Source organism: Nycticebus coucang, chromosome X (assembly GCF_027406575.1).
Source record: "Nycticebus coucang isolate mNycCou1 chromosome X, mNycCou1.pri, whole genome shotgun sequence".
Lineage (NCBI taxonomy): Eukaryota > Metazoa > Chordata > Mammalia > Primates > Lorisidae > Nycticebus > Nycticebus coucang.
Window position 1 is genome coordinate 80,555,105 of NC_069804.1, and position 136,724 is coordinate 80,691,828.

General features: G+C 43.4%; 2 protein-coding genes across 3 annotated transcripts; one reads left to right on the forward strand and one right to left on the reverse strand.

Moving 5' to 3' along the window:
- Positions 1-6,873: 6,873 nt before the first annotated feature.
- Positions 6,874-108,195, forward strand: LOC128577287 (NHS-like protein 2). Of its 2 annotated transcripts, XM_053579460.1 has the most exons (6): positions 6,874-7,303; positions 86,041-86,190; positions 88,315-88,442; positions 88,727-88,922; positions 90,907-91,038; positions 92,775-95,107. In XM_053579460.1, the coding sequence occupies exons 1-6, from the start codon at positions 7,261-7,263 to the stop codon at positions 95,105-95,107; spliced, it is 2,982 nt and encodes a 993-aa protein (XP_053435435.1). In that variant the 5' UTR covers positions 6,874-7,260. The 2 variants fall into 2 exon arrangements, with proteins under 2 accessions (XP_053435435.1, XP_053435436.1); XM_053579461.1 differs by lacking the exons at positions 88,315-88,442; positions 88,727-88,922; positions 90,907-91,038 and adding exons at positions 97,434-97,566; positions 98,361-108,195 and having other exon boundaries at positions 92,775-95,102.
- RTL5 (retrotransposon Gag like 5) lies at positions 81,198-85,972 on the reverse strand. The gene is made up of 2 exons (XM_053579462.1): positions 82,221-85,972; positions 81,198-81,762 (listed from the first exon to the last, which is right to left on the reverse strand). The coding sequence occupies exon 1, from the start codon at positions 85,535-85,537 to the stop codon at positions 83,885-83,887; it is 1,653 nt and encodes a 550-aa protein (XP_053435437.1). The 5' UTR covers positions 85,538-85,972; the 3' UTR covers positions 81,198-81,762; positions 82,221-83,884.
- Positions 108,196-136,724: the final 28,529 nt, after the last annotated feature.

A 136,724-nucleotide genomic window follows, 5' to 3' on the forward strand; every position in this document is an offset into this window, starting at 1 on the left:
CTTCATAACATGTGCGTAGCTGTGCACATATGAACCATCTATTTCAACTAGTGTCCCACAGAGAAGGGAAAGAGAATCAATATTCATCACACACCTATTATATGCCAACACTTTTCATCCACAACTTTACTTAATCCTCAGAACCACCACCAGATAGGGATTATTGATACCATTTTACTGATAAGAAAACCTGAGACTCAGAGAGAGACCTGTCCCATGTCTTCACAAGAAAGTTGTGAAGCCAAAATTTGGACCCACATCTGCTGAGTCTCAAGTTGGCCTGTTGCACCATGCCATGTGCTTCTCTGCATCTTTGCATCTGTGGCAGGAGTTAGTAACCCTGGAGACCAGGTCTATGGCTCCTTTCAGGTAGGGCTAGAAAATTTCTATGGCAACAAGGGCTGCAGTGCCCAGACTGTTTGATTGTATGTTTGTATTCTTGGAATAATGGAACTCACTGGAGGCTCCGTGTTGGGTCCAGAAGCTAGAGCTAGGGATTCCTGAGCTAGTGAAGAAGTGGAAAATTCTTGAATTTAAGCCTAAGCCATGCCTTGAGAGAGGCTGCAGATCCAGAGAACTGGTACCTTGCTGGTTTCAAATAGCTCCCTTCTCCCAAGCAGCTGCACCAGCACTGGGAGCAAGGTGACCTGCACTTCAGGATGAAAATGCATCCACCATTCTCTTCTCTGTACCTAAACAAAATGAGGAAATCATCTCATTATGTTTACAAAGCATTTTTTATAGTTGACCTGGCCTTTTCATCTTCACAAGTTTATTGAATTCTCACAATTCTTGGTTTCAGTGTGATAGAAGCTAAAGTGTCAGAGACTTATAAGGGAGTCGCTTGGCCCCTATCCCCCCTGGGACCTATTTCCTAGCCAGACTCAATGAGCCCTTTGGAAGGTATGAAAGAAGTTAAAATTCTAGGCTACCTAGCAAATATTTCCTGGTGCTCCTTAGGCATCTCACAACTGGGAGCTATATTGGAGGCAGCAGTTCCTAGGGGTTAGGGGCAATTGTGATGCTCCAATATTTCCTGGCCAGGACTAAAGAAAAGCAAAAAACAGGTGAAAAAAAAAATTACCATGCTAAAACCAAACGACAGGGGAATGGCTAAATAAATATGGTGCATCCTACCTCACTGAAATATGGTGGAGTCACAAAAGAGCTAATTATGAAGATTATTGAGCAACATGGATGATATTTATAATGAAGTATAACATACAAAAGGCATAACACAAAACTATTTATTTGCTAAGCATTATAAACCCTGTCAAAAGTATGTCTGCACATGGTCAAGAATTGGAAAAGAACTGTGGACAAATCAAAACTTGATTTATTGTGAGTAGCAGGCTTGGTGAATTTTTCTTTCCCTTAGATTTCCATTAATGTTGTTATAATGTTGTTGTGCAAAGAATGACAAAACTATTAACATATAGAAAAATTGCACTGGCAGACCATTCTGTCAAGCTGAGAGACCAAATCATATCATTTCCCTGAGCCAGCAAACACACTTGAAAAACATGAATACTGGCTTGGCGCCTGTAGCACAGTGGTTACAGTGCCAGCCACATGCACAGAGGGTGGTGGGTTCGAACCCGGCCAGGGACTGCTAAACAACAATGACAACTGAAACAAACAAACAAAAAAATAGCCAGGCATTGTGGCGGGCGCCTGTAGTCTCAGCTATTTGGGAGGCTGAGGCAAGAGAATCACTTAAGCCCAAGAGTTGGAGGTTGCTGTGAAATGTGATGCCACAGCACTCTACCAAGGGTGACATAATGAGACTCTGTCTCAAAAAAAAAAAAACATGAATACAAAATTAGGTGTCTTTATGGAAAGAAGCAGCCACAAGGAATGGGGAGATGTATGAGAAGCCCCACATTTGAACTCAAACTCAGACTCTTATGTTGGGTCTTTAGAGGAAGTTATTTCACTCTTTGTATCCTCAGTTTCTTTATTGGCATTGCAGGGATAATAATAATAGCTGCCACCTCCTCACAGGGCTGTGGTGAGGAGCAAATGATCTGGGATGTTTTAAAGGGCCTTGTGAGGTGTAAAGTGCAACACAGAGTAAAGGCTTGTTGTAGTATGTATACAAATACTTTGAAACAAAGGTGTTAGGTACTGCTGTTCTCCACTGTCTCACCTCAGCTGACAGCAAAGAGAGCCTGGGTCTGTGCTATTGATTGGCTTCAGGTGGCACCCACCTTGTCGTCTCTGAGTTACTCGGTGCCTTTAAAATTTGATTAAGCAAGTGAAGTTTTCTGATTTTAGCTTTGGGTAGGGAATAATCAGGATACTATAAGGTTTTTTCTTCATCTAAAATGCTTAAACTCCAAACATGATGAAGACTTCCACAGCTCTTGGGTTCTCAACCAGTCTTGGCCAATTACAAGCTTTGTGTCTTTGAGCAAGCAACCTAGACTCTCAGAGCCTCCATTGTCTCCTCTGTCAGGTGGGATTAACAGGGCCTATCTCACAGGGTGGGCTTGAGGATGAAATTGGATGCTGCATATAAAGCGCCTGCTATGTAGTAATCAAGGAGCATGTGTGAGCTGCCATTGTTAGCAAGTAAGACTGTCAGAGGAGGAAGAGCCTCTAAGGATCACCTGTTCTAGGGGCTCTCAACTGGGTGTGAGAAGGGCATGGAGGGAGTCTTGGGGGAGCACAGTATGTATATATGGCCATGACGATCATTATTTTTGTATGTCAACATTGAAAAGTCTTCTGTGGGCTCAGCACCCGTAGATCAGTGAGTAGGGTGCCAGCCATATACACCAAGACTGGCAGGTTCAAGCCTGGCCTGGGCCTGCTAACACAGTGACAGCTGCAACCAAAAAATAACCAGGCATTGTGGTGGGTGCCTGTAGTCCCAGCTACTTGAGAGGCTGAGGCAAGAGAATCGCTTAAGCCCAAGATATTGGGGTTGCTGTGAGCTGTGACGTCATGGCACTCTACCCAGGGCCACATAGTGAGACTGTCTCAAAAAAAAAAAAAAAAAAGAAAAGAAAGAAAGAAAGAAAAGTCTTCTGTGGAAAAAGCAGACTTTTTGTCTTGATTATGGTAGGACTGAAGTATTTTAATAAGGGCAAGATGTACACTTACAAACCACTTATCCTCCACAAACCTTTCATTATATAAAAAAGATGTACAGAGGTGAGGTGACATTCCCAAGGTCACCCAGCTACAGAGATTAATGTGGGCAACAGTCTAACTTCTCCCTCCACCACTGCCACCATCACTGCCCAAGAGTTGTCCTGGTGACCTCTGGAATTTCCTCATTACTATAGTAGAGACACCCTGGGCCACATGGCCATGGTCATTTAACCATCATTAAGCTGGAAGGAACCAGACAAGGCTCTGGCATTGAAAAAAGACAATTGATACTTGAGACAACAAGGAAATATGTCCCTGGTAGAGGACCCTGCATACTGATGGATCAGCTCCTCATCATCCCTGGGCTGTACCTCCAAATAGTCTGGGCAAATGTGACTCCCTAAATGCCATCAGCATTCCTGTGGAGTGAATGGTGTTTGATAAAACCCTCATTTCAACAACTGATTTTCTCTTTTAAAAGCCAATCTCAGCCAGGCACAGTGGCTCACACCTGTAATCCTAGCAGTTTATAGGCTGAGGCAGAAGGATCACTTGAGGCCAGTAGTTTAAGACCATCTTGGGCAACATAGAAAGACCCCATCTCTAAAATAAAAAATAGAAAACTTAGCCAGGTGGGGTGATATGTGATTGTAGTCCCAGCTGCTCAGGAGGCTGGGGCAAGAGGATTGCTTGAGCCCAGGAGTTTGAGTGAGCTATGTAGTGAGCTATGATGACAGCACTGCCCTCTAACCTGGGCAACAGAGCAAGACCCTGTCACAAAAAAAAAAAATAAATAAAGTCGATCTCCTACCAAATTCTCATTCTACCAGAGCATGGATAAAGGAGTGTGGCATCCCAGGAGCAGCACAATGCTCCTGATTGCTCCCCGCCGTTTGGGTGGAGTGTGTTCTCTGAGTCCTATTCCTGGCATTGGAAAGGGTGGCACAGTGCCACCTCAGTGAATGCCTTTTGTGGAATTCACCCACCATGCCACACAAAAGATAAAAGGTACACACTGCCACTTTGAAATATTCTGACCTGCCTAGTAGCCTAGGCTTTGGGGATTTCTGACTTCTTGGGCTTAGCTCCCCACACTTGTGTCCACCCTGTTGCCAAATATAGCTGCTTCTACCCCCTCCCCAGCTAGACTCAGGCTCTTGACTACTCCACCCATGCATCATGACTATCTTCCTGGACATGTGCTTCAAACATTAGTTCCATTACCTGTCCCTTCTCTTCCTGGGGTGCTTCAGGGCCCAGCTTGGGGGACGAGAGCTGTCTGCTCAGAGAAAAGAGCAAAACTGAAAAAGTTGAAATCTCTTTTGATGGCCACCCAAGTGAGAGTCATGATCCACAGAGCCAAAGGTCACATTGCTAGGGCTGAGGATGAAGATGGCTCCCCACCCCCACAATCATCAGGCATCCAGGCTCCCAAACATAAAGTCTATATGCTGAAAACTTCTACACACCAGCCATTTCCCCTACCTGGGAGCAATAGTTTACCTTGACTCCAGCCAAAATAAATCCCAAAACCTGAGTTGGGGGAACAAAAGACAGATGGGACAACTGGGACTCTAAGTTATGGAGTCTTTTCATCTCAAGCCATGTGGCTCTGGCCATGTACTATGACAGTTCTTATAGCAAAAGCAGCCAACTCCAGCCCAGAGGGACCCTGGCTGTAGAGTGGATGACAAACTCAAGCCATGCAAGGCAGGCCAGTGGGAGAGCCAAACTCAAGGGTAGGGCCAGCAACATTTTAGAAGAGAGCCTGAGTCTTAGGGGGAAGCCCAGGATATCAGAGAGGCAATTAGGAGGGCTACTAGAAAATTCAGGCCAGCTCCTGCAGAGCTTCTGTGAGCCTGATAGTAGCCTGAGCACTTTGCAGGTATTGATTCATTTGGTCTATACAACTTTATGGTATAGGATAGATCCTTAAATTATCTGCTAAAAGAGATATATAGATTAGAAACTGTAGATTATATAACAGATCCATAGATTAGAAACTGAAACTCAGAGAGGTTAAGTAATTTACATAAGAACACATAGGCAGTAAATGGCAAGGCTGGGATTTAAGCCCAGGCAGCAGGGCTCCCAAGTCTGTCTTCTTAGCCCCTATGCTAATCTGCCTGCATGAGGGAAGTAAGATCGTCAGGCTGTCTTTGCCCTCTGCCCACTACCTGGGTTTTAAGACCGGACTTCAGTCTTCCCCAAGAATTAGTGTGATTGTTCTTTACCCAGGGAAATTGAAAACAGTATCAATGCCTGGATTCCACCCCTCAGAAGTTCTAATTTAAATGGTCCAAATGAAGTTCAGCCTTCAGTGAGTTCACAGCACAGGCTATAATGGCAGTTTTTGCAGAAGTTTCTCCACTTAAAAACACATGGCTTCTCTCCCATCCTGACAAACATCTAACTCCCATCCGTAGCTCTGCCTCTCCCTCTAGCTATGGCTCTATCTCTTTCCTCTCTAACCATAGCCAGACTTCCTGAAAGGTGTCTCTACTCCCCTCCCATTTCCCTCCTTAACCTGCTGCAGCCTGGCCTCTGTGAAGCCACCCTTGCCAAGGTCACCCTCTCAGTGTTGCTAAGGTGAACACTGACCACTGAGGCCTCAGCCTACTTAAATTTTTTAATGTAATTGATGATGTTAACCATTCCTTGCTCCTAGAAACTAGCCCTCTCCCTGTCTGGGGGACACAATGCATTCTCCTTGTCCAGATGTTTTTGCCTCAGTCTTTTTCAATGGCTTTCATACCATGCTGTACAAATACGTTTTGAAGGTTTTGACCCACGCATGAGCCCTAGCCTTGCACTCAAAGAGTTGAAGATCTCCTCAATACCAGTGGTTCTTGTCAGGAGAGACCTCCAACTCCTTCCCTCAAGCTATTCTCTTATCTTTCTGTACCCCTGGCAAAGGCAGAAAAGAGAATAAAACTCATGCTAGATCTCTTTCCACTCTGTGAACGAGAACCAGTGATGCCTCCCTTCCAATTAGAAAACGGACACTTGGACATGGGCTTGGTCCATCACCTGTGCTCATCCTGCCAGTATAGTCAGTTAGTACCCAGTAACAAAGAAGTCCCTTTATAATGAGCTTCTGCCACTTGCAACTTGTTTCCTGGGTCCTTGTCTTTCTAAACACATAGAAACAAATTTGAACAAGATATGTTTTCAAGGTTTTAAAGCCAGTGAGTCTCTCATGCTTTGTGCCCTGGGAAATAGGTGTTGCTAAAATATGTAATCTGCTGGCTGGGGTGGAGATAGAAGAAGAAGTGAGGAAGGTCGGAGGAATTCTCTTGATGCCATGACAAGCAAGCTCGGGCTCCTGTTCTCATTACTCTCTAGCTGATGGGCCTTTGGGAAGCCTCTTTCCTCTCTGAGCCTCAGCCTCCTCCCCTGTTAAATTAGACTGGTCATCTTTAGCTCCTCTGTTGTGGTGAGGATGATGTGAGATGACCTCTGCATGGTGTAGAATAGGTCCTTGCTAGAAGTTGGGGGAAATGAATTGAATTGTATCCAGCCATAGTTCACAGACTTGTTCCAGACCAAGAGAGAAAGTGTGTGTGTGCAAGAGAGACTTGCAAAAAACAAGGCCTATCTCTGTGTACGTCTCTCCTCTGGGAAGGAAGGGGCTTGCACAGTGACAATAGACCAGGGGCGCTGACTCAGACAGCCAGTTCCTGTTCATTTCCCTTCACCACAGGATAGCAGCTGAGTGGGAGGTCAGCCCTCTATGGGGCTCTGACTCGCCCTTTGGCTGAGAACCTTACTTAGAGAAGGACAAGCTCAGTTCACAAATAACTCCCCTCACTAGTCCACTGTGACTGGGTGATGGGACCAGGGTGGCTATGGGTGCTGGGAGTGGGAAAAGACAGAGAAACTTGCTTTTTGAATTCTGAGTTGCTTTCCCTGGGCTCGTCTGCCTGGTAACAACATTACCAGGCAAAGGAGTATAGATTAATGGGACCAAACTGATCCAGGCAAGGTGCTGAGAAACAGGGTTCAGGAAAGTCCCTGGGCACTCACTGAGGAGCCTAGGGATGGGGTTTGGAGCAGTGTGGAGCCCTTCAGTTACCTGCCCCCAGCGTGAGCCCAGCACACGCTTCTCTCTTGTATGAGGATTTGCTTGGATGTGGATTCTTGGTTGTCCACACTTGTAGGATGGAAAGAGCCGAGTCTATCACCCTCTTCTGGAGCCGAGGAGGTAAGTCACTGGGAAGGGTTGTGTGCTCAGCAGAGGGGAGAAGGGAAGGAATTGGGGCTCCAGGAGAAGGAGGAGGAACTTTCTATACTCAGAGCTATGCTGAGGCGGCCTGGACTGGCTTGGGAGGGAGTGGGGTCTCATACTAGAGGTATTCAAGGAGGGCCAGATGGCCACTTGGCAGAGATGCTATGAAGGGAATTTACTACTTGGTCACTCTGGAGGAGGAGAGGGTAGATATGATCACCTTCCAACCCTGGTATTCTGAAATTCTAAAGGGATGATATAAGTGATTGAGGAATTGTGTGTGTGTGTGTGTGTGTGTGTGTGTGTGTGTGTGTAAGAGATAACTGCATTCCTTATTTTTTTTTTTTTGAGACAGAGTTTCACTCTGTGCCCTGGGGTTGAGTGCCATGGCGGCTCACAGCAATGGGCTCAAGTGATCCCCTTGCCTCAGCCTCCCGAGTAGCTGGGACTACAGGTGCCTGCCACAACATCCAGCTATTTTTTGGAGACAGGGTCTCATTCTTGCTCAGGCTGGTCTCCAACTCCTGAGCTCAGAAGATCCACCCGCCTTGGCCTCCCAAAGTCCTGGGATTACAGACATGAGCCACCATGCCTGGCCTTTCTTACTTTCTATAAATCAACTTAACATGGATTCTGAGGCCTTGTTCCTTGTATGGTAGAAAAATTCCATCTCAGGCCAGGTATGGTGGCTCACGCCTGTAATCCTAGCACTTTGGGAGGCAGAGGCCAGTGGATTTAGGAGTTTGAGACCAGCCTGAGCAAAAGCGAGACCTCATTTCTTCTAAAAATACAAAAACTAGCTGGGCACGGTGGCACAAGCCTCTAGTCCCAGCTACTTGGGAGGCTGAAGCAGAAGGATTACTGGAGCACAGGAGTTTGAGATTGCTGTGAGCTATGATGATGCCACTGAACTCTACCCAGGGCAACAGAGTGAGACTTTGTTCTCCACCAAAAAAAAGAAAAAAGAAAATCCTATCTCAGTCAGTGTTAAGGCTTGACTGGACTCCGGCTAAAAGGCTGAATTTGTTTTTGCAATACTAATGCATGAAAGTAGGGAAAGACAAGGAAGGGCGGCTGTCACTGGTCGTCTATGTATATAGGTTATTACCAAGGGATCAAGTGCTTTCTAATCACAGTTTCAGTCAAACCTCTTGGCAGTAAGGCAAAATCAAGTTCAGGGTCCTATACTACATCAGGAACCCTTCTCTGGCTTCTGTGAAAAGGATAAGCCAGGTAGGGGAAGGTGATACCATAGTTACATGCCCTTGAAAATGTATGGAAGCAACTACTATGGTTGTGGAGCTGGCAGGACAGACTGTGAGTTCATGCTGTGTCTCAGGCATTCTAGTTGGTCCTTTGTAGCAGTAATATGCTCAAAAGGAGTTTATGAGCTAAAGTGATTTGTAAGGCAGAGTCCTGTAGGACCACGTGCTGTTTTGCATGGGAAAGAATCAGAGGAAAGTGGTCTTTGGTCTTCGAGGGGCTGTCACAGGGTGATGGGAACAGATGGGGTCTAAGTGGAGTCTCAGGTGGCAGAACTGAGGCCTGTGGACTAGGAGGAACTTTCTTTTCTTTCTTTTTTTTTTGAGACAGTCTCACTGTGTTGCCTTCGGTAGAGTGCCATGGCGTCACAGCTCATAGCAACCTCAAACTCTTGGGCTTAAGTGATTCTCTTGCCTCAGCCTCCCAAGTACCTGGGACTATAGGCGCCTGCCACAACACCCAGCTATTTTTTGGTTGCAGTTGTCATTGTTGTTTAGCAGGCCCGAGGCAGGCTTGAATCCGCCACGTTCGGTGTATGTGGCCAGCACTCTACTCACTGAGCTACGGGTGCCAAGCCAAGGAGGAATTTTCTGGCAGACTTTCCATAGGTGCAATGGGCTGCCTTGAAGAGGAGAGAAAGGCGTGGGTACCTTTGGGCAGGTTGCCTTTTCCCCAGAGGTATGGGATGAGACCTTGAGAAGATAAGGGCATATGGGGGTTGGCCTTTGTCTTTCAAGGGATGGAGGGAAGGAGAGTGGGAACTGAGGGTCCACCCTTGCCTGAGTTGAGGGTGTGACCCTACCCAGAAGTCACCTACCCACCCACTTCACAGCTGTTCCGTAGTCCCAACTCCTTCATCTCTCTTCCTTCTACGGTGCTCCCTGCTCCCACTCTCCAGCCCATTCTCCACTATGCAGCCCCAATGAGCCTTTAAAGAGTAGACCCAGCTGCTCTGAACCTTCCAGTGGCCTCCCATCACCCACTGGTGAAAGTCCAGGTTTATTTCTCGTCTCTGTTGCCTTCTTTCTACTCTCTAAAAACAGAGCAGAGATAAGATCATTTCTCATTCTAACACAGCTCTGACATTTCATAAATCGTTGTCCGAGACAACTGGAAAGGGCTATATTTAACCTTCCATCTTGTAGCTTTTAATGGAGGGACTTGCTTCAGGCATTGCCTTCTATTGCCACAGGAGACCAGAGTCTTTTCTTTGTTCTCTGCCAGCCGAGGTTCAACCTTGAGAGGCAGAGGCCACAGCCAGCCTCTTCCTCCAGTGAGACATGCAGGCTGCTGGGCCAGCTCTCTGCCCTACAGTGTACCCCTTCCCCTCTGTGTCTAGTTGAAGGATGTCCTCCTCACACCCTTGGATTGTGCCCCCTCAGCTTTCTTATTTGAAAATACTTGAAAGACTCCTTAACCCCATAGCTGAGATAAGTGGGAAGGCCAGGTAAGCATATGCCTAGGACAGACAGGGCCTGGAGGTATAGGCTGGGAGTCTGAGCTTAGGGGAGGGAGCCAGGAGAGAGAAAATATATAGTCAGGGTTTGGCTATGCCATGGTGTGTGGGGAGGGGAGCCATGCTAAGTAACATACCAAGCTATGCACTAGAAGCTTTACACACATTGCCCTGCGTGATCCTCACAACAATCCTGAGGTAGGTACCATCATTACTCGCATTGCGCTGCAGTGAGTTAAGTGACTTATCCAAAGTCATACACAGCTAGGAAGTGGCAGAATAGAGATTGAATCCAGGCCTGTCAACCTTCAAACTCTAGTTGTTTTACCCAGTCCCAGGATGTTTCTACTAAGTTCACACTGCCCTTTGGGGCAGTTCTGATGTCCTGGGTTTCCTCACTTCGTTGAGTTTCATTGGTAAACACTTGAGTCCCTGGCACACTCTTTCTTCTCAAACTACCCATCAGCCAGACCCTGGGCTTACCTCAGTCTCTGCTCCTAGCTGAGGAGCCTCGCAGTTTGGAGTTTCTGATGGTGTCCCGGTGCTCTCAGGCCTGATGGGCTGGCTTCCCTCACACTCTGTTCTCCTCTGCCTTGCAGATAACAGCTACTGGAATGAGTAGCCTAAAGCAAAAAGCTATAGTGTTAATTTTTTTTTCCATTTCTGTTCCCTAGAATGTTGACACTAACTGCTTCTGTGTCTTTGAACAAATTGTGTCCCTCCTATGATCCCACTTTCCTCAGCTGTAAAGTGGGAAGATAGAACACTCTCTAAGGGCCCTTCTAATTTAAGAGTCTGGGATTCCCAGGGTCCTGCCCCTCTCCACAGCCACACCCCTGCTGCCTGTCTTCCACAGTAGAGGGGAGAGGGTCACCACAGGCCCTGATTGAGAAACCTTCCCTAAGACAAATGATTACTCCAAACCAATGGACAAAGCAACATAGTGGTAATAACATCCATATCTGTATGTCACTTTATTGTTTACCAACTGTTTTCACAGTCAGCAGAGTGGTAGGGAGGGGACTCCAAGGTGATTTTAATGGTACATGGTACAGCTTTAAAGAACATTGAATTACATAGTGTGAAAATGATTCTCATTTCCTTCTCTTACCAGCTTTCTGATTACATCAAAGAGAAAGTCTCAGTGTGGTGCTGTTCTTCAGTGTCCATAAAGCTTGCTAATCTTCTTTCGTAACAAAGCTAGAGCAGGCTTCAAACTCAAAGACATTGACAGGCTATAATACCTACACAGAATTTAATTACTCTCTTCTGTTTCCACTGCATTTATTTTTACAGCTACGTTGTATTTATGGCAAATGATAATCCCTTTTGTTTTGATTTTTGGTTGCCATATAAAATTTCTCTTTTAATGTAAATATAGTTAAGCAAAAAAAAAAATCCATTTAGAGAAAAAGATTAAGACAAGTGGTGACTAGATATGGCAAAGCTTGTTAAAAGTGGTACCAAAATGGCTAAAGCTTGGACAACACTGGAATGTGTATCCAGCAGGTGTTTCCTGAGCACTGAGTTCCTGTGGTGTAGAAGGCCCTGCATGATCTGCCTTTACTATTGTCTCCTGGTCCCCCCACCACACTCTTTTGTGCCTTCTAGTATGCTGCACCCTTTGTCTGAAATGTCTCCCCCATATCCTTTACCCACCCATCAAACCTCAGCTCCTAACTTCAATACTCAGTTTAAGTAGCACCTCCTCCAGGAAGCCTTCCTTCAAATCCCCAGGTCAAATTCAGCTTAGCAGCAAATTCATGTCTTTATAGTAGCATCTCTCACATTGCTGTAATCATTTGTTTACAGGCCTAAATCTTCCACCCTTTTGGTTCCAAATTTCTTTTTTACACCTATCATGCCATGAATTTATAGGGCAATTCATGAAGTAGCAACGAAAATAATTTTATGGTTGGGGGTCACCACAACATGAAGAACTGTATTAAAGGGTCACGGAATTAAGGAGGTTGACACCACTGCTGTAGACTCTTCCAGTTTTGCCATGGTAATATCCGTATGGCATGCCTTTTTGAACAGTACCCATTCCCTTGATGTCTACAGTATCACCTTTCTTGTAGATTTGCATGTATGTGGCCAAAGAAGCAACTCCATGTTTTCTAAAAAGTCTAGAGAACATGTATCGGATGCCTCTCCTCTTTCCCTTTGTGTTCACAATTTTTGTGAATTACTGGACAATGTCATCTCCAGCCAAAAGGCTCAAATGCATTTTATAAGTAAACCTTGAGTGGGGGAGGAAGGAAAGGAGAGAGAGAAATGTGACTGCGAATGAGACCTGTTACAATGACTGGGCCCTGGATAGTGCTGCAGCACTTGGAATCCCACAGAATTGCGGCTTCTCAGATGCCAAGCCAAAGCCTGCATAAGCCACAAACACAGGCTAGAGACTGCAAGCCCTATGTAGAAAGTGTATCAAGGGTACCTTTGGGACTACCATCTGGGATCTCAGGGAAAGATGCAGGATTGCTTTGAGGGAGAAGTTGGGTTGTGACACCATTCTAATGACAGCCTCAGTTGATACCTTGGAGAGCTCTGAAGGTAGGTTGGCCCTTCAGAGTTGTTCCAGTCAGGATGAGAGGACCAGTCTATAGACGCAGCCTGCCCCCAGGGAAGGAACATAGCCTTGGGCAAGGCAGCTGGGCACTTCCCAAAGAGGGCTGTCAGCTAGCAGCACTCTCAGCAGTTAAGACATCAGGCCTTCAGTCCTGAAAGAGAATCTAGACACATGCCACAGCATCCACCACGGGGTCTGATCAGAGCTCTTGGAGCTTCAGGGCTGGAGGGGCAGCAAGAAGGGAACGGTGATTTGGAGGGTAGAATGTGACTATCAAGAGTTGCTGACTAGAAGAGCCTAATAAATGTTTGTCAGAAGAAATAATGACTGGGTCTGATGTTCCAGGCATTGTGCTTAGAGGCAAAGAGGACACAGAGGTGATTAAGTCACAGGGAACTTCTGGTAAAACTAGGGCAACAGATATGTAAAGAGACTATTCCTCCAGAACAATGTGGTGAGTGCTACACCTGTGACGTGTACCAAAGACCATGCTTCCATAGCACTTGGTTTTTGCTTTTCTTTGAGGCCTTATTATATGACCCTACAGCTCTCTAAGGCACAAATTATTGTCCTCTCTCTATGCATGTGAAAATTGAGATCAGGGATTTGCTTTAGACCTCACTATAATCAGCACCACCACCCCCAGGCCAGGACACCCCCCAGCACAGTCTGATTTCTCCCCTATACCACCCAGTCCCTCTCAAAGACAAATGTAGTCCTTTGCAGTTTGCAAAGTGTTTATGACATGTATTTCATTTTGGCCCAGCCCTGCTAGATAGCAAACTAAGAGTGTCAGAATAAAGTAGGCTTTTATTTTTATTTTCTTAACCTGCCTGGTATGCTTTCAGAAATAGATATATTTGGATTATATTTATAACAGTGACATTCTTTTTTATTCTGGTTTCTTTTTTCCTAGACCTTCTTAACCACCTGTGAAATTTTTCCATTGCACACACTCATCTGTTCTCCCATAGTTTGTCCCAAAGTGAGAAAATTGTAATCAAAATCCACTTAGTTCCTTTTGAACTGTGAGAGGAGGGAAATATAGGTTTTTAAATGTTTTCAGCTTTATTCAAGCCAAGACTTTCTTTGTTTAAAACATTAAACATGTATGAGGTTTATTGGAGGGTGGGTGGTATAGTCTAAACAAAGGGCCATTCAGAGGCAACTAAAAATCCCCTTTGAGGATCTCAAGCAGGGCAGCTGCTCCCTGTTCCCTCCCCACTGCCCCTAGACTGTGCCTTCTCTCTCACCTTTGAGCCCTCCTCAAACTCCAGACCAAGCCTCTTTTTTCTCTTCCTTTCCTGACTAAAAGATTCCTCAGGGCCTCCATTCCTGTCAGATGCAATGAAGGAAATTTTTGAGGTTGAATTAAAAAAAAAATTTAGCATCTTTCCCAATGGGTTTCAATATGGTCTGCCTGGTCTCAGAGTGCACCTAAAACAAAGCTTTTCTGTAAGAGTTTTCCTAGTAGAAGCTATAATACTGTAGAGAACCAACATTTGTTCTATGAAGACAGGAGAAAAGTTTTCATAAAGTTTCCAAAGAAAACAAAGGTGCACATACTTTATGGCCATGCCTGCCACTCATATGACCTCACTTCCCATCACTGGCACAGGACCCTAATTAAAATTTACTCTGGGTGGCACCTGTGGCTCAAGGAGTAGGGTGCCGGTCCCTTATGCCAGAGGTGGTGGGTTCAAACCCAGCCCTGGCCAAAAACCAAAAACCACAAAAAAAAAAAAATAAATAAAATAAAATAAAAATAAAGGCTCTAAAATTTACTCTGTCTTTGAAACTACCAAAGTACCAGGCTCATCAGTTAATCAAGGGGGCCCTAATTTCTACTCATTTCCTTTACTTCTTTGTAGGGAGTGTATAATAAGTAATGGGGTCCAGAGTGGGGTGCAAGGTCAATTTTATGCTTTAAAAATTAGCAAGGTAGGGCGGCGCCTGTAGTTCAGTGAGTAGGGTGCCGGCCCCATATACCGAGGGTGGTGGGTTCAAACCCAGCCCCGGCCAAACTGCAATAGCAACAACAAAAATAGCCAGGCATTGTGGCCGGCGCCTGTAGTCCCATCTACTCGGGAGGCTGAGGCAAGAGAATCGCCTAAGCCCAGGAGCTGGAGGTTGCTGTGAGCTGTGTGATGCCACGGCACTCTACTGAGGGCAACAAAGTGAGACTCTTTCTTTACAAAAAAAAAAAAAAAATTAGCAAGGTAAATAATTAATCACCCTATCAAAGTATAATTTTTGAAAGGTTAAAAACATAACTCTCATTCAAATATATAGTGATCACATGTTGAAGATTTATTTAACTCATTGATGATGGAACCAGCATTATGGTAAAGCTGGTTTTTAAAATTATATTAGTTTCATGCCTTAAGTTTAAGTCCTTTATCCATCTTGAATCAATTTTTGTGAGTGGGAAAAGGTGTGAGTCCAGTTTCAGTCTTTTACATGTAGACATCCAGTTCTCCCAACACCATTTATTGAATAGGGAGTCTTTTCCCCAAGGTATGTTCTTGTTTGGTTTATCAAAGATTAGGTGGTTGTAAAATGTTAGTTTCATTTCTTGGTTTTCAATTCGATTCCAAGTGTCTATGTCTCTGTTTTTGTGCCAGTACCAATTTACAATCGCCAAAATGTGGAAACAGCCTAAATGCCCACCAACCCAGGAATGGATTAACAAGCTGTGGTATATGTATACCATGGAATACTATTCAGCCATTAAAAAAAATGGAGACTTTACATCCTTCGTATTAACCTGGGTGGACATGGAAGACATTATTCTTAGTAAAGCATCACAAGAATGGAGAAGCATGAATCCTATGTACTCAATTTTGATATGAGGACAATTAATGACAATTATGGTTATGGGGGGGAAACAGAAAGAGGGAAGGAGGGAGGTGGGTGGGGCCTTGGTGTGTGTCACACTTCATGGGGGCAAGACATGATTGCAAGAGGGACTTTACCTAACAATTGCAATCAGTGTAACCTGGCTTATTGTACCCTCAATGAATCCCCAACAATAAAATAAATAAATAAATAAATAAAATTATATTAAAGTTAAACATAGATTACCTCAAAAAGTTAAACACAGAATTGCCATATAACTCATCAATTCCACTTCTAGGTATATATCCAAGGGAGAATAGAAGGGAGGGGAAAAAAGAGAAAGATTTTAACAGAACAGAATTGAAAACAAGAACTCAAACAGATATATGTGCATAAATGTTCATATTCAGTTATTCAGAATAACTGAAAGGTAGAAACAACCCAAAGTCCATCAACAGATGAATAGATAAATAAAATGTGGTATATACATACGGTGGAACATTATTCAGCTGTAAAAGGAATAAAGTTCTGACATGTGTTACAATATGGATGTGTCTTGAAGACATTACGCTAACTACAAGAGGCCAGACACAGAGGAACAATTAGTGTATGATTCCACTCATATGAAATATCTATAATAGGCAAATTCATAGGGGCAGAAAGTAGATTAGAAGTTACCAGGAGCTAGGAGGAAGGAGAAATAAGAAGTTGCTGCTTGTTGGGTACAGAGTTTCTATTTGGTATGATAAATAATTTTGAAAATTAAGACTGGTGATGGTTGTATAACACTGTGACTATAATTAATGTCATTGCATTGTACACTTAAAAATAATTAAAATGGGCTGGGTATGGTGTGGGTTATGCCTAGTAATCCTAGCACTTTGGGAGGCTAAGGTAGGAGGATTGCTTGAGGCCAGGAGTTCAAGACCAGCCTAAGCAACATAGCAAGATCTCTTTCTACAAAAAGTAGAAAAATTAGCCAGGTGTGATGGTACACTTCTGTAGGCCCCATTATTTGGGAGACTGAGGCAAGAGGATAACTTGAGCCCAGGAGTATGAGGTTGCAGTGAGTCACTGCATTCTAGCTTGGGTGACAGAGCAAAACCCTGTCTCAAAAAAAAAAAAATGCTTAAAGTGGCAAATTTCATCTGATATATATTTTACGGCAACAAAAAAAATAGTAAGAAAAAGATATGAGAGGCTTCAAAGGAATAATAAAATAAGATTAAAAAATTGGATGCAAAACTGTAACATTCTGCAGGATTAACGTAACTATAACCTTTGGGGGCTGCCTTTCCTGCTGCACAGAATAAGTTTTTATTTCTACCAGACAAAAATCATTTGCAATTAGGAATTTTCTGTAAGTTAACTATTAACTTTAAATCTGGGACTTAATCAATAGTGAATAGTTAAGTCAAGCAGTCGCATGGGGAGGATGCTTCTGAAAGGATATTCAGTGATATTTTTTTACCTTGTCAAATTCTAGGTAATTTTTCTTGACACCTTAAATAACACATGACAAAGCACACCTGCCATGTGAGTCTCCATGAAAGAGTCTTGACTTTAGCTTCAAGGCCTGACTCTCCTGGACATTAGCAACTTGGTGACATCTTCTAGGGCTGTTTTCAGGCTCGCTTCGGTCCATCCTGCACATCACTGCCAGAATGACTTTTCAAAGTGCCACTTTCATTTTGTTCCTCCTACACACAAGAATTGGAATGACTCCTGATCTAGCCCACGCTTCCCAGACTGGCTCTCAAAAGCCTCTGGAATCTAGCCTGGCTAGAGATTTGGAAAGGAGCTTTCAAGTTTTCTCCCGCTTGGTCCCAGCCAGGTTGGTGTTTCCCTCCTCCTTGCGGTACCTCCCCTGCCTCAGGCAGACACTCCTACTTTGAATGCCAGAGGCCCAGCTCTTAGCCTGACTGGCCTGTGGCAGTGTTTCCCAAATTTTAGTCATCCGTATACCACTGTCACAAATGTTGTTTATTCTCTGTACTATTTTCTAATTTTTTTAAAAATATCCTCCCTTTTTGAAGTCTCTACTTGCCCAAGCTGCAGGGTAAATATCTAATTTAAGAAAAAAAGCTTATCTTAGTACCACCTCAAATCACCTCCATTTCACACTTGTTCATGTTCTCATTGTTTGGTGCATTTGGCCTCCCCTGACGATGGCCTTCTTCCAGCAAGCAGCCCTGACCTAAACACTTGGCAAGTCCTACTGTAAACCCTTTGGTTTGTCTGTCTTCTTCATAAGTGTCCTGTTCAAATGCTGATGACTTTCTCTTTGTCCCTTTAGTGTGTGCAGAATCATTGAAAACACAGTTCCTATCCTCTACGGATCAAAGCAGGTGTTCTAGATGAGCCAGGAGGAACTAGGTCCATCCCTCTTGGCCACTTTGTACTGTGTCACCTTGAACAAGAAACTGCTCTACCCCTCAGTTTGCTCATCAATAAAATAAGAAGAATGCCTGCCTTATCACGTGGAAGGGAGGCTCAGATGGAGCCATAGTTGTGGAAGTGCTTTCTAAATGAGAAAGTGATATCTACATTTTAGTTAAATGATTCCATGAAAATTAACTAACAATACAAAATGACCAAATAAAGAAATGTCGCAAGGCAGTTTCCCAAGCTCTGGATGAGTCCCTGCAGTACTCACTCATAGGCAGGAGGATTTACAAGGGCTTGTTTGAGGTGGCTGGGTCAGGAGGCATAAGCAGAAGGAAGTTCAAAAAGCCAGTGTGGGGGGGATGTTGAGGGGGTAGTATCTAACTATAGGACATGAGGAAAGCAAGTTGAATAAAGGAAGAAAGGTGAATATCTGCTTGAGGCTGGTGAGGCAGCCAAGTGGACTTTGCAAAGGAAAGTGTGAAAGGAGAGTAGAAGAAAAGGTGAGGGGCACCCAAAGTGTCACAGCCTCTGTGCTGTGAGAAGCCACTGGGGGCTCTGAGATGGAAGAGTGGGGAGGCAACCAAGCTTTAGAATGCAGATTCCTCTAAAACAGGGCTGGTCTTCTCCATAACTTATTTATCATTTATATGTTTTATTGTAAAATAAAATATAGACTCATTATACAAAAGAAAGTAAATCAACAAGTCATTAGAGTTAAACAATGGAAGTCTGCCTTTAACTCCACTGTTGCCCCTCCCTGCAAACAATTCTGGTTCTAGCTTCTTTCAAAAACTACACACTATTAACAGCAGGGTGTATATCATTCCAGGCCTTTTCCTATGAATATATCTGCATACATCTATGTATTCCTAAATTTTTATGTAAATGAGATTCTATCATACATTTTATTCTTTTTATTTTTTTACTTAATTTTTATTAAATCATAACTGTATTTATGGGGTATAATGTAATGATTTGACATACAATATGGAATGCTTAAATCAACCTAATTAATGTAACATCACTTACTACTTCACTTACTTAGTTTTGTGGTACAACATTTATAACATACTCTTAGTTGTTTTGAAATGTACCCTTGCATTGTGTACATTAGGTGAGGCCCCGCCGAATACCCTCCCTTCACTCACCCTCCTCCCTCCCCTCTGCTCTCCCTCCTCTCCCCTCTTTCTTTCTGGATGATCTTTGTATTTTATCATTTGTATGAATGTGTAAGTGTTTATATATTTGGTTTCATACACTTTGAGATATCACCTAACTCCAGTAAGATTAGCCCACATCACAAAATCTCAAAACTCCAGATGTTGGTGTGAATGTGGAGAGAAAGGAACACTTCTAGACTGCTGGTGGGACTGTAAACTAATACAGCCTTTTTGGAAGAAGTATGGAGAATTCTCAAGGCACTAAAAGTTGACATACCATTTGATCCTGCAATTACATTACTAGGTATCTACCCCAATGAACAAAAATCATTTTAAAACAAAAACATTTGCACCAGAATGTTTATTGCAGCCCAATTCACAATAGCCAAGTCGTGGAAGTAGCCTAAATGCCCATCTACCCATGGATAGATAAACAAATTGTGGTATATGTATACCATGGCGTACTATGCAGCCATAAAAAAGAGGGAGACTTTACATCTTTTATGCTTACCTGGATGGAGCTAGAACATATTCTTCTGGTAGAGTATCTCAAGAACGTTAAACATTTTATACAGAGCTTGATTTTTTAAACTTAGTATGTCTCTGGACATTTTTCTATGGCAAAATATATCTGCTTTTCTATGGCTGTAGAGTTTTCATTAGTACAGATAGGTTGCTATTTATTTACTCCCCTATTAATGAAGACTTCTGCAATTAATGTTGCTGTTGATTTTGACTTTTACTTTTTTTTTTTTTCTTTTTGGAGACAGGGTTTCACTCTGTTGCCTGGGTTAAAGTGCAGTGGCATGATCATAGCTCACAGCAACCTCAGACTCCTGGGCTCAGGAACATACCAGTATACCCAGCTATTTTTTCTATATTTTGTAGAGACAGGGCCTTGCTATGTTGCTCAAGCTGGTCTTGAACTCCTAGTCCCAAGCAATCCTCTTGCCTTGGCCTCTCAGAATGCTAGGACTACAGGCATGAGCCACCACGCCCAGCCCTTACTCTTACATTTTTGAATGCAAAATGTAATCTTTGCATGTGATAAGAGAAATTCAACAGTGTATAAGAGTATTTAGTGAAAAAAGGAATTCTCCTACCACCCCTAACCACCCACGCCCCCACTTAAACAGCTTCCCTCTCAAGAGGTGTCCTTCAATAAATGACCTATGCATATACTAGTATGTGTGAGTAGGTGTGTATGTGTGTGTGTGAAGGGAAAGGGAGGAAGGAAGGGAGAAGAGGAAGGAGGGGAAAAAAGAGAAAGATTTTAACAGAACTGATAGCATAATACATACAGCATTCTGCACCTTGTTCTTTTCACTTAATGCTATATCTTGGAGAACATTCCATATCATCAAATGTCTTAGCCACATAATTCTTCTTAATGGCTGTAGAATATTCCATCATGTAGCTGAACCACAATTTATCTGACCTGCCTTCTATTGAAAAGGGTTTTGCCAGTATTTTACTGTTACACATAGTACTCCAATGTATATCTTTGTTCATGTATCATCATGTGCATTATATCTGTAGTGTAAATCTCTAGAAGTGGAATTATTGAGTAAACAGGAATATGATTTAAATTATTTTTATTGAGACAGAGTCTCACTTTGTTACCCTTGATAGAGTACTGTGGCATCATAACTCACAGCAACCTCAAACTCTTGGGCTCACACGATTCTCTTGCCTCAGCCTCCCTAGTAGCTGGGACTACAGGCACCCGCCACAACGCCCAGCTTTTTTTTTTTTTTCTTGGTTTAGCAGGCCCAGGCCAGATTGGAACCCACCAGCCCCATAACATGTGGCCAGCTCCCTAACCACTGAGCTTATGGGCGCCCAGCCATGATTTAAATTTTTGACAGATAATAATAGTAAACTATTCTCCAAGGAAGTTGTTCCATTTGACACTCTTACCAGTTATGGGTGGGAATGCCTGTTCTCCCATATCCTTTCCCCCCATTGCAACACGTGATAAACCTTTTAACTCTAGGCTTGGTGAACAAGATGAGAACCTGAGGTGGTGGGCATGGGATTGTAGCCAGGGAGGGCAGAGATTGTCTGGTTGTTCCCGTGGGTCTGGTTTACAATCTCATAACAGCCTGATGATGGATGTAGCCCACAAGCATTGTGTCCCCAAGACCTTAAGTATCTAGCAGCACCCAGCATACCCATGATTCACTAACACACATGGTGCAGGTCCTTGATTACTAAAAGAAATTCTTTTGATCCTTGTGACCCTCTTTCAGCTTCATGAAGAACCATTTCTGATTCTCCTTATGTGCATCACAAACCAGACCAGGAAGCCTACATGGCATTCCTCTGGCAGACTTGGAACTCCCACAAAATGTATTTTCATTCCTTGTCCCCACATTGACACGCACACACCAAGAGGACCAAACATAGAACTCAAGTCCCAGGGTCCGAGTGCAAGCCTGTGCCTTGTGCACCATCACTCTATGTGGTCTAGATTCCCAGGAGTGTAGATTAGATAGCCTCTTTCAGGTTGCAAGAACAAGAGTATGCTGTAGTTTCCTTGAGTGGTGGGACATGAATATAAGGATTTGTACATAAGTGAAGGAAAGGAAGCTGTTCCCAGCAACCACTACTCTTCACAACTGATGCTTCAAGAGAACTGTACAAAACAAGCAAAGCATCTGCTGCTTCCACCACTCAGCTTCTCTCTGTCACAGCCTTGTCTGCCCATTATCTTCCTTTCCCCCACTCCATGTGACTCTGCTTACTTCCGTCTCCCTGGGCATCGCCTGGATTCTGGGCCACTGGGCCACTTCACTGCACATATCTGTCCTCTGTATATATCTTTCATATCTGCATTCCCCAAGAGAGGGGCTCTCATTGGGTCAACTAGTCACTCTGATGTCTGGAACATCCCTGTCTGAGTCCTTTCAGCACAGAGCACCTCAGAGGTCACTGAGCACCTCCAGACCCAACTGAAAGATGGCTACCCTTGGCTCAACATAGGCTTTTTGGTCTGTCTGTTCATTTGTGACCTAAAGGACAGTGCCTGGGGCCTGGCATGGTGGCTCTTGCTAGTAATCCCAACACTTTGGGAGGCTGAGGCAGAGGATTCCTTGAGGCCAGCACAAGTGAAACCCTGTCTCTACAAAAATAATAATAAGAAGAAGAAGAAAGAAAGAAAGAAAAATTAGCCAGGCATGATGATGGGCATCTCTAGTCCCAGCTGCTCGGGAGGCTGAGGCAGGAGAACTGGAGACCAGGAGTTTGAGGTTGCAGTGAGCTATGATGATACCATTGCACTCTAGCCTGGTGACAAGGTGAGACCCTGTTTTGCAAAAAAAAAAAAAATGCAGAATTGAGGAATCATTTCTGTCCACTTTGTTCAGAATGGGGGGCTATGGCTGAGGGAAGCATGAAAAGCATGATAGGATTCCCCTCTGACACATTAGGCTTAAAGCCAAGTTCAGCAAATTAAGTAACTAGGTTTAAACCTAGCAAATTAACTAGGTTTCTGTAGTACTTCTGTCTCCAAATGGGGAGGTACAGTGTTGAGAAGATTGCAGCCTTTGTCACCAGACAGATCTGAGTTCAAATCCTGTCACTAACTATGCAGCCTTGGGCAAGTTCCTTGACTTCTCCATTTCCTTACCAATAAAATGGAGTTTATAATATCTCCCTTGAAGTATTATTGCAAAAACTAGTCTAGATGAAGAATGCAAATGCCTATCACAGTGCCTAATACATCAAGACATTCAAGAGATGTTTACATGGATGGAGCTGGAACATATTCTTCGTAGTAAAGTATCTTAAGAATGGAAGAAAAAGTATCCAATATACTCAGCCCTACTATGAAACTAATTTATGGCTTTCATATGAAAGCTATAACCCAGTTATAACCTAAGCATATGGGGAAGAGGGAAGGGAGGGGGGAGGATGGGCGGAGGGAGGGTGATTGGTGCGATTACACCTACGGTGCATCTTACAAGGGTATGTGTGCAACTTAGTAAATGTAGAATATAAATGTCTTAACACAATAACTAAGAAAATGCCAGGAAGGCTATGTTAACCAGTGTGATGATAATGTGTCAAATGGTATACAAAACCAATGTATGGTGCCCCATGATCACATTAATGTACACAGCTATGATTTAATAATAAAAAATATGTATGCACAAATCTTCAACAACAACAACAAAAAAGACATGCAAGAGGTATTATCTACTGTGGTTATTAAAGTCATTTTTTAAGTTAAGCCTCCTAGCTTGTGTTTGTTACGCTCCTAGTCAGTAAGTCTATATTTCTCAAGTCAACACATAGACAGGCACCACAAACATTCTCACTTCTTAATGTTCACAACTAAAGGAAAAACCTTTTCCTTTCTGTTGATTGATTAGCTTTGAGACAAGGCAAGCCATCTCATCAATTTTCAAATACTTATGAATTCTGTCTCCTTCTGATAGTTCCACAACCTGAGTTCAAATCTATTCTCTAGACTATTTCCACAGATATATTGGAATTGATTGCCAGGAAAGGCACCTTCCCTGCAGATGTGGGACTCTGGCCAGGTCCCCACATGGCAGTAATTAGGGTGTCTCCATCTAATACATGGACAGTTACAAGTCATCTCTTTGGGTACCTTGCTCTGTGCTGTAACATTTCTTCCGTCTAGGAGTCAAGGAGGTGGGTGAGCCTGCTTAACACTGCTTGCTTCCAAAGTCCAAGGTACTCTATAGGGGTGGCCCACTGGTTATTCATCTGTCCAACCTACCATTGATGGACATGGAGGATGTTTCCAGTTTCATCCTCTTACTAACAATGGGGCAGTGAACATTCTTGGACATATATCTGAGTGCATGTGCATGAATATTCCCCTAGTATAGCTTTATGAAAATATAGTTACTAGATCAAATAGTGTTTGAATAGTTACTTAAATGAGTACCAGAGGCTGAGCAAAGATAGCAAGTTGCAGAATATATACAGTTTTATGCAATTTATTATCATTTAAGAACATAAAAACCAATACTACACAGTTTATTGTTTATGGGCATGCACATAGCAAATTTAAAACATGTTAACAGATCAGAAATGCCCTGTTCAGGAAAATGCTACCTGTGTATGTGGTGGAGAGGAATGGAGTTGGGGAGGAACACAGGGGCTTTAACTTAACTTGTAATATGTTATTTCTTTAGGGAAAAGGTTCTGGGGCAAATATGGGGAAATGTATTTGTTCCTAATACCTTTCTTCTATATGCTAGAAATAGTTCATCAGCTAAAAAAAAAGAATAGAAAAAAGTAGGGCAGAGATTACTGCTGTTCTTTCTTGCAGGTGAGGAAACTGAGGCTCAGATAAGTTCACAGTCCCTCCAGAGCTCATACTTTTGTTCAGAGGCACCTAATATATTAGAGAGATAGATAACCTCCATGGGAACAGACTTTGTACCCTAATTCACTGAGAGTCTCTTCTCTCCCAGACACCAGTATAAATCCTGAGGGTGTATTGCTTGGGTAACATGATTCTTGGCTTCTACGCCCAAGAGGATGACAACTGAAAAAAAAATTTTTTTACTAACCAATTTGTTTGTAATGATTATGAAAAAATCATTTATTCACATCATTGCCATTTTATAGATGTGAAAATATACATTAGATAAAGGAATGTTAATAGAGCTTTTAAAATGAATATTTAAATTTTTCAAAAAGCATTAGGAACAACTTCATTTTAATATTTTTGCTAGAACTTCAATACTTTCTTTCCACATTGCTCATCAAAACTTTATTCATCTTTCTAAAATTATTATTTTATTTCTTTTTTTAAATTCAGATTAATATGAGGGTATAAATATTAGTTTACATTATTTGTGTTTCTAAGGTAAAGTTCAAGTTGTAGTTGAGGAAGTTGAGCCTTTCATCTAGGGGATGTGGTGTACACCATCACAATGTATTATTTAGGTGAGAGCTTACCAATCCTCCTTCCTCTACTTTCCCCTTTCCCTCTTCCTCCCCCCACTTGAATATACTTGTATATGGCATGTAGTTGTTTTTTTATTACCTTCATATTAATATTGAGTATGTTGGATACTTGCATTTCCATTCTTGTGATACTTTACTAAGAAGAATATGTTTCAGCCCCATCCAGGTAAATACAAAAGACATAAAGTCATCATCTTTTTTATAGCTGAAAGTACTCCGTGATATACATATACCACAGTTTTTTGATCCATTCATGAGTTGATAAGCACTTGGGTTGCTTCCACATCTTGGCAACTGTGAATGTAGCTGAAATAAACATTCTAATGCAAATGTCCTTGTGATAAAATGATTATTTTCTTCTGGGTAGATTCCTAGTAATGAAATTACAGGATCAAATGGAAGGTGTACATTTAGTTCTTTGAGGATTCTCCATACTTCTTTCCATAGAGGCTGTATTAGTTTACAGTCCCACCAACAGTATAAGAGTGTTCCCTTCTCCCCATATCCACAACCAACATTTGCAGTTTTGAGATTTTGTGATGTGGGCTATTCTCACTGAGGTTAGGTGTTATCTCAGGGAGGTTTTGATTTGCATTTCTCTAATGATTAGGGATGATGAACATTTTTTCATGTGTTTACTGGCCATTCACCTGTGTTTTTCAGAGAAAGTTCTGTTCATGTCTCTTGCCCAGTGATAGATGGGATTGTTTGCTTTTTTGTTGATTAGTTTGAATTCTCTGTAGAATCTAGTTATCAATCCTTTGTCAGATTCATAACATGCTAATATATTTCCCCATTCTGAAGGTTGTCTGTTTGCTTTGATTATTGTGTCCTTTGCTGTGCAGAAGTGTTTTAGCTTAATTAAGTACCATTTATTTATTTTTTGTTGTCATTACAATTGCCAAAGAGTCTTCTTCATAAAATCTTTCCCTAAGCCGATATCATCTAGAGTTTTTCACATGATTTCCTCTAGAATTTTTATCATCTCATGTCTTAGATTTAAATCTTTTATCCATCATGAGTCAATTTGTGTAAGTGGTGAAAGGTGCAGGTCCAGTTTCAGTCTTTTACATGTGGCTAACCAGTTCTCCCAGCACCATTTACTGAATAGGGGTTCTTTTCCCCAATGTATACTTTTGTTTGGTTTATCAAAGATCAGATAACAGTAAGAAGTTGGTTTCATCTCTGGATTTTCGGTTCTGTTCCTTAGATCTATGTCTCTATTTTTGTGCCAATACCATGGTGGCAACTGAAATTTTGCTCTTTTCACTCTAATACCAGAAACTACTACTCAGGGAGCTCTGGGTATACTTGAACCAAATGTGAAGAGTGCCTGGGGCACATGTTAAATCCAACCCTGGATTTGGCGATTGCGTTTAACCATGAGCCCACCATTGTAGCACTGGGATGAAACAATAGCAATGCAAAGCTCTTTCTGGAACCAGTATTTTGCCACAATGTCTCCTCCAAACAGTGTTGCCTGATTAGGTGACACAATGGGACTATGAGGCCTTACCAGTACCACTTGGTCTAAAACAGAATCCAGGAGGGGTGAGAAAGGCTGTCAGTGGTTGGCCCCTATTGCCCTAGCCCCTTTTGCCATGGTCCCCAAGCATTTTTGCTTATGATTTCTCTCAATCCCTTGTAGCATCCATCAGCAAGCAGGACCTAGAAGCTCTATTAGGCAGACCAGGGAGAAAGCTGTTAACAGGAAAGATAAGAGCAAGCAAAGGAAGTAATTAAACAAACAAATAAAATGAGTAGGTGGAAAGAATTTGATGTGAGGCTCAGAAAACAGCTTTTGTTTTTTTATAGAATCTTCTTGAGATGCAATGGGCTGAGGTGGCTGGGTCAGAATTCATTGAGAAGTGCCCATTATGTAGCTGCCATGTGGTATGGGTACAGCAACTCTGTGCCCTGAATTTTCTAGAAAAGTCCCAGTTTCAAGTGTCTTACTCTTTTTGTCAGACCAAGAATCCTGATTTGAGATTCAGAAAATAAGGTCACTGTAGCTAGAATATCTCTCTAAGCCATCCAGGAAAACCTGATTTAGAATTTACTCCCCAGTCACAGATTGACAAGGAATTCCCACAAGGCCTGCCCCTGGGCCCCAAAGGCATGAGTAAAGTGGCCAAAAAATATCAAAGTGCCTCTGTACTCTGTGCCTCCTCCACACTCTCCTACACCTCCCCCTTTACCTCTCTAGGGGAAAAGCATGGGGTTTTGGCCCCCATGGACCCAGATTTCAATATGCCCTGCATTAACTCTATCAACTTGAGCAATACTCTGAGCCTCAATTTGTTCATCTGCAAAATGATAGCAGTAAAACTTATAATACACGGTTATTCAAGGCACCAAATGAAATGTTTGTTAAAACACTGTACAGATGTTAGCTGTTAAAATTCTTTCTTTCATTCAAAAATAAGTGTGAACTACATGCCAGGCACGAGGCCAGGCCCGCCTAGGAGTACAGAGGTGAGCAAAACAGACAGGATACCAGCTGGCACAGAGCTTTCAGCAGAGAGATAGTCAGACATTAGCCAAAGATTGCCCCATCTGAGCCAGGTCCAAGAAGATCCCCTCTGTGATAGGATTGCTCTTTTAAAAAGTTGACTGTGCTGCCATATAGAGCCAGAGAGGGCAGGGAAAAGGTTCTGGAAGGTCACTTAGGAGGTTTCTGCCAGTGACAGTAGCTTGGACTAGGCTGATGGCAGTGCTGGTGGTTAAGATAGCTTTGAGAGGCAGAAGCGATGGAATATGGTGATGGATTTAGGGTAGTGAGGAGGATGCAGAGAGTATCATAGCTGACTGTGTGCCCAGGACTTGAGCCACTGGGAGTCACAAAGTCAGTCCCAAGGCTGCTGTGTCGAGAAATGATTTTCATTGCCGTGAGAGTATCTTAGGTGTGCTGCAAAACTTTTTAAAGATCATTAATTAAATTATTTTCAAAGGAAGCTCAAAGCAATAAGTATATTCTTTTTTTTTTACTCTTTTTTTGATCAGCATAATTTGAGTGTGCCACGGAAGTATAACTATAGGTTCAAATGTGCTGTGAGATAAAAAAAGATTGAAAACACTGATATAGAATCCATTTCTCTTCTTCTCCCTTCTGTAGAGCAGTACAATGTCAGCCCTTCAGTCTGTAAATCAACTTGCTAGACTTGATCTGAAATAAGCATTTAGTATTTAAAAATTTACTTTTGTGTAGGATATAAAGCCAAATATATGGCATTACAGCTTTTGTTGAATGGAGATTTCTCTTTAAAGGTAAATCCAAATTTTGAATGGGAAGTTACTTTAAAAATAAGAGAGTTTACATTTACATAGGATGCTGAAAACATTCTTTAGAAAACAGTCTAGGTGATCTCCTCGGAGACCAGTGTATGTTCTTTGAATTGGATTCCTTTCAAACCTTGGGCCTAGTAGCTTTTGTTCTAAGAGGCTAGAAGAGAAGAGGGCCTGAAAGGGGAGGAGGAGATGGGAAGGGTCAAAGGCAAGCTTGAGTTTCGTAACAATTAACCACATAACCCCAATTAACCATGCTTTGTATGTATATTTTCACGCAGATTACTTATTATTATATTTTGCAAATTAAGAACTAGAGCTGTCCTGAGTCTCAGTTCAGTGATCTTGCTACTTACTGCACTGCTGAGTCCTTAACTTTTGGGGCAGAAGGGAGTTGGGCAGATCTCTCTGATAAAAAAAAAAAAAAGTTCCAATAGATATTCAAGTCCCTTTTTTATTTGAAACAACTTATTCTATTTGCATTGAGAACCAGTGTAAAAGAAAATTTGGTATTTTCCCACACCACTTGTCCCTCACACACATCAACAAGGCTTTCATTTCTCAGTCCTCACAGGCCCACCCTTCAGAAGCTATTATCTCCTTGACAATTGCTGAGACCTCTTGTCTTTTTTTCCTCTCTCAATTAAACTCTAAGGACTGAGGTTCCCATCTGCCCTGGAGCAAACACATCTCTTGTTATACCTGTTTCCCAGAAGCTGGAGAGCTCTATTCCTTTCTCCAGTCTCTATAGTTCTCTTTTCAAAACACTTGACCCTCTTAGTGATTTTTAACTGCAGGTGGCAATTAAATTGGTTTCTGAAACTTAGACCAAGCCTTCTCTTCAATACCCTCTGCATTTACCCTGCCTCCACATACCCCTGAACCAGGGGGAAAAAATCTCTCAATCTTTCTTTCTCTCTCTCTCTCTCACACACACACACACACACACACACTTTTCTGAGTTATTTTTCTCTCTCTAATCAGCTCCCTCTCAATGTGAATGTGGCAGAATTGCTAGAGAGAAATGGTAGGGTGTATTTTCACTAGGTAGGTCTCTTTCTCCACAGCTGATGAGGCTGACATGGCCATCTTTGGTCATGGTGTCTGTAATGGAACAGTGTCCAACGTGGGTCCTTCCTCAAGTTCTTCCTCCATGGGAAAACAGAGGTTGCAGGAAATGCCAAAGCTTTGGGCTTGAGCTGAGAAGGGACCAATAGAAGTGAAATGGCTCTCCATTCTCAGACCCTTGTGGGTTTTGAAGGTGAAAAGAAAGAGAAGGTAAGGAAAGAAGAGGGCAGAAAGTGAGGAGTAAGAAAGGAAGCTGAGTGGGATGTTTGCAAGTAGAGGAATAGACATAAAGCTATGAAAATAATGAACTCTGAATTTTTAAATTTTATTTTATTTTTATTTTAATAGTTTTATATTACATAAACTATTATAGTATGTTATATTTTATATAAAATATTAATATACTCAATGGTTTTGTTATTGTAAAATGTTTCATTTGCTATTAAAACTTCAAATAGTCCTGAAGGGTCTTAAGTGAAAAGTACATGTTAAAGTCCTTCCCCATTCCCCTCAAAGCCCTCCTCATACTCCCCTGGGGCCATCAATGGTAACAGTAATTTGTGTGTCCTTGCAGACTTGATCTGGACTTATATAAGTATCTGTGCACTTTTGATGCACAAATGAGATCATATGATACATGTCGACCCATTCCTTGCCTGTTTTTTTAAAAAACTTACTAATAACTCTCTACAGTTTTCCCATCTCTACGTATAGAGATCTCCTACTTAATGCCTGCATATCTTCCCATTGTGTGGCTGCAGCATGTTGTATGGAACTCATCCCTTGTTAGTGGACATTTAGGTAAACTAGAAAGTCTTATACTCTACTATCCATACACATACTATAATGTGACCCACAAATGCCAGCCACATATGGAATTTTGTAGTAGTAACCGCATTTCCCCCATTGTTTTGAAATGTTTTATTATACTCTAAATGCCCATATATCCGTGAGTTTGTTTTGCTGTGACTGTTTTATTTCATTTATTGATTTGCCAATTTGGGAACCAGTATCCCCCATTTCTAGTGGTCACATTAAAGTAAAAAAAGGTGAAATTAATTTTAATAATGTTTTACTTAATATGCACTTAACATACTCAATACATCAAAAATAGGATCTCACAATATAATTGATAATAAAAATTATTGATGAAATATTTTGCATTCTTTGTTTCATATTAAATCTTTGAAATCTCATATATATTTTACACATCCAGCACGTTTCAATTCAGACTAGCCAATTTCAAGAGCTTGAGAGCCACACATGGCTGGTGGCTATTGTATTGGATAGCAGAGGTTGAGCAGGCAGAAAGCTTCAAAATGTTACCTGAGCTGTGTGTCTCTGTAGTTAGTAGGAATAGATTAGAAGATTAAACATGTAGGTAAAAATCCTCAACTTCACCACTTGGGGAAACTCCTGGGGCTTCTCTGGGCGTGATTTTGTGGACTCCAGTAAACTTACTACATGCTGTTTGGGTGCAACCAGAACAGCTGAGCCAAATGTGCACATGCCTCACATAATGACGGGATATGTTCTAAGAAATGCACTATTATGTAATCTGTGAACATCACAGAGTATATGTACTCAAACCTAGATAATACAGCCTAAACACCTAGGCTGTATGGTATAGCCTATTGCTTCTAGGCCACGAACCTGTACAGCATGTTACTATACTAGAAGCTGTGGGCAATTGGAACATCATGTTAAGTGTTTGTGTATCTAAACACAGAAAAGGTACAGTAACAATATGGAATTACAATCTTAAGAGACCACTGTCATATATGCAGTCCATCATTGACCAAAAGTTCATTATGTGGCTCATGATTGTACAAAAGGACCAAGGTCTCTTCACCGGCTCTGGCTCTGCTGGCCACGAAGATAAGGAAAGGGCCTGGGTGCTCAGGAAGTGATTATGTGAGACTTGTCACAGGTTCCCCTTTCTTGCCTTCAGAGGTGCCTCTGTTCACAGCTTCTCAATGTACTTTGTGCTCAAAACCCGATGCCCATTTCCTTTCTTTCAAAAGCAGAGTGTGTAGCAATGAGGCTCCGAGGAAAGACCTGGCTCTGGGGTTGGGGAGGGTGTGGTGAGAGAAGCTCACATTGTGACTTACTCAACTGTGAGATCTTAACTTGGTGGCCCCAGAGCCACTGTGCTCCTGGGCGGCAGTGGTGACAGGCATGGCGGCACAGCCTAGAGCCAGGAATGGTAAGTACAGGCACAGCTGAATACTGCCAAGAGATTTGCAGAAAGGTGTGAACTCAGGGTTTGGTGCCTGGCTAGGTGGGTGTGCCAGACAGCACCGGGGATGGGGCAACCAGCTTTGGCCTGGCCTGAGCCAGGTCAGGTTTGGGAAGCATTTGGACTCCACATCAGGCTTGAGGGCTTGGTCCCAGGGTTAGCAGGAAACTGAGAAATGTGATTATCCCCTGCATGGTAACATGCTATCCCTAGGCAAAGGCTGTGCTTGACTGATTTCCAAACCAGCCCTCACCAAACCACACGTCCACTGCTTGACTGATTTCCAAACCAGCCCTCTCCCATTCTGGGCTCTCCCGGCTGGCCAGCTACAAGACCTTGGCTGAGCCAAGCATTCAGAGAAGCTCTGCTGCAGGAGAAAGGAATCCTGTGGCAGCCTGGGAGGGAGTTCTTTTTCATCAGATCCACCTCCAACTTTCCCATTGCTGAGCCTAGGGGTGGGGCACCAGCATTTCTTTTTTATTCCTATAGCTGCCTTTCCCAACCCTGTAAGCCTAGAAACTCTCAGTGGTGCAGACTCCTGAAGCATTAAGCAATACACCAGCTTATTTCTGTCTGTTCACACAAGCTATGGCCTCCCAAGAAATCAGGCCTGGACTTAGAGGACAGAGTAGTGTCACTGCAAATCAAAGTCTCATGCACTTTGAGACCACTGCAGCCCCCTCCCTGGCTGGCTAAAGCATAGAAATCCTGCTGATTAAAACTCTTTCCTGAATGTTGGCATCTCAGCACCTAGTGAAGAGCCTGGCACATACACAGGAGCTACCCAGTAGAGTTCTCTTGAATGGATGCATGGATGGATAGATATGTAGATGCGTGGATGGAGATATGGATGGATTAACATGCTCTGGATATTGTCTTGCTCTTGCTCCCAAAGCCCTAAAACTTATCAACTTATCACTTTAGAACTTTTTAAAAGCAGGCACTTATGTACCCACTGATCTCCCCAAAACTAAGAAAAGATGATGAGAAAAACCAACCAGGGCTTTCCTGAGGGTAGGGTAGGAGACTGGTCTCAGAGCCTTGCCTTGGTTTTCAGGGATGAATCATCTTACCTCTGAGGTAATCATCTTACCAACATGAGGGTTGACATCAGACAGACTTATTTCAAGTTTCAACCTGCTATTTCTTACCTGTACAACCTTAGTCAAAAGTCACTTCACCTCTCCAAGATTTAGTACTCTACTCTTTAAAATGGGGCTAAAAATATCTATTCAGTAATGTGGTAAGGAATAAATGAGAAAATGTATTAGGTTGAACCTAATGAAATTGCCCAAAGCATTTGAATACCAGCAATTTTGTATGCTTAAACTTAATATAGTTTTATGAAGTATAAAGTGCTGTAATAAGTAGCCTTATATAAGTATTCATTATTCTTAAAAGATGTAATTTAAAAGTCACAGAATATTGTTTTTGCAATGAGTGACTAATCTCTTTCATCAGAATAGAAGTCCAACTAACAGAAGAAGCCAATTCTCTGCTGATCATGGGCTCCAGGCATTTCCTTGAGCATTTTAGCTTGGGAATTGGGGACCAGGTACTTTTAGGAGACTAGACTGGTTCACAGAAAGTGATGGAAATGAGCAGCAGGATGACTCATGACAGCTCCTACCTGGAAATGGTTCACTCACAAATGCACAGTAGGAGTTGGCACATTGTCCTGCCCTGGGTGGTAGTGCTCACTCCCTAGCTCCATTTGCAAAGAAGATGCTGCCTACAATGGGCCTTCCTTCCCAGGGGACAGAGCCACAAGGGTCCCAGGCCACCAGCACCTTGAGGAAGTAGCTGCCACCCAGCTCTTCCCTCCATAGTGGCAGCTGTCAGTCCTAGACTCCTGACCTAGGAAAGGCCTGAAAAAGCTTGGATTTGGAACTGATGGCTGCAGTGGCCATAGTTGGGAGGATCCTATCACTATTCTATACATCTTCTGCTCAATTCCAATCCTAGCTGTAAAGGTCCTTGGGATTTCAGGTCAAAGGGGACTAGGAAGAGTCAAAAGAAATGCTCATCAATTGGCTGTGATGCTGGCATCCCAGGCCAACAAGGACCACTGAGGCACTATACAGACAGCTAGAGTATGCCTACTCTCTAGTTCCCGTCAAAGGCACAATGATAATTTGGTGTAGGACAATTCTTCATTGTACAGGACTATCCTGTGCATTGCAAGACATTTTGTATCTGGTAGCAAAATAAGAGTAGAGAGCACCCTGTAAGCTCTAGAGCCAGACACTTCCCAGCTGCCAGGCTCAGGAGACGGGCCCCAGCAGGGTAGTGGCTTCTCCACAGCCCCAAATGACACTGTGAAGGTAACTTCTTCAACTAGATGCTCCATAACCAACCTGATGGCTATAAGCTAACCCATCAGTAATCTTGGTTGGGCTAATGGAGACATGTAAAGTTGCTCTGACAGAGCCTGGGACCTGAGGGGAGAAAAGCCAGGGAAGACATCCTCCAGGAGCTACCCATAGGCAGACAGTGATCCATGCTGCTCTGGGCCCCAAACCAGACCAACCTGTAGCAGAGGATGTACACGGAGAGTGAGGCCAACTCGGCCCACAGCCTGAGTGCCAGTTTCCCAGCATCAGCCAGGGTGGACATAGGATGCATGAAATTTGTTCAGAAAAGTTTGAATATCCAATGTTAGCTACTGTATAGACTCCACATAGCATAGAGGCACTTGGCCAGGAGTTCATATACTTAGAAGGGAAAAAAATTACAACTTTATCTTCTCTCACCCCTAATTGAAATTTAGCTTTCCTTACATTATGAACACAGGCAGCGCACTACAGTAGCATTAGCAGTACCTGTGACTTTGTCTGCAGTAGGAACCACAGATATTTTTCTATCTCTTTGCTGCTGAAATTATCTCAAATTACCATTCCACTCACAACTACTTCACAGTCATGACAGTTATTGGACCTGCCAAATATCATGTTACTTAATGGGTTAATAATGAAATGTATATTACTATATTTCAAATTTTAAAACATACATACTGATAACTCTCAATACAATTGACTTCCTTTGTAATCCTATGTACTTTATGTTATCCTCATAAAAATACTCCAAGAAGGAGCCCATAAGTTTCATCAGACTCCCAAAGGAATCTAAGCTATAACAATTTTAAGAAACTCTGGATTAGAGAGGTGACAGGAAGTCAGACTGGTTGGGGTCAACAGGGAAGGCCTTGAACGCAAGGAGATGGAGCTCAGGCTTGTGTTCTGGGGTCAACAAGGGGATGCCCAAGGTTTCTAAGCAAGAAGCTTCCCAGGATGATGCTGAGGTCTCCAGCTTGGGATTCATTAACAGAAATAGAGAAGCTGGGGTTCGGCGCCCGTAGCACAGTGGTTACAGTGCCACCCACATACAGCGTGGGTGGTGGGTTCAAACCCAGCCTGGACCAGCTAAACAACAATGACAACTGCAACAACAACAGAAAAATAGCTGGGCGTTGTGGCAGATACCTGTAGTCCAAGCTACTTGGGAGGCTGAGGCAAGAGAATAGCTTAAGCCCAAGAGTTTGAGGTTACTGTGAGCTGTGACACCAGGGCACTCTACGAAGGGTGACATAGTGAGACTCTGTCTCAAAAAAAAAAAAGGAAAGAAAGAAAGAAATAGAGAAGTCGGGAAGAAGAGGGATTAGGGTAGTGAGAGAGAGTTCTGTTTTTATATTAAAGTTGAGGCCAAGAAAAATGTGGACAACCAGGTGAAGATGTCCACTGGGCTCTGGAAAATACAAGTGGGCAGACTGGGAGAGTGGCCATGTCCACAGAAAGATTTGGAGGTCATTCTCCTATGTGATCATGGAAGCTTTTGCAGTAATCATGGTCACCAAGGGAGAAAGGACAGTGAGACAAAAGGGGCCAAGGCAGGGGACTGTCATAGGCTGACTTCTCCAGGTAACATTTGGAGATAGAGATTTGCATGCAAGAAGTTTGTGGGAGGCTGCCTGCTCAAACAGCACAGCACCTGTGAGGGATTAAGAAAAGAAAGACTGGTCAGAGGCAGGAGTTGAACTGTGACGTAGTCTCATAGAAGAAATCAGGCCTTCCCATGAGGAGCTCTGGAGATAGGATGACCCCAATTGAGGACAGGCAGCTGGGCCTTTCTGGGGAGGCCCTTCCACAAGTCTCCTGACTAGATTTTGGATTCAGGTTGCCCCCCAGAAAAGAGCATTACCTTGGAGAAGGACCTATCTGAAAACCATCAACCAGCACTCCCAGCAGCTGGGGGAACGAGTGCCTGAGTCCTGAATGGGGCATTGATCAGCTCAAGTCTACTGTCCCAGCCCTGTAGGAAGTGCATCCACCCCCACTCTGCAGCTGATTATAGGAATCCCAGAGACAGGGAGCGAGGGCCTAAAAGGGATTTGAGTCCTTGATGCCTATAATTGAGTATCACCTCCAACCTCTCCCATTGGGGCTAAGCTGGGTGGGATGGGGTATAGGGCAGTTGGCAAGAATGGAGCTGGTGTTATCCCTGCACAGTTTGTTTACAAGAAGTTACCAAACTAGAGGGTGGAGACAAGATGGCTGACTGAAGCCAGCTTTCCGCAGAGGCTCCCATCCAGAAGGAGAGTTAAAGGACAGACATTTAGCAAGTAACCTGGTGGATTTGAGCTGCACCAAGAGAAAAGGTTGAAGAACCCACATCAACCCTGCTGAGGTGAGCTGCAACCCCAAGGATACAAACAAAGGGTACAAAATCCATCACCAAGCAGACAGGAGTCCCCTCCCCCATGAGAATGGCTTGGAGTGCCCCACAAACAAACGAGCAGAGTTCAAAGGTCCTCTCACTACACTCCACGGGAGAGACCCTCTAAAAAATGGACCTACCTCCCCTACCAGGGTGCCACGGCATTCTCCTGCCAGGCATAAAAATGTATATATTCTCTACCTGCAACTCTGAGCTCCCAGTGCTCCCCTCCACTCTCACTCTGAGGTCTGGAGGCCTGTCCCCCAGGAGTCCAGATTCTTGGGTGATTTCTCGAGGGGTGTGGACAGGGCCTACACTGCAGCTGGTCAGTGCTGACTCTGGGGCACAGGAGTGAGGAGAGGACGGTCAGCTGAGAGGGAACCACACCAGAGCGACAGTTCCCCAAGGCGCAGAGCAGCAGCCATCTTTTAGCAACAATAGGGCTCACTCCCAGATATCCTGAAGCAACACCCCGCCTCCCTGGACAACCAGAGGAGGCCAGGCATCTACTCAGGTGGCAAACACCACGGAACAGATCTGGGACAGAAAGGCAGGCCCCTTGAGACTTCAACCCAGAGTAACGGTTTCACTAGGGTTGAACAGAGACCAGCTGAAAACAACACAGAACCACTTAGCCCCACCACACCAAACAGGTCCCCAGTTTCTCAGGCCATAACACTGTATGGGTCCTCGACAAAGCTCCAGGGGAAAAAATCAAATGGTGTAAAACAATCATGGGGCAAAATCAGCAGAAAAACTCTGGTAACATGAATATCCATAATAGAGCAACCCCCCTAAGGAAAGATATGGCAGATGTAACTGAAGATCCCATTCATAAACAGCTGGCCGAGATGTCAGAAATCAAATTCAGAATTTGGATTGGAAACAATATTAATAAAATGGAGGAAAATTTGGAATTAGAAATTCAAGCAGCAATTCAAAAGGCTGAATTAGAAATTTGAGGAGAAATTCAAAAGTTGTCTCAAGAATTTAACGAATTTAAAGACAAAACCATCAAAGATTTTGATGCACTGAAGCAAGAAATTGCAGCCCTCAAAGACTTGAAAAATACAGTAGAATCCCTGAGTAACAGAGTGGAACAAGCAGAAGAAAGGATTTCTGACATTGAAGACAAAGCCTTTCAATGCTCCCAAACTCTCAAAGAGGAAGAGAAATGGAGAGCAAAAACGGATCATTCTCTCAGAGAACTCTGGGATAATTCGAAAAAAGGCTAATATCCGCCTCACTGGAATCCCTGAAAGTGATGAAGTGGCCTCGCTAGGCACAGAGGCCCTTCTCCATGAAATTATGAAAGAGAATTTTCCAAACATGCCAAGAGATTCTGAAGTTCAGATAGCAGACAGTTTCAGAACCCCAGAACAACTCAATCCGAATAAGACATCCCCTGGGCATATCATAATTAACTTCACTAAAGTTAATATGAGGGAGAAAATTCTGAAAGCAGCCAGACATAAGAAATCCATTAACAACAAAGGGAAGAACATTAGAATGACTGCAGATCTCTCTGCTGAAACTTTTCAAGCCAGAAGCGGGTGGTCATCGACTTTTAATCTCATAAAGCAAAATAACTTTCAACCCCGGATCCTGTATCCAGCTAAACCGAGTTTCATTTATGATGGAGAAATTAAATATTTTAATGATATTCATATGTTGAAGAAATTTGCCATGACCAAACCAAAACTTCAGGATATTCTCAGACCTATCCTCCATAATGACCAGCCCAATCCTCTACGACAAAAGTAAACTCACTCAGATACTTTTGATCAAACTCCAACTTCCACAGTGGCGAAAGGATTAAAAATATCCACTGGACTTTCAAAAAACTGGATACCCAAAATTTTAGCAGACTTATCAATATTCTCCATTAATGTGAACGGCTTAAACTGTCGTCTAAAGAGGCACAGGTTAGCTGACTGGATACAAAAACTCAGGCCAGATATTTGCTGCATACAAGAGTCATATCTTACCTTAAAAGACAAATATAGACTCAGGGTGAAAGGATGGTCATCTATATTTCAGGCAAATGGTAATCAGAAAAAAGCAGGTGTTGCAATTTTATTTGCAGATACAATAGGCTTTAAACCAACAAAATTAAGGAAGGATAAGAATGGTCACTTCATATTTGTTAAGGGTAATACTCAATATGATGAGATTTCAATTATTAATATCTATGCACCCAACCAGAATGCACCTCAATTTATAAGAGAAACTCTAACAGACATGAGCAACTTGATTTCCTCCAGCTCCATAATCGTTGGAGATTTCAACACTCCTTTGGCAGTGTTGGATCAATCCTTCAATAAGAAGCTGAGCAAAGAAATTTTAGATTTAAACCTAACCATCCAACATTTGGATTTAGCAGACATCTACAGAACATTTCATCCCAAGAAAACTGAATACACATACTTCTCATCAGCCCACAGAACATACTCCATAATCGATCACATCTTAGGTCACAAGTCTAACCTCAGTAAATTTAAAGGAATAGAAATTATTCCTTACATCTTATTGGATCACCATGGAATAAAAGTTGAGCTCAGTAAGTTGAGCTCAGTAACAAATAGAATCTGCATACTCACACAAAAACATGGAAGTTAAATAACCTTATGCTGAATGATACCTGGGTCAGAGATGAGATTAAGAAGGAAATTGCCAAATTTTTGGAACAAAACGACAATGAAGACACGAATTATCAGAACCTCTGGGATACCGCAAAGGCAGTTCTAAGAGGGAAATTTATAGCACTGCAAGCCTTCCTCAAGAGAATGGCAAGAGAGGAAGTTAACAACTTAATGGGATATCTCAAGCATCTGGAAAAGGAAGAACATTCCAACCCCAAACCCAGTAGAAGAAAAGAAATAACCAAAATTAGAGCAGAATTAAATGAAATTGAAAACAAAAGAATTATACAACAGATCAATAAATCAAAAAGTTGGTTTTCTGAAAAGGTCAATAAAATAGACAAACCTTTGGCCAACCTAATCAGGAAAAAAAGAGTAAAATCTCTAATCTCATCAATCAGAAACGACAAAGACGAAATAACAACAGACTCCTCAGAAATTCAAAAACCCCTTAATGAATATTACAAGAAACTTTATTCTCATAAATATGAAAATCTGAAGGAAATTGACCAATACTTGGAAGTACATCACCTTCCAAGACTTAGCCAGAATCAAGTGGAAATGTTGAACAGGCCCAAATCAAGTTCTGAAATAGCATCAACCATACAAAACCTCCCTAAAAAGAAAAGCCTGGGACCAGATGGCTTGACGTCAGAATTCTAACAAACCTTTAAAGAGGAACTAGTACCTATATTACTCAACCTGTTCCAAAAGGTAGAAAAAGAAGGAAGACTACCCAACACGTTCTATGAAGCAAACATCACCCTGATCCCCAAACCAGGAAAGGACCCAACAAGAAAAGAAAATTATAGACCAATATCACTAATGAATATAGATGCAAAAACATTCAACAAGATCCTAACAAACGGAATCCAGCAACACATCAAACAAATTATACATCATGACCAAGTTGGTTTTATCCCAGGGTCTCAAGGCTGGTTCAATATACGTAAATCTGTAAGTATAATTCAGCACATAAACAAATTAAAAAACAAAGACCATATGATTCTCTCAATTGATGCAGAAAAAGCTTTTGATAATATCCAGCATCCCTTCATGATCAGAATACTTAAGAAAATTGATATAGAAGGGACATTTCTTAAACTGATAGAGGCCATCTACAGCAAACCCACAGCAATATCGTATTGAATGGAGTTAAATTGAAATCTTTACCACTCAGATCAGGAACCAGACAAGGCTGCCCATTGTCTCCACTGCTCTTTAACATTATAATGGAAGTTTTAGCCACCACAATTAGGGAAGAAAAGGCGATCAAGGGTATCCATATAGGGTCAGAAGAGATCAAACTTTCGCTCTTCGCAGATGATATGATTGTATATCCGGAAAACACCAGGGATTCTATTACAAAACTCTCAGAAGTGATCAAGGAATACAGCAGCATCTCAGGTTACAAAATCAACATTCATAAATCGGTAGCCTTTACATAGACCAACAATAGTCAAGCTGAAAAAACAGTTAAGGACTCTATTCCATTCACAGTAGTGCCAAAGAAGATGAAATATTTGGGAGTTTATCTAACAAAGGATGTGAAAGATCTCTATAAAGAGAACTATGAAACTCTAAGAAAAGAAATAGCTGAAAATGTTAACAAATGGAAAAACATACCATGCTCCTGGCTGGGAAGAATCAACATCATTAAAATGTCTGTACTACCCAAAGCAATATATAATTTTAATGCAATCCCTATTAAAGCTCCACTGTCATACTTTAAAGATCCTGAAAAAATAATACTTTGTTTTATATGGAATCATAGAAAACCTTGAATAGCCAAGACATTACTCAGAAATAAAAACAAAGCAGGAGGAATCACGCTACCAGTCCTCAGACTATACTATAAATCGATAGTGATAAAAACAGCATGGTACTGGCACAAAAGCAGAGAAGTAGATGTCTGGAACAGAATAGAGAACCAAGAGATGAATTCAGCCACTTACCGTTATTTGATCTTTGACAAGCCAATTAAAAACATTCAGTGGGGAAAAGATTCCCTATTTAACAAATGGTGCTGGGTGAACTGGCTGGCAACCTGTAGAAGACTGAAACTGGACCCACATCTTTCACCATTAACTAAGATAGACTCTCACTGTATTAAAGATTTAAACTTAAGACATGAAACTATAAAAATACTAGAGGAGAGTGCAGGGAAAACCCTTGAAGAAATCAGTGTGGGCGAATATTTTATGAGGAGGACCTCCTGGGCAATTGAAGCAGCTTCAAAAATACACTACTGGGACCTGATCAAACTAAAAAGCTTCTGCACAGCCAAGAACACAATAAGTAAAGCAAGCAAACAGCCATCAGAATGGGAGAAGATATTTGCAGGTTATGTTTCTGACAAAGGTTAAATAACCAGAATCCACAGAGAACTCAAACGTATAAGCAAGAAAAGAACAAGTGATCCCATTGCAGGCTGGGCAAGGGACTTGAAGAGAAACTTCTCTGAAGAAGACAGGCGCGCAGCCTACAGACATATGAAAAAATGCTCTTCGTCTTTAATCATCAGAGAAATGCAAATCAAAACTACTTTGACATATCATCTAACTCCCCAGTAAGATTAGCCTATATCACAAAATCCCAAGACCAGAGATGTTGGTGTGGATGTGGAGAAAAGGGAACACTTCTACACTGCTGGTGGGAATGCAAATTAATACATTCCTTTTGGAAAGATGTTTGGAGAACACTTAGAGATCTAAAAATAGATCTGCCATTCAATCCTATAATTCCTCTACTAGGCATATACCCAGAAGACCAAAAATCACATCTTAACAAAGATATTTGTACCAGAATGTTTATTGCAGCCCAATTCATAATTGCTAAGTCATGGAAAAAGCCCAAGTGCCCATCAATCCATGAATGGATTAATAAATTTTGGTATATGTACACCATGAAATATTACGCAGCCTTAAAGAAAGATGGAGATTTTACCTCTTTCATGTTTACATGGATGGAGCTGGAACATATTCTTTGTAGTAAAGTATCTCAAGAATGGAAGAAAAAGTATCCAATGTACTCAGCTCTACTGTGAAACTAATTTATGGCTTTCACATGAAAGCTATAACCCAGTTATAACCTAAGAATAGGGGGAAGGGGGAAAAGGAGGGGAGGGAGGGGGGAGGTGGGCGGAGGGAGTGTGATTGGTGGGATTACACCTGCGGTGCATCTTACAAGGGTATATGTGAAACTTAGTAAATGTAGAATGTAAATGTCTTAACACAATAACTAAGAAAATGCCAGGAAGGCTATGTTAACCAGTGTGATGAAAATGTGTCAAACGGTCTATAAAACCAGTGTATGGTGCCCCATGATCGCGTTAATGTACACAGATATGATTTAAAAAAAAAGGTTACCAAACTAAGCTAGTCAACCACTGCAAAAAAAAGTTTTATGGCTTCCGCGTCCCTCCCTTCCTTTTGGGGTGACCCACATCTTAAAGAGGGAATGTCACCACAATTGAGGTTAGAACCCTGCTCACAAGGCCTGTGGGCTGCCCAGGAAATGTGATACTGTTAGAGCTGCCAAGTGCAAAAAGTTGGGCTTCATTCTGAGAGAGAAGTAAAAACTTAACTTTTGATGTTGACTTTCATGTCCTTACACCAAAAAAAGCAAACCACATAGCAACTGAACTGACTAGGCATAAACTCCCCCAACCTTTGAAATTTAGAGTAGCTGTAGGAAACTCAAATCCAGAAAAAGTCATTCATTCATTCATTCATTCCACACAGAAACTAAGTTCTGAGTTTGTAAAATAGTAGGCTGAAAGATTAAGCGTGGCCTAAAAGCCACATTTTTTGTTCTGCACTGTTTTTTTTTGTTGTTGTTGTTTTTTGTTTTTTGTTTTTTTTGAGATAGAGTCTCAAGCTGTCACCCTGGATAGAGTACTGTGGCGTCATAGCTCACAGCAACCTCAAACCCTTGGGCTTAAGCAATTCTCTTGCCTCAGCCTCCCAAGTACCTGGGACTACAGGCGCCCACCACAACACCCAGCTATTTTTTTGTTGTTGTTGCAGTTGTCATTGTTGTTTTAGCTGGCCCAGGTCAGGTTCGAACCCACCAACCTTGGTGTATGTGGCTGGTGCCCTACCCACTGAGCAACAGACAGCACCTATTCTGCACTGTTTTAAAAATAATTTAAGTTAGCTGCCAATGCATTTTTTAATTTCAGATTCATATGAGTGTACAAATGATTAGGCTACGTTGTTTGCATTTGCTAGGTAAAGTTCAAGTTGTAGTTGAGACCGTCACCTAGGTGATTGTGCTGTATACCCTTCCTTTGAGCCCTTAAGGTAAGAGCTTGCCAATCACTCTTCCTCCTCCCCCTCCCCTTTCCTCCTTATCCCCCCCACTTGAATGTAATTGTGTTTTTTTCACGTATGGGCCTGTAATTGTTTATCTATTAGTCTCATATTACTATTGAGTACATTGGATATTTGCTTTGCCATTTTTGTGATTTATTTATTTATTTATATTCTTTTTTTATTGTTGGGGATTCTTTGAGGGTACAATAAACTAGATTATTTTTGTGATATTTTACTAAAAAGAATGTTCTTCAACTCTATCCAGGTAAATACAAAAGTTGTAAAGTCTTTATCTTTTTTATGACTGAATAGTACTCCATGGTATACATATACCACAGTTTATTGATCCACTCATGGGTTGATCAGCACTTGGGTTGCTTCTATGTCTTGGCAATTGTGAATTGAACTGTGATGAACATTATAGCGCATATGTTCTTATGGTAAAATGATTTTTTTTTCTTTTGGGTAAATGCCTAGTAATGGGATTTCAGGATCAAATGGAAAGTCTACTTTTAGTTCTTTGAGAATTCTCCATACTTCTTTCCATAGAGGCTGTATTTGTTTGCAATCCCGCCAGCAGTAAAAGCCCTTCTCTTCACATCCATTCCAGCATCTGCAGCTTAGGGACTTTGTGATGTGGGCTTTTCTCATCAGAGTTAGGTGATATCTCAGGATGGTTTTAATTTGCATTTCTCTGATAACTAGGGACGATGAGCATTTTTCATGTGTTTGTTGGCCATTTGTCTTCTTCAGAGAATATTCTGCTCATGTCTCTTGCCCAGGGATAGATGGGATTGTTAGCTCTTTTTTTGTTGATTGAGTTCTTTACAGATCCTAGTTATCTAGCCTTTGTCAGGTTCATAATATGCAAATATTTTTTCCCAGTGTAAGGCTATCTGTTAGCTTTAGTTGTTGTACCCTTAGCTGTGCAGAATCTTTTTAGCCTGATCATATCCCATTCATTCATTTTTTTGGTGTTGCTGCAATTGGTGTGGGGGTCTCCTGCATAACGTCTTTTCCCAGGCTGATATCAACATGAGCTTTCCCCACACTTTCTTGTAGAATTTTTATCGTTTCGTGTCTTAAATTTAAACCTTTTATCCATCATGAGTCAATTTTTATAAGTGGTGAGAGGTGCAGGTCCAGTTTCAGTTTTCTACAGTTTTCTAACCATAGGGATTCTTTTACCCACTATATGCCTTTATTTGGTTTATCAAAGATCAGATGGCGAAACATGGCTGATTTCATCTCTTAGTTCTCCATTCTATTCCATAGATCTATGTCTCTATTTTTATACCAGGACCATGCTATTTTGATCACTGTAGACTCTTAGTATAACCTGAAGTCTGATAACATGATGTGATGCTTCCAGATTTGTTTTCATTTCTTAGAATTGCCTTAGCTATTCGAGGTTTTCTTTCTGGTTCCATATCAAATGAAGAACTATTTTTTCAAGTTCTTCAAAGTATGACGTCGGTACTTTGATGGGGCCAATGCACCTTTTATAAAATAAAATCTGGCCCAAATAAACACATCAGCTAAAACTGAGGAGTTTTTCCCCCTTGTGGGTGGGCATGGAGCTCCCCGGTTCACCACAGGCGCCATCCTGACTGCTTCTCTCCTTAGTGTTACCTGACTGGGCTCTGCCAGCATTTATGTTCATGGGGCTACGATGATGGATGATGTTGCTCTGCTCACAGGGCTGTCTCCTCTGCCCTTAGAGGGCTCACCATCTAGTAGGGAGGAAGACCCATGTGCACCAACAGACAGAAGACAGAGTCCGGGGATGGGGGGCTTGGACAAAGGAGTGACCCATTTAGTCAAGTGAAATTGGGAAAATGTGGCAGAGATTCTAGGAGCACAGATACACCTCCACTAGGTGGAAAGGAGGATGGGGTGGGGGAAGGAGGCATTCCAGAGCAAAGAAACAGGTGAATGGTGCTTCTAAAGGCAGTGGCATGGGTGAAATGGAGAGGAGGCTGGGGCCAGATCAGGGAGTCCTTGTTTGCCAAGCTGAGAAACTGGCATTTTATCCTGGCAGTTTGAGGCAGAGGGTGAGCTGATCTGACTTGTGTATCTAGAAGATGACTCTGGTGACCCTGTGGAGGCTGGATTGCAAGGGAGCAAGATCCGAGGGAGGAAAAGCAGCAGGTAGGAGGTACTTATAATTGTTTAGGTGAGAAGAATAGGGCTTTGATTTGGAAAGTGCCAGTGAGTGGAGGAAGGAACAGATTTGAGAAGGATTTAGGAGGTCAGATTGACAGGTCTTGGCAATTCCTCAAGGCAGAGGGAAGAACCTGCATACACTGGCTCACTGGTGTGCACTGTGATCCTGGCATGCACTGTGATCATGGCCACAGCAACAGCCGTTCTGTGTTCAGGGTTCTGTGACGTATGTAGCACTTGTTCATCCGTTAACTCGCCCCAGTCTCAAAGTCAAAGACACTAGCCTGCCACTTATCTACAAGGCTTCATGCAGTGCTCACTAAGTGCCAGGTGGAGGGCTGAACTATTGCCTTCGAATTCACTGTCTGAATCATCACAGCTGCCCTAGGAGGTATACGTATATTATTCTTAACACCTTTTCACAGTTGAGGAAACTGAGGCTAATAGAGGTGACATGAGTTTCCCAGGGTCACACAGCTAATAAGTGACAGTGTAAGGATTTGAACACATGTAGTCTCCTCCAGAGCCTATGCTCTGCTGCCTGTGCAGGCCAGAAGAGTCAATTAAGCACATCCACCTTGTGCAGACCAGCCTGAGTGGACTGCATTGGACCAGTAACATGTGCAACCCATGCACTGCTCCATGAACATCTACACTTGAAGCCTGAAGGGCTTTCAAGTTCTGGGAACTTGAGGAGATGCAGGCCAGGCAGGGAGGAGGGAAACACTGAGCCCATGTTGCCAGCACTAAATGAAGGAGAGCAGTCAGGTGACACTGCATCCTGTCCCTATCCCAAACCATAGACTCCCCAGTAGATTTCAGTTGTGCTGAGCATCAAATCTCCATTCCTGACTGCAGCCTACAAGACCCTGAAGTATCTTGGTTCCTGCCCACCTCTGTGATGACATCTTTTCTTGCTACACACCCCCTCACTTACCCCTCACAGATGCACTGGCTCCTTTTAGTCATTATTTTCTACCCCAGGGCCTTTGCACTTGCTGTTTCCTCTGCCATCATGCTCTTATTTCTCTCTTTGCACAGCTGGTTCCTTCTTATTCAGATCTCCTCTGCTTCATTGTGAACTCCGTGAGGACAGGGACTGTGTCTGTCCTATATGTTGTATTTCCTGGTACACAGAAAGGACTTAATAAGTATTTGTTGAATGAATTAAGTAATTTTTTTTGTACCTGCTATGTGTCAGGCACTTTGCAAATGTTAATTCATTTAATCTTCAATACATCCCTGTGAGTTAAGTGTAATTGTTATCCTCATTTTGTAGATGAGGCACAAGGAGGCAACGTGAATTACCCGAGATCATGGAGCTTAGGAAGAGACAGAGCTGGGACTCAACTCTTGACTTATGCTGGCTCCTCTCTGACATAAAGCTCCAAAGTGCACTTAAGCAGGCTCCTAACTGAGAAGGTCCAGGACCGTATCCATCCATATCCTTTGGATGGCTGACATGGACTTCCCCAGGAAGGAATTGAAGCAATTCTGGCGACCTCTCAGCTTGGGTTGTTAACTACTCTGGTTGTTCCACCTTTTCATTCTTGTTTATTATTAAAAACTCCACAGATTTGGCCAGGCACAGTGGCTCATCCCTATAATCCCTGCACTTTAGGAGGCTGAAGCAGGAGGATCACTTGAGGCCAGGAGATTGAGACCAGCCTGGGCAACATAATGAGACCCCATCTTTATGAAAAATAGAAAAATTAGCCAGACATAGTGGTGCACACCTGTAGTCCCAGCTACTCATAAGGTTGAGCAAGGAGAATCGCTTGAGCCCATGAGTTCAAGGTTGCAGTGAGCTATGTATGATCATACCACTGTACTCCAGCCTGAGTGACAGAGTGAGACCTTGTCTCTTATAAAAAAAAAAAAGAAAGAAAGAAAAACCCATAGATTAGGAGAAGAACCTCAGAAAGCAAAGAGGGTGCTCTACTCAGTGAGAAATTTTCCTCATTCCAGTGGGAGATGCTGCCAAACCCCAGAGGAGTGAGCACCCCTGGGAAGAAGCCAGGAATAGAGGGGCAGAATGCCTCCCTCTGGCCACAATGTCTTTTTGCTACCAGACTCTAATTTGCCTAGATCCTTGCTACTCAAAGTGAGGTGTGAGGACCAGCAGGAGCAGCATCACTTGGGATGCAGAATCTCAGCACACACAACTCCTCCACCTGCTGAATCAGAACCTACGTTGTAACAAGATCCCCAGGGAATTCGATGATTTGTGTGCAGAAAAAAAGGTCAAGAAGCACTGGCCTAGAGGGCAGCCTCCAAGAACAACCTCCTCATCCTCAGACTGAGAGCTCCATAAGGGCCAGGGCTTTATCCTATGGTTGTGTCCTCAGGGTCCCTGCCACAGTATTGGACAACTGGTAGGTACTCTAATGTTTGTTGAATGAACAAATTTGTGAAGGAATCACTTACTATGCACATTGCACAGCCCTGCCCCCTCCTGTGGCCCCTTTCTTCAAGCTATCCAGCAAAGAGGCCACCCCTAGCTCCACGAATCCCTTCCTGCCTGTGATCCCTTGAGGGAGGCTCAGCACAGGGAGTTTGTTTATCTAGGCCCTAGACTCTGGACGAGACTCTGAACAGGCTTGGCCTCTCCCTGTTCCTTCCATCCTTCCACTCCAAAAGTCCCAAGGAGAAACTTCTGAGGTGTCCACGCTGTTTGTTGCTCTCTTCACTGAGGACACGGACTCCTTAGCACATGCGGCCACCACAGTTGCTGGAAATACAAGTCCCTCCCAAAGTGCATCTCCTCCAAAGTGCAAAAGGTGCTGCCAGGTGCTGGCTATCAAGCCCTTACTGCCTGTGGAACCAAAATAAACCCGTGTTGATATGGAAACGGGTCGAATTATTTTAAGAAAAAAATTACTTCTTCATTAAATCGTGTTGTTATGGCAACCAGAATTAGGAAAGAAACTTGGCCATGGAGGTTACGTGCAATGTTTTGGGACTGAGAGTTTTCAGAATAGTGGAAAACCATTTGAAAGCATATCTCCCCAGCCCCTGGCTCTGCCCAGAGAAGGAGGATGAAGGCCAGTATTCAGCTGCCCCACCTAGGGTGGGCTTGGTCACTGGGGGGCCTGCCTGCGGTGGTGCAGCCTGAGGCCATAAAGGATTTCATGGGAAAAGAAACTAGTTGAGGGGGAGGTCCAGACCATAGGTCCAGCACTGTTTGGTGTGCAAGTAGGCCCTCCACTCTTCGCTGGAGGAGTGGCCCAACTTCCTGCAATTCAGGGAAGGCAGAAGGGTTAAATAAAAATAACAATTGCTTTTTTTTTTTTTTTTTTGAGACAGAGCCTCAGCTGTCTCCCTGGGTGGAGCGCTATGGTGTCACAGCTCACAGCAACCTCCAATTCCTGGGTTTAAGCAATTCTCTTGCCTCTTGTAGTCCCAAGTAGCTGGGACTACAGGCGCCCGCCACAACACCTGGCTATTTTTTGGTTGTAATTGTCATTGTTGTTTGGCAGGCCCGGGCTGGATTCTAACCCTCCAGCTCTGGTGTATGTGGCTGGCACCTTAGCCGCTTGAGCTACAGGTGCTGAGTCTACAATGGCTACTTTTTATCTGGTCTTTACTGTGAGCCAGGCACTGACTGAGCTGAATACTTGGCACACTCACCTTTAATCCTTGAAGCAACCGCACGAAGCATTGTTATTATCTTTTTTTTTTTTTTTTGGAGACAGTCTCACTATGTCGCCCTTGGTAGAGTGCTGTGACGTCACAGCTCACAGCAACCTCAAACTCTTGGGCTTAAGCGATTCTCTTGCCTCAGCCTCCTGGGACTACAGGTGCCCTCCACAACTCCTGGCTATTTTTGGTTGCAATTGTCATTTTTGTTTGGCAGGACCAAGCCGGGTTCGAACCTGCCAGCCCCAGTATATGTGGCTGGCGACCTAGCCACTAAACTACAGGTGCCAACATTATTATTATCTTGATTTTGCAAATATGGAGACTGAGTCTTAACTTAGTGAGGTGACTTATCCAAGTTCACACATTAAGTGCAGACTGGAATCTCATGCTCCACTTGTAGCCTCTGCGGCCAAGTCAAGGAGCTATTAAGCTCAAACACAGAACCAGACTGTTACCTTATGCCACATTCATTCATTCATTTAAAAATCCTTTAGCAAGCACCCACTCTGTGCCAGACCCTGAAGAAAACCCAGGCACTTCCTTTTTGCCTTCAAGGAGTACAAGGACCCTTCTGAGGGAGTGGGTGAACCTTGCACTGAGGTGAGTATGGATACAAGGTGACCCAGACAGGCTGCTGGGCAACCGGAGAACCAAGTATCCAGACCTTACTAGTGAGTGAACCAAACACCCGCTGCTCCTCAGAGGGGCCCTTCCCTTCTTTCTGATCTCCCTCTTCCAGATATTCCAAAAGGCTCCTCAGACACAAGAAATACTGGCCTTTAGAGTAGCAGAGAAGTTAAGGGGCACAAGATAACAGAGGAAAGGGGTGATAGCACCTGAAACTCCAAAGGTTAGGAAGTTGCTTTGGAGGAAAGGAGAAGAGTCAGAAGGGCCAACCTAAATTGAGTTTTCTGCTTTCTGCTCTACAGCCCTGAGAAGTGCATCACGAACTTAGGTAGTTGCAGAGTTTAAGAGGCTGCTCTGAGGTGTTCCAGACACTCTAAAAAGAGAGTGCTCTTTCCCACTAAGTCTGGCCATGTGTGCCAAGTTCTAGGCATTTTTTATTTTTTTTTAAGGTTATATATTTATTTATTTATTTTTCATTTTTTTATTGTTAAATCATAGCTGTGTACATTAGTGCAATCTCCTGTACCCATTCTAAGATGCACCATAGATGTGGCCCCACCCATTACCCTCCCTCCACCAAAACCTCCCCCCTCCCTTCCCCTTCCTTGGCCCTTTCCCCATAGTCTTGTGCTATAGTTGGGTTATAGCCTTCATGTGAAAGCTATAATTTAGCTTCATAGTAGGGCTGAGTACATTGGATACTTTTTCTTCCATTCCTGAGATACTTTGCTAACAAGAATATGTTCCAGCTCCATCCTTGTAAACATGAAAGAGGCAAAGTCTCCATCTTTCTTTAAGGCTGCATAGTATTCCATGGTATACATGTACCACAATTTGCTAGTCCATTCGTGGGTCGATGGGCACTTGGGCTTCTTCCATGACTTAGCAATTATGAATTGGGCTGCAATAAACATTCTGGTACAGATGTCTTTGTTATACTGTGACTTTTGGTCTTCTGGGTATAAACCCAGTAAGGGAATTATAGGATCGAATGGCAGGTCTATTTTTAGGTCTCTAAGTATTCTCCAAACATCCTTTCAGAAGGAACGTATTAGTGGGCATTCCCACCAGCAGTGTAGATGTGTGCCCTTTCCTCCACATCCACGCCAACATTTCTGGTTTGGGGATTTTGTTATGCGGGCCACTCTTACTGGGGTTAGGTGATATCTCAAAGTAGTTTTGATTTGCATTTCTCTGATGATTAAGGATGGTGAGCTTTTTTTTGTGTATTTGTAGATTTTGCATCTGTCTTCTTTAGAGCAGTTTCTCCTTAAGTCCCTTGCCCACCCTGAAATGGGGTCACGTGTTCTTTTCTTGCTAATAAATTTGAGTTCTCTGTGGATTCTGGTTATTAGACCTTTATCGGAGGTATAACCTGCAAATATTTTCTCCCATTCTGAGGGCTGTCTGCTTGCTTTACTCACTATGTTCTTGGCTGTGCGGAAGCTTTTTAGTTTGATCAGGTCCCAGTAGTGTATTTTTGATACTGCTTCAATTGCCTGGGGAGTCCTCCTCATAAAATATTCACCCAGGACAATTCCTTCAAGAGTTTTCTCTGCACTTTCTTCAAGTATTTTTATAGTTTCATATATTAAGTTTAAATCTTTTATCCAGTGAGAGTCTATCTTAGTTAATGGTGAAAGGTGTGGGTCCAGTTTCAGTCTTCTACAGGTTGCCAGCCAGTTTACCCAGCACCATTTGTTAAATAGGGAATCTTTTCCCCACTGAATGTTTTTAATTAGCTTGTCAAAGATCAAATAACGGTAAGTAGCTGGATCCATCTTTTGGTTCTCTATTCTGTTCCAGACATCTACTTCTCTGCTTTTGTGCCAGTACCATGCTGTTTTGATCACTATGGATTTACAGTACAGTCTCAGGTCTGGTAGCGTGATTCCTCCTGCTTTGTTTTTATTGCTGAGTAATGTTTTGGCTATTCGAGGTTTTTTCTGATTCCATATAAAATGAAGTATTATTTTTTCAAGATCTTTAAACTATGACAATGGAGTTTTAATAGGAATTGCATTAAAATTATATATTGCTTTGGGCAGTATGGACATTTTAACAATGTTGATTCTTCCCAGTCATGGTATGTTTTTCCATCTGTTAACATCTTTGGCTATTTCTTTTCTTAGAGTTTCATAGTTCTCTTTGTAGAGATCTTTCACGCCCTTTGTTAGGTATACTCCCAAATATTTCATCTTGTTTGGCACTACTGTGAAAGGAATAGAGTCCTTGACTGTTTTTTTCGGCTTGGTTATTGTTGGTATATATAAAGGCTACAGATTTATGGGTGTTGATTTTGTAGCCTGAGACATTGCTATATTCCTTGATCACTTCTAAAAGTTTTGTAGTAGAATCCCTAGTGTTTTCCAGATATACAATCATATCATCTGCAAAGAGTGAAAGTTTGATCCCTTCTGACCCTATGTGGATACCCTTGATCGCCTTTTCTTCCCTAATTGCAATGGCTAAAACTTCCACTACAATGTTAAAGAGCAATGGAGACAATGGGCAACCTTGCCTGGTTCCTGATCTAAGTGGAAATGATTTCAATTTAACTCCATTCAATACAATATTGGCTGTGGGTTTGCTGTAGATGGCCTCTATTAGTTTAAGAAATGTCCCTTCTATACCTATTTTCTTAAGTGTTCTGATCATGAAGGGATGCTGGATATTATCAAAAGCTTTTTCTGCATCAATTGAAAGAATCATATGATCCTTATTTTTTAGTTTGTTTATGTGTTGGATTACATTTATAGACTTACATATACTGAACCAGCCTTGAGACCCTGGGATAAATCCGACTTGGTCATGATGTATAATTTTTTTGATGTGTTGTTGGATTCTGTTTGTTAGGATCTTATTGAGTATTTTAGCATCTATATTCATTAGTGATATTGGTCTATAATTTTCTTTTCTTGTTGGGTCTTTCCCTGGTTTGGGGATCAAGGTGATGTTTGCTTCATAGAATATTTTGGGTAATATTCCTTCTTTTTCTATATTTCGGAAGAGTTTTAGTAGTATAGGTACTAGTTCTTCTTTAAATGTTTGGTAGAATTCTGACGTAAAGCCATCTGGTCCTGGGCTTTTCTGTTTAGGGAGATTTTGTATAGTTGGTGCTATTTCAGAACTTGATATAGGCCTGTTCAACATTTTCACTTAGTTCTGGCTACGTCTTGGTAGGTGGCGTGCTTCCAGGTATTGGTCGATTTCTTTCAGATTTTCATATTTGTGAGAGTAGAGTTTCTTGTAGTAGTCGTTAAGGATTTTTTGAATTTCTGAGGGGTCTGTTGTTATTTCATCATTACCATTTCTGATTGATGAAATTAGAGATTTTACTCTTTTTTTCCTGGTTAGGTTGGCCAAAGGTTTATCTATTTTATTGAGTTTTTCAAAAAACCAACTTTTAGATTTATTGATCTTTTGTATAATTCTTTTGTTTTCAATTTCATTTAAATCTGCTCTGATTTTGGTTATTTCTTTTCTTCTGCTGCGTTTGGGGTTGAAGTATTCTTCTTTCTCCAGTTGCTTGAGATGTTCCATTAAGTTATTGACTTCCTCTCTTTCCGTTTTCTTGAAGAAGGCTTGCCATGCTATAAATTTCCCTCTTAGGACTGCCTTTGCAGTATCCCAGAGGTTCTGGTAATTTGTGTCTTGATTGTTGTTTTTTCCAAAAATTTGATGATTCCCTTCTTAATCTCGTCTATAACCCATGTACCCTTCAGCATAAGGTTGTTTAGCTTCCATGTTTTTGTATGGGTATGTAGGCTCCTGTTGTTATTGAGTTCAACTTTTATTCCATGATGGTCTGAGAAGATGCAAGGAATAATTTCTATTTTTTTAAATTTGCTGAGGTTAGATTTGTGGCCTAGGATGTGGTCGATTTTGGAGTATGTTCCGTGGGCTGATGAGAAGAATGTGTATTCAGTTTTGTTGGGATGAAATGTTCTGTAGATGTCTGTTAAGTCCAGATGTTGAATGGTTGAGTTTAAATCTAAAATTTCTTTGCTTAGCTTCTTTTTGGAGGATCTATCTAGGACTGCTAAAGGGGTGTTAAAATCTCCAACTACTATGGAAGTGGAGGAAATCGAGCTGCTCATGTCAGAGTTTCTCTTATAAATTGAGGTGCATTGTGGTTGGGTGCATAAATATTAATAATTGAGATCTCATCATATTGAGTATTACCTTTAACAAATATGAAGTGTCCATCCTTATCCTTAATTATTTTGGTTCGTTTAAAGCCTATTGCATCTGCGAACAGGATTGGAATGCCTGCTTTTTTCTGCTTTCCATTCACCTGGAATATAGATGACCATCCCTTCACCTTGAGTCTATATTTGTCTTTTAATGTAAGATGCGATTCTTGGATGCAGCAGATATCTGGCTTGAGTTTTTGTATCCAGTCAGCCAACCTGTGCCTCTTTAGAGGACAATTTAAATCATTCACATTAATTGAGAGTATTGATAAGCCTTTTGAGAGTCCAGTGGACATTTTTAATCCTTTTGTGATGGGGGAAGTTGGAATTTGATCAAAAATTTTTTGGGTGGGTTTACTTTTGTGGTGGAGAATTACGCTGGTCTTTATGGAGGCTAGGTCTAAGAATGTCCTGGAGAGCTGGTTTAGTTGTGGCAAATTTCTTCAACATGTGAATGTTGTTGAAGTATTTAATTTCTCTGTCATAAATGAAGCTCAGTTTAGCTGGGTACAGGAAACTGGGTTGAAAGTTATTTTGTTTTAGGAGATTGAAAGTCAGTGACCATCCTCTTCTAGCTTGAAAGGTTTCAGCAGAGAGATCTGCAGTTATTCTGATATTCTTCCCCTTGTAGGTAATGTTTTTTTTCCGTCTGGCAGCTTTCAGAATTTTTTCCTTCATATTAACTTTAGTGAAATTGATTATGATGTGTCTAGGGGATGTCTTATTCGGGTTGAGTTGTGCTGGAGTTCTGAAACTGTCTGCTATCTGAATTTCGGAATCTCTTGGCATGTCTGGAAAGTTCTCCTTCATGATCTCATGGAGAAGAGACTCTGTGCCTTGTGAAGCCACTTCGTGACTTTCGGGGATCCCTATAAGACGAATATTGGTTTTCTTCAAATTATCCGAGAGCTCTCTGAGAGAGCGGTCTGTTTTTGCTCTCCATTTCTCTTCTTCTTTGAGTGTTTGGGAGCGTTCGAAAGCTTTGTCTTCAATGTCAGAAATCCTTTCTTCTGCTTGCTCCATTCTGTTACTGAGGGATTCTACTGTGTTTCTCAGATCTTTGAGGGATGCAACTTCTTGTCTCAATGTGTCGAAATCTTTGGTCACTTGGTCTTTGAATCCATTGAATTCTTGAGATAACTTTTGGAATTCTAATTCGATCTTATTTGCTACCCAGATCCTGAATTCAATTTCTGACATCTCAGCTATTTGTTTGTGCATGGGGTCTTGTGTTGTTTCTGCCCCCATTGATCCTTGGGGGAGTTGATCTACTCTGATTATTCATATTGCCAGAGTTTTTCTGTTGATTTCGCCTCATGACTGTTTTTCACCATTGCCTCCGGCTGTCCTCAGAGTTGGGGAGGTGTCTCTCCAAGATTAGACCCCAGTGGGATCACTCTATTGTTGCTGGATCTTTGTAGGGAGTGACCCTGTGTAATTTCTCTGGGGCTGTTCTAGCTAGGGAGTTCTGGTTGTGGAAGCAGCTCCGGTATGTGACACACCCGGATCCAGCAACAGGGCTGGGGGTAGTGCACACGTTTCTGGGAGTGCCAGGCGCCCAGTGACTTTGGCACAGAGAGCCCAAGGCTCCAGCATTCTCTGGCCAGGAGAAGGGCTCTGCACAGAGGCAGGGAGGGCTCCAAAGGGCACGCAGCTACCAGAGTCCCTGTCCAGATGAACGGGCTAGTGTGGAAGCTTGGAGGACACAGGAGGGAGGACGCAGGGTTGCGTGGCTCCCGCAGTTCCTGGTCAGGGAATGCGGAGGCCCGGTGGGTGCAGGTCACGGGTCGGGGGTCGCTGCACAGCTCTTATGGAGGTCTGGGCTGCTCCAAGCCCAGGAGTTTGAGGTTACTATGAGCTGTGACATCACAGCACTCTACCCAGGGCAACAGCCCAAGGCTCCAGTGTGCCAAAACCGTCTCACTCTGCCCCTAAGGATTAAGGCTGTAAGGCAGCTCAGTCCCCGCCCTTAGGCTGCTCAGTCACTAGGTTACTTTGTCCTGCCCGATCCTTGCTCTGAGACCCTGAGGACGGAGCTTGCCAGGGAAATTCTTTCACAATGGCTTCCTGCGCCCAGCTCAGTGGCTCAGTCTGGGGCCCCAGACAATGCCCAAAGTTTTCCACACTCCTGCTCACGCTCTCCCCAAGGCATTTCAACTGACTGCCAAGTCCAAGAACACCAAAAAAGTTCACAGGTAAGGCCTTTCTGGTTTGCAGTCTCACTGCTGCTTGTACTTACGGTTGCTGGCGTGATTAGGTTGATTGAACATGCAACCACTTGCCAATTTTCCACTGTTTTTGTCCTCCTCTTGGGGTCCAGAAGTCCCTTGCTGGCTCCCTGTATCCTCAAAGGGATGATTATAGGCAGATCCCACTGGCCAGAGATGCCTGGAGTCTTGTCTCCCCAGACTCACTGTGCCCAGTTGCAGGGAAGCTGTTACTTGGCCGCCATCTTTAATCTCTCTCCCGGCATTTTTTAAACCATAGCAAAATCTATTGCTTCTTTTGACATTTTCATTTAGTTTTAAGTAAATAGCACTGAAGCCTCTGCCCCCTTCTCTTTCTGGCCTTGAATAGGCTATTTTTTTTTAATTTTTTTATTAAATCATAACTGTATACAATGATATGATTATGGGGCATCATACACTCACTTCATAAACCATTTGACACATTTTTATCACAGTGGTTAACATAGCCTTTCCGGCGTTATCTCAGTTACTGTGCCAAAACATTTACATTCTACATTTACCAAGTTTCGCAAATACCCCTGTAATATGCACCACAGGTGTGATCCCACCGATTCCCCTCCCTCTACCCCCCCCTTTCCCACTTCCCCCTATTGTTAAGTTGTAACTGTGTTATAGCTTTCATGTGAGAGTCCCAAATTAGTTTCATAGTAGGGCTGTGTACATTGGGTATTTTTTCTTCCATTCTTGGGATACTTTACTAAGAAGAATATGTTCCAGCTCCATCCATGTAAACATGAAAGAGGTAAAGTCTCCATCTTTCTTTAAGGCTGCATAATATTCCATGGTATACATATACCACAATTTATTAATCCATTCGTGGATCGATGGGCACTTGGGCTTTTTCCATGACATAGCTATTATGAATTGGGCTGCAATAAACATTCTGGTACAAATATCTTTGTTATGTTGTGATTTTTGGTCTTCTGGGTATATGCCCAGCAGAGGAATTACAGGATTGAATGGCAGATCTATTTTTAGATCTCTGAGTGTTCTCCATATATCTTTCCAAAAGGAATGTATTAATTTGCATTCCCACCAGCAGTGCAGAAGTGTTCCCTTTTCTCCGCATCCACGCCAACATCTCTGGTCTTGAGATTTTGTGATATAGGCTAGTCTCACTGGAGTTAGATGATATCTCAAAGTAGTTTTGATTTGCATTTCTCTGATGATTAAAGATGATGAGCATTTTTTCATATGTCTGAAGGCCGTGCGCCTGTCTTCTTCAGAGAAGTTTCTCTTCAAATCCCTTGCCCAGCCTGCGATGGGATCCCTTGTTTTTTTCTTGCTGATGCGTTTGAGTTCTCTGTGGATTCTGGTTATTAAACCTTTGTCAGAGTTATACCCTGCAAATATCTTCTCCCATTCTGAGGGCTGTCTGCTTGCTCTGCTTACTGTGTTCTTAGCTGTGCAGAAGCTTTTTAGTTTGATCAAGTCCCAGTAGTGTATTTTTGAAGCTGCTTCAATTGCCCGGGGGGTTCTCCTCATGAAATACTCACCCAGACCAATTTCTTCAAGGGTTTTCCCTGCATTCTCCTCTAGTATTTTTATAGTTTCATGTCTTAAGTTTAAATCTTTAATCCAATGAGAGTCTATCTTAGTTAATGGTGAAAGGTGTGGGTCCAATTTCAGTCTTCTGCAGGTTGCCAGCCAGTTCACCCAGCACCATTTGTTAAATAGGGAATCTTTTCCCCACTGAATGTTTTTAATTGGCTTGTCAAAAATCAAATAGCGGTAAGTAGCCGGATTCATCTCTTGGTTCTCTATTCTATTCCAGATATCTACTTCTCTGTTTTTGTGCCAATACCATGCTGTTTTGATCACTATCGATTTGTAGTAAAGTCTGAGGTCTGGTAGTGTGATTCCTCCTGTTTTGTTTTTATTTCTGAGTAATGTCTTGGCTATTCGAGGTTTTTTCTGATTCCATATAAAACGAAGTAATGTTTTTTCAAGATCTTTAAAATATGACAGTGGAGCTTTAATAGGGAGTGCGTTGAAATTATATATTGCTTTGGGTAGTATGGACATTTTGATAATGTTGATTCTTCCTAGCCATGAGCATGGTATGTTTTTCCATTTGTTAACATTTTCAGCTATTTCTTTTCTTAGAGTTTCATAGTTCTCTTTATAGAGATCTTTCACGTCTTTTGTTAGGTAAATTCCCAAATATTTCATCTTCTTTGGCACTACTGTGAATGGGATAGAGTCCTTAACTGCTTTTTCAATTTGACTGTTGTTGGTGTATATAAAGGCTACCGATTTATGAATGTTGATTTTGTAACCTGAGACGCTGCTGTATTCCTTGATCACTTCTAGGAGTTTTGTAGTAGAGTCCCTAGTGTTTTCCAGATACACAATCATATCATCTGCGAAGAGCGAGAGTTTGAGCTCTTCTGACCCTATATGGATACCCTTGATCGCCTTTTCTTCCCTAATTGCGGTGGCTAAAACTTCCATTACAATGTTGAAAAGCAATGGAGACAATGGGCAGCCTTGTCTGGTTCCTGATCTGAGTGGAAATGATTCCAATTTAACTCCATTCAATATGATATTGGCTGTGGGTTTGCTGTAGATAGCCTCTATCAGTTTAAGAAAAGTCCCTTCTAGGCCAATTTTCTTGAGTGTTCTGATCATGAAGGGATGCTGGATATTATCAAAAGCTTTTTCTGCATCAATTGAGAGAATCATATGGTCTTTGTTTTTTAATTTGTTTATGTGCTGAATTACATTTATAGATTTACGTATATTGAACCAGCCTTGAGACCCTGGGATAAAACCAACTTGGTCATGATGTATAATTTGTTTGATGTGTTGTTGGATTCTGTTTGTTAGGATCTTGTTGAATATTTTTGCATCTATATTCATTAGTGATATTGGTCTATAATTTTCTTTTCTTGTTGGGTCTTTTCCTGGTTTGGGGATCAGGGTGATATTTGCTTCATAGAACGTGTTGGGTAGTCTTCCTTCTTTTTCTACATTTTGGAACAGGTTGAGTAATGTAGGTACTAATTCCTCTTTAAAGGTTTGGTAGAATTCTGACGTGAAACCATCTGGTCCCGGGCTTTTCTTTTTAGGGAGGTTTTGTATAGTTGATGCTATTTCTGAACTTGATATGGGTCTGTTCAACATTTCCACTTGATTCTGGTTAAGTCTTGGAAGGTGGCGTGCTTCCAAGTATCGGTCTATTTCCTTCAGATTTTCATATTTCTGAGAATAAAGTTTCTTGTAATATTCATTAAGGATTTTTTGGATTTCTGATGAGTCTGTGGTTATTTCGTCTTTGTTGTTTCTGATTGATGATATTAGAGATTTTACTCTTTTTTTCCTGATTAGGTTGGCCAGAGGTTTATCTATTTTATTGACCTTTTCAAAAAACCAGCTTTTTGATTTATTGATCTGTTGTATTATTCTTTTGTTTTCAATTTCATTTAATTCTGCTCTAATTTTGGTTATTTCTTTTCTTCTACTGGGTTTGGGGTTGGAATGTTCTTCCTTTTCCAGTTGCGTGAGATGTCCCATTAAGTTGTTAACTTCCTCTCTTTCCGTTCTCTTGAGGAAGGCTTGCAGTGCTATAAATTTCCCTCTTAGAACTGCCTTTGCAGTGTCCCAGAGGTTCTGATAGCTTGTGTATTCATTGTCATTTTGTTCCAAAAAATTGGTGATTTCTTTCTTAATCTCATCTCTGACCCAGCTATCATTCAGCATAAGGTTATTTAACTTCCATGTTTTTGTATGGGTATGCAGATTCCTGTTGTTACTCAATTCAAGTTTTATTCCATGATGGTCCGAGAAGATGCATGGAATAATTTCTATTCCTTTAAATTTACTGAGGTTAGACTTGTGACCTAAAATGTGATCAATTTTGGAGTAAGTTCCGTGGGCTGATGAGAAGTATGTGTATTCAGTTTTGTTGGGATGAAATGTTCTGTAGATGTCTGCTAAATCTAAATATTGGATGGTTAGGTTTAAATCTAAGATTTCTTTGCTCAGCTTCTTTCTGGAGGATCGATCCAACACTGCCAAGGGAGTGTTGAAATCTCCAACGATTATGGAGCTGGAGGAAATCAAGTTACTCATGTCTGTTAGAGTTTCTCTTATAAATTGAGGTGCATTCTGGTTGGGTGCATAGATATTAATAATTGAGATCTCGTCATATTGAGTATTACCCTTAACAAATATGAAGTGACCATTCTTGTCCTTCCTTACTTTTGATGGTTTAAAGCCTACTGTATCTGCAAATAAAATTGCAACACCTGCTTTTTTCTGATTACCATTTGCCTGAAATATGGATGACCATCCTTTCACCCTGAGTCTGTATTTGTCTTTTAAGTTGAGATGTGACTCTTGTATGCAACAAATATCTGGCTTGAGTTTTTGTATCCAGTCAGCTAACCTATGCCTCTTTAGAGGACAGTTTAAGCCATTCACATTGATGGAGAGTATTGATAAGTCTGGTGGAATTTTGGGTATCGAGTTTTTCAAAGGTCCAGTGGACATTTTTAATCCTTTCGCCAGTGTGGAAGTTGGAGTTTGATCCGAAGTTTCTGAGTGAGTTTACTTTTGTGGTATAGGATTGGGTTGGTCATTGTGGAGGATAGGTCTGAGAACATCCTGAAGAGCTGGTTTACTTATGGCAAATTTTTTCAACATATGAATGTCATTGAAGTATTTAATTTCTCCATCATAGATGAAACTCAGTTTAGCTGGATACAAGATCCTGGGTTGAAAGTTTTTTTGCTTTAGGAGATTAAAAGTTGATGACCAGCCTCTTCTTGCTTGAAAAGTTTCAGCAGAGAGATCTGCAGTTATTCTAATATTCTTACCTTTGTACGTTATAGTTTTCTTTCGCCAGGCTGCTTTGAGAATCTTCTCTTTCATGTTAACTTTAGTGAAGCTAATTATGATATGTCTGGGAGATGGCTTATTGGGGTTGAATCGTGCTGGGGTTCTGAAGCTGTCTGCTATCTGAATTTCAGATTCTCTAGGCATGTCTGGAAAATTTTCTTTCATAATTTCATGTAGAAGGGCCTCTGTGTCCTTGGCAGCCACTTCATCATTGAATAGGCTATTGTTGTGAGATTATCACCATCCTGTTGTGTGCTGGTGTGCTGGTTTGCTCAGTGTTATGCAGCTGTCACCTGAGATGAGGCCTGCTGAATGGGGGCCTAAGAAGGAGCCCCACTCCCACCCCAAGACAAAGCCTTCAGGGTCAGCAACCTGGGACTCCAACAGGGCAGGCCTGTGGCCCACTTGGAGGCACCCTCACCCCAGCAGACTCCAGTCAGTGCTCATCACAGAGCACAAAGGGGGTATAGTCAGGACCACCCACACATATTCTGTGTCTTGTACAGTTTTCAATAGGGGTGTAAAGTTTACCACTGATTGTCCATTCTCATTTAATCCTCACTGTGAAGTAGATACTATTTTTCCCACCTTTGAGAATCTAAAAGAGTGGCTTTCACAGGGGTAGTAACATACCCAAGGTCACACAGCGTGGAAGTCACAGAGCTGAGATTAAGAACTACAGAGTTTCTCATCCCTCGCTGCTTACTGGGCCAGAAGAACCACCTAGAAAACTGCATTATGACTCTGGCAACAGCCTCAGCAGCACCTACCAAGCACTTACCAAGCACTATTTGCATTTAGCCCAGTGTTACTGAACACACTACCTATTGGAATGAGATGTGTGATTAGGAAACCATAACTGTTTTTGCAGGAAATTAATTGTAAAATTAAGTGGGTTGGAAAATTAACTGCTAGATAGACCTGAATTTAAGTGTAGGCCTATTGTTTACTAACCTTATGGCCTAGACAATTTACAGAGCCTCTCTCAGTCTGTTTTGAAATGAAAAATTATTGTAGGAACTAGAGATAATGTGTGTACAGGGCTTGCCTGATGTCTAATGTATAAGAGGGACTCTATAAATGTTTTTTTAAGAATCTAAGAAGTTATAACTAATCGATGGGCACATACGGGCACAGAGAGAAGTAAAAGCTAATTAGAAATCAGGAAGGGGTTCAGGGACGGTTAAAAACCCACAGAACAGGTACAAAAATGAACACTATGCAGGTGATAGGCACACTAATAGCCCTGACTTAAGCCTTATAAAAGCTATCTATCTATGTAACAAAAATATTTGTATACCCTTAATATTTTAAAATTTTAAAATAAAAAATAAACAGAATCATCTAGGGAGGCTTTTAAAACAGCCTTTGCTGAAACCCCACTCAGACCAACTCAATCAAAATTCCTAAGAGTGGAGTCCAGGTATGATTATTTATATGACCCCCACTTGGTTTTAAGGTGAAGGCAGGAGTTAAGATTCCCTGTCCACCTACAGGCCCATGCCCACCCTAAGTCCACATTTGGGAAGAAAGACAAATTCGCTTGTGGATGAAATGATATTGTGTATTCAAGCACACAATAGTCGTTTCCTGGGCACCTCCCTAGATTAGGCTGTGGGGTTCCAGAAATGAAGGCCATGGTCCCTCCCCTCAAGGAGGTCCCAACCAGTGGAAAAACAGAAGTCATTAGGCAGCCACAGCCCGCAATAGTCAAGGCTCCAGCTGGGGTGCTGGGTTTAAGATCAGGCCGCAGCTGACAGGTGTAAACTCCATCAAAAACTAAAGTTAACTGTAGTGGCAGCAGTTTCACGGTAGCATCTTAGCAGCAGGGAGGAGCTCCACAGACCCTCCATATACTCTCACTCAGTCCCCCTCAGAATTCGGAGCAGGTATTTGCAAAGACAATTGGCTGAAGTCAGCTTCACTCATTTATCCACTCAACATGCATTTGTAGAGCACCTACTATATGCCAAGCACTGTGGATATGCTGGCAACCAAGACAGGCAAGGTCCCTGACTTCAGAGAGTTTACAGTCCATTATAGGGTAAACAGACAGCCAACAATGAAACTGATAAACAAGGAAAAGTTTCAAATGGTTGTAAGTGCTATGTATGAAAATCAAGCAGAGTGATGTGGCTAGCTAAGATGACACAGATTGGGATACCATAGAAGGATCAGAGAAGGTCTATCTGAGGAGGTGATCTGAGCAGAGATCCAAATGAAGGAAGGAAGCAAGCCATGTGACAATCTGGTAGAAGAGTGTTCCAGGCAGAGGAAACAGCCAGGACAAAGGTCTTGAGATGGACCTGGCATGTCTGAAGAGCATCAAGAAGACCCCTGCGATGGGAAAAGGGCCAGCAAGGAGAGTGGTGGGTGATGAAGCCAGATGAGAGAACCAGAGGCCAGATCATTCAGGCCGTATAGATCATGGTAAGGACTTTGTGCTTTAGTGCAGTGTGATGAAAACCAATGAGAAGATGTGCTAGGGAGCAACAGGATGTGATTTACTTCTTTCTTACTATAGCTGTATTGAGATATAATTCACAAACCATACAATTCACCCATTTAAAGCATACAAATCAATGGTTCTTCAAATATTTCCAGGTATATACAGCCATTACCACTATCTAATTTCAGAATGTTGTCATTATCCCAAAAAGGAAACCCTTTATTCATTAGCAGTCACTTTCCACTTCCACCAACCCCACCCCTCACTGGCTGCTAGTAACCACTAATCAACTTTCTGTCATAATGGATCTGCCTATTCTGTACATATCACAGAAATGGAATCATAAAATGTGTGACCTTTTATGACAGGCATCTTTCACTTAACATACAGTTTTCAAGATTCATCCACGATGTGGTCTGAATCATACCTCCATCCCCTATTTATTGCCAAATAATGTTCCATTGTATACTGACCACATGTTGTTTATCCGTTCATTTATTGATGGACATTTGGATTGTTACCAATTATGCATAATATTGCTATAAACATTCATGTACAAGTTGTTTTTTTTTTATTTCAGGTTAATGTGAGGGTACAAACAAAGTCACAATATTTGAATTTGTTAGGTAGAGTCTCTCTTATAGTTATGTCCTGCACCCAAAAGGTGTGCCATACACACCCACATAGTGCCCATTCAATGAAAGTACCCCAAAGCCCCGTTCCCCTGTTTCCCCTCTCTCATTCCCCTTCCTCCCAACTTGAATTGAAGTGAGTTTTTCTCCTATGTGGTCATGAATTAGATCATCTACTGGTTTCATATTAGTATTGAGCACACTGGATATTTGCTTTTCCATTCTTGTGACACTTTACTGAGAAGCATGTGTTTCAACTCCATCCAGGTTAATACAAAAAATGTGAAGTCACCATCTTTTTATGGCTGAATAGTATTCCATGGTATACATATATCACAGTTTGTTAATCCATTCTTGAGTTGTTTCCCCATCTTGGTGATCGTAAATTGAGCTGCAATAAACAATCTGGTGCAAATGTCTTTATGACAAAATGATTTTTTTTTTTTTTTTTTTTTGGTTTTTGGCCGGGGCTAGGTTTGAACCTGCCACCTCCGGCATATGGGACCGGCGCCCTACTCCTTGAGCCACAGGCGCCACCCGAAAATGATTTTTTTTTTCTTCTGGATAGCTGCCAATTAGTGAGATTGTGGAATCCAATGGGAGATCTAATTTGAGCTCTTTGAGAATTCTCCATATTTCTTTCCAAAGAGTTTGTATTAGTTTGTAGTCCCACCAACAGTGTAAAAGTGTTCCCCTCTCTCCACATCCACACCAGCATCTGCAACTTTGGGATTTTGTGATGTGGGCTAATCTTACTGGGGTCAGGTCCTATCTCAGGGTGGTTTTGATTTGCATTTCTCTGATGATTAGCGATGATGATCATTTTTTTCATACCTTTGTTAGCCATTCACCTGTCTCCCTCAGAAGGTTCTGTTCATGTCTTTTGCCCAATGATAGATGACATGTACAAGTCTTTGTGTGGACATCTGTTTTCAAACCTCTTGGGTAGATACTAAGGAGTGTAATTGCTGGGTCCTCTTGTAACTCTATGTGTAAACTCTATGTTTAATCATTTGGGGAACTTCCAGCCTGTTTTCCATAGTGGCCGTACCATTTCACATACCTCCAGCAGTGTACAAGGGCTCCAACTTCTTCATGCCCTCGTCAACACTTGGTATTGTCTAATTTCTGATTCTCGCTATCCTAATGGGATGAGGTGGCATCTCATTGTGGTTTGGTCTGCATTTCTGTGATAGCTAATGATTTTGAGCATCCTTTGTTGTGCTTATTTGCCATGGGTTTATGTTCTATGGAGAAGTATCTATTCAGATGCTTTACTTATTTTTAATTAGGTTATGTATCTTTTTATTACTGAGTTGTAAGAGATCTTTATTATAGTCTAGACACAAGATTTTTATCAGATATATGATTTGCAAATATTTTCTCCATTTGTGTGAGTTGCCTTTTCATTTTCTACATGGTTGCCTTTGAAGCACAAAAGTTTTTAACTTTGATGAAGCCCAGTTTATCTATTTTTTTATTTTGTAATTTGTGCTTTTGGCATCATATCTAAGGTTGCCTCAGTCCTCAGTGACTTCTGAGAATGGTTTCTCTGGCTACTGTGTGGGTAATGGGTAGGAGGGGGAGCTGCAGAGTACCAAGCAAGAGGGGGGATGCCACCTGCAGTCTGGGGAGCTTCGTGAACAGCTTGTCCACACCCCTGAGGACCAAATGCAGGACCCTGAAAAGTAGCCTGGACTCAGGCACAAACACTAATGTGCTGGCTTCATTTTCTTGCATTTCTTTTATGTCAATCCCATTTCCTGCTCTTCTGCTGGTTTGATCCATGCTGAGCAATTCAGACATATGGAAAGACAGGCTCAACACCACGTCAGAAGGTGATCTGGATGGCCTCAGGGTAGCTGAGGAAGAGCTCGTGTCACATGAACTCAGCATGGGACCTGAAATCAGGTCCTTTCTCTTTCTGAGCCTCAGTTTCCACCTTCCTGGTATGTGAAGGGGCTAGACTAGGGTTCTGGCTGTCCACAGGCTTCTGAGTCTTCACTTCCCCATTTTCAAAGTGTGGCTGATGTAGCTGGCGGAAAATATTTATTGTGCTAGCAAGAGAGAATTTAAGCATACCACAAAACGGTATTTATAGTTTTATCCCATCTTTGTTTGGCATAGGAAAATTTCTGGAAAGATATGCCCAAGGTATCAGCAGTGGTTGTCTTTGGTATGTAGAATAATGAATGTTATTTTTTCTTTCAGTCTGTGTTCTGATTTTTAACTATGATAATTATGTTTTGCTTTTGTAATAAGAACAAAAAAGCATAACAGAAAAAAATTAAAGCTGACCATAAAGGGAAAAATTGCCTAGAAGCCACTAGCTGCAATGCGAACTGAGCTGGAAAAGTAGCAGCCAGCCAGCCCTCCAGGGCAGGCCTCTGAGTTATGCAGAGCCCATGAAAGAGGGTGTGCCAATGGGCCTTGCAAACTGCAAAGGGCCCTCCCTGCCAAGGGAGATTGAAAGCCCCAGAAAGCCAACTCTGAGGTGAAGATTAGTGTGCAGGAAGTTTGTTAGGGAGGTTCTTGGGATCTACAGCTGTGGAAAGTGGGTGAGGAAGCAGGATTGTGCAGAGGAGGTAACATAAACTGCAAAAAAATCCTCAGTCAATAGAGTTCACAGCTCTGGAGCTGTGATGGCCCTTCAGAATTGCCCTGAGTTCACATTCCAGATGTCCTGGAAAGGAGGTGTGATATTGAACAAAGCAATCCCCAAAGAGGGCTGACAACAAAATGGCAGGTCTGCCCACAGGAGAACAAGTCATTTAGCCCTGAGGTGGAATCTGAGTGGCACATCACACTGTCCCCTATAAGGGTACTACCTTATACCTTTCTGAAGGGCAAGGCCCTAGGCAGATATAAGGGGGATTTGGGAAGAGGAAAAGCTCATTTTTGAACTTGGAGACCTGGCTGCATCTGCCATTCTGAGCTCTGATCTCCATTCCTGATTTGTCTCCTCAGGCAATAACCTTTGAGGGCCATCGATGGGCCAGCCTCTAATTTAGGTACTTCCTAAGATCCAAAACATTGTTCCAGGATTTGCCTCCTATAATCCTGTAATTGCTCTGGAATGTAGAACCCATGGAAGTCTTATTGGCCCCATTTTATCAATAAAGAAACCTCAGTTCAGACAGGAAACACAGTGAGGTCATGATGAGGTAGAATCTCAAAGCCACGTCTATCCAACTCCAGGTCCAACCTTCTTTCCCAAACTTTGAAGCAATTTTTTTGTGGTCAAGTGGACAAATTTGTTCTTCCTAGTTAATGCTGACTCAGTTCGTTCCCATGTCCAACAATCAATTTTCAAATGAACCACCCTCAAGTCCAAAGATCACAAAGTCATATTTGACTTAGCTGATACAATAGAAAGGGGCTGTTACTATCCTACAAGCCTGTTCTCTTCGGAGGCAGGTAGAGCTATCTTCCACCAAGGACAAGCTTGAACTTCCCGAAGTTTGGGGGAACATGAGAGGCTGCAGGCAGTCTGGCTGAGTTAACCCTGAGTTAATCTTATTAACTTGTGAGATCAATTGACTATGGGCTCCAGGCAAATGACAGCACAGGCATTAATTCAGCAGCCGGGAGGCCCACCTGACAGCCAGGGACTGATTTATCAGGCCTTTTAATGGATGAGATTGCATTCAGCTAATTGAGTCTGGGGCTGGCATGAATAAAACAACCCTCTTGTGATGTGGAGCTGCTCAGTGGAAGCCCTGCCAGTGCCAGGAAAAAGGATAGGGGAAGGAGACAAGAAAGCAGAAGACAAGTAGTGCCCCATTCCTGGCTGCTGTAAGGACTGGTGTTGGGTTCTAGGTATCTCTAACCTGTGTGCTACTAGTGCCATGTAAGGCAGTGGTTCTCAAAATGTGATCATTGCACCAGCAGCATCAGCCTTCCTTCTGAACTTATTAGAAATGCAGATTTCCTGGGCCCTACTCCAGACCTTCTCAATTAGAGTCTCTGAGAATGACTAGAGTAGATCTGTGTTTTAACAGCCCAGGCAATCTGTGTTTTAACAGCCCCCCCCGCCAGGGAATTCTGATGCACACTCAAGTTTGAGACCCCCTGGAGAAGTTATGACTACACACTCTGGCACCAAGCAGCCTGGGTTACTTCCTATGACCCTGGATGAGCCATCTAACCTCTCAGTATCTCAGTTTCCTCATCTGTACAATAAGGAAATAATGGTGCCTGCTTCATAGGACTGTTGTGAAGATTAAATTTGTAGAGTGCCTCAGCATGACAGTGATTCTAACTGGATCATAAAGTTCCTATGATTCGATATGTAAAAAATATGGAACTAAATTATATCTTTATTGTGGTTGTTCTTATGCAAATATGTATGGGTATTGACAAGGTGACATTCTAGGTGATATTTTTTCTAATCACAAACTTTTCAAATGTGGTTAAATATGTATATCTTTGGAATCCAAATATTAAATAAATTCAATTGGACAAGAGAAACATATTGGATCATGGATAAGCAATGGGTAGAGTTGAAGATTGCTGTGGAAGACTCATGATAAAAGACTGTCATCGTGAGTCCCCGCCCCATTCAGAGGCAAGAGAGTGATTCTGGACTCATCGGGTCACATTGAAAGAGAATCAAGCTCAAGTTAGAAGGGAAGAGATGTGAGCCAGGGTCTGGTTCATCTGAGGAAACTTAATAACAGCCACATGGCTGGCCCCAGTGAAGACAGCTGTGAGGTGAGCCTGGGGGCTGGACAATGGACTCATCATCAAAGAGAAAGAGAAAAAGTTCAGCTGAGAACCAGGGTTGGTATTGCAAGCTGAGAGCCTTGGCTGGTGGTGTGGAAAATTATTAACCATTTGGTGAGAGCTCCAATTAGACCTCTATCTGTAAAGGTATATATAAGTACAGCTAGCCAGCAGGGCCTATTTTGCCACCTGCATTTCTATAGGTACCAGGGTCCTGATTGAGCTGTGAAATCCTGACAAAGGACCAGGAGAGCTAATTTCAAAATCAAGATATGAGTGAGATGATTGGGGTGGGTGTGTGGTGATCTTGAACACCAACTATGTATACTACTCTTGGCCCCATTTTCCCCTTATACTACAATAATGACACTCAAGTAAGAGTTTACTAAGGCCCAAGTATGGTGCTAGTTTCTTTGCACCCTAGTTAACGGTTTGCTTTCAAATCAGTGGTTCTCAACCTTGGCTATGGAACAGTCATGTACAGTTTTTGTGTAGACATGTGTTTTTAATTCTCTTGGGTACATACCTAGGAGTAGAAGTTCTGGGTCATATGATAACTCTGTGTTTAACATTTTGAGGAACTGCCAGACTGTTTTCCAAAGTGGTTGTACCCTATTATATTCCCACCAGTGACATATGAAAGTACTAATTTCTCCATATCCCTATTAACACTTGTGATTATCTGACTTTTTGCTTATAATCATTTTAGTGGGTGTAAAATGGGATCTCATTATGGTTTTTATTGCTATTTCCCTAATAACTAATGATGTTGAGTATCTTTTCATGTGCTTGTTGGCCATCCATATATAGTACTATCTTCTTTGGAGAAATATCTGTTCAGATCCTTTGCCCATTTTTTGATTTGAGTTGTCTTTCTATTATTGTTTTGTGAGAGATGTTTTGATGTTCTGGATACAAGTCTCTTATTGGATGTATGATTTGCAAATATTTTCTCACATTCTGTATATAAGCTGTCTTTTCACTTTCTTGATGGCATTCTTTTGACACAAAAGATTTTAACTTTGACAAAGTCAAATATGTCTGTATTTTTCTTTTGTTGTTTGGGCTATTGTCTAATCTAAGGTCTTGAATATTTCCTTCTAAATTTTACAATTTTAGCCATTACATGTAGGTCTTTAATCCATATCAAGTTTAATTTTGTATGAGTGAGAGAATGAATTTCAACTTCATTCTTTTGTATTTGGGTATTCAATTGTCCCAGCACCACTTGTTGAAATCACTATTCTCTCCCCCCATTGAATTTAATTGGCACCCTTGTCAAAAATCAATTGGGCACAGATGTGTGTGTTTATTTCTAGACTCTCATTTCTGTTCCATTGGTATACATGTCTATCTTTATGTTAGTTACATACACTATTTTGATTACTATATTCTTGTGTAAAGTTTTGAAATCTGGAAGTGTGAGGTCTTCAACTTTGTTCTTTTTCAAGATTGTTTTGGCAATTCTGGGTCTCCTGAATTTCCATGTGGATTTTAGGATGAGCTTGTCAATTTGTACAAAGAAATTGGGATTCTGATGGGGATTACAGTAAGTGAATCCCTACCAGTACATCAATTTGAGGAATATTGCCATCTTAACAATATTAAGTATTGTGATCCACGAACCGCGAATGTCTTTCCATTTGTTTCCATCTTTAATTTTTCATTAATTCTTTTTATTTTTCAGCAAGCAGGTTTTGTACCACTTTTGTTAAATTTATTCCTATATATTTTATTCTTTTGAGGATATTGTAAATGGAATTATTTTCTGGATTTCATTGCAGATTGCTCATTGCAAGTGTATAGAAATAAAATTTTTTATATTGATCTTATGGCCTGCAACCTTTTTGAGCACATTTATTAGTTTTAATATTTTTTTTAGTGGATTCTTTAGGATTTTCTATGTACAAGCTCATGTGGTCTCTGCAAATATAGTTTATTTATTTATTTTATTTATTTATTTTTTTTTTTATTTCTCCCTTTCTAATCTACATGCCTTTTGTTCCTCTTTCTTATCTGATTGATCTGGCTAAAGCCTTCAGCATAATGTTCATTAGAAGTGGTGGAAGTGGATACCCTTGTCTTATTCCTGATCTTAGGGAGAAAGTACCTTATGTTTCACCCTTAAGTGTGATGTTATTGTGGGTTTTTCATAGATGCCCTTTATCAGATTGAGGAAGTTCTGTTCTATTCCTAGTTCATGGAATATCTTTATCATGAAAGGGTGTTGGAGTTTACCAAATCCTTTTTTTGTATATTGAGATGATTGTATTGTTTCTATTTTCTGGTTTTTGTTCTATTAATATAGTGTATTACATTAATTCATTTTCAGATGTTAAAACAACTTTTCATCCCTGAGATAATCCTACTTGGTGATGGTGTATGATTCTTTTTATATGTCTCCTGCATTTGATTTGCTAGTAGTTCGGTGAGAATTTTTGCAGCCATATTCATAAAATATATTAGTCTGTAGTTTACCTGTGATAGTTTTGTCAGTTTTTGGTATCAGGGTAATCCTGGCCACATAGACTAAGCTGAGAAGTGTTACCTCCTATTCTATATTTTGAAAGAGTTTGTGAAGAATTGGCATTGATTTTTTTTTTTTTTTTGCAGTTTTTTTTTTTTTGGCCAGGGCTGGGTTTGAACCTGCCACCTCTGGCATATGGGGCCAGTGCCCCACTCCTTTGAGCCACAGGTGCGGCCCTCACATTGATTTTTTTTTATACTGTGACTTGGATGCAAACCAAGGTTTCTGTGGCCACAATAATTCTTGAAATGTTTGGTAGAATTCACCAGTTAAGCCTTCTGTGTCTAGGCTTTATTTTGTAGAGTGTTTTGATTACTAATTCAATCTCTATGTTTATTTGGAGGTGCTACTTCTTCAATGATTTTCAATAGTTTATGTCTTTCTAGGAATTTAGGCATTTCATCTAAGTTGTCTAATTTATTGTCATACAGGTATTCATAGTATACCTTTACAACTTTGTTTCAGTAAGGTTGATTATAATGTCCTTTTATCCATTTTCATTTAGTAATTGGGGTTTTCTCTTTTTTATTCTTGGTCAGTCTAACTAACCAAGGTTCTTTTGAATTCCCATTTGGACCTCAGCCTCCTTCTGCCTATGTTTAGGAGCCTTGGCCAACATATTTGTCTTATATAGTCAAGAAAAGAAGTCTCCTCTACATTCCTATGTGTGAAGCTGTCGGCCTGAACACCTAAGCATACTTTACTCTTCCCTCAGCTAACTGAGGCAGCTTCATTCTGCACTAGCAAATGGCTATGGTGCATAATCCCATACACTCACTGTGGAAATTAAGCGGTAGCCTGTTTAGTACACAGACACCAGCTAAGTGTTACTAATTTCTGACTAAATATGAAGGCCTAGGAAAGAGCAAAAGGCAGTGGGCCCTGACCAACTGAGACCCCCAAATATTGTGGGTGAGCCTGGGGCCCAGTCTTCATGAGCATTGCTCACATTTAGTCTTGAATGGGAATAGAGGGAAGTTAGAAAAGCAGAGACCTACTGCTGTTCCCACCATATGTCTCCTTGGTCACAGTGCCCAGGACTGTGCTGTGGTTGGCAGGGTCTAAGATGACAGGTGGTAAAGCCAGGAAGTCAGGAAAAAAGCATTTGGGGTTTTTGCTGTGACACTGATTCTGGCTGGTAGCCTAGGGTCCCTGACTCAGTTGGTTGTCTTTCCTCTTTCCTCTGCAAGCCCTAAGCCTGGCTGGTTAGAGCCAAATGTCCACTTAAAGATTATTAGCCTCAGACTAATGGAAAATCTGTCTGTGCAAGCAGATTCCCATTTTAAAATGGAGCAAAACCCGCCAACATTTCCCTGGTAAGGAAGTGGCAATAAATCAACTCTTAGGGATGGTTGTGTGGTGAGCTTGAAACTCAAACCAAGTGTGACAGCCTTAGCCCCACACTGGGCTGCTGACTCAGGACCAAGAGGAAGAGGGAACTGCCAAATTTCACAATTTCTATAAACAGTTCTTGAAAGAGAAACCACATACTTGTCTTTCTGTCAGCCCTCAAATTGTCCCCTTAGCTGACAGGGCAGCCATTGTCTTTTCTCAGACATGCTAAGGCGGGACTCCTTGACTTGAGCTCTGTGTACCTCCAACACGTATGTGGAAAGAATTTATGAGGGGTCTGTGAACTTGGAAGGGAACATTATTTGATCTTTTCTCTACTAACCACAAACAGAAATTTAGGATTTTCTCAGATCTAGAATGTAGACAACAAACTATAGTGATATTTACAGTATCTGTGATGTTAGCACCAACAGAAATCACAAATGTTTGCATATCATGTTACAGTGGTTATAAGTATCTCAAAAAAAACTCTTATGCTCATCACTACTTCAAAATTTCTCATCTGTAGGCTCAGCACCCATAGCATAGTGGTTAAGGTGCCAGCCACATACACCAAGGCTGGTGGGTTCGAACTCGGCCCTGGCCAGCTTAACAACAATGACAACTGCAATAAAAAAAATAGCAGGGCATTGTGGCAGGTGCCTGTAGTCCCAACTACTTGGGAGGCTGAGACAGGAGAATTGCTTGAGCCCGAGAGTTTGAGGTTGCTGTGAGCTGTGATGCCATGGCACTCTATCAAGAGCAACATAGTGAGACTGTGTCTCAAAAAAAAAAAATCTCATCTGTAGACTTGCCACTAAATCCTATGATTTGATGCATTAAGTAGTAATACAATTAGATTACAATTTTTTTTTGTACGAAAGATTTTTTTTGGCGAGGGAGGGATGCTACAGAACAGCACCAAGGAGGAGAGAAAAGGAGGGGGGAGAGAAAAGAGAGAGAGGAAAGAGAGAGGGGGGAGAGAGGAGAGACAGAGAGAGAGAGAGAGAGAGAAAGAGAAGAGAGAGGAGGAGACAGGAGGGAGAGAGAGAGAGAGCTACAATTTGTTTTTTTGAGACAGAGTCTTACTATGTCACCCTTGGTAGAATACCATGGCATTGCAGCTCACAGCAACATCCAACTCTTGGGTTTAAGCAATTCTCTTGCCTCAGCCTCCCAAGTAGCTGGGACTAAAGGCACCTGCCACAACACCCAACTATTTTTTGGTTGCAATTATCATTGTTGTTTAGCTGGCCCAGGCCGGGCTCAAACCTGCCAGCCTCAGTGTATGTGGCTGACGCCCTACTCACTGAGTTACAGGCACCAAGCCAAGATTACAATTTTTTAAAAAATATTTTTCTTTCTTTCTTTTTTTCAGTTTTTGGCTGAGGCTGGGTTGGAACCCACCGCCTCCAGCATGTGGGGCCATTGTCCTACTCCTTGAGCCACAGGCGCCACCCCTAATATGGGATTTTGTTTTGTTTTGTTTTGTTTTGTTTTCAGTTTTTGGCTGAGGCTGGGTTGGAACCCACCACCTCCAGCATTAAAAAATATTTTTCTAACTAGTTCAGTATAATTGGTTTCCTTTGAGATTCTACGTATGTATTTTATGTTACATACATGAAAATAATATTCTGAGAAGGGGTCTAGAGGTTTCATCAAACTGCCAGAGGGGTTCATGTCCTAAAGATTGAGACCCTACCCTGCATCTTAGAGATCTCCTGTTCTTTGGACCTCATTTCAGATCCCCAGAACTTGGCCTATCTTACAAGAGGGTTCAAAAGCGTTTGCATGTTAGTGCTGACACCGAGCAGGTTAAACTTTCTGTGCCCAGTTTCTTTTTCTTTTTCTGTTCTTTTCTTTCTTTCTTCTTCTTCTTTTTTTTTTTTTTTTGAGACAGAGTCTCACTATGTCACCCTCAGTAGAGTGCTGCAGAGTCACAGCTCATAGCAACCTCAAACTCTTGGGCTTAAGCGATTCTCTTGCCTCAGCCTCCCGAGTAGCTGGGACTACAGGCTCCTGCCACAGTGCCCAGCTATTTTTTTTTTTTTTGTAGTTGTCATTGTTGTTAACAGGCCCAGGCAGTGCTCAAACCTGCCAGCCTTGGTGTATATGGCTGGCACCGTAACCCCTGAGCTACAGGGGTGCCGAGCTGAGTGCCCAGTTTCTTAATCTGCAAAAGGGAAAATAAAAATATTTCCAACCTTTTAAGGTAGTTGTTATGATTCAATGAGTTGAAAAAAGTAAAACACTTAGTGCCCAACATACAGTAAGCACTAACAAGTATTAGTTACTTTTATTGTTGTTGCTGGTTCATGTCAACTATCTCATCAATAAATACAATTATTATCTTCATTTTTTTTTCCTTCTTTTTTTTTTATTGTTGGGGATTCATTGAGGGTACAATAAGCCAGTTACACTGATTGCAATTGTTAGGTAAAGTCCCTCTTGCAATCATGTCTTGCCCCCATAAAGTGTGACACACACTAAGGCCCCACCCCCTCCCTCCATCCCTCTTTCTGCTTCCCCCCCCCCATAACCTTAATTGTCATTAATTGTCCACATATCAAGATTGAGTACATAGGATTCATGCTTCTCCATTCTTGTGATGCTTTACTAAGAATAATGTCTTCCACTTCCATCCAGGTTAATACGAAGGATGTAAAGTCTCCATTTTTTTTAATGGCTGAATAGTATTCCATGGTATACATATACCACAGCTTGTTAATCCATTCCTGGTTTGGTGGGCATTTAGGCTCTTTCCACATTTTGGCGATTGTAAATTGAGCTGCAATAAACAGTCTAGTACAAGTGTCCTTATGATAAAAGGATTTTTTTCCTTCTGGGTAGATGCCCAGTAATGGGATTGCAGGATCAAATGGGAGGTCTAGGTTGAGTGCTTTGAGGTTTCTCCATACTTCCTTCCAGAAAGGTTGTACTAGTTTGCAGTCCCACCAGCAGTGTAAAAGTGTTCCCTTCTCTCCACATCCACGCCAGCATCTGCAGTTTTGAGATTTTGTGATGTGGGCCATTCTCACTGGGGTTAGATGATATCTCAGGGATGTTTTGATTTGCATTTCTCTAATATATAGAGATGATGAACAGTTTTTCATGTGTTTGTTAGCCATTCATCTGTCGTCTTTAGAGAAAGTTCTATTCATGTCTCTTGCCCATTGATATATGGGATTGTTGGCTTTTTTCATGTGGATTAATTTGAGTTCTCTATAGATCCTGGTTATCAAACTTTTGTCTGATTGAAAATATGCAAATATCCTTTCCCATTGTGTGGGTTGTCTCTTTGCTTTGGTTATTGTCTCAGCTGTACAGAAGCTTTTCAGTTTAATGAAGTCCCATTTGTTTATTTTTGTTGTTGTTGCAATTGCCATGGCAGTCTTCTTCATGAAGTCTTCCCCCAGGCCAATATCTTCCAGTGTTTTTCCTATGCTTTCTTTGAGGATTTTTATTGTTTCATGCCTTAAATTTAAGTCCTTTATCCATCTTGAATCAATTTTTGTGAGTGGGGAAAGGTGTGGGTCCAGTTTCAGTCTTTTACATGTAGACATCCAATTCTCCCAACACCATTTATTGAATAGGGAGTCTTTCCCCCAAGGTAAGTTCTTGTTTGGTTTATCGAAGATTAGGTGGTTGTAAGATGTTAGTTTCATTTCTTGGTGTTCAATTCGATTCCAAGTCTCTATGTCTCTGTTTTTGTGCCAGTACCATGCTGTCTTGACCACTATGGCTTTGTAGTACAGACTAAAATCTGGTATGCTGATGCCCCCAGCTTTATTTTTGTTACTAAGAACTGCCTTAGCTATACTTCCCAAAGCAATCTACCTATTCAGTGCCATTCCTATCAAAGTACCTACATCGTACTTTCAAGATTTGGAAAAAATGATTCTGCGTTTTGTATGGAACCAGAAAAAACCCTGTATTATCTTCATTTTTAGAGAAAGGAAATGGGGCTTAGAAGTGAAATAACCAACTGCAAAGTACACAGCAAGGGTGTGGCAGAGCCAGGTTTCAAAGCCAAGTCTGTGTGACTTTCAAGCCCAGTGGAGGTCACTTTCCACACACCACTGAGAAGAGATGATGGCCTCCAAAGAGAAGGAATCCCTCAACAGAATGCCCTCAGCTGGGAAGGAACAACCAGCTTGTGAGCTCTAGCTTTTCTTCCCCACTTGTCTCATTTTCCACACCTCCAACTTTATGTGGGGGACTTCCAGCTCCACTTGCATACCATCAGCCTTCAGCCAGGTCTTAGGGGACCAGTCCTCCTCCAAAGGCCACTGCCAAAGCAGCCTTCATCTGTAAAGGGGACAAGTCCATGCTTTCACACAGAGCCATGGCCTTGCAGCAATCAACTCACTTTGGAGTCATGAACCAGCCTGTGCTCCCATATGGCACTCAAGCCTTACAGACCATGGGGGTGGGAGTAAGAGGTCTGAGTGATAACTCAGAAGGGTAGGGGCTTATCTGGGGAGTGGAGGCAGTTGCATGGAGGAAGTGGTCTTGTTGCTGAGAAGAAAATTGCCTGCTAGAGTGAGGCAGGGAGTTTCCATGAATTCTTAAGACAGAGGGAATGGGATGTACGAAGGCCCAGAGGCATGAAAGGGTCTGGTATGTAAGAAAAAGAAGGATGTAATTCAGCATATCCGGAATTTGAACTGAATAGAAGAGGGAAGAAGGACAGCATGGACAAGCATAGGTAGTTTATGAGCAAGATGGTGAAGAATGCCGCAATTGGGCAAGTCTTCCTACGAGGAAGGAGAGCCATTGAAAGGTTTCTGTTACAGGATCAAAAAGAGCAGATCTGTAAGTTCAAAGGCACATGGCCCCCAGCCCAGGGCGTGTGGAAGGTGGACTGAAGAGAAGGGGTAGAGACTAGAGGCTGGGTAGACCAGCAGGGGGGCTACTTCAGTGTTCTAGTGAGATCTATGAGAAGGGGCTGAACTGGGAGGAAGAAGTCTGGATCTTCTGGATATTCTCTCTGGCCTGACCCATACCCAACAGGCCTCATCTCTAAGTGATAAGAGGTTAGCAGCACTGTAATTGCTGGGGACACTTGCCCTTCTCAAATTTGGTTGGGGTAAGGTTCCTACAAGTCAAGGCTTCCTGGGGCCAGAGGGCCAGTGCCATGGAACCATTCTGGTCTCTTTCTCACACTAACAGCCCAAGGCTAGAGCAGAATAAAAAATGCCCTACTTTTTGGCACATCTACCTCATCCCCATTAGGAGAGTTGCTGAAGTGAAGGGTCCTAGCTCTACCTTTGAGTGCAGACAAGAAGGGGAGACAAGAACGGAGAAAAGCAAGTCGGGGCCTGCTCTCTCTGTCGAAGGAAATATCTACCCTCCTAAGCCTTTAAGAGACTTTTTTCGAAAAAAAAAAAAAAAAAAAAAGAGACTTTTTTCGTCCGGGTAGGTCCTGCTATTACCAGGACAACCAAGACCCCCTGATCAGGATGCAAGAAGTGCTGGCTGGAGGTGAGGCCCACCCCATCTCCACCCTGGGAGCCAGTTCTGGTGGTCAAAGGTAAAAAGGCTATGGCTCCAATGGACCTGGTTTCTCAGGGCCAGACTTCTGCATGCACCCTGTGGCATATCTATGTCAGGAGGGTGTCAGCAGCTGTTTTGAGGCAGGTGTCCAGGAGGGATAGCTCACACTAGACCATAGTACATGCTGGGGGATCATTGCACATACTGTGTTTCTTGATCACTTACTGTGTGGAACTGGATCTCTGGGCCAGTTCCTGCTCCAGGGAGCTCTTTGGGAAAGCTCAGAACCAAATTGGCCATTAAATATCACCTGGGCTCTATTCTGCAGTGGGCTGGACTGGTTTGGGCATTAGAATTGCCTAGGGACCTTTTTAGAAATAGAAATTCCTGGAGCTTCTGACTCTATCAGTGTGGGTGCAAGTTGGGGGGGCTGTTAAGAGCATGTTTTCTGCATGTCAGACCGCAGGGTCCATAGTCAACTCAGCAAATGGGGTGAGTGACCTTGAGCCACCTGCTCGACCTCTCAGACACCAGTTTCCTTACTTACAGAGTGAATGAGGAGAACAGTTGAGTCTCTTCACAGACAACAATATTTTCTCTGCCTTCCTCCATCCCTTGGGGAGAGGATTTTTAGGATTCTCACCATCTTTGTCACCCTTCTCTTACTCCTACCCCTTTCATTCCTTCTTCCTTTCTTTCTGATGTCTTCTTACTCCTGACATGCAAAAGTGCTTCTGTGAGTTACAATTTGGTCCCCTTCTGCTGGACAGCCAGGACCCCAGGTGGAGCCTGCCCATCTCCAGGATTCTCCACTACCCTTGCAGCAGCCCAGGACAGCACTGCTGATTCAGACCCAGCCGCCATCAACTCAACATTCTCAGATTTTTGTTTTCACAAGCTTTCAAGCCAGGCTTTTGCAGTTGGCTTTCTGAACCTGACTGCAAAATCTCACACATGCCACTAATAAAGGTCTTTTCAGTATATCCTTCCTGGTTAGGAAGTCTTTTTTTTTTTTTTTTTTTTTTTTGGCTTCTGATTCTATTTTGGAATGGGGATCCTCTAGTCCTCCGAGCTTCATGCCATCTGCAGATTCCCTTAGCAGGCTGCCTCTATGTCTCTAGCCAGCAGCCTACTTATTCACTCACCTCATTTATGTATCTAACTAGGGTTTAGATCCTACTGTGTACCAAGTATGTGCTGTAACTAGACAGATAAAGAAGCCATGGTCTGGGAGGGGATAGGACTTGTCCAGGATTCCACATAGGGTTAGCGGCAGGGCTGGATTGGAATCCAGGGCTCTTTTCCCTATCTCCACAGTTCCTATCCCCACAGTGCCTTCAGCTTCGGGGTTGAAGCAAGGCTGACCCTATTTTTCTTACTTTTCCCCACATTTTCTGCTTGGCCATACACAATCTGGGCTCACCTCACTACCTGTGACATCATGTGAAATCCCAAGGGTGGCCGGGTATGGTGGCTCATGTCTGTAATCCTAGCACTCTGGGAGGCCAAGGTGAGAGGATCACTTGAGCTCAGGAGTTCAAGACCAGCCTGAGCAAAAGCGAGACCCCATCTCTACTAAAAATAGAAAAATTAGCCAAGCATCATGGCAGACACTTATAGTTCCAGCTACTCGGGAGGCTAAGGCAGGATGATTGCTTGAGCCCAGAAGTTTCAGTTTGCTGTGAGCTATGATGACACCATGGGACTCTAGCCTGAGTAATAGAGTAAGACTTTGTCTCAAAAAAAAAGGAATAAGAAAAGAAATCCCAGGGTTTCCAGAGGCCTTCTCTGACCCCCCTGAAATATAAGAGGGGCCCTAGTGTTCACTGATGAAGCTTATAGATACATAACCTTGTCCCTCTCTAGAAGGGGCAGTTAGCCACATACTTGGTTGCTTTGGCAAAGACCAGGCATCCACTCTGGTTTAGGCTCGAGCTTGTCAGGGCCCTCTCCTGGGAGACAGGGCGTACAGTGTTGAGAGAGTATGGGTTTAGGGGTCACGAAGACCCAGAATACCCCATGGAACCAGTATCTCTGAAATTCATGTCCCTCCACTTTAAAAGGAGACACTGTGGCCTGCCTGGCTGAATTGTTGTGCCAATGAGATAAGATGATATTGGTGAAAGTGCCTGGAACATGGTCAGAAACTCACTGGTTTCTTCCCTTCCTCCCTTCCTCCCTTCCTTTCTCTTAAAGGAACAAAGCAAATGTGCCTCTGAATCTAGGGTTATTTTCCCACTAGAATCCTGAAAACTTGTGGAGAGAGGATAGGGCAGAACCAGGAGACCAGCCTGACCTACAAGATAGTAGATTCAGTGGAATGGGAAGGGGACAGAGAGGAGCTGTGTCCTTGGAGCTAATGGGCAACTGTGAGGCACTCATTAGCTGTCAACCTTGGGCAAGTTACTTCTCTCTCAGCCTCTTTAAGATGAAGGGAAGGACAGTGCCTGCCTCCGCCCTCCCCCCCCAGGATTATTATCAGGATGAAATACAATAAGGGATGAGGAGAACCAGGCACAGCACTCATAACTAGTAAGGGCTCAGTGAGTGTTCCCACCCACTTCCCCAAGGAAAATGTCCAATTCATGCTGGGAAACTTGGGCAAATCCCAGAATGGGATTCAGTTTCTCCTACCCTCTCAGTTTGTGAGGAGCAGTGAGATCTTGCTGGGAGGGCCTCTAAGCAGACTGCATAGCACACCGGCATCCCATAGCGCCACCTAGTGCCAAAAAGTGGCACCATCTTGCCTGACCTCTTTCCAAAGTGTGTGTGTGTGTGTGTGTGTGTGTGTGTGTGTGTGTGTGAGAGAGAGAGAGATGCGGGGGTGCTTTCACCGGAAGGGAGGAAGGGATAGGCCACTCAATATTCCCAGTAAGCTATTTTTCAAGATGTCCAGTGCTTCTACTTTCTTCCCAATAATTTTTCCCATCCCAAATATCGGCAGGTCCCTTGAGCCTTGCTGGGCCTTAGTTTCCTCATCCGAGGATTTCAAGACTCAGATTTCAAGACTGAGGTTGCTTCAGGCAGGAGGGCTTGGAAATACCAGATGCCTACTGGGTACCCATCTATACTTGTTAAATAACCAAGACAGATTCAATCTTTACACACCCTTTATATTTTTATTGAGGAAAGAAAGCTTTAGCATACAGAGCAATTTCTTATTTTCACAACACAGTAATGCAACAATAACACAATAACTTTATATGTGAGTTACCTCCAGAGCCTCTGGGAGTCCTTGGGCTGCCTTCATGCCCTTGCATGCATCCCCTCCCCCCACCCCTTTCAACCCAAGAAAGTTTGCCCAAAGCCCATAGTTCCTCTTACAGCTCTTACATTACAACAAATATTTAAGATCTTGGAAAAGGGGGAAGAGGGTCAAAGGGAAACCCAAGCCCCTTCTGCCCCCAGAGGGCCAGAAACCAGCTCACTGCTCATCTTCTGTGTCCCTGGCTGAGGCTCCAAGGTGTTCAGGGTGAGAAGCACCATGGGAACAGGCATGAGGACTCCCTGGAAGTAGGGGTGCAAGGCACCCATCCTTCATACTCTTCCACAGGGATGTGAGACAGCAGGGACAGTGTGTTGGCCATCAGTAAACAGGGTCCACAGCCTTGAAGAATAGCAACTCCTCTTCTGGAATGCTCTTCTGGGAAAATAAAGCTGGAAAACAGACAAAATTTTCTTTACAAGGTTATTTACTCTTGCCCTGGTGGGGATGGGGGAAACCAGACAATTGAAATGTCCAACAAATAGGAGAATGCTTAAAAAAATTATTCAGTATGCATGACTGCACAGGTGGCAGCCATTTTAAATCCTGGTGGTCAAGAGCAAAGCAGGATGATCTCAGCTTTGAGAAAACACAGCAAGAACACTCTAGAAAGAAAGGCAGCAAGGTGTTAAATAGTGCTTGCATCTGTGTGGTGGGATTCTGAATGTTTTGGTTTTCTCTTTTGGCCTTATACTTTTCTCTATTTTCCGAATTTTCTGTAATGATTATGCATTACTTTTCTCTTTGGTGAGGAGGGACCTTTTTAAAAAGGTAGCAACAGATTAAAAGAACCCAATTCCACTGATCCCTAGGTAGAGAAACAAAAGTAGTCAACAAAAGGGCATCTTACCTCCCAATGATGAATAGAGACCTCACCAGAAACCAGTCAGAGGACTGGGTTTCTCTGTGACTCCTCTTCCTCCAACTCCTTCCTCTTGCCATCAGGCCCAAATCCTAAGGCTGGCTGAAGTTATCTATCACATTCCAGTGAGGAACAGAGGTTTGATATATTTCCTTCCCTCTAGCCAGACACTTTGGCCGCACCTGCCCAGCTGCCAGGCACTGTGCAGAAAGTTCAGTGTCCAGGGGCAATTCAGACCTAGTGGATTTGGCTGGCATTTTGTGGCCAGAGCTGACATAGCAAATGTGTATTTTTCACTGTAGAAGCAATGTTTTCATTGTAGAAGTAGTGTTTTCTGGACCCAAAGGCAAGCAGCAGATCTCTTTTAAAAGGCACCCGGGTTTATACCTAGAAGTTCTAGGAACTCCCAGGAGGCAGTCACCGTCTTATGCCTCACTGTTTAATCAAAGCACAGAAGAAGGCCAGGGGTTGACTCCTCTGTGAGACACACGAGGATATCCCAGCTATGAGGCTGCAGTGGGTGCAGTCTCTTCAAAGCCAACCTTTCTCTCTCCTCTCAGAACTATGGAATCCTTTAAGTGAAAGGGAGTTAAAGAACAGGCTGTAGGCCCTCCCTCTTTGGCTGTCCCAGAAGGAAAGGCCAGTTAGGCCCCCTCTGCCACTCTAAGGATGGAAAGTCTCCTTTGACTAGGGGCTAAAGTCCAAGCCTTGGCTGGGGAAGGAGACCACCAGGAAAGAGTTACTTCTTACAATGGTAAACTGAGTTGTTGCAACTTCTTTCTTCTTCTTCCTTAGCCCACAACTGCCTACCCTTTAGACAACATCAAGGAAAGGGGTAGAGCCTGCAATGTTGGACACTGTCCACCAGGGATTCAGTGTGGCGAGAGGAGAGGGCCCCAGGTTTGGCAAGCTGGTCCCAAGAGCCCTAATACAAGAGTCTGTGCAAAGGTAAACTCAAGTGCCGGAAGTGGAACCAGCTTCCACAATTAGTCAAGGACAAATCTCAGTCAAGTTGTCCACTTGACATGTGGCTTTTCACATTCTCACTGGACTAGATGTAGGGTCCTCTTCCAGGCCCTTCTGCTAGAGGTGCGACATAAAATGACTGAAGGCTTCTAGGTACATTTCTTAATACCATCCTGCTCACTGTCCATTACATCTAGTGTTACTGGCCTCAGTGGCTTTAGAAGTTCAGTGCAGCCTGTCCTTTGGATCACTGGAGCAGATCAGTGAGGCATTGGGTGAAGTCCTGGTAAGCCAGTCAGAGGATAAAACTGTAGAACATAGAGCAAATAAACATAGGAGAGGTGAGGGTTAGGAACAATTAGAGGGGAAATATAAGAGGGTGACCAGTTTATTTATGGGAACAGGCCCAGAAACCTGCTCTCTAGCTGTGGCAGGACTGAACAGAGTACATGCCAACAAGGGAGCTATTGCTGATCCCTCCTTTCCCAAGTAGCCCTGGTTGGGCACATGTCACTCTCTGGTCTTGGTTGCAAGATGGTCTAGAGTCTAGGTCTTCTTCCGGTTCTGCAGGTCTAGAACTCAAGGCCTTAAGTACTGGTCAGCAGATGGGGCAGGTGTGGCAGCAACAGCAGGGGCAGGGGACACAGAAGAAGGGTGTGTTCTAAGTGGCCATCTTGCCACACCACTCACACTCGAATTCGGCCACGGGCAGCTCGGTGACCCCCCTGTCTTGGAGTAAGGCGGAATAGCACCGGGGGGCGTCTTTGAATTTGGCGTTGCCCCAAACGACCAGCCCGGCGAATCAGCGGTGGTGAGCTGTAGAATGGTGAATTAGTGCCTGGAAGGCCTTCCAGAAGTGGGACTCGATTCTGGTTCCTCCATCTGCTAGCATGTATTATGGGAGGTGATGCACCCAGGAAATTTTCGGCATAATTGCCACTTATGAGGCCAGAAGTCTGGGATGATGCGTGGGCAAAGGTTGGCTCCATTTCCATCAGGTCATCTACATCATCATCTTGGGCCTCATCCAGGTGCTCCTCCTCCTCACCATAGGTCACCATCTCTGGCTCCTGCTCTGGTTTCTGGCCCCCATCCTCAACTTCATCTTCCTCCTCATCCTCCTCTTCATCTTCATTCATCTTCCTCATATCCTCCTCCTCCACTTTCTGTTTCATTTCCTCCTGTTCCTCCTCCTTCTTCCTGGTGTCTTCCTCCTTCATCTCCTCTTCCTCTTTCTCTCTCATCTCTTGCTGAAAAGCCCTCATGCGCCTCCGCTGGTCCTTGGGATGAAGCCTGTGCCTTTGTGCCTGTTGATCTTCATCCTCACTGTAGTACTCTTCATCTTCACTTTCATCCTCATTATGGCTCGTATCAAAAGGGAAGAGGATATTGCGAACCCCAGGGAGTGGAATTGGCTTGGGGGCGCGTACCTTTCTCTCTATCTCCACACATTCAAGAATCAGTTCATCCAGGTCCGCCATTTCAGTTGACCATAGCAGCTCCTTGCGGAAGAATTCTGACAGGCCTTTGAGGAATTGATTTTGGAGGCGGCAGTCATCCCAAGACAAGAATTGAGCCAGGAACTGAAAAGCATCTGCATAGCTGCCGATGGTACAGTCTCCCTGCTTGAGCTTGCGGATGGCCTTCTTAGCCACACGTGGGGGGATGGGGCCACAGAATTTTTTACGGATTTCATCCAGGAAGGCCGGGAGGTTGGCATGCAGGGGGCTTCCTTCCTGGGTGACCGAGATGGCCCAGTCCTTGGCTTCACCAGTGAAAAAGGAGATCAGAAAGGCCACCTGCTCGGCACCCTCGGGGAAATGATCCTCATGGTCAGCTATGAAGGTCTCTAGCTGCATCAAGAATTCAGCCAGGTAGACTGGGTCACCTGAAAACGGCTCTAACTCAGGCCGCTCCAGCAGCTGCAGAGGGGCCTGCGGGGGCGGCTCCTTTGACGCGGGCTGGGGCACTGCCGGAAGGGGTGTGATGGGCCCCTCAGGGATGCTGCTGTCCTGGATCACGTTAATCAAAAGATCATCCGAGACACACTCGGGGTCAACGCGTGGGGGAGGCCAACACAAGAAGGGCAGTTCTCCCTGGGGAATGGTGTCGATCTCACTGAGCGGGAACTCAAAGTTCTCCTCCGCAAGGACGGGCACAATGGGCACCGGCCAGCGGATGTAGCTCGAGACATTGCCTCGCAAGGAATTAACCTCGGCCAGGGCTCTTCCGAGCTGAAGGCCCAAACTGGCATTCTCCCCGCGCAGGGCATTTAACTCTTCTCGCAGGGCTACATTGGCCATGCGGAGGCTATTGAGGTTTCCTGCCGCCTCGGACATCTTGACCAGCTTGGGGACCCGGGATCTCGGGGCAGGGACGGAGAGCTACTGGCAGCTTAAGGAGGTCAAAATGCGGCGAATGGTGCAGGAGAGACCGGGCCACACCCACCGGGGCGAACACAGAGGGCGGCGCTCCGGAGCGAGGGCCCGAAGGCTCTGCCCAGGGCGTGTTACCTCGTTGCAGGGGCCGTAGAGGGCGGGCGGCGGCGCTGGGCCGGGAGGCACCAAGCGGAGGGTAAGGTCGACTCGGCGGCGGCGGCGGTGGCTGGGCGGCTAGGCGGCCGGGTGGGCAGAGGCTGGCAGAGCTGGAGGGAGCCGACTGCAGCAGGATCTGTCGAGGAAAAGTCCGGCAGAAGGCGATACCTCGCCTTTTAAGCGCAGCCTCTCACTCCCTCTCCACCCGCAGGGGCGGGTCTTAGGGAATCGCGGGCGCCCACTGGCCGCTTGCCTCTCCCCCCACCTCCGTAGCGCCTCTCACTGACTCTCTCCTTCCCTAACTGCAGCTAACTCGGGTCGGGAAAATGCGACAGCGACTGCCCACTCGAGGTCGTCATGGCGACAGCCAGTGAACGTGTTCCTCTCCTCGGGCAGGCCCCCGAGTGTAGAAGAGCTGCTTCGCGAGGCGCAGCTCAATCTCCAGAGCCTGTTGCAAGGTACTGAGAGGGAGGGGGGCAGCGGCCAGAGCCCAGAGGCAAAATGCGCAGCGACAAGAAAGAGGACAGGGACCAGCAAGAGAAAAAGAGAACAGTTTAAAACCTATCGACAAACAACACAGTTTCATCTTTCGCTTTTCAGGCTAATAATTCTAAAGGAGTCTATTTCCAGCAACCCCCCTCCATTTTTCAGCTCTGAAGTCCATGGGGGAAAACAAGGACAGAGGCAGAGGCCAGACAATGGGTCAAGCTATTCACAGGGAACTGGGTGGGAAACTCCCACATTCCCTCCAACCCTCCTCTTGCTACATTGCCCATGCCTTTGGAATCCTAGCACCGGAAAACAAAGGGGCCATCTGCAGAGTCTCTCACTCTGGGCTTTACTCACTCTGCTCTTACAGTAACCTTGTCCACGTGCCTCCTGGGTAGCTACTGCCTCACCAAAGTAAGTCCAATACACAGCACCCAGGGGTCACCTATTTTCCTCCTAAGGAGGCTGAGCTTCTTGATGTAAAGACTCATCCAAGTGCTGGGTTTCCAGAAGCACTTGGCCCAGGACTGTATCCCCCAAGAGGTGCTCAGTGGATGTTAAATGCAAAAAGAGGTCTTGTCAGCTCTAATTCACCTATACCAATGAAGGTTAACCATAATGGAGAATATAAAACTGCTGGTGGGCCACCAACTGGACTACAGCCCTAACTCCCACCTTCCCACCAGGGTAGTGATGACCTTAGAGAAGCAAGATGCCAGGGACAACATAAGCCTTGTGTTCAGATAACAGAGGAGCTGCCATGCAGAAAAAAGACTCCAGGCTCAGGCCTGTAATCCTAGCACTCTGGGAGGCCAAGGCAGGTGGATTGCCTGAGCTCAGGAATTTGAGACCAGCCTGAGCAAGAGTGAGACTCCTATCTCTAAAAATAGCCAGGTGTTGTGCGGGGGGGCCTGTAGTCCCAGCTAGTTGGGAGGCTGAAGCAAGAGAATCGCTTAAGCCCAAGAGTTTAAGGTTGCTGTGAGTTGTAACGCCACCGCACTCTATCAAGGGTAACATAGTGAGACTCTGTCTCAAAAAAAGAGAGAGAGAGAGAGAGAAAAGAAAGAGATAGAAAGACGGTGGGCTCCACGTTGTTACCACAGCAGAATTAAAACCAGTGGGTGGAAATCCAGAGAGGCAGATTTCACCTCCAGATAAGGAAGAACCTCTCTAACACACCTGACAGCCCCAACTGTCCCTAGAAGGAATGAGCTGCCTTGGGAGGGAGGGAGCTCCCTTTCCCTACAGATGTGTGCTCTGGGAATGAAGAAGCACCTGGAAGGGCTACTGAGGAGGGAGTCTGGGCAGAAGACGGGATGTTGGACCAGAGAACACTGAGAGCAACCCTGAGTTTCTACAATTCTAAGAGAGTCTTTGCTTAATTGTACATAGAGCGCAGGTGTTCATTCTTTACTCTTGCTTTCCTTGTTTATTAATCTGATTCATCCCTTCAGTCAAACCCATTCAAATCTTATGCATCCTTCTTATTACCTGACAGTGCCCCTGAACTTCTTCCTCTTCTATGCCACTACTTCCTCCTTTCGTCTCTTCCACATTAGCCCTCCTAGACCTGACCCCACCCTTAGTGGGACTGAGGCTCAGGGAAGCAGGCCCATAAATGCTCAAGTAAGACTTCTTGGCATTCAAGAGAAAACTCCAGACTGGACTTCCTGTGCAAATCTCCTCTTGCTGCACACAGGTCATTCCCTTGGCAGGCTTGCAGAAAACTGGAAGAGCTGTAGGGCTTCAAAGAGAAGACCTTGCAATCAAAGGAGCTAAAGGTGTCTGCATCCTGAGTCTCTTCTTCAAGTTGAGCACTTAGGGTAGGGGCTGTTGAGATAAGGGCTTGGTCCCTAAACCAGCACAGCTTGAAATTTATTGACTTTCTTTTCTCTTCGGCCCTCATAGTCCTGGGAAGCAGGCACTTTTCCATTTCTGAATCTAGTGGCTCAGGTGCCAGGAAATAGGCTTTATTATAGAAACTGTGCAGTCAAGCCTGGTGGCCAATGCAGAGGCCGCAGCTCATGGTTCTTCCCCAGTCCAGTGCTCAGCCAGGACCCCCTAGAGTGTGTCTCCACTCTGCTATTTTTCAGAAGAATTTGAGGAACAGTACTCGGAGGCCAGACTTCTGGGGCAGACCTTCCGCTCTTCAGATGAGGCCCCCAGGCCCACCCCCAGCCCAAGGCCCCAGTCTGCCAGGCGTGTGGAGTTTGTATTGATGGTGAGTTGCCTCTTCCCCTTTCTGGGAAAGCCAGCATGCACCCAGTGACAGGAGATCTCAGGCTGCTTACCTACTGGAAGTTGCTGCTCACCTTCGCTGACTAGCAGAGCTACCTTGAGGCCCCCCTGGGATGGGCCCTGCACAGCAGGTGTCTGGCCTGGCATCCTCTCCACATTCTCCTGCCTCCCAGATGAAGCCTCCGCCACCCTACCTAAGAAGGCATCCTGTGAGCAGTGGCTCATCGCCAGGCGGGAGCACACCCTTTTCACCTTCTTTCCCAACAGCCTACAAAACAGCAGCTGAGTGAGAATGAGACCATCACCCAGGGTGTGAGGGCCCCTGAGGCCTTGCTGGGCCTGCCTACCACAGCCGTCAAGCAAACTACCTGGAATAGCCCCTTCCCTCTGCCCATCCTTGAGGACAAGCGGTGGCCTCAGCCTTGCTCCACACAGTCTGACATTGTGCCCATCAACGTCTCTGGTAGAGTTGCTTAGCACCACCTCTGTCTGCTTCCCTCTATGCTACTACAGACCATCCTCTCCGATGCACTGGGTGCTGGGGGAGGGAGTGAGACTTTCTTTGCTACTGGCTTACCCTGTGCTGTCACGGTTATGGCTCTTACCAGGGAATGGAGGCATACAGAAGAGGGGGCTCTGGCTGCTTTCTTCACTCCCTACTGGCACTGCCACGCTGAGACAATTTGATAGCAAACTGTTTTCTTAACTGAAAGCTCCAAAATTTTCTAAAAACTTGGGTGCAATTCAGAGCATACATAGAAACCTAGAAATTTGTAAGTGAGTTCTGTTTGGGTCGGGGAGAGACAACTTCTTGTACCCAAATCCAGGTTTGGAGTACACCAATGGGAGCCAGAGAGGGATAAAGGGGTTCAGAATGCTGGTGGTAAAAAGGAGGTCACTCCCAGGCACAGACCAGAGGACTTGTGGCACTTGCACTAGATGCTAGTCTTCTAGCCAGGTGGCCTCCTCAACTTGTTTGGCAAGTTTTTTAAGAATAGAATAGCAGAAAGATACTAAGGCCAAAAAGACCAAAAGGGGACCCAGTACAGCCTCGAGAGTGGGGAAAATGAGCTGGGCTGGGGTGTACATAGCCCAGCTGGCTGTGGCTCTGGGGCCACGTGGCACACTGTACCATGTGCATTGTTAATTCATGCTCTGCACTCCATTGGCTGTAAGGGAAAGAAAAGGAGGCCAGTCATTTTTTCTTTTTTTTTTTTTCCAGATTAATATGAGGGTACAAACAATTAGGTTACACTGTTTGCATTTGTTAGATAAAGTCCCTGTTGTAGTTGTGCCCCTCACCGAGGCCAGTCATTTTCAAAAGAAGATAGGGCCAGTGACCTGATGAAACCAGGTCAAGACCTCAGTAAGCCAAAGGGACCAGAAGGACCTTGCAAGCACCAGTCCTTGCTATGCTGGAAAATGTTAATGAAGACAATGAGGACAGCTCTGGTCACATTTGGCATTGCTTCCCGGATATGGGGTCATCCACTACCACTACTGTCATATCAGGAAATCAGAGGCAGGAAATAGAGCGCACAGCTTAGGGAGATGGACTGATAAGGAGAGATTCATAATGTGATGCTGGGTGCTCTCTTTCTGAATGTCTATCTTAATTTCAAGGAGGCTAGCTCTGAGTTTTGCCCAGAGAGCCTCTTGCTGGTGCATGTGTACATATGTGGCCATGTGGTCAAGGTGAAGTGTCTGGTTAGCCAGCTGCTGGATGAGAGACAGGGAAGGGAACCACATACCTCAAACCTATGGCCCTACCTCACCCTGACTCTGCCCCAGTCATTTCCCAGGAGCCAAAGACTGGCCTGGCACTTTAAGAGAAACAGAGCTCATTTACCATGCTGAGGCCAACTTTGGTAAAATGTGACCAAGTGGCTATAGGACAGAATATCAGGCATTTTCCTGGATGATGGAGCACAGTAGGGCAGCTTGTTGGAGACACTTGCTTCACCTGGTCTATATAAAGGCTTTCTCTGAAAAATGATCACAGTCAAGCAACGTCTAGTCTCAGCCCCTTGCTCCTCATTGATGGCTCTCACCCCTGGCTCTCACCTGTGGCTGTACATGTGAATAATCACCTGAGGACTTCTAGAAAATGATTCTACCTGAATTCTACTCCCAGAGATTTAAGTGTTCTGGGGTGGGGTCTACGTAATTGAGATTCAAAAGCTCCCAGTTTGTTTTAATACGTAGCCAGGGTTGAAAACCGTTTCCCCAGCCCACCCAAGACTTACAGGTGACCTGGATGCAGCCTATGAAACCCAGCATGTATGCCAGATCCAAACTGGGAGGGATGGGGAAGAAATGCTGCGTGCTTTGGACACTATTCATGCTCATCGCTACTGCCATCATCCATTCTCTCTACCTCAGTCCAGTTTCCACTGTACTTTAAACAGAAACCAGGATGCACCCAAGTGTCTTTATTTTGGCTACAGGGCAGCAGTTTGATAAACATGCAAGTTTGCGACACTCCTTGTTTAACACAGAAACAGCCGTGAACCCTAAGTCCACCCTGAGGCGGAGGCGGACCATTATTGGATTCTCTAACTTTTCCCAGCGAGACCAAGGTGACCCCACCACAGCTGATCCCCTAGATCCCTCCCCATGCCCACTCCCACCACTCTGCCACCCAGGTGGTACTGTCATGATGGGGAACAAGAATAATTCGGGGACCAGGAGGAGGACTGTGGATGTCCTGAAAAAGCCGATGTAGTCCTTAAGTAGTCCCCAGGGGGGCCGGGCACAGTGGCTCATGCCTGTAATCCTAGCACTCTGGGAGGCCAAGGCAGGTGGATTGCTTGAGCTCACAAGTTCAAGACCAGCCTGAACAAGAGTGAGACCCCATCTCTACTAAAAATAGAGGCAAGAGGATTGCTTGAGCCCAAGAGTTGGAGGTTGCTGTGAGCTATGATGACGCCATGGCATTCTACCCATGGCAACAAAGTAAGATTCTATCTCAAAAAAAAAAAAAAAGAATAGCCAAGAGCAGCAACTGATTATGGAGAATAGATCTCCTGAGCTAATGTTGATTGCATTATTTTTTTTCCATTATAAATGTAATATAACCATATTGCCAGATTTAGGCAAATAGATAAGGAGGAAGGAACCATTGTTAAAACCACCATCTTGGCTCAGTGCCTGTGGCTCAAGCAGCTAAGGCGCCAGCCACATACACCTGAGCTGGCGGGTTTGAATCCGGCCCTGGGCCTGCCAAACAATGATGGCTGCAACCAAAAAATAGCCGGGCGTTGTGGTGGGCACCTGTAGTCCCAGCTACTTGGGAGGCTGAGGCAGGAGAATCACTTGAGCCCAGAAGTTGGAGGTTGCTGTGAGCTGTGATGCCATAGCACTCTACCCAGGGCAACAGCTTGAGACTGTATCAAAAAAAAAATCATCTTAACAGAACCTTACTACCATTAAATGAATGCCATCCAAAGAGCACAGAGCAGGGAGATACCAGAGGATGTGAGTCCAGGCCTCTCTGCTTACTAACCATGAGGCCTTGGCCAAGTTTCATAATGTCTCTGAGCCTCAGCTTCTTCACCTATAACTGGGAAGAATAATACCAACTCAGTAGAATTACTATGAGGATTACAGTTACTGTATGTAATTTGCCTAACATGTGCCTGGTATATAGTCCATATTCAACAAATGGTGACTGTTATTATAAATTATCATAACAGCAGCAGTAGTAATAATAATGACATAGCAGTAATAGTTGTTTGAATATATGAGAAAACTTTTGGGGATTTGGAACATCTGAATGGCTTGTTCATATCTGTAGATTATAAGGATACAATCTAAGGAGTATCTTATGTTGCAAAGCCTAAAATTGAAAGGTACCAAAAATGCAACCAGACTCTTAACTTTCCAGCTTGGACATACTCCAGAGTCACTACTGGAGCTGAAAGTCACACAGTGCTGTCCCTAGTTCGGAAGCCTCTGCTCTCATCTCTGGATGGATGAATGCTGAGGTCTGTGATGATTTCATGAGTCTGGGGTGAAAGTATGAGAAAAACCCAACGTAGTCCCATGTGACACATCAGCTCTAAAAGGAATAACCAAAGCTGGAAAGCCTTTGGCAGCCATCTGGACAATTCAAGGGCACTCTATGACTCACGGTGGGGTGATGGACAAGGACCCAACTTTCCCAGCATCCATCATCCATGGAAAGGAAGAACCAAGGAATTCTGACCACACTGTTGACATATGCTTCTTGGCAAAATGTTGGTGCTCCTGTCTCGAAACAGCTGATAAGGGGTCCCTTGCTTCACCACTAACATTCTGTGTTTACTTCTTCCAGGTCACAGCAAAGGCCCAGCAGGCAGTGTGGCTCACCCTACCACCTCCAACATCAGACCCAGTCACTTGGTTTTGGAAGGTGTTCATGGAAGAGTTGCAGTTGGTCAGGAAGCTCGGTTCCCAAGTCTCACATCACCAGTACTGAGAAATCCTTCAAGTGAGCCAGAAGAACCTCCCCAGGCACGGAGTGGTCCAAACCCTCCTGGCATGGATAGCATGGGAATGGTGTACAGTGTCCCAAATTCTTGCAATGGACCAACAGAATCAACGTTCTCCACTTCCTGGAAGGGAGATGCTTTTACCTACATGACTCCATGTGCCCCCAGCCAGAGAAATCAAGTCAATGAAGATGGAAAAAATCCTTCCTCTGGGAATTCTTGGGTCTCTCTGAACACACTCCCACCTCTGGTTACTAAGGAGGCTGCTACCCTCTTCGTCACTCGTGATAGTCCAATAGGATGCAGTGGGTTAACTGGCTATTCTGAGCACCCTACTCAACGAAGGCAAATACAGGAAAGACCCTCCAAGATTGGCCTTTTGACTGGTGCTACCTCGAAGCTGGAGACAGGTCCATGTGGGGCCAGCAGATTCCGAGAGCGGTCGCTGTCTGTGCCTACAGACACAGGTACCACAGATGTGGACAACGATGAGGAGCAGAAGACCAATGAGGCCTGTGCCCTGCCTTACGCCAGTACAAGTTCTGAGGGCAGCAACAGTGCTGACAACATTGCCTCCCTTAGTGCCCAACAGGAGTCCCAGCCCAGAAGGCAGAGGTCCAAGAGTATCTCACTTAAGAAGGCAAAAAAGAAGCCTTCTCCACCAACACGTAGTGTCTCACTGGTCAAAGATGAGCCAGTCCTCTTGCCAGAAGGGGGATCCATGCTACCCAAGGACCAGAGGCCCAGGAGCCTTTGCCTCTCCTTGGAATACCAAGAACATCACTCATGCCACCTAGATGCTCAGGGTCACCCAGCTGTGCCAACCCTCAAAGATTCAGAAGGTACACAATTCTCCCACCACTGGTATCTAACTGACTGGAAGTCTGGTGACACCTACCAATCTTTGTCCAGCTCCAGCACTGCTACTGGCACCACAGTCATTGAGTGCACCCAAGTTCAGGGCAGCTCAGAGTCTCTTGCCTCCCCTTCTACCTCCAGAGCCACTACACCTTCCCAACTGTCCATTGAGGTGGAGGCCAGGGAGGTATCCTCCCCAGGAAGGCCCACTGGACTGATGTCACCCTCCAGTGGCTACTCCAGCCAGTCAGAGACACCAACTCCCACTGTCTCCATGTCCTTGACCCTGGGCCACTTACCCCCTTCAAGCAGCAGTGTCCGAGTACGTCCAGTGGTACCTGAGAGGAAGTCATCACTGCCCCCAACATCACCAATGGAGAAAATTCCCAAGTCACAGCTATCATTTGACCTACCGTTGACCCCTTCAACCAACCTGGATCTATCTGGGATGAATATCTCCATTAGAAACAAAACCAAGGTGAGCAGGCATCACTCAGATACAAATTTTGGAGCTAAGCTGGCCCAGAAAACTAGTCCCAACCAGCCAATCATGCCCATGGTTACTCAGTCCGACCTACGTTCTGTTCGCCTGAGGTCAGTCAGCAAGTCAGAGCCAGAAGATGACATTGAGAGCCCTGACTATACTGAGGACTCCAAAACAGAAGTCCTCACCTTACCAGAGAGAAAGATGAAACCTCCCATAGCTGAGAAGCCTCCACTTGCCCGAAGACCTCCAAGCTTGGTCCACAAGCCACCATCTGTCCCCGAGGAATACCCACTAACTTCACCTACTTTGACTATGACCCCCAAGAGCTCAATTCAACATGGGAGACCACTCTCTCAAGACAGCTACACAGTAGTGCGGAAACTAAAGTCCTCCAGCTTCCCCAATGGCAGAAACCCAAGCGAGTCGACAACACCCTCAACTCTTGTTTTTACACCTTTTGCCAGTTCCTCTGGTGCTTTCTTCTCGGGAACCCAGCAACCTCCCCAAGGAAATATGGAGGATGAGGGCCCCAAAGTGAGACCCTTGCCTGAAAGAATTAGCCTCCAGAGTCAGGAAGAAGCTGAGAAAAGGAAAGGCAAGATTCCACCTCCTGTACCAAAAAAGCCCAGTGTGCTGTACCTGCCTCTTACCTCCCCCACAGCCCAAATGGAGGCCTACATAGCAGAACCAAGGCTGCATGTCAGCCCCATCATCACCCTCGAGGAAGATGCCAAGTGTCTCCACACTGAGGATGGCCTGCAGTCACTTGGTGAAAGGATGACTTCAACTCCACAGATTGACAGTGAAAAGAAGGCAAGCCCTCTGGGTTAGTAAACTGTCCCTGGCTTTTTCTTCAATCACAAGAGAGATGAGGGTGAGAATGGAGTGCCAGAAACAGAAGCAGATGCCCCAGAATATTTATCCTGATCACAGGAGGACCAAAGTCAGTAAGGGGCACCTCTTGAGGTTTGAGTTACTCTATATAAGAACCATGGGTTGGCCTTGTTGCCCTTGGGATCAGGACTGACCTGGGACAGATCTCCAAAGCCCAGTTTGGGCCAATCTACTTTTGAAGCCCTAGTGATGAGTTAATGAAATCAAACTAAGTCCTAGCACCCTATGACCTCAGGATCCCATCTACCTAACCAGGCATACATCCTGGGCCCCAGGAGCTACAGGAATTTTTGTTAGCTGCTCTGAATTTAGTTTCCTGGGGACTAAATACTGCTCTGAATTTAGTTTCATGGGGACTAAATACCTCCTAGACTGAGTTCAAGTGCTGTGGGAGGCTGGGGTGGGATGTGTTCTGAAACAATGGAATATGTTACCACCAGCAGCCTTTCTTCCTGCGTTCCAGAGGAAAAGGAGCTCACTTTTCAGGGTGGTTTGAGGCTACCTCTTCCAAGAACCATAAAACCAGGCTCATTAGTGTTCCTCATCCTTTCTTTTCCTGTCTCTTTCTGTTTTAACTGTGGTAAAATACACATAGTAACTTTTACCATCTTAGCCATTTTTAATGACACTAATGCGTGTCATTAGTGTTAAGTACATTCACATAGTTGAGCAACCAACCTCCAGAAACCCTGTCATCTTGCAAAACTGAAACTCTATACCCAGTAAACAGCAACTCCCCTTTCTTCCTCACCCTGGATTCCTCCCTGACAACCACCATTCTACTTTCTGACTCTATGAATTTGACTACTTTAGATGCCTCATGTAACTGGAATCGTGTAGTATTTGTCTTTTTGTGACTTATCTCACTTGGCTTAATGTTCCCAAAATTCATCTATGTGTCTCATCCTTCTTTGAACCCATAACACCAAACATCAAAATCTCGGGTGACTAAAACAAGAATATACTTCCTCAGACCCCACAGACCACTCAGGGTCCCACTCACCCCCACTTTAGATCACTGTCAGATCCTTGCTTTTATTTATTTATTTATTTATTATCTCCTTGCTTTAGATCACTCTTAGCTCCTTGATTTTATTTATTTATTTATTTACTTTTGACACAGAGTCTCACTTTGTTGCCCCTGGTAGAGTGCTATGATGTCACAGCTCACAGCAACCTCAAACTTTTGGGCTCAAGTAATTCTCTTGTTTCAGCCTCCCAAGTAGCTGGGACTACAGACACTCTACACAACACCTGGCTATTTTTAGAGACAGGGATCTCGCTGTGGTTCAGGCTGGTCTCAAACTCGTGAGCTCAGGCAGTCCACCCACCTCACCCTCCCAGAGTGATAGGATTACAGACGTGAGCCACTGCACCAGCCTTAAAAATGATAGACCTTTTTGTTTTTTTTTTTGAGACAGAGTCTCAAGCTGTCGCCCTGTGTAGAGTGCTATGGCGTCACAGCTCACAGCAACCTCAAACTCTTAGGCTTTAGAGATTCTCTTGCCTCAGTCTCCCAAATAGCTGGGACTACTGGTGTCTGCCACAACACCCAGCTATTTTTTTGTTGCAGTTGCCACTGTTGTTTTAGCTGGCCCAGGCTGGGTTTGAACCCACCAGCCTCAGTGTATGTGGCTGGCACCCTACCCACTGAGCTATGGGCACCACCAATATACCATATTTAGAACAAGAAAATGCAGCAGCGCCCGTAGATCAGTGGGTAGGGCGCGGGCCACATACACCCAAGCTGGCGGGTTCGAACACAGCCTGGGCCGGGTAAACAGCAATGACAACTGCAACAATAACAACAACAACAAAAAATAGCCAGGTGTTGTGGCAGGCGCCTGTAGTCCCAGCTACTGGGGAGGCTGAGACAAGAGAATCGTTTAAGCCCAAGAGTTTGAGGTTGCTGTGAGCAGTAACGCCACGGCACTCTACCAAGGGCAATATAGTGAGACTCTGTCTCAAAAAAATAAATTAAATAAATAAAAATAACAAATAAAACAAGAAAATGCTCAGGCTGCCTGTTGTAGTGAAAAAGGCATGAGAGAACAGGGACCCAAGCCAATCTTCACTGCTCACTCAACCTTGGGCAAATCATTAAACTCCTGAACTTCATGTTCCTCCTCTGCAAAATGGAAACATTAAAAATCCCTGCCCCCCTGCTGCCTGTCCAGAGTTGCTTTGAACATGGAATGAAATAACATCTGAGATGTGCTTTGTATTTTGTGATCAAAGTCATTCCTTTTGTTCTTATGCCTAGGGAGTTCTGTGGAACCAATCATGGAAGAAAAAAGTTTAATCAGTGATAAAACAGCCGAATGGATTGCAGAGGATGATGATGACGTGTTTGTGGCTTCACGCACAACTGAAGATTTATTTACTGTGATACACAGGTCTGGACCACTTTCATTAATTCTAATTACAATTGCCTTCCCTTTTTCTGCTTAAAGAAAAACTCCTACCTCTAAGCAGCCATTAGAATTACAGCTGGAGACTAAGTTCAGATACCCACATATATGAGTGCAATCCAGGGCCTCATGTTTCAAATTCACTGACGTCACTGGGTGAAGTGGAGGAGGGGAAAGGAGGGAAAGACCAGGTGCTGAGTGAGAGGCCCCTCATCTCCTAGCAACCATTTGGCCTATTGTGGCTCCAACTGCTCTCTCACAGCTGTCTACAGTCAAAGACATTTAACACTTCACAGAATTCCTTGTACCAAAACATATTATCAAGAGATGAAGTGGGGCACCAGGCAGTATATCAAAGCAAGAACTTAAGCAGAGATAGGGACCCAGTTATTGAGCAAGGGCACAAGTGAGGAGCTCGGTGACAAGAAATCTGGAAAGAGTCCAGTTATTTGAACTAGAGCACCAGTTTAGAACAGGATCCCAACTCAAGAGTCACTGAGCTGCTAGGCTTGACTCCTGAAATTCGTCCTTGGTCCTAGAACCTGGGCAGAACTGAGCCTGCAGACACAGGCCACGTGACTCCAGCTATGGGCACTGAAAGGAATGTGGGGACAGAAACACTGAGGACTTAGACGGGAAAGAGAAAGCCAGTCAATACAACTGCTTGCAAGACTGCTGTATGGCCATTCTCAGATCACATCACTAGCACACAGAGGCCTGTGAAGCACTGGAAGCATCTGTTGTGTGAGCTTACTCATACCAAACTTTCTCTTACTTAGGTCCAAAAGAAAGCTGCTTGGCTGGAAGGAGCCTGGTGAGGCCTTTGCCTACAGCAGACCAAGCTCGCATTCACCAATAAAGAACACAGCTGAGTCTCCGATCAGTGAGTCAGCTGCCACCTTGGGGTCAGGTGGCAGTGCCAACCTAGATGCTGGCAGAAATGATGATTTCAAGGCCTTGCTACAGAAAAAGGGAAGCAAGGCAACTCTCAAGTCCCGCCCCTCAGCAGCTGAACTGCTGAAGACCACTAACCCACTAGCTCGGAGAATTATTGCACAATTTTCGAAAGACTATGAAACCACCGATAACCCCAGTACCTAAGCCCTGGGTTCAACAAGCAGGATTTACTTACTAAACTTGATTAGAGGAGGAGTTTTAAAAAGGAACCTTGGGAATAACAACAGAGCCTACATTTCTATTACATTAACCCACACTCTGGATGGCAGGAGAGAGACCACTTCATCTAGAGCTAAAGTCAACAGGCACTTAATTATCTTCAGACGCTTTACATTTTCATACTTATAGTCTTGCCTTGACTGACTCCCGAGTTTCTTCTTATTCTCCCCCAGAGGTGCACACTAAGAAGAAGTTCTCAGATGTGAGGGCACATGTGCCACGTTTTCAATCAATGACCCAGCTGCTCCATCCCTGGCTCCTGTCACTGAGGGGTGCAATGGGAGAGCAGATTTGGGGCTGCCAAATCTGGGGGGATATGGTGCCATTGCGGATAAGTCATTATCCTGGGGAGGTCCTGATGGCCCTGTGTGGAGATACAGAAAGACTCTAACGTCTCCTCAGCCATACTTTAACTTTCCTCTGTGTGCCCGAGGTTTGCAGGTGTGCACTTATTTCGGCATGGGGTTGATTAGATGGCTTTTGTGGTGCAAAGTATGAATGTGACTCTGTCCTGAAACTTCATGCCTTTTTCAGCTTGATTGTCTACACGGAGATCAGGGTGATAAGCCTCAATAAATATATAGACCCCCCCCCCATTAGTTAGAAAAGGCCAGGACCATGTTGTTTTGGATGAACCAGGCTCAGCCAACAAATGAGACAGCCATTTGTTCACTCAGATCTACCCACAATAACTCGCAAGTGCACCCCCAGATCTTTCAAAAAATCTGTTGACAGCAGTAGCCAGGATCTGTGTCCAGCTCATGCTGCATTCAAAGAACTCTCTTTCATTCGCATGTAACACTCATTACAAGAAGTAATTATCTGAAGTAATAGCATTATCAAAGACACAAAGAGGATAGAAAGTAAATGCACCTTGCCCCCCACCATTCAATTCAGATCATGGTTTGTTTTTCTTTAAAGGAAGTCTGACTCTGTTATGAAAACCAAGAACATGTAAACTAAAAAGGTCTATCAAAAATCTACAAGGCAGCCTTGCAAGTTGTTATGGCCCATAACACACAAAAAAAGGGCTACTTTTTGCCATTTAGGTTCTGCTGTTTGACTAACTTTCAATTAACCATGCTGGGGGAGAGTATAAGAACTTCAGTAAATGGGATGCTGAAAAAGCTCCAGAAAAGTCATTGTGATTGTTTTGTCTCCGAAGCTTACAGGCAGTAACTATTCTTGTCAGCTCAATTCCTAAGCAGAGCAAGAGTAGTGGTTCATTTGATTTTTGTATGCCTGATTTCTGAGAGGTTGGAGGGTGGGGGAAAAACAGACAAATCATTGAACAAAGAAAACTTTCTGACCAGTGATGGAAAGTTAGTTGTCTACTATCCCCAAAAGGCAAAAAGAAAAGTCAAATGAAATTGTAGTCTGCCTCACAAAGAGAGTTCCCTAATACCTTCCTACTCCACCAACCCCCAACCAACAGATTCATTGGTCAACCTTCTGGAGGATGCAGTAAGAGTTCCAGAGATAAGCAGATCTCAATTTTGATAGGTCTTGTTGTTCACCAAGGAGAAGCAAGCTCTTGGCTCAACTGCCCACCCTCCAGCTCAACAGAACAGCCAAGAAACCATACTGAGTACTGAGAAGATCGAGGCCTCTCACACAGAGAAACTCTAGACCTAGGTCCTTGGTTGGTACAGTTCTGAATTCTGAGCACAGGCAAGGCATACTAACTCTTGCAATCAGCACTTCCCCTGATTTAGAAAGAAGCCACTTAAAATAATAAACAGCCAGTGAAAGCCCAGTTGCTTTTGAAAGTATTAGAACTACTTTGTTTGAAGGTCTTAAACAAATTTCAGGGATTTTAGTGTGAAATAAAACAGATTCATCCCCAGGCCTTAGTTTATGTATGAATGCTACGCTTGTCTGCCCCAGACTCAGAATTCCAAAAGACAGAAACATTTTCCTCTGTAGGGAAATGAAGGAGTGTCTGTGCTTTTGCTTAACAAAAGTGAAAGGCTGCCAGAGCCTGCTCCTTGGGAACCATTACTATGACTAGCTGAACTCTAAAGCCAAGTATGGGATTCACACAGTATAGGACTTGTTACTTTTGCTAATTTTTCTGGAAGCTTCTTGTTTACTACGAGTGGGTTGTACCTCTCCCCTCACCTTGCTACCTCTGGAAGTTTCCCCAGATATTCTAAAGCTGTATGCCCACTTTGTTTTTTAGTTACCTCGAGTCTTGCTTTCCTCTATGATACTCTGTATGCCCCAAATCTTCAGAACATCTTCCACATCATCACTATGGCCCTCAAATGCCTCGTGTCCCATTAGCACAGAGGATTTGGGGCAGAGATTGTATGGTCAGAGATAATACTTAGGATTGGATATATTCATTTAGTATTTTGCAACAGGTGGACCTTGTCCCAAAAAATCAAACTGTGAAACTTCTTGTTAGTCACTGATTAACAGAACCCCAAGCACCTTTCTTACCCCTAATACTACACCTCTCTTCTACTCTTAATTATTGTAACACCAACCCTCGCTCCCACCCAGGCACTTACCATAATATTTGCTGCCTTCTCTATCTACTCTGCCAAGACTGGAGAAGAGAGACTGAAAGCTTTGCCAGAAGCCTTGTAGAGAACCTACTGCTATGATTAGTACCGTATGAAGAATAATGATAATACTTTTGGGGGGAGGAGGGAGACAGAGTCTCACTCTGTCACCGTGAGTGTTGTGCATCATAGCTCACAGCAACCTCAAACTCTTGGGCTCAAATGATACTCTTGCCTCAGTCTCCTGAGTAACTGGGACTATAGGCACCCACCACCATGCCTGGCTAGTTTTTCTATTTTTAGTAGAGATGGGGTCTCACTCTTGCTCAGGCTGGTCTAGAACTCCTGTGCTCAAGCAATCCACCCTCCTTGGCCTCCCAGAGTGTTGGGATTATAGGAGTGAGCCACCACACCCAGCCATGATAATACTTTTTAAAGGTAGAATAGAGAAGAAGTTTGAAGGAAATGAAGTTGGGTCCCTGAAGGTCAGCTTCCACTTCAAGTTGGTCCCATCTCCTTCTTTCTCTCTGATTCCATCAAATAATAGCAGGTGGCCCAGCTAGACTGACTTCCATTTGCTCAGAAATAGAGGGAGCCAGCCCCAGGAGAGGAGGTTAGTTGGTAACTAAAGGTGGTTTGCACTTGGTAGGTATTCACTACATGTTTGTGGTTCAGATATTGAGGGGAGAGAGTAAGTTATTCTCAGTACAGGAGTAAGTTTTGCTGGTGTCTCCTTTCCTCTGCTTGTACAATTTTGCCTGCCTCAGCCTCACTCCAGGGCCTCCCACCTGACCCCAACTTGTCCCTCAGCCCCATTTCCCAGGAACCATATCCCTAGCCAACCCATAAAGGAGGTGAGATGACAGGCAGCAAAATAGTTCCCATTAGACTAATCACCACAAATTGACCAGCTGATCTGGAGAAATTACCTTTTTTTGGCAGTTTTTGGCCAGGGCCGGGTTTGAACCCGCCAGCACTGGCATATGGGGCCAGCGCCCTACTCCTTGAGCCACAGGGGCCACCCAGGAGAAGTTACCTTGAATGTATGAAGACAGAGGAGATCCTACCAAGCTCTTCTAATGAGCATTTCACTACGTAGTAACCATGTCAACTGTCTAGATAACAGATCCAATTAGAGCCTGAGTAGATCTATCCATGCACCTGCCCTCTTCCTCATAAATGAACTAGTCAGGAAAAAGCCAAGTTCGTGCTTAGTGCTCTGCTCCTCACTCATTCAGCCTTCTGTTCTCATCAAGTCTGTGACATGATGGTGAGCTTTCGCTTTCATATGATTTGCCAGGGCCAGGAGTAGGGTGAGGTGAGCGAGGCTCTTAGCATGCATAAGTCAAAGAGGTGCCCACTCTCAGGGCCATGCAAGTGCCTTACCCTCATCCCAGCCCTGTGATTTGCACTTTGTAGAGTAATATCAGTTTTGCTTCTCTTCCTATGAAAACATATATTCTTTCTGATATGGGGGGTAACTCCCTATCTGTTGCACCAAAACTTTTATTGCTATTTTTCCATTGCTATAAGCTTTTGTATGCCTATACATTAAAGAATCGTCAATAGGGCGGCGCCTGTGGCTCAGTGAGTAGGGCGCCGGCCCCATATGCCGAGGGTGGCGGGTTCAAACCCAGCCCCGGCCAAACTGCAACAAAAAATAGCCGGGCGTTGTGGCGGGCGCCTGTAGTCCCAGCTGCTCGGGAGGCTGAGGCAAGAGAATCGCGGAAGCCCAAGAGTTAGAGGTTGCTGTGAGCCGTGTGACGCCACGGCACTCTATCCGAGGGTGGTACAGTGAGACTCTGTCTCTACAAAAAAAAAAAAAAAGAATCGTCAATAGTATCAGAAAACAGTTGATTTCTAAGTCACCTGCTCCAAGTGGCAAGTTAGCACCCATTTCAGTAGGAGTGCCCACAGGAACAGCCCTCCAGCAAAATAGTGAATGAGTGAGAGGTCTGTCACAGTGGTCCTCTGTCTCCTCTTTCTGCTCCATTCTTCTCAGACCACATTTCCCAGAACCAACTCTTCTCAGTACCTCCCACTTTGTTCTCCTTCTCTCTAAGAAAAACATGCTCTCAGGAAGGAAAATTCATTTACTATAAGATTATGGCTTATGCTTAATGCTACCTCTTTTGAGGGCCACTTGTATTTTAACAGGGGAAAAGCCTTAAGCCAAAGGAATGAAGTTGTACGTGCAGAATATTAGGCATCAACTTGTTGTAGAAATGTATTTTTCACCATAGACAGGCCAGATTCCCTGCCAGCTATCTCCAGAACATAGAAAATACCTTAATCTCCTAGAATCATTTTAGTTAATAGCTGATGGTCAGTTAAATTGTCCTGATAGCCAGTGTTATTCAATGTGATTACTACCAAGGGACTGTACTGAAAGCCACTGAGAAGGCCTAGATCATTCATATTGTACATTACCATTTTTACATAAGGGGAATTAATTCTACTTACCATTTGAGTGAAAGAACATAAGGATTTAAAGAGTTTGTGAAAATGTGTTCTGTTTATGAAAGGTGAAACTGTCTAATCCATGTCCAGTCAATATCAGTCATCCAGTATTGGTGGTAATTATTAAACTTGTTGGAGGTACAGCTTTCTTAAACACAAGCCTGTGCTCCCCCCCCCACTTTATCTCTGTTATGGGCTGTCACTTGAGCTCAGTGTGAGAAGGGGACCATATCTATACCAGGGCCCCCAGGCCTTTCAAAGCATTTGTAAGTATGCCAGCTGTGAGCGACAAAGATCTTAGAGATTTAAAAGGACAAAAGAGTGGGAAAGAGGAACAAAGGGCAACAAAAAGTGTAATGATTTAAACAATGATATGAAATAAGCAAAGTTTTAGAGTACTTTGAAACAGATTTATAGAAGAATACAGTAGCAAATGGTTATAGACACATATTCAGGGCATTTTTAATAAGTTTAGCAAAAAGAAATTTGCATGAGTAATGGGTAAAATGAATAGGCGTATACTTGTGTTCAATAAAGTCCAAAATCTAGGCCAGTGATTCTCAAAGTGTGGTTTCAGAACCAGCAATGGCAGCATCCCTGGAGTGTGTGAGCACACACATGTGTGCTCATTCTGGTGACATTACTCTTCAAGCTACTGAATCACTGTAGTCACAACTTCCCAAATGATTCCAACCTTACCCATTGTTTTGGCTGTCTTTACAGTGATCAATCTCTGGCCACGAGGTATATATTGTCATCTTCATCAGGCGTACATTCGTTTGGTTTTAAGAAATTGTCAGATTGAATCAACCACTTGCCCAGCCTGCAAAACCTTTGATTGGACTTAACCAGCACATCTGGCCTGGTTTGGGTTAATTTGCTTTTAACTCACAAATAGAAAAAAAAGGAAACGTGTTAGGTTTGTCTGGTATTGCTAACTCTTAAATGCTTACCTTCACCATGGTAGCTGTTCTCTAGGAGGACTCTGGCAGAAGTATATTTGATTTTAAGATTTTGCCTATGTGGTAGGATTTGGTAACAACAGACTCAAAAACAAAATCTGAATCGAACAGCCAATTAACCCTCTTAGCTTCTTTGTAATGCCAAACTTTATAGAAATTTATTACTTACATGGTCTTGCTTTTTTAATGTCCAATTTTATAAAATGTTATGCATGCAGATGCAGCGTTGTGTACAAGTCACCTCAAACTCATTCCTTCCTCCATACGTATGATGGTGAAGAAATATCAAATATGTATGTTCTGAAGTCTCATGAGAAATTGTAAATTACAAAACTTTTCATTAATTTTTAAATGAGATGTATTTACTCCAGCTAGCAGTTAAAATTTTATTCTTTTTATTATATTTCATTGCTACTTTTTTCTACTGACTCAAAGCTTACTTTGGGGAATATTTCTTATTTCTAGATTGTTGTATTTATCTTATTTCTATATTTATCTGTAGCCACAGAATGTTAGAGCTGAAAGGGACCAACCTCTCTTGTTTCACAGATAAGGAAACTGAGGCCCAGAAATGTCAAATGACTTGTATAATGTCATACGACAAGCCAGTGGCAGGGCCCAACCTCAACTCCAGGTCTTCTGCCTCTGGGCCCAGTGTGTTATCATTTAAAATACTACATTTATAGAACACCCACAGCTGACTTATACATTTATGACACATGAATTTCCTGGTTATTTCAGTGAACTTTAAGGAAAAATGTTCAAGAGTTCTTTCATGAAACCAAAAACGAATATGATTTTCAGTTTAGAAACATGTGTTTCCCTCCAAATTCAAAATATGTGCCCTAGTTTGTACAATGGATATTTTCCCTAAAACTTGTGGGGGAAAAATGGATCTTTATAGGTCAAATTCCATTTTTCATTCAAGAAGCTTCCTATGCAAGGGGATCTTCTAGTAACTTCTTTTTGAAAAACCAAGATTCCTCTTGCCATTGTCCCTTAATGTCTCTACTATTTTTTTAATGTGAATTTTTGTATTTGGTGTTTCTTTAAAGTAGGACAAAACAATATTAGCTTTTCTAGAATCTACTTTAACCTTCTCTTCTTAATCTTTATTACAAATTTTTCAGACTGTTAGACACTCGTAAGCTATTCAATTATGATATTTTGTCAATCCCTGGGCTCAAACTCTATCTCCATCTCATTAAACAGTAACAGAATTCCCTAATCAGTACTAAGCTCTGCATGCAGTCCCTTTTCCAGAACATTCTTTGCCTAATGTTTCTTAGTGTGGCTCTTTCTTTAGCTACTCTTACATACATCACCATGGATTTTGTGGAGTTGCAGGCAGTGCACCTTTAGGGTTGTACTAGTCCTACTGAGTGGCATTTCCATTGTTCCCTGTTTCTCCCAGATGTCCTCTGGTTTCCCTTTTCAGGCATGCTCAGAGGCTTCTGACCAGAGAGTGGTAGGATTCTCTCCATTATCTAGACAAAGGATTGGCAAACTCTGTAAAGAGCCAGATAATAACTATTTTAGGCTTTGGGGCTACATATGGTCTCTGTAGCATATTCTTTGTTGTTGCTGTTTATTCATTCATTTGTTTTACAACACTTGGATAATGTAAAAAACCATTCTTAGCTCATAGGCCATGCAAAGCCTTAGGCTGAGCCCCAGTCCAGGCTGTCTTCTGGGACAGGCATTTCTGTGACCTGCCCCATGTGATGACTGGGTTGTGTACTAGATGATGTGGCTCACTGTCTTCCCGTCTACTGTGCTGTCAGACCAATCTGACTATGCGGGGGGAAGGAGGGAGGGGCTGCATATGCCAACCATTGCTCTTCAATGAAGTGTCCATTCTCTCTTTCTCATTATTGACCACCTTGGTGGAGAAACCTTCATTCTTTTCTCCAGACCTGTTCTTGTTATCCAATGTGTGTCTGCTTCCCTAGGTTTGGGGGTAAGCTGGTAGGAAAGAATGGATTTCTGAGTTTTCTTATTTCTTTTGTCCCATCATTGCTCCCCCAAAACTGTGGTTAGGGACCCCTGCCCCAGTCCACCCTGCCTTGTCCCATACTACTATCATGAGTGTAGGTCTGTCATTGGAAAGTCTGGTGGCCCAAGCCATAAGATTCCAGTCCAAGCCTATGATTTCTTAGGGAAATCACCAGCTCTTTTGGTTCCAAGGGCTGACTTTAAAACCCAGAATATCCATATATCCATTTCCTAATGCAGCTTGGACTTGTAGACACAGCAATCACCCTGACAAGAAAATCAATGTGGTGTGCCTGCAATGTTTCCCTGCTCCTGGGAGGGGCTCCTTAGACTTCCCCTTGCAATACCACAGCCAAGGGGCATTCAGCATACCATCTCCTCCTATTTCCTGAACTTCTTAAAGGATTCCCTAAAGCTTTTTCACATCTGTCTCCATCTTGCTCCCATCTACACCCCTCATGCTACTCGTGAGTCTAAAGCTCACATTCATATTTTCACATTCGCTCATATAAACTTTGGGGATATGAGTGGTGGTTGAGAAGCTGTGTCTGTGTGTGTTTGGGTTCTCCTTTTGGACTGTGAGGGCCACGGTCACTAATGAATCACATACACAGAGCACCCAGTTCCCTCACGGCTTCTCTAGTCTGAATCCGGATCTGGTGGGGCTCCCAAGGCCTTTCTCCTCTCTTGTCTTTTGAGACCTTCTTTCCACTGGCTTGGCTTGTGCTGCCTCCTCCTCAGGGAGCCATTTGAAGAAATTCCTCTTGGCAGTTCTGGACAGGCCAACATACAGAAAGCTAGGACTCTAATTCAATGTGGATTCAGTCGCTCAGACACAGCTCTCAGGCTGCAGCTTTTCCTAGCTCAGCACATTGCTTCATAGGACCTTTCATTTGATTTCTGTCATTTGAGCCCAGGGATATACTTCCTCACTGAAATTTTAGAAAGTCAGAGACACAACTAACTTTCAGGATTTCCCTATTAAAAGCATCCATGAAACAGTTCCTTTCTGCCTTCTGTTTAGGATTTCCACAATTAGATTTGGAAAACAGGCTTGTGCCTTGAATCCAAAACAGAAAAAATACTCCACTTGCCAAAAGCAAACAGGAATGAGCATTGGCTAGTCCTAGTGTGCAGAATTAGGAGATGGACTTCTGTTAAATTAGCAGTTACCATTCAGCATTTACTGATTGCCAACAATGCATTTAAGAATAATAAGGGAGATAGGAATTTACAGACCAATATCTTAAATGGAAGGCAATATCCCCAGTGATGAGAATGGGTCCCCGGAAAAAATGTCAAGAAGCAGAAGAAACGAGGAGAGAACACAATCCCAATCTCTTTAGAATTCCAACACAAAATGGAAAGGAGCCCTCCATGGGGTGATGTTAGAAAGGGTTTTTCTTGTCTTTCTTTGAATAAAAAAAAAAGCATTCCTTATTGGCTTGCTACCAGCAATTGAACTGTTTTCTTTATATAGCTAGAGCTGTTTGTGTCTTCTTAAAATAAACTTTTTTTCTTTTAAAATAGTTTTCTGTTTCACCCTCTGGTTTTCATTGTAGCAATGGTGTCTTTATTCAGACACTAAGCCCAATTTGTGAGCATGTTTTACTGACCACACAGCCCTCACACATTAGATTTGATGCTCACAAACTCCTGAGAGCCCAGACAGATACGTGTGGTACACAGTGCCTTGTAGAAATGTGGCCTGCTGCACCATGACCTTGAAACATTGGGGCAGGCAGCCCATGTTCAGGGATTTCATTTCAGGGATTCGAGTTTTGCTGTTCATGGCGTCTGCAGTTTGGCTGCAGACATTGAGAGACCTGGGGACATGGGTAGTTGGACAGTCTTCTCTAGGCTCCTGAGGGGACAGGTGGCTTTAGCAACTGTCCTCAGGGCACATACTCCCTCTTTGTTCTTTGGCTCAATAAAGCTTCCCAGCAGGGCAGACCAGAGTAAGTTTGGACTAGAAACAAAAAAAACCCAGACCAGGTGTGGCTCAGATCACTTCCATCATTCAAAAAGTGTATGGTCCCACCATGCAGATGGTGACAGCCATAATTGAGGGTCAGCCCTCATTTATAAGGAGCTTCGTTCTTTGTTCCAAACCAGCTTGGGCCTCTTAAGTCTGAAACCCTCGCAGCCAGTATCCTTGTCTCCCCAGGCCCCAGTGCTAAATCACATCCTCTGACACCACCAGGCTCCTCTTCCAAAATGATACACCAGAATTAGAAACAGCCTAAAATATTAGGAGGAAAGACAAGGGCTAAGGTTACTGTCAGACAATAGCAGATGTTAAACTTGAATCTAAAGGTCAGAGAAGGAGGATGGCTTGATTTGGGCCTCATGGTAAGCAGTGGGATCCTGCAATTCAGAGACTGGTGTTCACCCCAGCATATTCAGAATCTCCTTTGCACCTGTCTTAGTCCCTTTTCCATTACTATACCAGAATACCATAGATTGATTAATTTAAAAAGAAAAAATAATTATTTATTTCTTAACATTCTGGCAGTTGAGACATCCAAGAACATTGTGCTGGCATCTGGTGAAGGCCTTCTTACTGCATTATAACACGACAGAGCATATCACATGTACAAGAACAAGAGCATGCCAGTTCAGGGCCCTCTTCCCCTTCTTATAAATCCACCAGTCCCATCATGGGAGATCCACCCCATGACCTTATTTAATCCTAATGGCCTCCCAAAGGCACCAACATCAACATACGAATTTGAGGATTAAGTTTCCACACATGAAATTGGGGGATACATTCAAACCATAGCAGTACCACTGTGCCATAAGTTGGGGGAGATTTTAGGGATTGACTTGCACTAACCAAACTCACAAAAGACATATAAATGGCAGGTCCTGGTACATTAGTTAACTGAAGAGAGAGTACACTTTTCAAACAAAGGTCCTAAATGGGAGGCCTACAGGCTGAGTTGAACTTGCACACATCATCTAGAGTACACAATGTTGTTTGTCATTTTTTTTAAATTCCAATGAGGCACAATCTTTCCAATTTACCTAGTTCCTCACCACTCTCTGTTGCATTATACTCAACCAGCTACATTCCCTTATGTTTACATGTCAGGCTCCTGCTGAAGGTATTTGAGTTCATGACTCTTGCATTATGGTCTTGTCACAGGTTACTGTGTGGGATGTTTACCAGTGCCCTAGGGGTCAACACCTGCAGGAGAGAAGGGAAGAAAACAAGACCAGACAGGAGGAGAACAGCAATGCAGGCACTTCAAAGCTTTGGTTCACTAGATGGTGGGCTCTGGCATTCAAATGACCTATCAGTTGTCGTGCACTGGGCCCAAGAGCAGGCCCTCATATCCCTGCTTCAATCAGTCACTGGCTCTGAGCACCCCAAGGGCATGAGGCTGAGTGAGGTATCTCTCCCCAGCTAAGGCAATCTCTGAAGGCGCTGACAGCTGAAGAGGGCTCTTTACTGACAGCACACCCAGCAGCTGGGCAATAAGTCTTCCCTTGAAGGGGGACCCAGGGAATGCAGGTCTGTGTCCATAACAGGTGTCTCTCTCCATGAACAATGCAAGCTAAATACCTACACATTTTTATCCCAATTGCCCCCTCCCTTTTTTGCTTGAGACAGAGTCTCACTCTGTTGCTCAAGCTGGAGTGCCATGGCATCAGTTTAGTTCACAACAACCTCTAACTCCTGGGTTCAAGCCATCTTCCTGCCTCAGAGTTCCAGGTAGCTGGCACTACAGGTGCCTGCCACAACACCTGACTAATTTTCTCAATTTTTAGTAGAGACAGGGTCTTGCTCTTGCTCAGGCTGGTCTCGAACTTCCTGAGTGCAGGTGATCCACCCACCTCAGCTTCCCAGAGTGCTAGGATTATAGGTGTGAGCCACTGCACCCAAACTCCAATCCCCCTTTTTATAGACCTCTCGCAGTCCTTACTTCAGACCAATCACCGTTCACTTGATTAGGTTTATAGCTTTCTTAAATCGTAGTCACCATCCTGGGACACATGCTACTAACTTTTTTATTGGACTTCAGTGTTTCCCAAACCTTATTAGTGCCCATTAACAAACCCTCTCGAAAGATATGTCATGTTGCATATGCAAATGGCTAAATCAATCCATCATAAAATACCATGAAGAAATGTCACCAGCATCTACCAGACACCTACAATGGACCAGGCATCATGTGCTCCTCCCTCCACTTGTCTTATTCTTCCATCCAACAAGTATGTAATGAGCTCCTGTATACTGGGTGAAGCACTAGGTGTTGCAGGTAGACTAGTGACTGTCAGAGACACCACACCTGCCCTCTTAGAGCTTACCATCCAGAAGGGCCACTGCTGAGTCTAGCTCACTTGGCAGCCCATGGGCCTCATGCTCCTGCTATCTAGGAGTCATCACCCTGGCTACAAACTCCTCTGGTCATCTCTTCTCTCTCAGCATTTACTCCACACTGCTCTAAGCTCCCCAACCTTCCACTGCTCCTCTCCCTCCCATCCTTTACAACTGCGCCCCCTAGAACCCAAATTCCAGGGTGTTTTAGTTTGTTTTGTGTTGCTATAAAAGAACCCCGGAGACTGGGTAATTTATAAAGAAAAGGGGTTTATTTATCTCACAGTTCTGCAGGCTGGGAAGTTCAAGGGAGTGGCCCAGATTTTTGGTGAGGGCCTTCATGCTGTGTCACAACATGGCAAAGAGGCTCAAAGGGGAAGCGGACACATGCAAAGAGGAAAAAACCTGAGGGATGTCTTGGCTTCATGACAACCCACTCTCACAGGAACTAAGACATTCCAGAGGGAACTAATCAAGTCTCAACACAGTGAGAACTCACTACTATAAGAACAGCACCAAGCTGTTCATGAGGAATCCTTCCTCAGGACCCCAAAACTTCCCACTAGGCCCACCTCCCAACATGTGAGCATCAAATTTCAGTACAGAGTTTTGATAGAGATCAAAAAAAATATGCAAACCATAGAATTCTGCTTCTGGGCCCCCAAAACTCATGCCCTCCTCACATGCAATATATACAATCATTCTATCCTAATAGACCCAAAAGTCTTAACTTGTTCCAGCACCAACTTAAAAGTCCAAAGTGTCATCTGAGACTCCATCCATCTATATGAAAAATAAAAAATAAGTTATTAATACTTATTTCCAAGATGTAATGACTGTATAAACATTGGGTAAACATTCATTCATATCCCAAAAGGGAGAAATTGGCACATTTCGGCACACACACAAGTTCAAAACCCAACAGGGCTGACATTAAATCTTAAAGCTCCAAACCAATCTTTTACTCTCATGTTCCACTTTGACATGAGGGGTGGGCTCCCAAGGCCTCTAGCAGCTCCACCCCATGGCTTTGCTGGCACCACCGACAAGGCACTTCTCCTGGGTTGGAATCCAATGCTGTGGCTTTTCCAGGCTGAGGCTGCATGCTGTTGGTGGCTCTACAATTCTGGGTCCCCAAAGCAGCCCCACTCACATGGCTCTACAAGATCTTCCCCTGGTGAGGACTCTGTGGCAGCTGTGCCTCTGAAGCTGGTTTCTGCCTGGGCCCCAGGCTTTCCTACACATCCTCTGAGACCTAGAAGCTGCCAAACCTCCATGGCTCTTGCATTCTGGAGGCCTGCAGACTTAACAATGTATGGAAGCCACCAAAGCTTTCTGCTTGTACCGTCTTGAGTGGCAGCCCAAGCAGTATCTTGGGCCATTTAAGCCACAGCTGGAGCCATAGCTGTATGCAGCCTGGGTGTGATAGTCAGGGATAGAAGGAGCAGCCTCCAAGGTGGAACGGTAGTGTCCTGGACTCATTCTCAGAAATCATTCTGTGCTCCTAAGCCTCTGGGCCTAACATGGGAGAGGTGGTCTTAAAGATTTCTGAAATGTGTTCAGGGCATTTGCCCCATTGCTCGGACTATTAGTGCCCTTTTAGCCATGCTAATCCCTCTAGCAAGGGTGGCCCCACAGCACCCTTGGATTCCTCTTCTGAAAACAGCTCTTTCATTCTCGCCCACATGGCCAGGCTGTGAATTTTCCAAAATGTTCTGCTATTTCCCTTTTCTCTAGCAGTTCACCATAAGCAGTTAGATGTAACCATGCAGCAGCCTGAGTACTTTGCTGCCTAGAAATTTCTTCCACCAGATATGCTATTCCATAACTCTTACATTTGGCCTTCCACAGAGCTCTTGGGCATGGGTACAGTTCAGCCAAGTTCTTTGCCAATTTATAACAAGGACAACCTTTGCTCCCGTTCCCAATACCTTATTCCTCATTTCCACCTGAAACCTCATCAGAATGGGTTTTACTGTCCATATTTCTTTTTCTTTTCTTTTTCATTGAGACAGAGTCTCGCTATGTCACCCTGAGTAGAGTGCTGTGGTGCCACAGCTCACAACAACCTCAAACTCTTGGGCTCAAGCGATTCTCTTGCCTTAGCCTCCCAAGTAGCTGAGACTAAAGGCACCCGCCACAACACCCAGCTATTTTTTGCTTTATTTTTTTTGGCAGTTTTTGGCCGGGGCGGGTTTGAACCCACCACCTCTGGTATACGGGGCTGGTGCCCTACTCTTTGAGCCACAGGTGCCGCCCATTGCCTGGCTAGTTTTTGGTTGGAGTTGTCATTGTTGTTTGGCAGGCCTGGGCTGGATTTGAATCCGCCAGCTCCAGTGTATATGGCTGGCGCCCTAGCTGCTGAGCTACAGGCGCTGGGCTCCTATTTCTTTCTTTCAGCATTCAGGCCCCAAACCACTTAACTAATCTCTAAGAAGTCCCAAACTTTCCCTAGTCATCCTGTCTTCAAAACCCTCATGAGAATCTAGACCAGTGGTTCTCAATTTGTGGGTCGTGACTCCTTTGGACTGTATTAAAGGTTCACGTTGAACCTTACTTTCAACCTTAGGAAGGTTGAAAACCACTGATCTAGACTTTTTCTATCTTGCTCCCCTATATTCTTCCAGCCTCTACCCATTACCCAGTTCCAAAGCCATTCCCACATTTTTAGGTATTCATTATCAGCAACACCCTACTTCTTGGTACCAACTTTCTGTCTTAGTATTATAGCCTTACCAGGTTTGTTGCCTGCTGCTCAAAAGGAAGCCAATACACTGAGACAGCAGGGGTTATAGCAGAGAAAGAGTTTAATATTGCAGGCACCATGTGAGGAGACAAAAGGAAGTTCTCAAATCCATCTCCCTGAGAATTTGGGAGAAAGGGTATTTGAAGATAGTTTGGTAGGCAAAGGGCTGGGCAACTGGGTCTGTTAATTAGCTGGGTTGGGAGCAGAACCATAGGGGTATAGAAATTGTCTTCTTTGCTGAGTCCATTCTTGGATGGGGATCACAAGACCAGGTGAGTCAGATACATGGTATGGGCCACTGGTCAGCCATTCCACCGGAATGCAGTTTTGGAAGATATCTCAAAAACTAGCCTTAGGTTTCATAAGGGTGATGTTATCTATGAGGGCAAAGAATAAGGCTAAGAATCTTCATAAGCATCAGCTATGTGACTCCTGAGTAGTAAACAATTATAGGAAAGCAAGCTAAGGAACAATGGCTGGTTATATCTATATTTCACCTACCATAGTTCCCACCTTGTGGCCCTTTTTTTTTTGAGACAGAGCCTCAAGCTATCACCCTGGTAGAGTGCTATGGCATCACAGCTCACAGCAACTTCCAACTCCTGAGCTTAAGCGATTCTCTTGCCTCAGCCTCTCAAGTAGCTGGGACTACAGGTGCCCAAGCCACAATGCTCTGCTATTTTTTGGTTGTAGTTGTCATTGTTGTTTGGCAGGTCCAGGCTGGATTCGAACCCGCCAGTTCTGGTGTATGTGGCTGGCACCTTAGCTGCTTGAGCTACAGGCACCACGCCAGTGGCCCTTTATTAATTTTATAAAGGGCAATTTCATTAGTCTGTTTTGTGTTGCTATAAAAGAATACCTGAGACTGAGTAATTCATAAAGAAAGGAGGTTTATCTAGCTCATAAGTCTGCAAGCTGGGAAGTGTAAGGGAGTGGCCCTGGCTTCTGGTGAGAGCTTTTGCGCTGTGTCATAATGTGGTGGAGAAAGTAGAAGTGGAAGCAGACACATGCAAAGAGAGAGGGGCACCCTGGCTCCATAACCACCCACTCTCACAGGAAGTAATTCATTCCCCCCCAAACGAATTCCGTCTTACACAAGGACTCATTCACTACTGCAAGAACAGCACCAAGCCATTCACCCCATGACCCAACACCTCACTCTAGGCCCCACCACCCAACACCACCAAATTGGGGCTCAAATCTCAACATGAGTTTTGGTGGGGACAAACACACCACATCCAAACCATAGTACATATTTTTTTTTTTTTTTCCAGAAAGAGTCTCGCTTTGTTGTCCTCAGTAGAATGTCATGGCGTTACAGCTCATAGCAACCTCAAACTCTTGGGCTTAAGCAATTCTCTTCCCTCAGCTTCCCAAGTAGTTGGGACTATAGGCACTTGCCACAATGCCTGGCTATTTTTTTGTTGTAGTTGTCATTGTTTTTTTAACAGGCCCGGGCTGGGTTTGAACCCACCTCCCCTGGTTGTATGTGGCCGGTGCCCTAACCACTGAGCTATGGGTGCAAAGCCGTAGCACAGATATTGATAAATATGTCTACAACCCAAACAGAAAGCTCCCCTCAATATCTTCCTTAGCTGAGTCTTGGATATCTCCTGAGAACCCCATTTATCCCATGGACTTCTCCTCAGAGATTCTTCCTCTCCCTAAATCCTACTGCGTCTGGAATTGTAGCAGACCCCTTCCTTCCTCTACACCAGCGGCTCTCAATCTGTGGGTCATGACCCCTTTGGGGGTCGAATGACCCTTTCACAGGGGTCGCCTAAGACCATCCTGCATATCAATTATTACAATTATTATTACAATTCATAACAGTAGCAAAATTACAGTTATGAAGTAGCAACGAAAATAATTTTATGGTTGGGGTCACCACAACATGAGGAACTGTATTAAAGGAAGGTTGAGAACCACTGCTCTACATCTTCCACACCATGATTACTCCACCTCTCAGGCACTCCCTTCCATTCAATCTTGCCACCCTATGGGCTTGCCCAAATCCAGGTTACTTCAACCTTCATGTGGAAAATCTATCCCATGTCCCTGGCTTCTCATTTCTTTGGACTACTTCTGATGACATCCCATTCTGCTCCAGCTACCCATTCAAGGGCCTTGAGTGGACCTTGTGATGGTCCAAAACTGTACCATGGAAATCTTAACTTCAGTCCCCCACAACCTCACATCTTTCTGACTTTCTTATTCAATTACTTCATGACACTGTTCAACTTCATTGAGCCTTGTATGAGCTCATCACAAAAGAAAAACTCAAATGTTCAATAAAAGTGAAAAGGTGCTTAACCTCATCTATCAGAAATGAGGAGTGAGAGATGATGGGGCATAAGAAATGGGCATTAGAAAACTTTCTGGGTAAAGGATATGTTCATTATCTTGATTGTGGTTCTGGTTTCATGAATGTTTACTCGTCATATTGTCACTTATAACATGTATAGTTTGTTGTGTATCAATAACACTGTAAAACACACACATAACAAACACACCATTTCACATCCATCAGACTGGTAAATTTTTTAAAGCCTAATAATAACTAGTGTTGAGGAAGATGTAAAGGAACGGAAACTCTCATATACCTGCTAGTGAAGCTTTTGATTGGTTCAACCCCTCAGGAGAACTGTTTGTCATGATTTATTAAAATTGAAGGTACAAATCCCCCAAGACCCAGAAATTACACTCATAGATTTATATCCTAGAGAAATGTGTACATAGCTTACTGAAAGATATATAACACAGGGCTGTACACAATAGCCCTAACTGGAAACAACCCAAAAGTCCATCAAGAGTAGAATGGATAAATGGTAGAATACTGTAAGAGATGACACTTAAATCACAGCCACACACAACATGTATGAATCATGCAAATATGAAGTTAAATAAAAGAAGCAAGACACAAAGGAATACATACAATGTGATTACGTTTATATAAAGTTCAAAAACAAGCAAAACTAAATTGTTTAGGAATGCATACATTGAAAATAAAACTAAAGAAAAGAAAGTAAACCATTAGCATAAAAATTAAGAGAAGCTGGTACAGTATCTCATGCCTGTAATCCCAGCACTTTGGGAGGCCAAGGCTGGAGGGATTGCTTTAGGCTAGGAGACCAGAATGAGCAACATAGCATGACCACATCTGTACAAAAAACAATTTTTTAAAAAAATCAGCCAAGTGTGTGGATGTGCACCTGTAATCTTAGCCTCTCAGGAGGTTGAGGTGGGAGGATCTTTTGAGCCCAGGAATTCAAGGTTACAGTGAGCTATGATCGTGCCACTGCCTATACTGCACTCCAGCCTGGGCAATTGAGTGAGACCCTGTCTCTAAAAAAAAAAAGTGGGCTCCGCACCTCTAGCTCAGCGGCTGGGGAGCCAGCCACATACACTGGAGCTGGCAGGTTTGAACCCAGCCCGGGCCTGCCAAACAACGACGACAACAAAAATAGCCAGGCGTCGTGTTGGGTGCCTGTACTCCCAGCTACTTGGGAGGCTGAGGCAAGAGAATCGCTTAAGCCCAAGAGTTGGAGGTTGCTGTGAGCTGTAATGCCACAGCACTCTACCAAGGGCAACATAGTGAGACTCTGTCTCAAAAAAAATAAAAGTAGGGCGGCGCCTGTGGCTCAGTGAGCAGGGCGCCGGCCCCATATACTGAGGGTGGCGGGTTCAAACCCAGCCCCGGCCAAACTGCAACAACAACAAAAAAAAAAATAGCCAGGCGTTGTGACAGGCGCCTGTAGTCCCAGCTACTCGGGAGGCTGAGGCAGGAGAATCGCCTAAGCCCAGGAGTTGGAGGTTGCTGTGAGCTGTGTGAGGCCACGGCACTCTACCGAGGGCAATAAAGTGAAACTCTGTCTCTACAAAAAAAATAAATAAATAAAAGTAAATTGTAATTCACAAGGACACATGGGAAATTTTAGGAATTCAGGGATACTGGCAAAGTTTTATTTTCTGACCTACAAGGTGGTCTTCATACTGATGGTCTGGTGGCCATTTGTAACTAATTATGCCAGTGTATGAACTATCTATTTGTTTTAAGCACTTTTCTGTGTGCATGTATATAGGGGTTTTGTTTGTTTGTTTGTTTGTTTGTTTGTTTGAAGTTTTGGGCTGGGGCTGGGTTTGAACCCACCACCTCCAGTATATGGGGCCGGCACCCTACTCCTTGAGCCATAGGCACTGCCCTGTGTGCATGTATATATGTATGTATGTTATATTTTTCAATAAGAAATTTTTTTAAAGACCCAAGATACAATTCTGAGGTATGTGAAATTGAAAGGAAGGCTGGAGGCAAAGGAGTTTCCTTAGGAAAGAGACCAGGAAGGGGCAGCCAGAGTCATGCAGCACACCTGAAGGACAGAGTGGTAAGGAAGCTCAGGAAAGAAGCTTCCAAATTTCCATTAACAAAGCAGACAACAGTGTCAACCCTTATCCACTCCTGCTCTGCAGGATACACCAGAGCAGAGCCAAGAGTCACCCACCTGTATCCTTGCAACCGTGACAAGGATTCTCTTGCACGATGTAAAAATGAGCAAATGCACATGCAGACTTTGAAATAGTGTTAGGAAGCAAACATATGGAAACATGTCTACTCTTCCTAATGAGCAAAGACATACTAAATTCTAAAAACTGAATAGCCAATTATAGTAGCAAAAATTAAGGGAAGGTGGAAGAAACCACAATATGTCAGGCTGGAAAGAGTACCAAACTGAAGCATGGTTGCTGGCTGCTAACACTATGAATAAGTACCGCCCCTTTGAAATAAAATCTGGCAATATACATCAGGAAATTTTAAATGCTCATACCATTTTACTCAGTAATCCTACTTCTGGGAATCTGTACTAGGAAAATTATGTAAAGGAAAGAAAAGGCTATGTGAATGAGTCTGGAAGTGACTCCTAAATCTTTTTTTCTAGCCCCAACCACTGCCCCAGGCTGCTGGTCTATGTACCCAGCAGGGCACCTGGCATCACCACTCAGATGTCTAGTGTGCAATTCTCAGGAGATATATATATATATATGTATGCTATATATACATAGCATAACACTAATTCCTGTCTCTCTCTAATCTGCTCTTTCTCAAATCTTCACTGCCCTAATAAATGACTGCCATCCATGCAGCTGCTGAAGCCTAAAACTTGGTTCTTCCCTTTCACTCATCACCCACTTGCAACTCATTAGCCAATCTGATTAGCTCAATATTCAAATTATAACCAAAAGCATTCCACATCTCCCCATCTCCATGGTCACCACCTGTGGTGGTTAATTTTAGCTAACTAATTAGCTAGCTAATTCGGCTAGATTAAGGAATACCTAGAAGATTGGTAATGTTACTTCTGGGCATGTCTATGAGGATATTTCCAGAGAGACTGGCATGGAAGTCTGTGCACTGAGCAGGAAATATCCGCCCTGAATGTGTATAGGCACCATCCAGTCGGCTGGGGGCCCAGATAACAATAGCAGAGGAAAGGTGACTCATTCTCGTTTTCTCTCTCTCTCTCCCCCCACCCTCTCTCTCTCTCTCAAGGAGACAGTTTTCTTCCATCCTTGGACACGAGAACTCCAAGCTCTCTTGGTTCTGAACTCCAGGGTTTACACCAATGGCCCCTGAGTTCTAAGGCCTTTGGTTTCAGACTGAGAATTACACCATTGGCTTCTCTGGTTGTGAGGCCTTCGGACCTGTACTGAGGCATGCTACCAGCATCCCAGGATCATCAGCTTGCAGATGGCCTGTTGTGCCACTTCTGAGCCTCCAGAATCACTTGAGCCCATTCCCCTAATAAATCCCCTCTCTATCTATCTATCTATCTATCTATCTATCTATCTATCTATCTATCTATCTCCCACTGGTTCTGTCTCTCTGGAGAACCCTGAATAATACACCACCCTATCCCAAGCCACTGTCCACTCTGCCTGGATTATTGCAAAAGTGTCCTAACTGCTCTCCTGCCTTCATCCTTGTTTCACTTCAATCTGTTCCCCATGCAGCAGCTAGAATAGTTCTTAAAAAAAGTCAAGTCATGGCTGTGCAAGGTGACCCACACCTGTAATCCTAGCACCCTGAAGGCCAAGACAGGCAGACTGCTTGAGTTCAGGAGTTCGAGACCAGGCTGAGCAAGAGTGGGACACCATCTTTACTAAAAATAGAAAAAGTAGACGGGTGTTGTAGTGGGAGCCTATAGTCTCAGCTACTCGAGAGGCTGAGGCAAGGGGATGATCTCTTAAGCCTAAGAGTTTGAGGTTGCTGTCAGCTACGATGATGTCATGGCACTCTACTCAGGGTGGCAGAATGAGACTCTGTTTCAGAAAAAATCAAGTCATTGGCTCAGTGCCCATAGCTCAGTGAGTAGGGCGCTGGCCACATACACGGAAGCTGGCAGGTTTGAGCCCGGCCTGGGCCTACTAAACAGCAATGACAACCGCAACCAAAAAATAGCTGGGCGTTGTGGTGGGCACCTGTAGTCCCAGCTACTCGGAAGGCTAAGGCAAGAGAATTGCTCAAGCCCAAGAGTTTGAGGTTTCTGTGAGCTATGATGTCACGACACTCTACCGAAGGCAACATTGTGAGACTCTGTCTCAAAATGGTATATGTATACCATGGAATACTATTCAGCTATGAAAAAAGATGGAGACTTTACATCCTTCGTATTAACCTGGAAGGAAGTGGAAGACATTATTCTTAGTAAAGCATCACAAGAATGGAGAAGCATGAATCCTATGTACTCAATTTTGATGTGAGGACAATTAATGACAATTAAGGTTATGGGGGGAGGAAAAGCAGAAAGAGGGATGGAGGGAGGGGGTGGGGCATTGGTGTGTGTCACACTTTACGGGGGCAAGACATGATTGCAAGAGGGACTTTGCCTAACAATTGCAATCAATGTAACCTGGCTTATTGTACCCTCAATGAATCCTCAACAATAAAAAAAAAAAAATTCAAGTCATGTAAGTGCCCCCACCTAAAACCCTCCAGTGGTTTTTCTTTGTTCACAGAATAGAGTCCAAACTCCTTACCATGGTCACTCTACTTCACTTCATTTCTTTCTATGAAAACAACAAGCTTTCTCCCTCCTTGGGAGTCTTTGCACTTGCTATCCCCCCGCCTGGCTCCTTTAGGTCTTGGCCTGAAAGTCACCCCAGGGGAAGCTCCTGTGATCAATCCATCTAACATAGCTTCCCTCTCCTACCCTGTTTCCCTGAAAATAAGACAGTGTCTTATTTTAAGGTGTGCTCCCAAAGATGCACTAGGTCTTATTTTCAGGGGACGTCTTATCTTTCCTGTAAGTAGGTCTTATTTTCGGAGGATGTCTTATTTTCAGGGAAACAGGGTAGCTCCTGTCTAGCATACCAACACTTTGACTCCTTGAACAGCACTTACTGCAATCCGAAGAAATTTGCAGTCTTTATTTACATAGTACCTTGTTTTCTGTCTCTTATAAACTTCATGTGAGACAGAATCTTGTGTCTCTGGTTTACTATTATATCCCCAATACCTAAGTGTCTGATGCACCAAATAAATATTTGTGGTATGAATGAATGTACAATAAAAGCATTTAAGTTAGCAGAAAAGAAACCTTTTTAGTCTGGTATTTTTGAAACCTGCTAATAATGTCCTAATTTGGGGAAAAAATACTTTAGGAAATGCTAGCAGAAGTATTCTTTCAAGTTGCAGTATAATGGAATGAAAATAACAGAGGTTTCATGTTCAGACAGTTATGTAGTACTAGAATCTTGGTTCTACCCTTCACTAGCTGTGTAATCTTTGGCAAGTTATTTTGCTTCTCTGAGTATGGAAGTAAGACTTTAGAAGTGGTTCCATTAAATTACATAAACTGGCTTCGCGCCTGTGGCTCAAGCGGCTAAGGTGCCAGTTACATACAACTGAGCTGGCTGGTTCGAATCCAGCCTGGGCCTGCCAAACAATGACGACCACAACCAAAACATAGCTGGGTGTTGTGGCTGGCACCTGCAGTCAAAGTGGAGGTAGGAAAATCGCTTGAGCCTAGGAGTTGGAGGTTGCTGTGAGCTGTAATGCCACGGCACTCTACCCAGGGCGACAGCTTGAGGATCTGTCTCAAAATAAATAAATAAATTACATAAACTAATGCACTTAGTATAATAGATGTCACAAAGCATCACTCAATAACCATTGAAAGTTTAAGGGTAGATGGGTTCACCTGAGGAGTGAGTATAAATAGACAAGAGAAGAGAGCCCAGGGTGGGCCCTGGGGATGTGCAATGTTTAGACATCAGGTAGAGAAAGACCACCCAAGAAAAGAAATAGAGTTTTTTTTTGTTTTTTTGAGACAGAGTCTCAAGCTGTCACCCTGGGTAGAGTGCCATGGCATCATCATAGCTCACAGCAACCTCCAACTCCAACTCTCAAGGCAAGGCTATCCTCTTGCCTTAGTTTTTTCTATTCTATTTTTGCTCAGGCTAGTCTCGAACTTGTGAGCTCAAACAATCCACCCGCCTCGCAGCCTCTGAGAGTGCTAGTGCTAGGATTACAGGCGTGAACCACCATGCCTGGCCTGGAAACAGATTCATTAATTGCCATGAGGAAGGCTCTAAGCAGCAGTTCCCAAGCTCCCCTCCCTTCCCTTCCCTTCCCTTCCCTTCCCTCCCCTCCCCTCCCCTCCCCTCCCTTCCCTTCTCTCTCACTTTGTCACCCTCGGTAGAGTGCCATGGTGTCACAGCTAGGATTACAGGTGTGAGCCACCCACCCGGCCTGGAAACAGATTTGTTAATTGCCATGAGGAAGGCTCTAAAATGCAGTTTCCAAGCCTTCTTTTCTTTTCTTTTCTTTCTTCGTGGCAGTCTCACTTTGTCACCCTTGGTAGAGTGCCATGGTGTCATAGTTCACAGCAACCACAAACTCCTGAGCCTAAGTGATTCTCTTGCCTCAGTCTCCCAAGTAGTTGGGACTATAGGTGCCCACCACAACACCCGGCTATTTTTAGAGACGAGATCTCACTCTGGCTCAGGCTGGTCTTGAACGTGTGAGCTCAGGCAGTACACATGCCTCAGCCTCCTAAGTGCATACAGGCGTGAGCCAGGGTGCCCAGCCCCAGGCCTTCTTGATTATGGAATATTTTTGTCAAGGGGAGCTCGTGCTCAGCAAAGCACGGAAGGAAATTCTGGCTTATGCTACAGTAAATGGGAAAGAAGGCTACAAAATGGTATGCAGATGATTACTGCAACTGTGTGCCACTGTGTGCAGAGTGTGCCTGGCACATGTGCTCAGCAAATAGCTGTTGAATGAATTAATGAATGAAAAGTAATACACATATGGCTTGGTGCCTGTAGCTCAAGCAGCTAAGGCGCCAGGCACATACACCAGAGCTGGCGAGTTTGAATCCAGCCCAGGCCTGCCAAACAACCATGACAACTATAACCAAAAAATAGTTGGGCGTTGTGGAGATCGCCTATAGTCCCAGATACTTGGGAGGCTGAGGCAAAAGAATCGCTTAAGCCCAAGAGTTGGAGGTTGCTGTGAGCTATGATGCCACAGCACTCTACCGAGGGTGACATGGTGAGGCTCTGTCTCAAAAAAAAAAAAAAAAGCAATACACATATGGACAATTACTACAAGGGAATAAACAAAAGTAACAGTAGTTTTTAAGAGTGAGGTATGATTAGAGATAGTTTATCCAATTTTTCTGTAATGTTTTGTTATCTGTCTTTTTGTAATGGGGTTCTGTCAAACTTATGCATCCACCTGTCTCTGTTGCATTCAGGGATACTGTTCCCAGATTCCCTGTAGGAATCCACTCTGCCTGTTCTCTCCTGCTGATTTTGAAATCCTTGACACCAATTCCTGGGCTAACTTTAGTTCCATTAAATCTTATCACAAATATTTATTGAGTCATCTCTTACCTCCAGAGGCTAGAGAGATGATTACTGTATAATGCCCTTGCTCTCAAGTTGCTCATAGTCTAAAGGGAGATAGATGTGTGAAACTCATACAAAATTCACTTCCTCTCTAGTCCCTCTTATTCCCACTATTCCTGCCCAGACTTTGACACTTGTTTGTCTACACTTTCATGGTTCTGTTACGTTCCCTCCAGTGTCCAGCTTCCAGCTGTGGCCCTATCTCTGCCTCTCCATTCAGGCGTCTAGTTAGGGTAAATAAGCTCCACTAACAAATATCCAGAATAAAAGGTCACAGCGAAGTCTCTACCATGGAGGTGATTTCTCTGAGTCCCTATATAAAATGACTTTATGGACATTTTTTCTTTGTTTTTTTAATTTTTTTATTTTTTGAGACAGGGTCTCACTATGTTGCCCTTGGTAGAGTGCTATGAAGCCGTAGCTCACAGCAACCTCCAATCCTAGGTTCAAGTGATCCTCTTGTCTTAGCCTCCTGAATGGCTGGGACTATAGGCGCCTGCCGCAATGCACAGCTAATTTTTAGAGATAGGGTCTCTCTCTTGCTCAAGCTGGTCGAGCAATCCACTTGTCTCGGCCTCCCAGAATGCTAGGATTACAGGCATGAGCCACAGTTCCTGACCTAACATTTGTTCTTTGATGTTAAACGTGTTTGTGTGTGTTTGTGTGTGAGAGAGAGATTGTTGTTTCTCTTTGTTTATTGGAATAGCTCCTTGAGGTCTTCAAAGGTTTTGCTAGGAATAGACCCCTTACACGGTTACACACCCTACTATCTACCAGGATCAAAGCTCATGGAGCTTTGATTATTTTAATCAATATGTTCTGTTAAAAGGGAAAAAACACTGGCTCATCCAAACACGATCATTACTGTTTACATTTGTTGAGAGCATACCAAGTGCTTTATTTCAACTAATTCATTTAATCCTCTCAACAAACCTATAAGTAAGATACTAGTATTATCCCTGATTTTCAGATAAGGCCCAGAAATGTTAAGTAACTTACCTCTGGTGTTAATACTGGTAGATGACAAAAATAGGATTCATACCAGACAGTGGAGTCCAATGCCATCCTCACTATACTCACTGTAAATTTACTCACATATACAAATACATCATAGACTACTTTTTATATTGCTTTAAGTCAGTTAACATTGATTACCACCTGAATCATACTATCCTCCCAAAACAGGCCTAGCACACTTTCACATCATTAAGTTAGAAAAGGCAAAACTTTGAGACACCAAAATAAACCATTAGACCGGTGCATCTTACAAGGGTACATGTGAAACTTGGTAAATGTAGAATATAAATGTCTTAACACAATAACTAAGAAAATGCCAGGAAGGCTATGTTAATCAGTGTGATGAAAATGTGTCAAACGGTCTATAAAACCAGTGTATGGTGCCCCATGATCACATTAATGTACACAGCTATGATTTAATAATAAAAAAATAAATAAAATAAAAATAAATAAACCATTAGACCATATGAACTTCATATTGCTTTGGAGAAAGCATTTTGTTAAAATTACAGAAGAGTGACATGTATAATATTGCTAGAAAGTTGCTATCTTGAAACATTTCAGGTATAAACCTAGTCCTCAATGAGATTAGGAATGCTTGCAGATTTCTAATCTGGACCAACCCTCCTAAAGGCCTATAATTAATTGACTGCTTCAGAATGTCATTTAGTGGAGCAAATACTACAACTTTGACACCTTTCCATGGCACTATTCCCTATGAAGCCAATTCAGTATCAGGCCACAAGCCTTGGATGGCAGCCAGAGAAGGTTCATTTCTGAAGTAATCACATATCCTCGCTGGCTGGCAACTTCTCCTCTGAGGCAATTCCACAGCCTGGATACAAAGAAAAGCCCCTATAGGATGATCTCATTACACTGTTAGCTAATTACATAACCAATGTAGCTCCTTTGAGAATAGAAAGTTCATAGAGAAACAGGCACCTTCATACATGGTCAGTAGGAGTGTTGGCTGGTCCTTTCTTTGGAGGAAAATTTGACAATTACCATCAAAATTCAAAATGCACGGCCGGGCACAGTGGCTCATACCTGTAAATCCCAGCAGTCTGGGAGGCCAAGGCAGGTAGATTGCCTGAGCTCACACGTTTGAGACCAGCCTGAACCAGAGCCAGATGTTGTCTCTAAAAATAGCTGGATGTTATTTTGGGCACCTGTAGTCCCAGCTACTTGGGAGGCTGAGGCAAGAGAATTGCTTGAGCCCAAGAGTTTGAGGTTGCTATAAGCTATGATGCCATGGCACTCTACCGAGGGTGACAAAGTGAGACTCTGTCTCAAAAAATAAATAAAAAAAAATTCAAAAAGCACAGATCTTTTGCTCCAACTATTTCATATGTAGGAATCTATCCTAAAGATATCTGACTCCTGTGCAATGTGCATTCAAGATGTTCACTGCAGCCCGACATGGTGGCATATGCCTGTCTGCCCCAGCTACTCGGAAGGCTGAGGCAGCAAAATTGTTTGTACCCAGGAGCTCAATGCCAGCCTGGGAAATAAAGCGAGACTTTACCTCTTTAACAAAAAAATGTTTATAGCAAGAAATCAGGAAAAAATCTCTAAATGTAAATCAATATAAATCAGTTAGATCAGCGGTTCTCAACCTGTGGGTCATGACCCCTTTGGACTGTATTAAAGGTTTGCAACATTAGGAAGATTGAAAACCACTGAGTTAGATAAATTATGGTATACCCATATGATGGAATTCTATACAGCCATTTAAAATGAGAAAATATTCATACAATAAAATGTTATCAGTAACTTAAAAATGAACCAACTGCTGTGTTTCAGTCCACTTTGTGCTACTATAACAAAATACCTGAGACTGGGTAAATTATAAAGAACAGAAATATATTTCCTCATAGTTATGGAGGTTAGGAAGTCAAGGATCAGGTCTCTGTCACCTGGAATAGAAGTGAATGTCCTCAACTTGAACAGCTATAGAAACCCTCGATACCTAATGGTGGTTAAGAGAACAAGGCCAGGATGTCTGCTCTCACCAGTCTTATTTAACATAGTATTGGAGGTTTCAGTCAGTACTATAGAACAAGAAAAAGAAATGAAGGGCATACAGATTGGAAATAAATAAATAAATAAATAAAATTATCCCTCATTGTCTGTGTGTGGTGGCTCATTCCTGTAATCCAAACATTTTTGGCAGGCTGAGGCAGGGAGATAGCTTAATGTCAGAAGTTGGAGACCAGGCTGGGCAACACAGCAAGATCCCATCTCTACGTAGAAACATTATCACTATCTGGAGATTGTATAATAGTCTATATAGAAAAATCATGAGGAATCTACAAAAAAACAGAACTGATAAATGAGTTCAGCAAGGTCACAGGATACAAGATAATGAACATGGAATAACCAAAATTAAAACTACACTTAAAACTCAAAGAAAATACGTAGGTATAAATCCAACAAAACATGTGCAGGGTTTGTGCACTGAATCTACAAAACATTGACGAAGAAAATCAAAAGATATCTAACAACATGGAGAGACAAACTGTATTCATGGATTAAAAGACTCAACATCGTAATGATGTTAACTCTCCTCAAAGTGTTTTACAGGCTTAACACCATTTCAATCAGAACCCCAGCAACATTTTTTGTAGATACAAAAGATTATTCTAAAATGTATATAGAAAGATAAAAGGAACTAGAATAGCTAACACGAGTTCAAAAACAAAACGAAGATGTAGGAATTGCTCTATCCAATTTTAAGACTCAGTATATAGCTACAGTAATCAAGAATGTATGCTGTTTTGTGATATTAGTGGAGGGATAGACACATAGATCAGGGGTGAAAATTAGAGAATCCATAACAGATTCACACAAATAGAGCCAATTGATTTTTATCAAAGGTAGAAAAGCAATTCAAAGGATAGCTTTTTCAACAAATGATATTGGACCAATTGTACATCTATAGACAAAAATAAATAAACATTGATATGCACCTATTGACTTAAATGGATCATAGATTTAAACATAAAATGTAAAAAAATAAACATTTGATTTTTTTTTATGCAGTTTTTGGCCAGGGCTGGGTTTGAACCCACTACCTCTGGCATATGGGGCTGGCACCCTACTCCTTTGAGCCACAGGAGCCACCCCCAAAAATAAATATTTTAGATGAAAATATAGGAGAAAAATCTTCAGACCTATGCCTTGATAAAGAGTTCTTAGACATGACACCATAAGCATGATTGATAAAAGAAAAATATTAAAGACTTTTGCTCTGCAAAAGACTTTCCTTAGAGGATGAAAAGACAAGCTTAGAGATTGGGAGAAAATATTTGTAAACCACATATCTGACAAAGAACTCACATCCAGACATATAAAGAGCTCTTGAAACTCGACAATAATAAAATACCACAATTCAATCAGAGAATGGACTAAAGACATTTATTTCACTGAAGAGGATATACACATGGGAAATAAACACATGAAAAAATATTCAACATCATTAACCATTAGGGAAATGAAAATTAAAATTACATTGAGGGCAGTGCCTGTGGCTTGGTGGGTAGGGCACCGGCCCTATATATCGAGGGTGGTGGGCTCGAACCCGCCCCTGGCCAAACAGCAACAAAAAATAGCTGGGTGTTGTGGTGGGCGCCTATAGTCCCAGCTACTCAGGAGACTGAGGCAGGAAAATCACCTAAGCCCAGGAGTTGGAGGTTGCTGTGAGCTGTGATGCCACAGCACTCTACCTTGGGCGATAAAGTGAGACTCTGTCTCTAAAAAAAAATTACATTGAAATATCACCACAGACCTATCCAAAAGGCTAAAATAAAAAACTGTAATAACACAAACCACAAGCAAGTAGGTAGAGAAACTGGGTCATTTATAAATTGCCAATGGGAAGGTGAAATTGCATGATAACTCTGGAAAAGAGCATGGCAGTTTCTTACAAAAGTAAACATGCAATTACCATACAACCCAGTAATTGCACTCTTTGCGAATTAACCCAAAGTAATGAAAACTGGGTGGCACCTGTGGCTCAAAGGAGTGGGGTGCCGGCCCCATATGTCAGAGGTGGCAGGTTCAAACCCAGCCCAGCCCGCCAAACAACAATGACAACTACAAAAAAAATACACACACACACACACACACACACACACACACACACACACACACACACACACACACATATATATATATATATGGCCGGGCATTGTGGCGAGCACCTGTAGTCCCAGCTACTTGGGAGGCTGAGGCAAGAGAATCACTTAAGCCCAAGAGTTGGGGGGTTGCTGTGAGCTGTGACACCATAGTACTCTACCCAGGGCGACAGCTTAAGACTCTGTCTCAAAAAAAAAGAAAAGAAAAGAAAAGAAAAATCAACCATAAAAATACTCAATCCAAAGGAAGGCAGAGAAAGAGGAAAAATGGAATGAAGAACAGATGGAACAAGTATAAACCATATAGAAAGATGGTAGATTTAAATCTAACTGTATCAATAATCACATTAAATGTAAATGGTCTACACACCCCCAGTTGAAAGAGAAATATTGCCATATTGTTAAGAAAAACACAGAACTCAACTATATGCACCCTAGTAAGTCCCTAACTTTGTTTTCTTCCTTTTATTAAGTCATACAGGGATCATGAATACATTTATGCCTGTGTGGGATTCCATGTGTTGATTTTTTGTACAAATTGGAGTGGTTACATCCAATGAATTATCATAGCTTTCACCTCATTTACTTAATCACTGTGTTAAGACATTTGTGTTCTATACTTGATATATTTGACTTGTACCCTTGCAATATGCTCCACAGGTGTGGTCCCACTGTTTACCCTCCCTCTATCAAACTACCCCCCTACCCTCCCATCTCCCTCCCCTTCTCTCCTTCATCCTGGGCTATAGTTGTGATTCATCTTTCATATGAAAGTGTGAGTGATTATAAATTGGCTTCATAATAGTACTGAGTACATTGGATATTTACTTTAGTATAAAAACAAAAATAAGTTAAAAGTAAAAGGATGGAAAATGTATATCATGTTAACACTAATGAAAATAAAGCTGGGGGCGGCGCCTGTGGCTCAGTTGGTAAGGCGCCGGCCCCATATACCGAGGGTGGTGGGTTCAAACCTGCCCCGGCTGAACTGCAACCAAAAAATAGCTGGGCATTGTGGTGGGCGCCTGTAGTCACAGCTACTTGGGAGGCTGAGGCAAGAGAATCGCTTAAGCCCGGGAGTTGGAGGTTGCTGTGAGCTGTGTGATGCCATGGCACTCTACCGAGGGCCATAAAGTGAGACTCTGTCTCTACAAAAAAAAAAAGAAAGAAAGAAAATAAAGCTGGAATACCTACATTAATATCAAAGTAGATTTCAGACTAAATATTACCAGGGATAAAGAATGTCATTTCAAAATGATCAAGTGGTCAATTTATTAAAAGGACATAGCCATCATAAACATTTATGCATCTAATAATAGAGCTTCAAATTATGCAAAGTAAAAACAGTTAGTGCTAAAAGGAGAAATGGGCAAATCCACAATTACATCTGGAAATTCAACAGCCCTCTGCCAACAATTAATTGAATAAGTAGGCAGAAATTTAACAAATGCAAAAGTATAGCCAGATAGGAGAATAAAATTCTAGTGTTCCATAGCACTAAAAAATGACTATAATAAACATAAAATTATTGTATATTTTCAAATAGCTAGAGAGCAGATTTTGAATGTTCTCAACATAAAAAAATGATAAATGTTTGAGGTGATGGATATGCTAATTACCCTGATTTTATCACTACACATTGTATACATTTTCAAAATATCACACCGTACCCTATAAATATTTACAATTATTATGTGTCAATTAACAATAATAGGGCTAAGTGCAGTACTGCATATATGTAATACTAGCACCTTGGGATACTGAGGCAAGAGGATCACTTGAGGCCAGAAGTCCAAGACCAGCCTGGGCAACAATAGTGAGACCTCATATCTATAAAAATAATAATAATGATAATAATTTTTTTTTGCAGTTTTTGGCCAGGGTTGGATTTGAACCCACCACCTCTGGTATATGGGGCCGGTGCCCTACTCCTTTGAGCCACAGACACTGCCCGATAATAATTTTTTAAAAGGCAAAAGAAAGGCTAAATAAATAGCAACAACTACAACAAAATTAATTTAGGGAGGATATAAAAGAATTCAACAGCACCATCAACCAACAGGATCCAATTAACATGTGTAGAACCCTCCATCAACAATGGCAGAGTACATATTCTTCTCAAGCACATAGGATGCATTCACCAACATAGATCACATTATAGGCCATAAAACAAAACTTTACAAGTTTAAAATAATAGAAATCAGGGAGGGTGATTGGGGGGTCCACACCTAGGGTGCATCTTGGAAGGGTGCAGGTGAAGTTTACTAAGTGTAGAGTATAAGGATTTGAACACAATAATTAAGAAAATGCCATGAAGGCTATGTTAACCAGTTTGGTGAAAATATTTCAGACTGTATTGGAACCAGCACATTGTACCTCATGATTGCATTATTGTACATAGCTATGATTTAATTTAAAAAAAATAGAAATCATACAATGTTAGGGATAAGCATAGGTTACTTTGGGAGCACAGAGGTGTGCAGCCTACCCTGAGAAAAAAAGGAGAATAGGGTCAGGGAAGGCTTCCAGGAGAAGGTAGTATCTGAACTCAGTCTTGAAAGGTAATTAAGAGTTAGCCAGATCAAAAATGGGGGAAGGGCATTTCATGCAGGGAAAACAGCATAGTCTTAAGATAAGGCTTGTAATTGCCAACTTACTATGGTTGGAACCCAATGGGAACTAGCAAGAAATGAGGCTGCAGATGTCAGCATAAAGGCCCTCGGGCCTCCAGGCTCAGGAGTGAGAGGCTGTACTATCAGCAACAGGGAGCGTTGTTGAAACGTCTTAATTGGGAGTAGTGAGAGAGTCAGGTCTGTGTTTCTGAGAGCTCCCTCTCAGATGCCGCAGGGGATAGCTTGAAGAGGGGGTGAGACTGGCAGCAGAGGGATTAATGTGGAGGCTATCCCAATGGTCCAGAGACTGTGCAGTGGGGAGGAGGTTAAGGAGACATGTGCCAAAGAAGATCAGTGAATCCTAGTTAACATTATCACTACTTAAGTGTTTAGGGATGGAATGTACTGATTGTTATGCCCAGATCATTGAAGTCCCCAAAGACCACCAGGGAGCGGATTCCAATGCAAAAGCAAAAGAGCCGTTTTATTTCAAGCTCCAGCTTGGGCTCCCGGGGTCTCCGCTACAACGGATCCAAGCCAAGAGCCCTGAGCTCTGTCACAGGGTTATTTTATAGTGTAACACAGCAAAATGGGCATATACATTTTAAACAAAGGGACTGCTTCTGGATTGGCTGCCACTGGTCCTGCCATACTGGCCCACTCCAGAAAGCAGTTTCTGATTGGAGGCTGATGACTCAAGCTGGAAAACCAGTGACTCACGGTGACTCATCAGTTTTGAACAAAATGACTGACAAAATGGCTGAGCTCTCAAAATGGCATTAGTCTGGTCCTCTCACTGATGTCTGTAATTTGGTTTGAAATGCAAAAATAAGGGATAAATGGGTGAATATGTGATAAAGCAAATCCAGCAAAATGTTCACTGTTTACCATAAAATGATGGGAGGCAGGGAAAAGCACTGTTTAGGAAGCAGAATCCACTGGACATGGAGGCCAGTTCCCCAAGGTGGGGATGCAGAAGATCTCCTCCCAGTGGCTCCCTCTGCCTTGGCTACAGTACTGTGCCCACTGTCCTGCACCCATAATGTGTTCCTTCTCCTTGCCTGTGTGTTTCTGCAGTCCAGAAAGTTCAGCACAGCAGGCAGAGGTGAACATGTTCCAGGTCATAACTGACACAGTGATGCATAAACCAGAGCCTAATTTATTTATGTCTCAGACTGGGGCTTAACTTGACCCTGGGGCCTCTTCCACAGAATGCCCCCTATAGGCCTCAAGTTTCCGGAATAGCTGACTTGGTGAATGTGCACTCAGAACAAAGGGAACTAGATGTTCTTGGATTTAATTTTTTTTTTTTTTTGAGACAGAGTCACACTTTGTCACCCTCGGTAGAGTGCCATGGCATCACAGTTCACAGCAACCTCAAACTCTTGGGCTCAAACGATTCTCTTGCCTCAGCCTCCCAAGTAGCTGGGACTACTGGCACCCACCACAACACCTGGATATTTTTTGTTGCAGTTGTCATTGTTTGTAGCTGGCCCACGCCGGATTTGAACCCGCCAGCCTTAGTGTATGTGGCTGGGGCCATAACCACCGTGCTATGGGCGCTGAGCCTCTTGGATTGAATTTAGGGGATGGCAAAGCCTGAGGCAGCTTGGTGTCATGGAGAGGGTTATTAGCTGGGAAATCAGATAGGCTTGAGTTCAGAGACCAACCCCGCCTCAGCTCTCTCTAGCTGTGAAAACTTTGGCACATTTCTTAACTTCCATGAGCCTACTTCTTCAGCTCTAAAATGGTAATAGTGATATTTTCAAATAAGGCTGCTGTGAAAACTAAAAAAGATCATGAAGAGAAAGCTTCTGGCTTGTAGAACATTTGCCGTTTGTGGTGGATTGTTTGCCACCGTCACAAATAAACACTGCCTCTGAAAAAAACCCACCTCACTAGATACTGGAATAGTAACATCTTCCAGAAACTAGTTCTTTTACTTAGACAATGCTGGACATAGATGGAGTCTTCTTCTCTGAATCCCTTTTTGACAACCCAGTCACTCAAACCTTCATTACCTCATGCCAGACAAGTTACAATAGCATGAAGTGGGTTAGAAAGTTCTTCAGCCATTGACTGGACTCAGGAAGACACATCAGTTCTATCAGCTATATACCTGTCCATTTTCCATGAAGGGTGGCTGCCTTTGAGGGTTGTTGATTTCATCCACTGTGTATCGATTTTTTTTTCCTGGTTTCAATTTCCAAAAATGACCTTTTCTATCTTCTCTGTCTCTAGAGTCTAGGGCCCAGAGCTCCCTACACATTAACCACCTATGAATGTGATAAACCAGATCTCTGTTTTGTTGCTTCAAGCTTTCCCTTGCAGAATAAGCTCTGGGATCTTAAATAGGAAATAAACCATAGTCCCTTGTTGTGCAGCAGGTGAAAAGAGGCAATGAGTGAGTCTGAGCCAAGTTTTGTGAAGCTCTGTCCTGGGAAGAGGGCTGCCACCTTCCCTTCCTCATTGACCGTGTTTAAGTAATGTGTGGAAGAATCAGTCTGAGGCGATAATTAGTAGAAAATACAACTGGCAGCCATTCTCAGCTCTGAGTCACTGTGCACACTCCAACAAATGTTACCATGGTTTCAAGGCTGAATGTTCCTCCTGTCAGCTTCCCCTGCTCTCTTTTCAGTTCATTTGTCACTCTGCTTCACAGACTCCTCCAGTCTGCCTCCACATACTGGTACAGACTTAATCCTGTCTAGAAGCTGGCTTCAGGTGGTCTTTTTTTTTTTTTTTTGTAGAGACAGAGTCTCACTGCACCGCCCTCGGGTAGAGTGCTGTGGCGTCACACGGCTCACAGCAACCTCTAACTCTTGGGCTTACGTGATTCTCTTGCCTCAGCCTCCGGAGCAGCTGGGACTACAGGCGCCCGCCACAACGCCCGGCTATTTTTTGGTTGCAGTTTGGCCGGGGCTGGGTTTGAACCCGCCACCCTCGGCATATGGGGCTGGCGCCCTACTCACTGAGCCACAGGCGCCGCCCGGTCTTTTTTTATAGTAACATTTATTGCCCTTTATCTTGCATTGAAAAATAATACATGCCAAGGGATATAACAGAATATAGGGCTCGGTGCCTGTGGCTCAAGTGGTTAAGGCGCCAGCCACATACACCTGAGCTGGCGGGTTCGAATCCAGCCCGGGCCCGCCAAAAAATAGCCGAGCATTGTGGCGGACGCCTGTAGTCCCAGCTATTTGGGAGGCAGAGGCAGGAGAATCGCTTGAGCCCAAGAGTTGGAGGTTGCTGTGAGCTGTGATGCCATGGCACTCTACCAAGGGTGACAGCTTGAGGCTCTGTCTCAAAAAAAAAAAAAAAAAAAGAATTTAAATAGAAGAAAATGAAAGTTAGAGATAAACTCACATTCCAGAACTGATACTCAAAATTTTATTATATTTTCTAGCTGTTCTTTGCAAGAGTTCTTGAAAAAAACTTTATCATATTTTCCTGCCCCATCTTTTTGTGATGCATACTGGGTAGTTCAGATCATCCATGGTTTTGCATCTGACTGTATTAAAGCTCTTTTGACTCCGAAACCCCCAGCAGACTTACGCCATTCTTTTCTCCTCAGAACTATTGGCCTTTAGGCACTGCTTTGAACGAATTCAGACAGGCTTGCTTATTATCACTGTTGCTGCTATTATCTGCTGGAATGCATGGAGCTTTCACAATGGTCCAGGCACTAAGAATTTGCCAGGCGCATCAGCCATTCATGTTGGCTCTTCACTGGGACAGGAACTCTAGTTTGCTTCATTCTCACTCTGAGACTGCCATAGCCAGTGATCATAGGAAATGCTCTTCACAATGAAAAATCAGAAGTAAATATGCCTTCTCACTGTCGACCACATGGTCAATGCCAATCCCCAATCCCTCCTCCCCCCCATCTCTGAGGTAGACCTGGAAAGTCAGCACAGGGGCAGGATCCACTTCAGAAGTTAGGGAACAATGATCCCTTCAGCACTGGATGCATTTTCCACAGCTGATCATTGCCAATCCCAAACCAGGACTGTCCAAGCTGTGGGCCAGAAGTCACAGCAGTGCAACATAAGGGGGGAGGGCCCTTGTTATGTCTGAGTTGAGCATAGGTACAATCTCAAAAATATGTGACCCCCGGTTTGGGCAAGAAGCATTTCCAAGCCCAGAGTGGGCATCCAACAACTAAACTCTGAAGCAGAGGACCATGTGCAATTGCACATGGACTTTATGGCCACCCTGTATATTCTAGTTGGCAGTTATTTCATAGAATGGAGGAAAAGTTACAACATTATACAGTATACAAATTTCTGATGGGGGGAGGAATTGTGGATTAGAGGAGAAAAAGTGTGCAGGCACAAATTCAAAAATCATTGTAGTTCAGTGGGTAGGGCACCAGCCACATATACCGTGGCTGGTGCGTTCAAACCCAGCCCAGGCCTGCTAAACAATGATAATTGCAATAAAAAAAATAGCCGGGCGTTGTGACAGGCACCTGTAGTCCCAGCTACTCAGGAGGTTGAGGCAAGAGAATTGCTTAAGTCCAAGAGTTTGAGGTTACTGTGAGCTATGATGCAACGGCACTCTACCCAGGGCCACAGCTTGAGACTCTGCCTCAAAAGAAAAAAAAATCATTTATCTGAGACTATGCCAGCCATTGTTGCATGTGCTTTACAAATAAGAACTTGTTTAATTCTCCTCAGACCCTGTAAGTAGATAATACCTATGTATTATCATCAACTCCATTTCATAGATGATAAAACTGAGCCAAAGAGAAGTGAGGAAACTTCCTCAAGGCTAGTAGACAGATGGTGGAGCAAGGATTTCAAACAAGCCAATCTGGTCCCTGAATTCATGCTTTTCACTAACATACCGTACCATTATAGAAATTTTGGAAAATACACAAAAACATACACAACATCCTATATGTACTAGCGCCACCAGTCATTTTGCTATCCTGCCCTTACTACCTAGTACATAGTATATGTATTTTTAAAAAGGAATTTTATTCTGTATCTTGGTCTTCCATAAGGACATTTCCCCTATCTGGAGCATTTAGATTGCTTCCAGTGTTTCTCCATGACTGAGTTCTGCAAGAAGCAGAAGGGCGACAGGCTTTTTTAAAAAACTTCTGAATCCAATCAATTACAGGTGCAAAATAAAGCTAACAAACGAAAAACTGGGGCCGGGGTGGTGGCTCACGCCTCTAATCCCAGCACTCTGGGAGGCGGAGGCGGGTCGATTGCCTGAGCTCCAGAGTTCGAGACCAGCCTGAGCAAGAGTGAGACCCCATCTCTAAAAATAGCCGGTGTTGGGCGGC

Excerpts from the sequence above, each read along its gene's own strand:
- RTL5 (XM_053579462.1), bottom strand. The coding sequence starts at position 85,537 with ATGTCCGAGGCGGCAGGAAACCTCAATAGCCTCCGCATGGCCAATGTA.
- LOC128577287 (XM_053579460.1), top strand. The coding sequence starts at position 7,261 with ATGGAAAGAGCCGAGTCTATCACCCTCTTCTGGAGCCGAGGAG. Across the intron at positions 7,304-86,040 it reads CCTCTTCTGGAGCCGAGGAG|CTAACTCGGGTCGGGAAAAT; the intron begins GTAAGTCACTGG and ends CCCTAACTGCAG. Across the intron at positions 88,923-90,906 it reads TGTGCCCATCAACGTCTCTG|GGCAGCAGTTTGATAAACAT; the intron begins GTAGAGTTGCTT and ends TTTTGGCTACAG.